Source organism: Nicotiana tabacum, chromosome 24 (genome assembly GCF_000715075.1).
Source record: "Nicotiana tabacum cultivar K326 chromosome 24, ASM71507v2, whole genome shotgun sequence".
NCBI lineage: Eukaryota > Viridiplantae > Streptophyta > Magnoliopsida > Solanales > Solanaceae > Nicotiana > Nicotiana tabacum.
The window spans coordinates 15,443,746-15,587,924 of record NC_134103.1 but is presented as its reverse complement, the minus strand read 5'-3'; the positions used below and the strand labels follow the sequence as shown (position 1 = coordinate 15,587,924).

The following is a 144,179-nucleotide window of genomic DNA, read 5'->3' as shown; positions in this document are numbered from 1 at the left end:
AATAAGGAAAACAGTAAAGTATGGGGGTATAGAAGGGGACGCTAGGGCCTGCGGATGCCAACAGGACTATCTTGGGTCTCCTAGCAGTGAAGCCTACAGCTAACCTCTCGATCAGCCTGAACCTGCTCCAAAATCTGCACAGGAAGTGCGGAGTGCAGTATCAGTACAACCGACCCCATGTACTGGTAAGTGTCGAGTCTAACCTCGACCAAGGAGTGACGAGACTACGGCGAGACACTCACAATGTAATCTGCATACGGTATATAATAAAAGCAAAAAGGAAGACAGAATAAAGTAAAGCATTAACTTGCAAGAAGTAAATACCGTACTCAAAGTATTTCATCAGTGTTCAGCTATTACCAATACTTAAGTGCAAATTAAGACTACCGTACAGCTAACATAGTCAAGAAAAAGTATAAACATATAGATTATTGCGGCGCGCAACCCGATCCCACCGTACATATCATATTCCTCCCTTATTTCTTCTTATTAACATAAACATCAGAATATAAATAAAAGTAATGCGGCGTGCAACCGGATCTCACTATATCACAATAATCACAATCACAGTTCACCCTTATTCCACCACAATCCACCCTTATTACACTTGTTGCGGCGTGCAACTCGATCCCACCGTACAATATAAATTAAACCTTATTCCTCCTCAATATATCACCCTTATTTCACCTGTTGCGGCACGCAACCCGATCCCACCATATCATTATCAATTACTCAGTAAGTACAAAAATTTCACAATTCAACACAAAACCCTTCACGATACTTAACTTCAAACCAAAGCAAATGGAAAGCTTGTACACTATGAACTTCACATAAGTAATACTACTCAGCGAAACCAATCCAAAATATATCATAAAAGCACCAATGAAATAGCTTAAGCAAATAATAGGAGACAATGAAGCTACGGCATAACTAATACCTTCAACAAGGAGAAACAATGTCTAACATGTAGCAATTAGGCATGGAAATATAAGTAAAGCATGTAACAGTTAAGGCATGGAAAGAAATAATATAAGAAGAACGGGAAAGAAGTAGAAAAACAGATAACTTGGCGGTGCATAAGTACTCGTCACCTCACATATACGTCGCTCACATGAATTTCATATAGCAAATAGGTCGAGGGTTCCTAATCCCTCAAGTCAAAGATAGACACAATACTTACCCCGCTCCACAGGTCACTCAATGCTCAATTACCTCTTTTCCTCTAGTATCCACCTCCAAACTGCTCGTATCTAGCCACAATTAACTCAATAACATCAATTCTTGCTAAAGGAATCAATTATAATGCATAAATTTTGATTTCCCAAACTTTCCCCTAATTATCAAAAATTGACCCCGGGCCTGCTTGGTCAAAACTCAAGGTTTAGACCAAAACTTATTAACCCTTTCACCCCCGAGCCCGATTATGCAATTAGTTTTGAAATCCGACCTCAATTTGAAGTCTAAATTCCAATTTTTCAAAAATCCCTAATTCTACCCAAACCCCCAATTTCTACCATGAAAATCCTATAATTTTGGTTGGAAATTCATAAACTGTAATGAAAAATTGAAAGAAAGTGGGTTAGGATCACTTACCAAAGTTTTGGGGAAGAATTGTTCATGGAAGAATCGTATCTAGGGTTCTAGGATTTGAAAAGTTGAGAAATGAACCAAAATCCCATCCAAAAATCATTTTGATCAGTTGCAAGTATCGCATTTGCGACCTAGGGTTCGCAAATGCGAGCCCCGCAAGGTCTCCCATTCCTGCTACTTTCGCAATTGCGAAGAAAATCTCGCAAATGTGAGCCTGATCATTTCGCAAATGCGACCATTTGATCGCAAATGCGATCACTGCCTCCCCCTTTCCCAGTTTGCAAATGCGAAGGGCTTGTTCACAAATGCAAAAACTATGAGGCAAGCCATTCTTCATAATTACGAGAAATAACTCGCAAATGCGGATCCTACAAGGGTCGCAGTTGCGATGCCTGATCTCGCAAATGCGAGATCAGAGGCCTGCACCAAATATTGCAACACCAGCTATGTTCTAAGTCCAAATTTCACTCCGTAGCTTATCTGAAACTCACCCGAGCCCTCGAGGCTCCAAACCAAACATGCACACAAGTTTAAAAATATCATACGAACTTGCTCGCGCGATCAAATCGCCAAAATAATACCTAAAACTACGAATTTAACCCCAAATCACATGAAACTTTCAAGAAAACTTTGAAATTCCTATTTCCATAACCTGACGTCCGAATCACGTCAAATCTACCCCGTTTTTCACCAAATCTCACAGACAACTCATAATTATGGTATTGGACTTATACCGGGTTCAGAAACTAAAATACGGACCTGTTATCTAAAAATTCAAACTTTGGTCAAACACTTCAATTTCATTAAGCTTTCAAATTTCAAATTCCGACATAGTCCGATATCTCGGGCTAGGGACTTTCGATTTCGATTTCGGGCATATGCCCAAGTCCCAAATCACGATACGGATCCACCGGGACTGTCAAAATATGAATCCGGGTCCGTTTACGAAAAATGTTGACCTATTGGGTCATCACATCAAGGGATACATAGAGTTGTAACCCGCAATATTTATCAATAAAATCACTTTATTCTTTTGTGATTGCAGTTTATTTTTCGTAGTTGAAATTATTGCAAACAAATTGGCACGCCCAGTGGGACCAATTCCGCCCTTCATCTCTTCCTCTTGTAAATCGAAAACTCCAAGTTTCAAAATCATTTGTTGTGATGGTCGAGTACTTCAAGTCTCTTCAAGTTTCGGCAAGCCTACACCCCTACAAACTTTGAAGTAGGAGCATTTGTAGACATCAAAATTTTAACGGATCAAGCTAAATCCTAAATTAAAGATACTATAGGACTCTTGCAATCCTAAGAGTCTATTAGGGTTACTTGGAGGTTACTCTACCCTAAATCTAACTCACACATATATAAAGGGATACATATTCCTTTGAAGAGGCGTCTCAAAAAATCCCATAAAATTCTCAGAATATTCACAAAGGGATCAAGGCATAAAATAATCTCAAGTCCATGTTCTTAACAATGCTTAATGAAATATTTTTAATGAAAATTATAAAATTAAAGCTCACTGAATTATTATCCAAGCCATTTAGCACGATGACACATCAAATTTATACTTTCAAATAAATAAGGTTAATAGATAAAGTTTTAAAAATTTTAATATTAAACACAAATATCTCTGAAACGTTTTTAAAATTTTTTATTGACTATAAAAAACTATCATTTGTTAAACAAATTTTTTTGTTATTACTTCAAATAAATAATAATTTATTTTTATATTTAAAATATGTTCATGTTTAAATATAATTAAACAAATTGAGTGCCATGAAAAAAATTAAATGTATGGATTTATTATAAAAATAATAAATAAATAAATAAATTTAAGTTATTTTAATTATATGTAAAATATCTAGGTAAAAATATATTATATAGTATATAATATAGAAGGTGTTACATAACTGAGAGAATTTATAATGTCAGGGGCATAATAGATTTTTCAGGTAAAAGTATTATAAAATCTTGCCAAGGTAACTTTTGTGATAAATAAGGCAAATTAAAATTATAACAAAAGAAAGAAAAGTGACTTTTAGGTAATTAACACAAATTTGAATGATGTTTATGTAACAAAAAGAAGAAAAGTAATTTTTGCGTAATGAATACAAAGTTGAATGGCCACGCATAAAATTTACTCGCAAATAACCATAACAGTGAAGAATCTTTTGTGCGTGCCTCAACCTTTTTACCATGTTTTAGCCCCGTAATCCTTGTTTGTCTAGGGGCTCCAGACATATACAATTAGATTAGTCAAGTATATCAGTATCTTTACCCCGCACAGGCTTAAAGCATAGAGTTATTTTTGGATGTATGTTATTCTTATATTTGACGTACAACAACAAAACTGAAGCTACATTTGTACTTCCTAATTAAATGCAACGGTTGAAATGTTGAGTCGACAACAGTATTTGCTGATTCAAGGGGCAAGAAACATCAATTTTCCCAATAGAATTAGAGTAGGCAACTATAAATATATCAGTTACTTATGATATTAAAATTATGTCGTGGTATTTTTTTAGAATAGAGTAGGCAAATAAGATTACAGTACAATTGCGCGAACACATAGAAAGTGAAAAATAAATGAAAATGATGAAAAAATAATTATAAAAAAAGAAGAAGAGAATAGCAGTGAGGAGAAAAGAGAGCACTCGACACATTGGCACTTACATAAAAGAAAATACTCATTCACACACAACAGAGAGAACAAATATTAACTGGTAGCATACAGAAGCACGAACCCAATTTCCAAGGTTCTATTTTGTTCTCACAAAGCACACAAAGATAGAAGCTTTGCAATTTAAACCTGAAATTACACCACAGAACGCTTAACATACACATTTGTTTCTTCCGACAATCCTTCGTGTAACGACCCGGTCGGTCGTTTTGAGCGTATTAGCCCAGATCCCCTATTTACTACATTTCCCGTATCTGTTTCTACTTATGTGACTTGCGAGGAGGTCTTATTTTGGTTTTGGAGTGTTTTGAGACACTTAATCCCTAAAACGGAAGCTTAAGTCTTAGGATTTTGACCGTAGTCGGGATGGTATGAAGAAGACTCTGGAATGGAGTTCTATCGGTTCCGTTAGCTCCGTTGGGTGATTTTGGACTTGGGAGCATGTCCGGACTGTGAATTTGAGGCTTGTAGCTAATTTAGGCTTGAAATGGCGAAAGTCAAATTTTTGGGAAGTTTGACCGGGGGATTGACTTTTTGATATCAGGGTCGAGATTCCTATTCCGGAAGTTGGAGTAGGTCCGTAATGCTGAATATTACTTGTGTGCAAAATTTCAGGTCAATCGAACGTGGTTTGGAAGATTTCGGCATCATTTGTGGAATTTGAAAGTTTAGAAGTTCTTTAGGCTTGAATCCGGGTGTAATTGGTGTTTTGATGTTGTTTTGAGTAATTTGAAGGCTCGACTAAGTTCGTATAGTGTTTTGGGACTTGATGGTATGTTTGGTTAAGGTCCCTTAGGTGATTAACAGATCATTTTTGGCCTTGGTGAGATAGCTGATATCTGCTGCTGCATTTTTCTGGTTTCCTATTACGCATTCGCGAGAGGAGCCTTGCATTCGTGAAGAGTGTTTCTGAGTTGGTGAGATTTTGCTCTACGCGTCCGCGAAGGAGAGGACACAAACGCGAAGATATGACAGTGTGTGCATCGCGAACGCGAGAGTGGCGTCGCGTTCGCGAAGGGGAGTGAGGTAGCTGGGGACCCCCAGTCTTTTGTTCTACGCATTCGTGAGGTGAGGGACGCGTTCGCGAAGGTCTGAGTTTGCAAAGCTTGGCGTTCGCGAAGCGTAGGTCACGTTCGCGAAGAGTTAAGTTGAGAGGCAATCTGTGTTGGTCTACGCGAACGCGATAGGACGGTCGCGTTCGCGAAGAAGGATATCTGGGCAGGCAGTATTAATTTCAAAAATGAGGGTTTGAACCCATTTTTCATATTTTGAGCTAGAGAACAGGGAATTGGGCGATTCTAGACATTGTAGTGGACTGTATTTTAATTTATACGCTCATGTAGTTTGTGACACCCTGGTTTTGGGATGAATTGTATCGTATTTTAGATATTTCTGTTTTCAAAAAGGCTTTCCTAAATTATTAAATTGCTTCTGTCTTTATGTTCAAAGATTTTTCTGTGTTGGGATGTTGAGTTGTGGCTTGCCTAGTTCCACAATAGGCGCCATCACGACGGGATAGGTTTTGGGTCGTGACAAGTTGGTATCAGAGCCTAGGTTACATAGGTCTCACGAGTCATGAGTAGGTTTAGTAGACTCTTGCGGATCGGTACGGAGATGTCTGTACTTATCTTCGAGAGGCTGCCAAACCATTAGGAAACTTCACATTCTTGAATTCTTATCGTGCGAATCTTTTGATTCTGGTAACCAAATTTTTTGTTGTTATAATTCTATCACAGATGGTGAGGACGCGTACTACGGGGCAGGATAGACAGCCACCAGTACCACCAGTCAGGGTCGCAAGAGGCCGAGGTCGCGGTAGGGGCAGAGGTGCAGCTCGCACCGCAGCTAGGGTAGCACCTGCAGATCCACCCGTTGCCCTAGTTCAGGAGCAGGCTCCAATCGTGGATGAGCCTGTGGGACCAGCTCAGGCACCACCTGTGCCCATTGTGATTCCAGGCTTTCAGGAGGTCTTAGCTCAGATTCTGACCATGTGCACCAGTCTTGATCAGGCAGTCTCTGTTCCGGCCGCAGCAACCACTTCTCAGGTCGGGGGAGGCACTCAGACTCCCACCACCCGCATACCAGAGCAGGTGGTACAGGGACTCCAGACATCGGGGGCACCACCAGCCCAGGCTGTTGTAGCCGCTCAGGACTATGTGGCCTTGCTATGCCCGAGGATGAGCAGCGTAGATTGGAGAGGTTTGGGAGGCTCCGGACTCCATTTTTTAGTGGTGGAGAGGGAGAGGATGCGCATGGCTTCTTGGACAAGTGTCAGAGGATACTCCGTACAGCTGGTATTCTAGAGACCAGTAGAGTCTCGTTCACTACCTTTCAGTTCTCTGGGGCCGCCTTCAGTTGGTGGGATGCTTACGAGAGGCGTAGGCCGGTCGACGCAGCACCCCTTACCTGGCAACAGTTCTCCGTTCTCTTTCTCGAGAAGTTCGTCCCTCAGTCCCGCAGAGAGGAGCTGCGCAGGCAGTTCAAGAAGCTTTGTAAGGGTGATATGTCCGTGATGTAGTATGAGATGAGATTTTCAGAGTTGGCCTGTCATGCTATCTGGTGGGTTCCCACAGACAGGGAAAGGATCAGGAGGTTCATAAATGGCCTCACTTTTCTGCTGTGATTGCTTATGACTAGAGAGAGAGTGTCTGGTGCTACATTTGATGGGGTTGTCGATATTGCTCGTCAGATTGAGATGGTCCGCAGCCAGGAGCGGGTTGACAGGGAGGCCAAGAGGCCTCTTGGACAGGGTGGAATCAGCGGTCTTTCTTCTGGGAATCAGTTCCACTATGGTAGGGGTCATTCTTTCAGACATGCTCAGACATAACTATCAGCATGGCCAGTCTTTATTCAGTGCACTACCAGCTCAGAGTTCATCTCATGCACTATCAGCTCAGGGTTCATCTGTGTCAGGACCTTCTAGCAGTTATTCCGGTGCTCGGGGTTCCCTTCAGTCCCCACCGCCATATGCAGAGAGAGGTTGCTTTGAGTGTGGAGATTTGGGTCATATCAAGAGGCATTGTCCCCACCTTTTGAGAGGTTCATCTCAGCAGAGGAGTCAACCTTCGACTTCGGCACCAGTTACTTCACCACCCGCCCAGCCAGATCGGGGTGGAGCTTAGTCAGTTAGGGGTCGCCCTAGAGAGGGAGGTCGATCAGGTGGCGGTCATGCCCGTTTCTACGCACTCCCTGCCAGACCAGATGTTATTGCTTCGAATGCTGTGATTGCAGGTATTGTCTTAGTTTGCCATAGAGATGCCTTGTATTATTTGACCCTGGTCCCACTTATTCATATATGTTCTCACATTTCGCTCATTATCTGGATATGCCCCGTGAGTCTCTAGTTTCACTTGTTCATCTGTCTACGCCGGTGGGCGATACTGTCATTATGGACCGTGTATATCAGTCATGTGTGGTGACTATTGGGAGTCTGGAGACTAGACTAGATCTCCTATTGCTTAGTATGGTCAATTTAGATGTTATCTTGGGTATGGTGAGTTATCAGATGTTTTGTTATATGGCTTTGAGCCAAGTGGGGGAGTCTGCTATCTATGATTTGATTGCACGATTTTGTACGGTATTAGTTTTGGGCTGAGGCATACTTGTTGATTGGTTATGACTTGCAGAGATTGATATCGGGGATGACTTGAGTAAGAAAATTTCTTGAATGCGGGTTATATCGCACTTTATGAAAAAAAAATCATGAAATGATTAAATTGTTATTTTGAAGGATGTAGTGCGCACGGGGTGTGAATTTGATCGGTGGTGTTAAGGCAGGATTACCCCTTCGAGTGTTGTTGTGCTAATGAGGCACGTGTCTTTCAACCCGTTTGGGTGGTACAATTTAGAATCTGAAATTTACATTTAATGGTGCCGAGATTTGCAGTAATTCTGTATGATTATGGATTCTATATTTTAGTATAAGAAAGGTAAGAAGAATAATTTTAAATTCGCATAAGGTATTTTCAGAGTGAGTGTTACAATTGAGGTATTTATGGAGGTACATAAGAAGAGTACAATGGCTTACGGGCCTTATGGTGGTGTGGTGTTATGTTAGGGTGTCTTGTAGTAAGCTTTGGGTAAGGATAGTGCAGTTCTGACAAGGAGAAGTATCAAATTGAGGATAATTCAGAAGAAACCCGAAGTAAATAGGACAACTGGGGAGTAGGCTAGACCAGTATGGTGATGACATGATAGATGGGGTGTGTTGTGCAGGATTAAGATTTACATGTACAAGGTGACAGTTTATTCTTGAAGGCAAGTTCACGAATTTTGGACAGAATGGTCAGTGTTGTATATTTAGATGAATGTTATAGTTGCTCGGTAATCCCTGAGAGGGGTGCGTGGTTGAAAGGGGCATTATGTTTTGATTTACGGATATTCATTGGTATTGCGATACTCTTCCTGTTGATCGACTGCTGATATTCACTTTTGCTATGTGGCACGGAAGAATTTTAGGAGTATTCCTCGTGGATGATCGTGTATGAGAGACGTGTTAGACATTCTGGCGGTGGAGTTGGGATTAGATATGGGATTCATGTGTTATATTTTCCATGGTTGTGGACTGTAAAGTCATGGCCGAAGCTAGCTAGACGATAATATGTGTTATGATTCATTCATTGTGGGCTTTCGGAGGGTTATTTATCCATGTGGGGGTGCCCGGAGTTGATTTGGGGGTCCATTGGTAGAGCCACTTAGGATATGTATTCTACACCGAGTCGGATTAGTTAGCTCCATACTGCTATTATTGAGGGATGTGTCATTCGGTTGTTGTTGAGCTTATTCGTGTTTTGATATGTTCGGTGAGTTACTCTTCTATTCTATGAGAGGTTGTGATTTGTTGGTTGTATGCACCCATGGTGCAGTTCTATTGGGGCCTTATAGCGGAAATTTGCGCGAGATGGGTATTTGGGTGATGCATGAGTGGCTGCGCATTGGTTATGTTCTTTCGGGTTTGTATGGCATTGCATCATTTGCTTCTCCATGATTATGGTAATGCACTTCGAGTACTTGATGCCGGATTGCGTGTGATTATTGATTTTGAGCATGGTGGCTGAGTTATTTCATGTGGATTAGTATTTGAATGGGGTCGCATAAATCGGTAGAGTTATGTTAAGATATGATCCTTGTGTTAGATTCGTGTGTTATGGTTCTACGGTGTGTGATGAGTTCTTAGCATTGCGTTGGGGTTGTACCTGTCGGGCTTACGGGACGATTCTCTTATTTGAGTCTTTTTTGTGATTGAGTACATTTGGAAGGTTGTTTATTGGTGCACTGATTGCACGGGTTGTGACTTTAGATAGTATTGATGTGGCATATCAGTAGAGTATCTGGTATTTGATAAGATGAAGTCATCGGATCTAGGATGGGTGTTATCAGATTTGATTGTGGCGTATTTGGAAGGATAATATCAAAATTCAGCTTAGGAATTTGCTATAGTTCTTGTCGAAGGAGAGAGAGCTCCACGACAGGTAGATCTAGTGAATGGTTACGAGTCTCTGCATGTTTCTTTCATTATCGGTGGTGTACGAAGGTGTTAGAATGGAGTCTTGTTTGATATGAGGTTTATTACCGGCATGGGGTTGTTTCGAGCAGCTACGGTGATTAGAAATCATTGCTTCGAGCATTTGAGCTATGTGGTATTTGAAGTTTTGAGAATTTGAGTTATGGTTATGGCTTTTGGTACAACTTGTTCAGACTTATACATTGTATAGGTTGTGGGATTCCGACCTTATAATAAATTCCATATATTGGAAATTGGATTCTAAGGCTTGTGGGCTAGGTAGAATTAAGAAATTTCAGTTATATGGTGTTATCAGACCTATATGGGATAGGGTGGCATAGGATCACCCCCGGGTACGTGCGTGGTAAGATGGAATAGTGATTTGGTGGCTTGGAAATAACTTTTGGCACGTTCGAGGACGAACGTATGTTTAAGTGTGGGAGGATGTAACGACCCGGCCGGTCGTTTTGAGCGTATTAGCCCTGATCCCCTATTTATTGCATTCCCCGTATCTGTTTCTGCTTATGTGACTTGCCGAGAGGTCTTGTTTTGGTTTGGAGTGTTTTGGGACACTTAGTCCCTAAAATGGAAGCTTAAGTCTTAGGATTTTGACCGTAGTCGGGATGGTGTGAAGACAAATCCGGAATGGAGTTTCGTCGGTTCCGTTAGCTCCGTTGGGTGATTTTGGACTTGGGAGCGTGTTCGGACTGTGAATTTGAGATCTGTAGCTAATTTAGGCTTGAAATGGCGAAAGTTGAATTTTTGGGAAGTTTGACCTGAGGGGGATTGACTTTTTGATATAGGGGTCGGATTCCGATTCCGGAAGTTGGAGTAGGTACATAATGCTGAATATGACTTGTGTGCAAAATTTGAGGTCAATCGGACGTGGTTTGGTAGGTTTCGGCAGCGGTTGTGGAATTTGAAAGTTTAGAAGTTCTTTAGGCTTGAATCCGGGTGTAATTGGTGTTTTGATATTGTTTTGAGTGATTCGAAGGCTCAACTAAGTTTGTATAGTGTTTTGGGACTTTATGGTATGTTTGGTTGAGGTCCCGAGGGCCTCAGGTGAGTTTCAGGTGTTTAACGGATCATTTTTGGCCTTGGTGAGATAGCTGATATCTGGTGCTGCATTTTTCTGGTTTCCTCTTACGCGTTCGCAAGAGGAGCCTCGCGTTCGCGAACAGTGTTCCTGAGTTGATGAGATTTTTCTCTACACGTCTGCAAAGGAGAAGACGCGAACGCGAAGGTATGGCAGTGTGTGTATCGCAAACGCGTGAGTGGCGTCGTGTTCGCGAAGGGGAGTGAGGCAGCTGGGGACCACCCAGTCTTTTGTTCTACACGTTCGCGAGGTGAGGGAGGCATTCGCGAAGGTCTGAGTTTGCAAAGCTTCGCATTCGCGAAGCGTAGGTCGCATTCGCAAAAAGTTAAGTTGAGAGACAATCTGAGTTGGTCTACGTGAACGCGAGAGGACGATCGCGTTCGCAAAGAAGGATATCTGGGCAGGCAGTATTAATTTCAAAAACGAGGGTTTGAACCCATTTTTCATATTTTGAGCTAGAGATCACGGAATTGGGTGATTCTTGAAGGAATATTTGTGGAGTTGATTGGGGTAAGTGACTCCTACTAGGTTTTGGTTAAATCCCGTGATTTCATCTTTAATTTTATCATCTAATTTGTGATTTGGGGTGAGAAATTGGAGAAAAAGAGGAAGAACTCTTGAGTTAGAATTTTTAGGTTTTGAATCGAATTTTGTTATCGAATTTGAGTATTTTTGGAATGGTTAGGCTCGTGAGTGAATGAGCTTTCGAGTTTTATGATTTTTGTCGGATTTCGAGACGTAGGCCCGGGGGGCGGGTTCGGGGCGATTTCGGATTTTTAGCTTATAATTTCGTATTTTTCTTGTGAAATTGATTCCTTTAGCCTATATTAATTATACCGTAATACTTGTGGCTAGATTCGGAGCATTTGGAGACTGATTCGAGGGGCAAAGGTATTTCGGAGTAGGATTTGCTCGGTTTGAGGTAAGTAACGCTTTCAAACTTGGTTCTGAGGGTTAGATACCCTGAATTATGTGTTATACGATTGGTATTGAGGTGACTCACATGCCAAGTGATGGGCATGCGAGCGTGCACCATGAAAAATGTGGCCTGGTTGATTCCATGGCACTGTATAGTGACTCTATTTTGTTGATATCTGTGTTTTTATCTTGTGATAAAGTAATTGAGCTGTCAATCATGCTAGATATCTTGTTTAGACTTTATGCCGGTATTGTTGGGACCCCTAGTGGTCGTTTCTTGCTGTCATCTCATTGATTTCATTGATATTATGTACTCAGTCATTTTCATGCATTTCATATCATATCTCCGTCTCAGTTGTTGTTTATCGATACATCATATCATTGTTTCAGGCTAGTTTTCATGATATTGTGAGCCCGTGAGTGAGACTAGAGAGATTGATGACTGAGTGAGGCTGGGAGCATGATTATGAGTGACAGTTATGGGATCGGGCTGCACGTCGCAGCGATTATACTGATTTTATGATAGCGCTTGGGCTGTAGGAGTCCTGCCGGAGTTTGTACACACCCCCTGTGAGTGCGGTTGATATTATTAAGGGATGGATCTTCCCTGGACATGGATCTTGTCCGAAGTACTTGATACCTGGAGATGGATCTTCCCCACAGGACTGGATTGGCCTTCCTCGGTACTGGGTGACTTATAGTCAGTGAAGTATATGTGCCGGGATAGATCTTCCCTGGGTCGTATGGGCCATATACAGTACCGAGTGGTTGAGCATTCGAGAGTGTGAGCACATGAGGCTGACAGCATAGTGCATCACATACATCATGTGCATTGGAATGTAGAGATAGCAGAGTTATATTCTTTACACTGTTCGGACCTGCTTCACTTTACTGTTTGAGTTGCCTATTTAATTTGAAAGCATGCCTACATTTCTGTTCGGTTATTTATATTTTATCTATACCGGTTGAGTTCGTAACTACCTTTCAGTTCAAAGTTTGGACTTGTTACTTACTGAGTTAGATGTACTCACGTTACTCTCTGCACTTCGTGTGCAGATCCAGGCGTTTTTGGTCACGGCAGCGGTTGCTGATTGCGGCTTCAAAGTTCGGAGACTACCAAGGTAGTTGCACGGCGTTCGCATGCTTTGACTCTTCTCCTCTATCACCAGTTGTATTATCAGTTTATTTCTATAAACACTGTAGTGGACTGTATTCTAATTTAGACGCTCATGTACTCTGTGACACCCTGGTTTTGGGATGGATTGTATCGTATTTTGGATACTTCTGTTTTCAAAAAGGCTTTCCTAAATTATTAAATTGCTTCTGTCTTTAGGTTCAAAGATTTTTCTGTATTGGGATGTTGAGTTGTGGCTTGCCTAGTTCCACGATAGGCGCCATCACGACGGGGTAGGTTTTGGGTCGTGACACTTCGTTAGATATTCATTAGGCCAATAATAATGGTAATAGTATTTAAGAATGTTTAGAGCACTAGTTACCAATTGTGCAGAAATAGTAGTTATGAATCGTTTCTATCAGTTCGAGAGAGAAGGCAACCCCGACGGGTTCGAACAACGTGAATGATATCAGTTATCAATTACTTATATATTTGACGCCAATTATAGTCTTTCAATAGAATTAGAGTAGGCAAATATATCAGATTACTTATATATTTGATGCCAATTATGCTCTTTCAATAGAATTAGAGTAGGCAAATATATCAGTTGATAAGATTAGAATTGCTAAGCATAATTGGTAAAGATTAAGTTTGAAAGAATTACACAGAAGTAGTTACTGATTCTGGTGCCATGTACGACATTTTTTCAAATAGGTCATGGGCGTAAAAATAAGAAGGAAGAGAGAGGTCTTAAAGAGATGGAAGAGTACAGAGAAACTGAAAGAAAACAGAGAGTAAAGAATCGATGTGAAGATGCGGTTGTGCATCTGAAGATTACCAAAAAAATATTTGAAGTTTTTTTTGTTATATGACCTTTAAAATGCCAAGTAAGTGTAGAGGCAAGAAACGGGATTTGCTGTTGGGAGCGCCACGTCACCGGTCTTAAGGCCCTTATATATATATAAAAGTCGCGTTTCGCGCGGTTATAAAAGTATCAGAAAATTAAGAAATAACTTTTTATAAAAATTACCAACAAAAAACTTTTGTGGTATTTAAGAAAATGAAACTTTTACATATTTATTATATCGAAAGTATGTATGGTTAAACAAATTGTACAAAACATTTTATTATCATATAACCATGTTTCATTCACTAGGTGAAGAAAAGTGATGTTGAGGTCAATGACAACATGCAAAAAAGCAACTCACAAGCTAAGAGGAAAAGCAAGAGAGGTCTTGACCAAAAACCTATAATAGTAGATATATGAGTTAACAGAGGTAGTCCCCAAGGTTTCCGTTAAGATCAACTAAGAATTGTACTAAAGCTGGAATTAAAGGAAAGGTTCAAGACTTTGTAAAGATGTTCAACTGCGAGGTTCATTCAACACCCCAAGAAGGTGAAAGTCGGAGTAAAAGCTTTAGATGGAAAGCAAAATTAAATGAGTTATCATCATACCAAAAGCAACGGTTAACAATATTAAAAAGAATATAAAAAATGTATTTAACAAACTTTTTGAGAAAAATTACCAAAATATTGTTTCTTTTGATCAATATTTTTACATGATATTTGAAATCTGTCTTTATTTTATATAAAAAAAAACTGATGTTTTGCATTCTTACCTTGTATAGTGAAAGTGTGTACACTTTAATTTACATACATGTTATTTTTTTATTTAAGTATGTACATATTTTGAAATTTGTTTCCTTTAAAAGTTGAATTTTTCTACTTTTACAGCTTTCCCCTATTTTAACATGTCACCAAAAGAGAGAGAGAAAAACAAAGTTGCATTGCGTACAAATTAGACATTGCCTTGTTTAGTTTTAAGTTTGAAGAGGAAACGGGTCGAACTTTTGCAAATGAGAAAAGGGAAATTATAACTTACAAATACCATCGAATGAGCATTTCATTTAGTTACCCCAAATTGAAGATTCTCCTATCTTAAGGATCAACCCCATGATAATAACTATTTTTTAGTTACAATGTTAAAAGCGTGACTATTTGTGAATTTTATCTCCCCTTGAACACTCTTTTTTCATCGTAAAGAGATTCATCTCTACCGTTTTTCTTTGTTGTCGTGTAACAGATTTAGAAACATTCTTATATACCAATAATAATTTAATTATTGTTTATTGAGAAGGTCACCAAGAAGTGTATTTGTCTAAGATATTACTTACACGAAAAGTTCATATTCTTGCACGAAAATGTTATATGTACGATTGGAAATTTGAATGCCTCGGTTGGAGAATTGAAATTTGTTATGCTTCTGATCTTAGAGTTTAGAATTTGACTCAAAATATCTCACAAAAGTTTTTATCTTTCACTTTTGCCACAGATTTAAAACCTTTGTTTCCAAGCTAGGAGTAAATAATTCTAAACAAATTCTAAGAGGTGATAATATAATCTCAGGATATGTATCAATCAAGACACACAAACATCACTGCAACTCCCTTGGCGTATAGTAACTTTGCAAAGAATCTCCTTATGCTATAAAACCAAAAATCTCGTAAAAACTTGAAAGATTACGCAATATTTTAATAATTTATGTAATGATTCTTTTTAGGATTCGACAGACTGTTAATCTATATCCTTTTGTTTTACAAAAAGATTATTTTAAAAAGTTAAATTGAAAAGCAACGGCCAATAGATAAATGAAATTTAACCTTTGGTCTCTTTCACATCATTGCTCTTTGTCTTGTTCAGTAGTATTATTTTTCCTTCTCGTTTTCCCCCCTAATTTCGTTCCCTTTCTTCGTTTTTCTTTTTTCTATATTTCCTTTCTTATCTGATCTCCTCCTTACCAGTCACTTATTCAGCAAAATCTGAAATTCCTTTTCATCCAAATAATCAGACTAAACATCCTAAAAATACTTCATCATGTCAAAAGCCATCTTGACCAAGTACAACTTTTCGCCACCTTCTTCCATATGAAAGTTATAACAAAAAATAAAAAAATTGAGGTAGTATAACACGAAATTCAACTATCAAGTGGAGAGAGATTAGAGAGAAGATTAATCGAACTCTTTTTTTTTCATCAATAACATATAATTTTATTAAGGATTACATGTAACAATCTCAAGAACATACCCAAATGTTTGTACTGGAGAATCCAACGTTGCTGCCCTTCACCGTGCGCTATCACCTTCTGCCAGATTCATGAATTGACGTAGACATATCCATATCTTTTTTTAAATAAGTGGCGGCAAATTCCATTAACTTCCAAAAACAAATCTTAGGGAGAGGAAGAAACCAGCGAGAAGGTGAATGCATCATTTGAGCAGAGCAGCCTCACAATATGAAAAATATTAGAGAACAGAAGAAATAATAAAAAGAAGATGAAAAGATTGAGACGGTTTTATCATTTTTCACCATGAAGGACAAACTTTAATGAGAATTAAATAGCGAAGGATGAACAACTGAAACGGTGTCTTTCTCTTTATGTGACGATTGGAAACAATTGAAACGGTTTTACATTAAGATTGTGATTATAGTGCTGCAATTAATATTTTTAATTTAATAGTGACAGAAATTGATTAAAATGAGAGAAAACCCCAAAAATTTGAGAAAATAGATAAATGGAATTCCTGTATTGGGTAAAATACGTTACGATACGTGGCCACTTAAGAAAGGGACACGTGGAATCAAAACTGGGAGGATGGAAAACCGGGTACAACTATCTCGTGTGTCACCGAGAAAGGCAAGCTCATAAAGGCATTAAGCATGTTGCGCCCGGTGACATTTAATGAAAAATATTCCACAATATTAAAGAGTAACGACTCATTAAAGAAATCTGAGCATTTATGTTTACCGTTAGATTTTCATTATCACACTCCAATAATTATCATTAGTGGTGGACCCGACCATTACGCCCACTGAGTTATAAATAATAGGCTCAACTATCATTGTAAGGGACGGTTTTTCATGAATACATTGACGATATTCTATACAACATTTTGATACTTTTTCTTTCTCTCGCTTGTTGATTTTATCATCATTGTGTTCGGAAACCCTATTCCTGGGCTCTCCAAATCTATCGTTTCATCTACATTCTGAGCTAAATATGTTGCATCTTAATTGATTAATTCATCATCTTTTGGGATCGAATTGATTCATCTGCCCACGGTGGAGCCTAGACAACTGTGTGGTTAAGTTGATCCTTACTTCGTTTACTCACAAGCTTTGATCATTCTTGTCTTAGTAAAATCACAAAAAATAGCAATCAATACCATTAACAACACTCGCAATCCTGAGGTTCAAGGAAAAAACCCTCATTTTGAGGACTCAATTAGCGACACTCGCAATGAGGGGGAAGATGCCACGCCGGTGTATGACGGAAGGTACCCCCAGACAAGTACGGGAGGCGACTCCAGATGATGCTGACCAGGGGCACGTAACAGATGTGGTAAGGATCCTGCAAGAACAACATGCAATCATTCTAGACCACCTCACGCGGCAGGATCAGGTTATGATGGAGTTAAAACATGCGCTATCAGGCACTTCAAATAATGCAAACGGGCAAGATCCAGTTCCTCCCGTTATTCCTACAAACCAAACAATGCAGAGAATAGACAACAACACTCCCAAGGGCGAAGCTGGATCCGACGGGGCTGGGGGGAGTAAATCTGGCCTCAACAACGATAACAATCCGCTCAAGGAGGAACTCTTGCGGTTCATGAAGGAAGTGAACACCGGCATGGACCAAATCCCAAGCGTACCTCCAGTATTGAAAGTCCCGAGCTCAAAGAAGTACATCCAATTACAGTACAAGTCGAGTACGGCCCCAGAACTAATACTAAAATGATTCAGAATGCCTGAAGTGCCAAAATACGACAGAACTTCAGATCCACATGAGCACATCACCACATACACAACAACAATAAAAGGAAATGATCTGGCTCCTCACGAAAGTGAGTCCGTGTTATTGAAAAAATTTGGTGAGACTCTCACAAGGGGAGCCTTGACGTGGTACTCATTATTGCCCGAGCATTCCATAGATTCTTTCGAAATGCTCGCGGATTCGTTCATCAAGGCCCATGCCGGTGCCAGAAAGGTACAAGCCCAAAAAGCCGACATATTCAGGATCGCACAGGGAGAATCCGAATTATTACGAAGATTTGTTAGCCTCTTCCAAAAGGAAAGGATATTGTTACCAGCCGTCCCGGATGAATGGGCAGCTGAAGCGTTCACTAAGGGTTTAAACCCGAGGAGTTCAAATGCTTCTCGGAAGTTGAAGGAAAGTCTGCTCGAATTTCAAGCAACAACTTGGGCAGATGTCCACAACTGGTACGAGTCAAAGATAAGGATCGAAGACGATCAGGTTGACTTCCTGTCATCAGCAAAGGGACGGAAGAAGAACAAGGAAAGAATGAAAGATGATGTCGACTCAAATAGGCGAGTTTCAAGGGGTTGGTTTCTACCATATGAGCAGACGGAAGGTCGCAACAAGAGCTTCCAGACGGTGGACAAGTTTATCAATGACATGAGAACAGATCGCGGGCGGAATAACAGATCGCTTCAAGATAGAGAGACTCGGGGGCCATGAGGTCCTTCCAATCCAAAGTTATCATAATATAACTTCAACATCAGTGTGGTGGAGTTAGTGTAGGCTATGAGAGATATCAAAGATGCGCGATTCCCGAGACCGATGGGGTTCGATCCTAGTTAGAGGGACTCAAATTTATGGTGTGAATACCACGACACTAATGGTCACAGGACTTGGGACTGCCAGCACCTCTGGGAAGAAGTGGAAAAGCTGTTAAAGAATGGTCACCTCAGAGAATTCTTGAGTGACCGAGCCAAAAACAATTACGGCCGGGACAGGGGCGACACGCAAACCTCGAGAGCAGGAGATGAACCTCTATGCCAAACGATCAACATGATCTTCAGAGAGATTAATGGGATCACCTTCTTGGCCGCAAAGAATACAAAAGTATCGACAACCCATAGTAAGAGGCTCCGGAAGGGTGATATGATATTCACGGATGAAGACGCGGACGAATTACTACTGTTGTATAATGATGCACTGGTAATCTCTTTAAATGTGTTAAATTTCAAAATTAAACGTGTTTTAGTGGATCGAGGAAGTTCCTCCAATATCATACAATGGAGAGTTCTAGATCAAGCTAAACTCACTAGGAGCATCGTCCCGGCAACAAAGCTCCTTGATGGATTCAACCTCGCAAGCGTGACAACCCGAGGGGAAATTTTACTGCTTACGGATGCCGAGGGTGTAATGAAGATAGATCTCTTTGAAGTAGTAGACGGGGGCATGGAATATAATATCATCTCGGGAAGACCATGGTTGCACGAGATGAAAGTTGTGCCTTCGACGTACCACCAATTGCTGAAATTTCCAACACACGAGGGGATCAAGCAGATAAGAGGTGATCAACTGGTAGCAAGAGAGATGAATACGATCTCGGTCTCCCATAGCAAGGGAAAGGAACCTGCGGCATAGCAGTTACCGAAACTGATTTTCGACCCCGAGCCAGAAGAAGTTTCTCCAGGGGCATGAGAGTCGGAGCAATATCATGTACCAAGGTATTTTCAGATATCGGAGGAAACAGACGCAACGAAATCCACGGCAGAAGAGCTAGAGCGGGTTATGTTGTTCAAAAAATTCCCAGAAAGGAAGTTCCATTTGGGAACAGGACTACACCCGGAGCTCAAGTTAGATTTTATTGAATTCCATAAAATTAATGCTGATTATTTTGCATGGTCGCACGAGGATATGACAGGAATCCCAACAGATATAGCCGTCTAGGTACAATCAGATTAAGATGAACGCGGAAGACCAGGAAAAGACTTCGTTTATAACAAATTTTAGTATATATTGTCACAACATAATGCCCTTTGGACTAAAACACGCCGGAGCCACTTACAAACAGCTCGTAAATAAGATGTTCGAAAAATAGATAGGAAAAATTATGGAAGTATATATATATGATATGCTCGTTAAGTCTCTAGATGCAGGTAGCCACCTTAGACACCTGCAAGAAATGTTTGACATACTAAGGGAGCATAATATGAAGCTTAACCCCGAGAAGTGTGTGTCCGGGGTCGGTTCAGGTAAATTCTTAGGATTCCTGGTCTCACAAAGATGAATTGAGGTGAATCCCGACAAAATCAAGGTCGTAGAGGACATCCCTGATCAACTATTCAACGTTAAGGAAGTACAAAGACTCACAGGCAAATTAGCGACTTTGAGCAGGTTCATTTTTCGGTCATCGAAAAAGTGGCATCGCTTCTTCGCACTGCTAAAAATGAAGAATAACTTCGAGTGGACGCCAGAGTGTCGACAAGCCTTGAAGGAATTGAAGAAATACTTGTCAAGCCCTCCGTTGCTCTCAAAACCTAAAGAGGGAGAAATATCGTTGGTCTACCTGGCAGTCTCAGAAGTTACAGTAAGAGTAGTTTTAGTCGAGGAGGAAAAAGGTACGCAATTCCCCACATATTACATTAGCAAAATTTTATCGGGAGCAGAAACTCACTACCCACATCTGAAAAGATTGGCCTTAGCTCTCGTGGTAGCCACCCGAAAGCTGAGGCCCTACTTCCAATGCCACCCGATAGCAGTGGTGACTGTTTTTCCTTTGAGGAACATACTCCATAAACCCGAGGTCTCGGGTAGATTTTCCAAATGGGCCGTTCAAATGGGCAATTTCAACATAGAGTATAAGCCAAGGACTGCGATTAAGTCACAAGCCTTTGCTGACTTTATAGCCGATTTCAGCCCAGGTATAATGCCCCTGGATGCCAAAGAGGCAATAATGGTGTCAGAGCCGGCACCGGGAGTCTGGACCTTATTCACAGACAGAGCTTGAAAGGTGAAAGGGTCCGGGCTCGGAATAGTTCCAGTCACGCCTTTGGGGGAAACCTTAAGGCAAGCCATCAGGACAGTTACTTTAACTAACAATGAAGCGGAGTATGAAGCTTTGATTGCAGGGCTTGAATTAGCCCAGGGGCTCAACTCATAAGCAATCAACATCAAATGTGACTAACAACTGGTAGTAAATCCGGTCAACGAAATTTTTGACACCAAAGATGAGCGAATGCAACAATACGTGGTAAAGGTTCATTGTCACGACCCCAAATTCCCTCCGTAGGATATCGTGATGGCACCTAGTCTCTAAGACTAGTTAAGCCTATCAATGCAGAATAATAATAAATATCTGAAATAAATAAACTACAATTCAAACAATTTCAACTCCCAAAACCCGGTAGAAATAAGTCACAAGCTTCTAAGAATTTATTCTCAATGTCTCTATATGTCAAGGTCTAGATAAAATATAAGGAAGCAACATAAAATGATAGAAGCGTAAAATGTACCTGGATCTGCACAAAAAGATGTGCAGAAGCGTAGTATGAGTACACCACAGCGGTACCCAGTAAGTGCCAAGCCTAACCTCAGTAGAGTAGTGACGAGGTCAGGTGAGGCCCTACTGGAATATAATAATGGCATGGTAAAATATTTATCAATGTAGTAAAATAAAATGATATTGAAAATGAATCAAATAGTATGTCACATTTAATGACACCAAATAATTGCAAATAATATCTCGTGGAAATCAAAACAAAATTTTCTTCAACTTTATGAAAATCACAATAATAATCAAAGGCAACTACGGCCATAAATCAATATCAACAAGGGCACTCCCGAGGTACCGCCTCGTAGTCCCAAATCATAAATAAATTCACAATATCTCATTTTCTTATATCACCGCGGGATCCTTCACAATTTATTTAAAGAAAATATTTTTTCCGAAATAGCATCTCGCGTTTTAGCCACCCTTATCACACCGCATGACTTCTAGTAGTTTCCCTACTAGCCACGCGTATCAAGCCACCCTTATCTCACCGCATGCGTTTCAACACCCAGACCTTATACCACCGCATGCGTATCAATATCACAATATATCACAATTTGCACCTCAAGTGCTCAAATAATTTAACTTGCCAAAATAATTCAACAACAATATTTTTTCACAATAAAGAGCTCACGGCTCATGCCAAAATAAATCATCAATAATAGTTTGCCACAATAAAGAGCTCACGGTTCATGCCAAAATAAATCATCAATAATAGTTTTCCACAATAAAGAGCTCACAACTCATGTCAAAATAATTCATCAATAATATTCTTCCATAATAAAGAGCTCACGGCTCCCTCACAATGAGTATAAAAATATTCAGGAGTAAATAATTTAGGAAAATAATATTTCAAAATCTTTACTACATTGCTTCAATATCAAGTTTAAAAATATCAAATACTTCATATTAATAATATTTAATTTAAAGAAAATCAACCTTCAAATAATGCACAGAATAAAAGAAATCAAGCTTCAACTAAACAGGTAAAATAATTAGTAAGAAAAATCAAACAAATTTGAAATATATATCTCAGATCAATGATGAAGAATATAACAAGATAAAATAATTTAATAAATGCGCAACAGTGATCTACACAATTTAAAAATATAATCTTTCGCAATTTAGCCCATGTACACACTCGTCACCTCGTGCACATGATTTTCAACACATTTCAATAATCACATCAATACCAATCCTAGGGGAAATTTCCCCCACACAAGGTTAGACAAGTCACTTACCTCGACTTGCTCCAATTTAACCAAGTATTATGCTTTTTTCTCGATTTTCCAACTCTGATCGACTCGTATCTAGTCATAATTAATTCGATACAGTCAACAAAAATTATAGTAATCACTTTCATAAAAAAAATTATATTTTTATTAAAATTCGAAATTAGCTCAAAATTTGTCCGTGGGGCCCACATCTCGGAATCCGGCGAAACTTACAAAATCCGATAACCCATTTAATTAGGAGTCCACCCATACCAATTTTACCAAAATCCGATAACAACTCGACCTCCAAATCTTAAATTTTCGTTTTTGGAAGATTTTGTAAAAATCTTGATTTCTTCCATTTAAATCCGAAATAAATGATGAATATGACCATGGATTTATGAAATATAATCACATTTGGATATAGGACACTTACCTAAGTTGAAGTCTTGAAGAAATCCTCAAAATCGCCCAAGAACCGTGCTCCGAATCTCCAAAACGAAATGAAGGAAATGACCATTTTTGGTCCTTAAGTTTTTGCCCCAAAAACACTATTCCGGTCGCTAAAAGTCCAATCCCGTTGCTAAAAGTGTCACATCTGGTCGCTAAAGGTGCACACCAGAACTATTTACACCAACAGTTTTATTTCACTAAAAAAACTCTAACTCCATCATACGAACTCGGAATTCGACGATTCTTATTTCTATGAGTCACAAATAAAACTACAAACCCATTCGTTCAATCGAAACTCAATTCGGAGCTCATTTTCTCAATGTGATACCAATTTCGCTCGTTAAATAATTAACTCATATTTCGCGCTTAAAACTCAATCGCGACTTGATGAAATTAGACCAAACTTTTCAGATCACTCCTATAATTCATTATCAAAATGTCGAAAGTCTCGAAATCGAATTTCGATCTCTAGAACTAAAAATGGACTTTTGGATCATTACATGCTTATGTTGAAAACATCAAACTCTTCCTCGATAGCCTGTAGTGTATCAATCATAACTTCTTGTACTCAACTCCAACTGCCAAACGGTTTAAAGTTACGCAAACTAGATACAAAGTACTACAACTTTTATGTTTTGCTCATCGCCCAACTCCTTATAGATTGCGAGATATAAGCTCCCAAAGTCAGCCCTGTACAGTAGAAATTTCTGGCGATGCACACTGCTGTAGCAAAAATCTGTAGTAGCAGCTTCAGTCAATCGATCATAACATTTTGTATAAATGTCTGAATGATAAATGGTTTATCATTCTGAAAACTAGAATCAAATGGCTACAATTTTCATGTTTTGAAAATGTTCAGATTCCTCATAGATTTCGAGATATAAGATTCCAAAGTCAGCTCTGTGATTGCACCAGTTGCTGTCCAAAAACAGCTTCTGCAGCAGAAAAATTCCAGCAGCTCTTTTTTGTCCGAAATTCATTCCGTTAACCTTCCAAAATCCACCCGAGGCCCTCGGTACCTTAACCAAATATACCAACATGTCCCAAAATACAATATGAACTTAGTTGAGGCTTCAAACCATGCCAAACAACGCCGAAATTACGAATCGCGCATCGAATCGAATTATGAGTTTTCAAATCTTCCAACTTCTATATTTTGCATAGAAATATATCAAATCAATTCCGATTGACCTCAAATTTTGCACACAAGTCATAAATGACATAATGGATTTATAAAAAATTTCATAATCGGATTTCGACCCCGATATCAAAAAGTCAACCCCTCGATCACACTTCCCAAAAATTCAACTTTCGGCATTCAAGCCTAATTCTACTACGAACTTCCAAATAAAATTTCGATCACGCTCCTAAGTCCAAAATCACCATACGGAGCTGTTGGAATCATCAAAATTCTATTCCGGGGTCGTTTGCACATAATTTGACATCCGGTCACTATTTGAACTTAAACTTTTAATTTTTCATCAAAATTCCATATCTCTGGCTAGGGACCTCGGAATTTGATTCCGGGCATACACCTAAGTCCCAAATCACGATACAGACCTACCAAAATATTCAAAATACTGATCCGAGTCTATTTGCTCAAAATGTTAACCAAAGTCAACTCAGTTGAGTTTTAAAGCTCTAATTCACATTTTAATCCATTTTTCACCTGAAAACTTTCCCGAATTTTTTTTTACGGACTACACACTCAAGTCGAGTAATGGTAAATAGTGCTTAGATCACATAATTAATCATTAAATTTAAAGATGACATTTTGAGTCATCACATTCTCCACCTCTAAAACAAACGTTCGTCCTCGAACGGAGTTAGAAAAAGTACCTGAGCTGGTGAATAAGTGTAGATAACAGCTGCGTAAATCATTCTCGACCTCCCAAGTCGCCTTCTTGACCGGATGACCCCTCCACTGAACCTTTACAGAAGCAATATTCTTTGACCTTAGCTTTCGAACCTGCCTATCTAAAATAGCCACTGGTTCCTCAACATAAGATAGATCCTTATCCAACTGAACCGAACTGAAGTCTAACACATGAGACGGATCGCCGTGATATTTCCGAAGCATAGAAACATGGAATACCGAATGAACCGCAGAAAGACTAGGTGGTAGTGCAAGTCTGTAAGCCACCTCTCCAACTCTCTCAAGAATCTCAAAAGGCCCAATATACCTAGGGCTCAACTTGCCCTTCTTCCCGAACCTCATCACACCCTTCATAGGCGAAACTCGTAGCAATACCCGCTCACCAACCATGAATGCAACATTACGAACCTTCCGATCCGCATAACTCTTCTGTCTAGATTGGGCTGTACGAAGTCGATCCTGAAGTCTGTACCAAAAAGTCTAGCCTCGCCTAGTTCGAACCAACCCACTGGAGACCGGCACCGCCTACCATACAAGGCCTCATACGGAGCCATCTGGATGCTTGACTGGTAACTGTTGTTGTAAGCAAACTCCGCAAGTGGTAAGAACTGATCCCAAGCACCCCCAAAATCTATCACACACGCACGAAGCATATCCTCTAGTATTCGAATAGTGCGTTCGGACTGCCCGTCCATCTGAGGGTGAAATATTGTACTCAACTCCACACGAGTACCTAACCCTCTATGTAAAGCCCTCCAAAACTGTGAGGTAAACTGTGTACCCTGGTCAGAGATGATGGATATCGGTACACCGTGAAGTCTGATAATCTCGCGAATATATACCTGAGCCAGTTGCTCTGAAGAGTAAGTAGTAATCACAGGAATAAAATGAGCTGACTTAGTCAATCTATCCACAATCACCCAAACTGCATTGAACTTCCTCCGAGTCCGTAGGAGCCCAACAACAAAATCCGTAATGATCTGCTCCCATTTCCATTCTGGAATTTCCAACTTCTGAAGCAATCCACCCGGTCGTTGATGCTCATATTTCGCCTGCTGACAATATAGGCACCGAGCTACATATTTCATTATGTCTTTCTTCATCCGCCTCCACCAATAGTTTTGTCTCAAGTCTTGCTACATCTTCGCAGCACCCGAATGTATGGAGTACTGCAAACTGTAAGCCTCCCGGAGAATCAATTCACGAAAACCATTTATATTTGGCACACATAGCCTGCCCTACATCCGTAATACATATTCATCTCCAATAGTGACTTCCTTGGTATTGCCGTGCTGAACTGTGTCCTTAAGGACAAGTAGATGGGGGTCATCATACTGACATTCCCTGATACGATCATAAAGAGAAGACTGAGAAACCACACTAGCCAAAACTCGACTCGGCTCGAAAACATCCAAACTGACAAACTGGTTGGCCAAGGCCTGAACATCCAAGGCCAAAGGCCTCTCTGCTACCAGTAAATATGCTAAGCTGCCTAAACTCTCCACCTTACGACTCAAGGCATCGGCCACCACATTGGCCTTCCCAGGATGATAGAGAATGGTGATATCATAATCCTTAAGCAACTCCAACCACCTCTGCTACCGCAAATTAAGATCATTATGTTTAAATAAATGTTATAGACTTCAGTGATCGGTGTAGACCTCACAATGGACACCGTACAAATAATGCCGCCAAATTTTTAAGGCATGAACAATAGTTGCTAACTCCACGTCATGTACATGATAATTCTTCTCATGCACTTTTAACTGTCTGGACGCGTAGGCAATCACCCTACCGTCTTGCATCAACATCACGCCGAGACCAATACGCGACGCGTCACAATACACAGTATAAGACCTTGAATATGTAACTAATACCAACGCTTGTGTCGGAGTCAAAGTGATCTTGAGCTTCTGAAAGCTTAACTCACACTCGTCTGACCCTGTAAATGAGGCACCCTCTTGGATCAATTTGGTCTTAATAGTTGTTCATAATCAATTACAGAATCGTCATTTAACCTCATGTTAACAAAAATCTCATTGCAAACCTTCACAATATTGATAACTAGATGCGAGGCATGAAGACTTCATAATTATTTACTCGAATTAATGAGTCACATTTAACGCCACCTAGGCGGGCACCTATCTCTTAGGTTAAAAATTAATAATTACAACACGAATTTGACAACTATACCTAAAGAATTTCATATAAGAATTTTCAAATAAGCCTAACATGCCTGACTCCCTATTAGTACTATAGTACAAATTTAATTTCACAAGGGAGAACTTAAACACAAGAATTTTTCTCACAAGGATCTCGTCCTTATATAACTTCCACCGCAGCTCGTAGCCCGGTTTAAACATATCAATTTACATAAAAATGTGAGGATCTCATCCTCAGTTCTGAATCACAAGTAATATGCACATCGTGCCAATTGAAAATTTCCATTTTCTCCTTTTAAATAATTTCGGTTACACCAAATCACAACACATAATGAACCCCACACCGGTAGGGCATATAATTCACAATTTGCAATTAATTATTCAGAATTTACATAAAAATTTACCGAAATGAGTAACAGAAAGCCACATTTAGCCTCGCAGCTCTTATTAGTGACCAACACGAAATGATAGGCGTAGTTATCTCCATAAAATCTCCCAACAGGGGTAAACACATAAGTAGATTATAGAATTATGAAGATCACTCATAAGTGGAGCACAATAGGAAGACTCGTTTCGATATTGAGAACCGAATCAACTTAAGAAAATTATTCCTTTATATTAAATCGAGGTCGTACCTGTAATGACACCATCTGATGTAGCGACCTCCGCCATACCGTAAAACAAATATATCAACGGCTGGGTCTCCACCTCTAGGACGCATTTTACTCATATGACCTTCACCCCTAACTGGTCGTGTGGGTGGTGTAGTAACTGCAATGAGGCACGTAGCCTGAGTGCTTTGATGAAATAAGTCTCTCCCAAGTTTTTGACATTTTTTCTCATGATGTGCCTAGTATCACCGTATTCATAACAACTCCTTTGCGGGTTAGGCTGCTCATATTGAGTCTGTGCCAGATAACTGGAATAACCATTGTAGGAACTCATGTCGGTGGTGCATTAAAAGAACTTACTGGAGCACCCCGAGTAATCAGATGTGCAGACTGGGCTGGACGACTGCCTGAGCCAAGTGGGCGGTGTTGCATTGGCTGGTCTGCCCTCTTCATAGGCTTACCACGAACACTGGTGGAGAATTATCTCTCCCAAGGCAAATTTCTTCTTTTGTTATGCTGACTCAACACTGTTGAGCTGACCCATTTCTTAACATACTCTTTGATTCTTCTTTGGGGTAACCCTTACCCCTATTTATACACAACGATCACAAAAGTAGAGCTCCGTACAGACAAATCTTGGCACGAACCACATAGTCCAGAATCTCGTCAACAACTATACTTACTCCGAAGCACTCCAAAATCCGCAACAGTGACGTCCACGCTGAGTAGACCTTCTACAAATTTAGAGTTGTTTCTATAACTCCTTTGCTATTGAAGTATAGGATTATTAAGGAGGCGAACATACCGCAAGTCCCAACCTTATCCTCTACAAAATCTCAGGTCTTAAACATGTGTAAATTTTAGGGAACCTTTCAGTACCACATATATACATTTCAGGCCAAAACTGATATAATACATGACCCCGCAATCCACCCATTGGTAGTGGACTCCCCCTACTCAGCGCGAAGTCATAGGTCACAACGTCCGATAATCCACAATAATAATCTTCACAACTTGTATAAATCAACCAGACGCCAATGTCCGTTGCACCCCGCACATGATTCACTAGGTGATCTCTCAATACGCCCACATCTTCAGTCAGAACCACACGTTAAGAAAATGTTTGAGCATCTCTGGCTCCCTCATAGTCCATCTGCGGCATCACGAACCGTCGACACACAACTGATATTGAGTGCGCAATGTCATACACGAGTGGATACAAAGGAATATGAGATATATGTTTCACGCTAAATCAATGCCGCACGATAAGGAATCAAGGAAGTGAATATTTTTCTAACAGTTCCATAGCCTCCCGAAGATAAGTACAGACGTCTCCATACCGATCCGCAAGACTCTACTAAACCTGCTTGTGACTCATAACACCTATGAACCTAGTGCTTTGATACCAACTTGTCACGACCCCAAATTCCATCTGTAGGATGTCGTGATGGCACCTAGTCTCTGAGACTAGGTAAGCCTATCAATGCGGAATAATAATAAATATCTGAAATAAATAAACTACAATTCAAACAATTTCAACTCCCAAAACCCGGTAGAAATAAGTCACAAGCTTCTAAGAATTTATTCTCAATGTCTCTATATGTCAAGGTCTAGATAAAATATAAAGAAGCAACATAAAATGATAGAAGGGGACTCCGGAGTCTGCGGACACTAGAAGATATACCTCGAAGTTTTCGTGCGCATGTAACTCAATGACGTCTAGGCTGGTAAAATGTACCTGGATCTGCACAAAAAGATATGCAGAAGCGTAGTATGAGTACACCACAGCGGTACCCAGTAAGTGCCAAGCCTAACCTCAGTAGAGTAGTGACGAGGTCAGGTGAGGCCCTACTGAAATATAATAATGGCATGGTAAAATGTTTATCAATGTAGTAAAATAAAATGACATTGAAAATGAATCAAATAGTATGTCACATTTAATGACACCAAATAATTGCAAATAATATCTCGTGGAAATCAAAACAGAATTTCCTTCAACTTTATGAAAATCACAATAATAATCAAAGGCAACTACGGCCATAAATCAATATCAACAAGAGCACTCCCGAGGTACCGCCTCGTAGTCCCAAATCATAAATAAATTCACAATATCTCATTTCCTTATATCACCGGGGAGCCTTCACAATTTATTTAAAGAAAATATTTTTCCCGAAATAGCATCCCGCGTTTTAGCCGCCCTTATCACACCGCATGAGTTCTAGTAGTTCCCCTACTAGCCACGCGTATCAAGCCACCCTTATCTCACCGCATGTGTTTCAACATCCAGACCTTATACCACCGCATGCATATCAATATCACAATATATCACAATTTGTACCTCAAGTGCTCAAATAATTTAACTTGCCAAAATAATTCAACAACAATATTTTTCCACAATAAAGAGCTCACGGCTCATGCCAAAATAAATCATCAATAATAGTTTGCCACAATAAAGAGCTCACGGCTCATGCCAAAATAAATCATCAATAATAGTTTGCCACAATAAAGAGCTCACGGCTCATGCCAAAATAAATCATCAATAATAGTTTTCCACAATAAAGAGCTCACATCTCATGTCAAAATAATTCATCAATAATATTCTTCCACAATAAAGAGCTCACGGCTCCCTCACAATGAGTATAAAAATATTCAGGAGTAAATAATTTAGGAAAATAATATTTCAAAATCTTTACTACATTGCTTCAATATCAAGTTTAAAAATGTCAAATACTTCATATTAATAATATTTAATTTAAAGAAAATCAACCTTCAAATAATTCACAGAATAAAAGAAACCAAGTTTCAACTAAACAGGTAAAACAATTAGTAAGAAAAGATCAAACAAATTTGAAGTATATATCTCAGATCAATGATTAAGAATATAACAAGATAAAATAATTTAATAAATGCGCAACAGTGATCTACACAATTTAAAAATATAATCTTTCACAATTTAGCCCATGTACACACTCGTCACCTCGTGCACACGACTTTCAACATATTTCAATAATTACATCAATACCAATCCTAGGGGAAATTTTTCCCACACAAGGTTAGACAAGTCACTTACCTCGACTTGCTTCAATTTAACCAAGTATTATGCTTTTTCCTCGAATTTCTGACTCTGATCGACTCGTATCTAGTCATAATTAATTCGATACAGTCAACAAAAATTATAGTAATCACTTTCATAAGAAAATATTACATTTTTATTAAAATCCGAAATTAGCTCAAAATTTGTCCGTGGGGCCCACATCTCGGAATCCGGCGAAACTTATAAAATCTGACAACCCATTCAATTACGAGTCCACCCATACCAATTTTACCAAAATCCGATAACAACTCGACCTCCAAATCTTAAATTTTCTTTTTTGGAAGATTTTGCAAAAATCTTGATTTCTTCCATTTAAATCCGAAATAAATGATGAATATGACCATGGATTTATGAAATATAATCATATTTGGATATAGGACACTTACCTAAGTTGAAGTCTTGAAGAAATCCTCAAAATCGCCCAAGAACAGTGCTCCAAAACTCCAAAACGAAATGAAGAAAATGACCATTTTTGGTCCTTAAGTTTCTGCCCCAAAAACACTATTCCGTTCGCTAAAAGTCCAATCCCGTCGCTAAAAGTGTCACATCTGGTCGCTAAAGGTGCACACCAGAACTATTTACACCAACAGTTTTATTTCACTAAAAAAACTCTAACTTCATCATACGAACTCGGAATTCGACGATTCTTGTTCCTATGAGTCACAAATAAAACTACGAAGCCATTCGTTCAATCGAAACTCAATTCAAAGCTCATTTTCTCAATGTGATACCAATTTCGCTCGTTAAACAATTAACTCATATTTCGCGCTTAAAACTCAATCGCGACTTGATGAAATTAGACCAAACTTTCCAGATCACTCCTATAATTCATTATCAAAATGTCGAAAGTCTCGAAATTGAATTTCGATCTCTAGAACTAAAAATGGACTTTTGGATCATTACATGCTTATGTTGAAAACATCAAACTCTTCCTCGATAGCCTGTAGTGTATCAATCATAACTTCTTGTACTTAACTCCAACTGCCAAACGGTTTAAAGTTCTGCAAACTAGATACAAAGTACTACAACTTTCATGTTTTGCTCATTGCCCAACTCCTTATAGATTGCGAGATATAAGCTCCCAAAGTCAGCCCTATGCAGCAGAAATTTCTGGCGATGCACACTGCTGTAGCAAAAATCTGCAGTAGCAGCTTCAGTCAATCGATCATAACATTTTGTATAAATGTTTGAATGATAAATGGTTTATCATTCTGGAAACTAGAATCAAAGAGCTACAACTTTTATGTTTTGAAAATATTCAGATTCCTTATAGATTTCGAGATATAAGCTTCCAAAGTCAGCTCTGCGATTGCACCGGTTGCTGTCCAAAAACAACTTCTGCAACAGAAAAATTCCAGCAGCTCCTTTTTGTCCGAAATTCATTCCGTTAACCTTCCGAAATCCACCCGAGGCCCTCGATACCTTAACCAAATATACTAACATATCCCAAAATACAATATGAACTTAGTTGAGGCTTCAAACCATGCCAAACAACGCCGAAATTACGAATCGCGCATCGAATCGAATTATGAGTTTTGAAATCTTCCAACTTCTATATTTTGCGCCGAAACATATCAAATCAATTCCGATTGACCTCAAATTTTGCACACAAGTCATAAATGACATAATGGATTTATAAAAAATTTTAGAATCGGATTTCGACCCCGATATCAAAAAGTCAACCCCTCGATCATACTTTCCAAAAATTCAACTTTCGGCATTTCAAGCCTAATTCTACTACGGACTTCTAAATAAAATTCCGATCATGCTCCTAAGTCCATAATCACCATACGGAGCTGTTGGAATCATCAAAATTCTATTCCGAGGTCGTTTGCACATAATTTGACATCCGGTCACTATTTGAACTCAAACTTTTAATTTTTTATCAAAATTCCATATCTCTGGCTAGGGACCTCGGAATTTGCTTCCGGGCATACACCTAAGTCCCAAATCACGATACAGACCTACCAAAATTGTCAAAATACTGATCCGAGTCTGTTTGCTTAAAATGTTGACCAAAGTCAACCCAGTTGAGTTTTAAAGCTCTAATTCACATTTTAATCCATTTTTCAACTGAAAACTTTTTCGAAATTTTTTTACGGACTGCACACTCAAGTCGAGTAATGGTAAATAGTGCTTAGATCACATAATTAATCATTAAATTTAAAGATGATATTTTGGGTCATCACATTCTCCACCTCTAAAACAAACGTTCGTCCTCGAACGGAGTTAGAAAAAGTAACTGAGCTTGTGAATAAGTGTGGATAACGGATTCAGGGATCAGAATCGGGGGGGAGGGGGGTGTTGTTCAACTGATGAACTCAGCCTTAGACACAAATGGTTACTATGAGGTGAATTCGACCAATATGGTCTCGGACTAGAGAAACGAGATAATCAATTATCTCAAGCACGGGAAACTGCCCAAAGCATCTAGAGTGCTGCGCAACAAATTCGTGTGTTACAGCTTCGAGAAAGGCCAACTATACAGAAAATTATTTCAAGGCTCGCTGGCCCGATGCTTGGGAGCATCCGAAGCCAGCTACATCATGAGAGAAATCCACGAAGGAACTGTGACAACCACTCAAGCGCAGATTCTTTGGTGCTAAAATTAGTCCGGGCAGGGTATTATTGGCCCTGTATGGAACTAGATGCCAAGGACTTTGTACGAAAATGTGATAAGTGCCAATGCCACGCACCACTAGTACATCAACCAGCAGAACCAATACATTCAATTCTATCCCCGTGGCCATTCATGAAATGGGGAATGGACATCATCGGACCGCTACCACCGGCTCCAAGAAAGATAAGATTTCTTTTAATTTTGACTGACTATTTTTTCAAATGGGTAGAAGCAGGTCCTTACCAAAAGATCGGAGGACGTGATGTGGTCGACCTCTTATGGGAGAATATAATATGCAGGTTCAGAATATCGAAGGAGATTGCATGCGACAACGGGCAACAATTTATCGGTGCGAAAGTTATAAAATTCCTTGAAGATTTGAAGGTAAAAAAGATTACCTCTTCACCTTACCATCCGAGCGCAAACGGAAAAGCAGAGTCAACAAACAAAATAATTGTGCAAAATCTAAAGAAAAATCTAGAAGCAAAAGGCCGCTGGCCCGAATAATTACCGGGGTACTATGGGCCTACCGAACAATGGCCAAATTGAGCACAGCAGAAACTCCTTTTTCCCTTGTGTATGGGCAGTAGCTTTGATACCGGTAGAAATGAGGGAACCCACTTTAAGGTATTCCCAGGCAAATGAATAATCAAACAACGAGGCAATGCTAATCAACTTAGAACTGCTCGAGGAACGCAGGGACCTGACACATGTCAGAATGGCATCTCAAAAGCAGAGGATGGAGCGGTATTACAATCAATAAACCAACCTTCGTTACTTCAAAGTAGGAGACTTGGTCTTGCTGAAGGTGATTCAAAACACCCGAGAACTCAATGCCGGCAAGTTAGCCTTTACATGGGAAGGCCCTTACTAGGTTTTAGCTATCGCCGGTAAAGGGTCATACGAGTTGGAAAACCACACTGGAGACAACTTTGTCCCAATTGGGTTTTTCTAGCAAGGTTTTTAACGAGACAGCGACGAAAAGCATACTACAAAGACAAAAGTGATAAGACTTTGCATAACAAGTCAAACGAACAAGTTTCCACTCGAGGACGATTAGATAATCTTTGTTTCGATAGAAAATTCCCACCGGGAAGTTAAGTTTGCTATCGAACGGAGGTTACCCGACCGTTCACGAGCACAAAAAACTAAAGAGCTTATGGGTATCCTTCTGCTCGATAGCATGGACTCTTAAGGGGAAGCAACATATGTTATCAAATGGAGGGATTACCTAGCAATCCGTTGGTGGAACAAGACTTATAGTGTTCCAATTCACATTCATCACATTAGAACACTGGGGGGATCCACATGAGAATACTCAAAAATATTGAATGCCACATCTACCGAGAACAAAAATCCGGCAAAAAAATACATACTCGGCAACACTGAATGCCACATCTACCGGGAATAAAAATCCGGCAACAAAACGTACCATCGGGACCGGGGACTACACAGACAGTCCCATGGAAACGAGTTGTACAATATAGACACAAGTCATGGCAATTTCTAAACTGCATAGCAAACTGCTTATGTAAAGTTCTAAAAAAAGGGATAAAGTAAAACCTTTTTTACTAAAATCTTGTTTCATGTCCGAACGATGAGCTAACGTTGTCATTTGAAAGTTAAACAAGTACTTCAAATGCTTTGTGTCGTAATGAACATAAGACGTCCTCTTCAAGAGTATCGTAAACATAAGAGGGCCCTCTCTTATTAAAATCCTCACGTCAAAGGTTCGATTCCGGAAGAAAATATGGCCAGAACCAAAAATGCTATTGGGAAAAATATCACCTGAAGCCACATATGAATAAGATGCAAAAAACTAAACTTACGCAAATACTTATCAAAACCCTCATGTGAGATAATTCTTGGGGACAAATATGCATCCGGGAATACATACAAGAAAATGCATTCGGGACCACATCGTCTTTCGATTCCTCTTCAGTGTCCGAAATCTCAGAACCAGAAGCAGAGGAACCTGGAGCATCAAACCGTGTTGGGAGTCCACTTTTTGTAGTCAACTCGAGCTTACGGCCTTAGCAATTTCGGCATCAATATCGATAGTGCCAGTTTGCCTTCGTCCAAGTTTTTTCTCCATACATGGCATAAGTTTTTTCCATAACGAGGGAAGCCTCTCGGCGCTCGAATTCCTCCTTGAGCCCAGTAATCTCGGTAGAAAGATTATCCCGTGCGGACCTAACAAATCGAAGACTGACATCGAGATCACAGACTGTTGAACTATAGAGCTTGTTATGCTCGATAGTTTTCTTATGCTTCTCCTCCAACCGGGCATACTTTGCCTCGGCATCAGTAGATTCTTCAGTTTTGGAGTTTATGGGTGCCTCCAAATTATTCAATCTTTCTACAGAGGTAGCCTCATGATCAGATACAACAAGAACGACATTATGAACTTCAACTCATTTGGCCTTAGTTCATCAAAGCTAATCCTCAGCGGCCCAATTTCATGGATAAGGATCTCTACTTCCTGCTCACTTTGCTGCAAGCGGGCTTCCAAAATGCCTGTCTCAGTTGCCATGGTTTCCAGTTCCGAGAGGCGAAGAATAATATGGTCTTGTTCCGCCAAAAGCCAATCCCGTTCAGAAAAAAGTTCCACTTTCTCGCGGATTAACCTTTGAAGGCTCTCGGAAGAAAGGAAATTAGCCTACAAGATAAGAAGAGGTAAAACATAAAATGCACTCATTCAGAAGCTGAAAAATAATAGAAGAAGAAAGAAACATACCGCAATGGCATTATGCATGGCATTGTTCAACAAACACTCTCCCGAGAGTGTCTGAATCTTTTCCTAATCCTTCTCTGAAGCCAAGGGCTTCAGATAATTTGCAAGCTCCAACGGTGGGGAAAGAAGGTTGCACCCGGTAGATACAGAAAGAATAACGTTCCTCCTCCTCTGAGGATCTTCAGAAGGGGTAGCATAATTCTGCCCCAAATTCCCATGAACAGGGGACTGTGGAAGAGGAACGCCTTCATCCTGGTCAGGCGCGTCCGTTGGAGATGACGTTGTTAGAGGAAGCGTGGATGAAGATGGAAATGATGTAGCAGCTGCTGGTGGTGAAGAAGGTGGTGATAAAGCTGGTAAAGAAGGAGAACGGGAAACAGATGCATCGAAGGCATCACTAATTGTTGGGTGCTCACCGACCGAGGACGTCAAGGACCCGATACTCTGCCTCACAGTACTGGGAACATCAATTAGGGAACGAGAATGGGAGTCGGCATTTTCCACCAAATCAAACTCTCCTCAAAGTTCCGAGACATCATCCTCGGCGGATGTGATTGCATCAACAGGTTGAGCATCCTGTTGAGAGGATAAGGATCGTTGTCTTTTGTGTAGAGAAGCTCCCTCATCACTAGCTTCTTCATCATCAATCACTACGGTGTCTATGACCGGCCCGGAGGGAGAACCAGCCATCGCTGCCACCAGGGATGACTCGGGAGCATCCACCTTTTCCCTCTTTTTCTTTTCCCCGACCGTAGAGGAACACTTTCTTTTTGGTTGCTTTTTCTCTGGCCGGGGACTCCGTAAAGACATGCTTGCACCCGAAACGGACCTGGAGGCACCTGTTTGAGTAAGTTTCTCCTGAAGCAGCCCCGTTGCGTCAACAGGGTCAGCCAAAGCATCCTCCTCGGGGACCTCAACTGAGCCCGCAGGTAGACCTAATTTCATGAACAAATCAGAAGGGTTCAATAAAAAATGCACAAAAAAAAGTAAAGCAAAGTAAAACTAAGTTACCATGATTTTTGGCCTTCCATCCGTATTTGATAGACAGTTCTTTCCACAAGCGAATTTCGGGCGTGGTGATGTCCAAGATCGTTTGAGCCCACCTGCCCAGGCCTTCTACCATCGGTGGGACCCATCGGGTCGCTATAACATACAAAAGTTAAAAGATCAATACAAGCGTAAAAAACATTTTGAAGGGGAGAATGTGTTGAAAGACACTTACGGGAATGGTTCCAAGCAACCGGAAAGGATGAGGCCGTGTTGGAATAATGTCACCGGAGACAACTGCAATAAACCATTCCATCCACCCTCGGTCATTGTCATCATCCATGTTGGATATCAAAGTATGGTGACCACACTTGGAAATATTTATCATTCCCCCGCGGAAGATCTTGGGGGAGTACAGATTCATCATGTGATCCAAGGTCAGCTCTTCTCTGATTTCAAAGCACAAGCGCCAAAGGCAAGCGACCATCCTCCATACAGAGGGGCTTACCTTTGCAAGCATACCTGATAGCGGATGCAAAATTCTACTATCACGGAATCAAGCTCCCATTCAAAGAAAACGTACCCAAGGTAAAAGGGTACGTGTAAAAATATGTGAAACCCTCTCTGGGAAGGGTCACTCGCTCCGATAGATCGGGAGCGATGATGTCCAAATTTGGGCAGCAACAGTCTTCCTTCACAGTAGAGATACTAGAAGGACGAATGGAAGATATGTATCTGCTAACCACCCATGAACGGGGGTTATCAGTAGAAAATTTCTCGTCCAAATCCTTCAAAGTACTGAGCCTTTTGGGGATTATGGAACTTGTTGTTGAAGGAGCACAATCTTCGTTTTTGTTCTTATTTTTCGAAGAACTAGAACGTTTAGATGAAGAAGCCATTGGAAGAGGGGAAGAAAAAGTTTTGTGTTTGGAAAAAATTAGAGAAGATATGTAGAGCAGGAATGCACGTTGAAAGTTCAGGCAACTCGTAAAACCCAAAGAAAAAGGGAGTTAATACGTATAGGTAAATTTTTGGGCGGCTAGAATACTTGGCTCTAATTACCTCGATAACTGGCAGAAGGCGTGCTAAATCATAGGAGGACGCGTGTTCTAGCCATTAAATATGGAGAGACAGACGTCTAATCAACCGTCAGTAACCTTCAAAAGGAATTATAGTAATTTCCGCCAAAAGAAGATGCTCACCAACATCCCGGTAACACAAAGTTATGTCACTGAAAAGCAGAAGGACTATCTGTATTGGGTAAAATACGTTACGATACGTGACCACCTAAGAAGGGGACACGTGAAATCAAAATCGGGAGGATGAAAAATCGGGCACAACTACCTCGTGTGTCACTGAGAAAGGCAAGCTCATGAAGGCATTAAGCATGCTGCGCCCGGTGGCATTTAATGAACAATATTCCATAGCATTATCACACTCCAATAATTGTCATTAGTGGTCAGCCCGACCATTACGCTCACTGAGCTATAAATAATAAGTTCAACTATCAGTGTAAGGGACGGTTTTTCTGGAGTAGATTGACGATATTCTATACAACATTTTGATACTTTTTCTTTTTCTCGCTTGTTGATTTTATCATCATTGTGTCCGGAAACTCTATTCCCGTACTCTCCAAATCTATCGTTTCGTCTACATTCTGAGTAAAATATCTTGCATCTAAATTGATTAATTCATCATCTTTTGGAATCAAATTGATTCATCTGTCTAAAAATCACGAACAAATTTAACTGTACCGTATTTCGTGTAAACAAGTCTATACTCTATGGCCCCGAATTTTGGTTGACAGCCCGAATGATATAGCTGGAATCTTAAAAAAACTGCAGGCAAAGTTGCTAAGGGATTCAATTCAAATTATATATTTTAAAAAATCAGATTATTAATTATATTTTGTAATACGAGCTTTTTAGTATAGAGGTTAGTTTTCTAACAAAAAAAAGTTTATATCCAAAATTCCAATAATTAAACTCGAGGTTGTTGGTCCTTCCTTCAACATAAGTAGGAATTCATTTAATTATTGCCATGTGATTCTTCTTGGAAAAAAAAAGGAAATTATTTGTATTGTTTTTTTCATAATTAATTTTTTTTTCCTTTTCTGCTGAAAAATTGTTGCCACCGGAAATGCTAAAAGGCCCACGCTTAGTTGAAAATGGCACGAGCTAGCCAGTTTTTGAATTGATAATTAAAAAATAATTAACGTTTATAAATTTATTAAATTACTATTTTGCTGTAACAAGAAAAATTCCAGCATAATATATATATATATTGGTGATTGATAAACACGCGTATGAACTTTCTGCATAGGAACTCTAGTATATTAAATTTTATCGCAGAATTCCCAAAGTCCTTTGCCTCGATGTTCATCAAATTTTCCAAAAGGAAATAATGGCAAGAGAAAGGGACAGTCAACACTTAATTAATATAAGAACTTTCATTAATCCAAAAATTTTGCATGCATGCCACGTCAATATTCCCTCATATGCAAGTGTACGCTTATATAATAGGCTACTTCGTTAAAAGTTAATAAATGCTAATTTCATTAGTATCATATATACAGATTCTTAAATATTATAACAATAACATATTCAATGTAATCCTATATAGTAAGGTCTATGGAGAATAGTGTGTCATGCCTTATGATTTGTGAAGATAGAAAGGTTGTTTGATTCAGAAGTACTGTGTTTGATATATTTTCAACGCACGATATGGGATCCTCTGAAAGCAGTACTACAAAGAACTTCGAAATTGAGATGACGGGTACAGGAATAGCAAAAGCAGTTGGTATTGTTGCAGCTGGTGTGGCTTTTGTTGTATGGGGCATTTTTAATATCATGCAGTCATCAGCAGAAACAGAAGAAGAAAACAACAAAAGGAAAGATAATGAAAAAACCAGGCGCATAGGCTACATGTACAGAGATGACTTCGAAAAAAGTCCTAAAAGCTATTTCCACGGCTTTCGTGGGAAGAAATGAGACCGTATCATTGTTAGTTTGGATGTGTACGACTGAAGCGGGGGGTGAACTGGGTCGTGCCAGTTCTATCTCTACTTGTTAGAATTCTACTTTCTCGCATTTTCTAATTCACTGCAAGCTGCCGCGTTTTAATATAATTACTGTTTTTTCCCCCTTCAAATCTTGGTACTATAATTTATAGCATTGGTGTTGCTGTTTTAGCTATGTATTTGAAAGTGTATGTGAAGTTTTACAATTACAGTCAAATCTCTTTATAATAGAATGTACTTACAAGTACTAGGTAGCAAAATGTTATATATATATATATATATATATATATATATATATATATATATATATATATATATATATACGAACGAATTGTTGTTATATAGTCTCCATGATATTTTATACTTCAATGTCACACAAGAGGGGGCTGATTTGTGTGGTGTCCAATTTTTGTGTGCACAGATTATAGAAGGACATGGTTCTTCTATGTGTTCTTTATACTACTGTTGCGGAAATAGTAAATGCGGAAAGTAAAGAACACAAGTATTTTTACGTGAAAAACACCCGACTCAAAAGGTGAAAAAATCACGACCTACTACTCACTAGGATTTTTCCCAACACTTTACTAAATCACTAAGCCAAAACAACATTTATAAAACTCTTTGAAAACCTAAGAATTACCTCTAATCACGTTATGGCAACCAGCCTCTAACTGTTGCAACAACTTCAAGTTAACTCTAACTTGAATACAATACTCAGAGTACCTAATATAATTGCTTCTAGATAAAGCTGAAAGGTACAACTTGAAACACCTACTACAATAAAAGTAGAATAAAAGATAGGCACTTAGAACTGGTTCTTCTATCTGGTTTATGTAGCTTCCGGTTCGCACACTTGAATCACACAAGAATTGCTTGCAAAATGCCTTGCTATTTTGCTCTAAACTCACGTTAAACTTCAGTGTTTCTGCATCAATGCTAACCTTTTTCTTAGTGGAAGAGTTTTAGTTATCTTCAACTTTTAACTCCTCCCTTATCTAGGATAGAGTTCTCTCGAGTAATGAGTCCTTCTCCTTATCACTTAAACCTTTTCGTTCGGGAAATATAAGATATATCCACTTAAGCTTATCTCCTTCACGTGCCTGCCTTGTGCTTGAATTCTGCTCGTGTCTGTATTCACTTTGTATGGACCTGGTTCATGCTTGAGTTCCTTTGTCAATCATCAAAACAAACTTCACTTGAACCAACAATATATAATAACACAACATGAAATTTGGTTCATGAGAGAACTTGACTTTTATAGTAAAGTGTTATTATATAAAGATGATATTATAGAGAGGTTTGATTATAGTTCTTGCCTGTTGTGTTGTCAACAGTAGTGAACAAGCAAGGCTAAAAATGAGAGTTTCCTTGTATAGGGTAAAATATGATATGACACGTGGCTGACTAAAAACAGGACATGTGGAATCCAAGATGGGATGGTTGAGGATCGAAAACAGCCACTACGCTTGTCACCGGAACGAATAACGTTCATAAAAGTATATTAAAAGCTCTACGCCCGGTAGCATTTAATTAGGAATATTCTACAGTATTAAGAGCGGCGGTCCATTACAGAGAATTTGGCATTTATACTTAACGTTACATCTCAATCAATGACTCTCATAATTGACATTAAAGGAGGGCACGATCCTAGGACCTTCTTCCCTAGATATAGATATAAATAGTGAGCTCAGTTATCATTGTAAAGGACACAAAATTTCTAGCAAGAATATTTATTATATTCTATACAAAGCTTTATACAATTTCACTCTCTTGCTTTTTTGATCCCATTATTGTTGTATTCGAAAACCGTGTTCACGGAATCATTATCTTTGCTATTTCATCTACATTCCAAGGCTAAGTATTGCGTATTTCTTCGATTATTATATTATTTCAAGATCAAATTAGTTCACTTGTCTAGAAACCACGTATAAATTCAACTGTATCATTTTACGGGTAAACAGTTCGGTGCCCACCGTAGGGCCTAGATAACTGTGCAATTAAATTGATCCTTGTATCTTTTACTAACATGTTTTGACTATTTTTGTCTTAGAAAAAATCGCAAAAAATGGCAGATAATACTGTTAATAATGCACACAACCCCGAAATTCGAGGGGATCAACCTCATTTCGAGGACTCAATTAGTGACACCCGCAATGAGGAAAATGACATCACGTCGGTGTATGACAGATGATACCCTCGACAGGTTCGAGAAAGAACTCCCGATGATGCTGACCATCAGTAAGTAGCGGATGCTGTGAGGATCTTGCAAGAGCAACATGCAATAATTCTAGGTCATCTCACGCGGCAGGATTTGGTTATGATGGAATTGAAGCAGGCACTATCAGGAGCTTCGAAAAATGCGTGAAGTTGGCTCTGATGGGGCTGGGGGGAGCAGATCAGGTCTTAATAACGAGAACGATTCATTCAAAGATGAGCTTTTACGGTTCATGAGGGAACTGAATGCCCACATAGATCAAATCCCGGGCGCACCACCAGTATTGACAAGCCCAAACTCAAAGAAGTATGTTCAATTATCGTACAAACCAAGTGCGGCACCAGTACTAATCCCGAAGCATTTCAAAATACCTGAAGTTCCAAGTATGATGGAACTTCATATCTACAGAAACATATTACCACCTATACAACGGCGGTGAAAGGAAATGATCTAGCTCCTCACAAAATTGAATCTATGTTGCTAAAGAAATTTGGCGAAACCCTCACGAGGGGATCCCTAACGTGGTATTCGTTACTGCCCGAGCATTCCATAGATTCCTTTGAGATGTTCGTAGATTCTTTCATTAAAGCTCACGCCGGGGCTATAAAGGTGCAATCCCGGAAGGCCGACATATTCTGAATCGCACAAGGAGAATCAGAAATATTACGAGAGTTTGTTACACGATTCTAAAAAGAAAGAATGTTGCTCCTGGTCATCCCGGATGAATGGGAAGCTGAAGCATTCACCAAAGGATTGAATCCGAGAGGTTCAGACGCTTCCCGGAAACTGAAGGAGAGCCTGCTAGAGTTTTAAGCAACAACCTGGGCAGATGTTCACAACCGGTATGAGTCAAAGATAAGGATCGAAGATTATCAGGTCGGTTCTACATCATCGGCCAAAGGACGGGAGAAGAACAGAGAAAAACCAAAGGATGACTACAACGTGGATAGGCGGACTTCGAGGGGACGATTTTTACCCTACGAGCATACCGAAGGCTGTGGCAGAAATTTCCGAGAAGCAAACAAGTTCACCACTGACGGAGGGACTGATCGTGGTCAAAGCAATAAATCACTTCAAGATAAACAAACGTAGGCGTCTCAAGATATTTCTTACCCCAGGTTATCAGAATATAAATTCAACGTCAGTATAGTGGAATTGGTGTCAGCCATGAGGAACATTAAAGAAGCACGATTTTCGAGACCTATAAGGTCCGATTCTAGCCAAAAGGTCCTAATTTATGGTGCGAATACCACAAGACGAACGGTCACTGGACAAGGGACTATCGACATCTTGGAGAGGAGGTGGCAACGCTATTGAAGAATGTTCATCTCCGATAATTTTTGAGTGATCGAACTAAGAAAAATTATGGTCGCACAGAGACAACATGGAATCCTCGAAAGCAAAATAAGAAACCCCACGCCAAACGATCAACATGATCTTTGGGGGGAACGAGATTAACGGGGTCACCTTTTCGGTAGCAAAGAAGACTAAAGTATCGATAACCCATAACAAAAGACTCTGGGAGGACGATATCACTTTTACAGAGAAAGACGCAGACGTATTGTTGTTACCACACAACGACGCACTGGTAATCTCTTTAAATGTGTTAGATCTTACAATTAAGCGTGTTCTAGTGGATCCAGGAAGTTTAGCTAATATCATACAATGGAGAGTATTGGAACAAGCTAACCTCACCAGAAGCATTATTCCGGCGATAAAACTCCTCGCTGGATTCAAACTTGCGAGCGTGATGACCCGGGGAGAGATCTTGTTGCTCACGAATGCTAAAGGAGTAATGAAAACAACTCTCTTCGAAGTAGTGGATGGTGATATGGGATACAACATCATCTTAGGAAGGCTATGATTACACGATATGAAAGTTGTACCTTCGACGTATCACCAATTGTTGAATTTTCCAACGCCCAAAGGAATCAAGCAGATTAGAGATGACCAACCAGCATTGAGGGAGATGAATGCAATCTCAGTTTACAGTAGCAAAGGGAAGGAGCACACGGCATAGCAATTACAGGAACCGGCGCCTACTCCTGAGTTAGAAGAGGTTATTCCAGGTGCAGAATCGTCAGAACAATATTAGGTGCCGAGATATTTTCAAATTCTGGAAGAAACAGACGCAACGAAGTCTACGGTAGAGGAACTAGAGCAAGTGGCATTGCTTGAAGAATTCTTAGAAAGAAAATTTCACTTGGGGACAGGACTGCATCTCGAGCTCAAGTCTGGTTTTATTGAATTCCTTAAAATTAACGTTGATTGTTTTGCATGGTCGCACGAGGATATGACAGGTATCCCAACAGAAATAGCCGTGCTCAAGCTGAGTTTGGATTCCAACGTACCACCGGTACGGCAGAAAAAATGCCTTATTGCCGAGGCCAAGAATAAATTCTTCAAAGAAGAGGTAACCTGCTTGCTTAAAATCAGTTCATTCAGAGAGGTAAGATATCTAGACTGGCTAGCCAATGTAGTAGTAGTTCCTAAGAAGAACAATAAATTTTGTATGTGTGTAGACTATAAAGATCTTAATAAGGCGTGCCCTAAAGATTCGTTTCCACTTCCAACTATCGATCAAATAATTGATGTAACGGCCAGGCACAAACTAATGAGTTTCCTTTATGCTTATTCCGGGTACAACCAAATTATGATGAACCCGGAAGATCAGGAAAAGACTTCATTTATAACAAATTTTGGTACATATTGTTATAATGTAATGCCTTTCGGGTTGAAAAACATCGGAGCCACTTATCAACGGCTCGTAAAATAGATGTTTGAAAAGCAAATAGGTAAAATCATGGAAGTTTATACAGACGATATGCTCGTTAAGTCTTTGAATGTAGATGACCACCTTAAGCATTTTCAAGAAACATTCGATATCATAAGGAAGCATAACATGAAACTTAACCCTGAGAAGTGCGCGTGCGGGGTCAGCTCTGGTAAGTTCCTGGGTTTATGGTCTCACAAAGGGGAATTGAAGTAAACTCCGACAAAATCAAGGCCATAGACGATATCCCGGATCAATTATCAAACGTGAATGAAGTCCAAAGACTCACATGAAGGTTAGCAGCTTTGAGCAGGTTTATTTCCCGGTCGTCGGAAAAATGTCATCGCTTCTTTACATTGCTCAAAAGAAGAACAATTTCGAATGGAAGTCGGAGTGCCATCAGGCTTTGAGGGACCTGAATAAGTACTTATGAAGCCCTCCATTACTCTTGAAACCAAAAGAAGGCCAAACATTGCTAGTCTACCTCGCGGTATTAGAAGTTGTGGTTTTAGTCCGGGAGGACGAAGGTACGTAGTTCCCTATTTATTACGTTAGCAAAATTTTAACGGGGGCATAAACTCGCTACCCACATTTGGAAAATCTGCTTTAGCTCTCGTAGTTGCCGCTCATAAGCTGAGGCCCTATTTTCAATTCCACCCAATAGCAGTGGTGAGTATTTTTTCTTTGCGGAACATCCTTCACAAACCCGAGCTCTCGGGCAGATTGGCCAAATGGGCCGTCGAAATGAGTGAATTCAACATAGAATATAAACCGAGGACTGCAATTAAGTCACCAGTATTGGCTGACTTCATGGCCGATTTTAGTAAGGGACTGCTGCCTCTGGCAACAAAGGAGGCAATAATGGTGTCGGAATCGCATAAGGGGTTTGGACCTTATTTAGGAAGGAGCCTTGAACATAAAAGGGTACGGGCTCGGAATAGTTTTAATCATGCCTTCAGGGGAAACCTTAAGGAAAGCCATCAACACGATTTCTTTAACTAACAATGAAGCAGAGTATGAAGCTTTGATTGCAGGGCTCAAATTGGCCAGTGGACTTGATTCCGAGGTTATAAAAATCAAATGCGACTCACAACTGGTGGTAAATCAGGTTTACGGGATCAATGATACCAAAGAAGAACGTATGCAACAATACGTGGTAAAGGTACAGGTTCTTTTGGCACGATTCCGTGAGTGGTCAATAACTCATATCCTGAGAGAGGATAATGGAGAAGTGGATGCATTAGCAAACTTAGGTTCATCGACGAAAATTAAAGGATCGGAGTCCGGAACGGTGGTACAACGAATGAGCTCAGTCCTTGATACGGATGGTTACTACGAGGTGAATTCGGCTAGTCTAGGCTAGGATTGGAGGAATGAAATAATCAACTACCTCAAGCACGGAAAGTTGCACGACGATCCTAAAGCATCACGGGCGTTACGCACCAAAGTTGCACGTTATAGCTTCAGGAAAGACCAATTGTATAGAAAATCTTTCCAAGGCCCGCTGGCCCGGTGTTTAGGAGCGTTAGAAGCTGACTATGTCATGAGAGAAATCCACGAAGGGATATGCGGCAATCACTCAGGCGCAAAGTCTTTGGTGTTGAAATTGGTACGGGCAGGATATTACTATCCTCGCATGGAACAAGACGCCAAAGATTTTGTACGAAAATGTGATAAGTGCCAACACTACGCATCACTAGTACATCAACGGACAGAACCGAGGCAGAACCCTTACACTCGGTTCTGTCCCCATGGCCATTCATGAAATGAGGGATGGACATCGTTGGACCGCTTCCACCGGCTCCCGGAAAGGTAAGGTTTCTTTTAATTTTGACTGATTATTTTTGTAAATGGGTGGAAGCAGGTTCTTATCAGAAAATTGGAGAACGCGAAGTGGTCGATTTCCTGTGGGAAAATATAATTTGCAGGTTCGTAATACCAAAAGAGATAGCATGCGAGAATGGGCCATATTTTATCGGTGCAAAAGTTACAAAGTTCTTCAAAGACCTGAAAATAAAGGGAATCACATCCTCGCCTTATCATCCGAGCGCAAATGGTCAAGCGGAGTCAACAAACAAAGTGATCATTCAAAACCTCAAGAAAATATTGGACGCACCAAAAGGCAAATGGCCGGAAGAGTTTCCCGGAGTCCTATGGGCCTACCAAACAACGGCCAAATCAAGTATAGGAGAAACTCCTTTTTCCATCGTATACAGTGTTGAAGCCTTAATTCTTGTTGAAGTAGGCGAACCCACTTTGAGATATTCTCAGACAAATGGAGAATCTAGTCTCGTCCAAATCACACCTCAAAATAAGGATATGAAACAGTTGATTACAATAATAGTAACCCAACAAAAAGTCGGGATCGAATCCATAAGGAGTTTATATGGGAGTTAGGAGTATATATTCTAGTACGTGAGTTTGAATTAGCTTAATTTACAATTCCACAAATTGGTTTTTTGTTTCTATTTCTATTTTTAAAACTAAGATTGCAAAGTTAAGAAATAAAACTAAGATAATTATTTTTGTTGTTTTTTTCAATTTTGTAAAATTCCTAGGGCTATGACCATCGCCTAGATGTTTGCCTAATGGGATATAAACCTTAATGCTTGTTTTGTTGATCAGGGTGTATTATAGCTATCAACTCTCAATTACCCACTCAGTACCTCTCGGTCATAGAGTGGTTTTGCCCAATTTAGTTTTCTCATTGCACAAAATAATTGATAAAAGCTCAAGTCGGGTTATTACTATCTCTAGGTTGAACCCTTTAATTGGGTTGATCAATCTCTCGATTGACCCAATTTCTTATTAGTCAAGTTTTCCTAGACTAAGTCTCCCTTTCTCAAGTAGAGGCCAAGTGAAATAGGCATGAACTAATATTTGCAACCATTAATTCTACAAATTAAAGCATGAACAAGGCTAAAAAATAAGCACTCAATCATAAACAAACACTAAATTAGATACCCATAAGGTTTACATACTAGGGTTGGGTCACAACCCTAGTAAAAATCTAGCTACTCATGCTTTAAATTGAAGAAATAGAAGAAGAAATATTAATTAAACTCATATTGTAAAGTCAAAATGATAAAGTCTATGTTAAAATATCCCAAAATATAGAAAACTACTAAAAGAAGCAAAGAAAAATGGCTACAGGACTTGCTGATGTCAAAAGTTGACTCAATTTTGTGAAACTCGTCTATTTATTCAAGGCTGAAAATTTCGGACAAAAATGCCCTTCAGGAGGTTCTGCGGCCGAACAATTCCATGTGCGGTCCGCAGAAGTCTTCATCTTGCAGGAGCTATGATTCTGCGGCCGCATAATTCTCCACTACGGTCGCGAGGCATTATTTTTGCGGTCCGCAGATTTATCATTGCGGTCGCAACCTGGTCTTCTGCAGCCGCACAATTCTTGTGCGGTCCGCAATCTTGAGGGACTTGGATTTTAGAAATTTGCACACCCTCTGAAGTTCATCTCCAGTTCTTCATTTGCGGCCGTACAATTCCTGTGCGGTCTGCAGTTTGCTAGGAAACCTGTTGGGGATTTCTTTATTGTTTGCGGCCGCAGATGAAATTCTGCGGTCCGCACTTTGCAAGCTCTTGTGCTTTTTATTGACTTGTGTTTTGATTACTCCTTGTTGAGTCGTATTTCATCTCGGGAGTCCAACTTCCAATATTTCCTATAATTTTTGCACATTTCATCAGTTTTGGGAACACAACTAAACGCTTTTAGATTAAAACAAAAGCTAAAAGGCGCTAATAAGCAGTCAAAATCCTCACTTATCAGAATCGAATAACGAAGAAATGCTAGTTAACTTGGAACTGCTCGAAGGACGAAAGGACTTGGCGCATGTAAGAATGGCAGCTCAAAAGCAGAGGATGGGGCGATATTACAATCGAAGAGTCAATTTTGTTTTTTGAAAGCAGGAGACTTGGTTCTAAGGAAAGTAACACAAAATACTCAGGAGCTCAACGCGGGAAAGCTAGGCCCAACGTGGGAAGGTCCCTACCGGATTTCAGTTGTCACTGGAAAAGGCTCATACGAGTTGGAGAACCAAAATAGGGACAAGTTAACCAGAAACTGGAATGTGGCACACCTCAAAAGATATTATTGGTGATGAACAACACTCAAACTGAAAGTATGTGTTGCACTCTTTTTCCCTTCGTTCAGTTTTTGTCCCAATTGAATTTTTCTGGCAAGGTTTTTAATAAGGCAGATGGAAAGCATACTACAAAGACAGCAACAATAAGACCTTTGATAGCAAGGCAAATGAACAAGCTTCCACTTGGGGACGATTAGGTAATATTTGGTTCGATAGCAAATTCCCACCGGGAAGTTAAGTTTGCTACCGAACAGTGGTTACCCAACCCTTAATGGGCACAAACTTCCAGAGGACTGTTACGTATTCTTTAGCTCGATAGCATGGATTCCTAAGGGGAAACAAGATATGTTACCGAGTGAAGGATTACCTAGCAATTCATTGGTGGGACCTTCGAAGATATAAGAATTCCAGTGTTCCAATTCGCATCTTCGCATTCAAACACTGGAGGGAAATGATATGAGGATACGACAACAATGACTGCCACATCAACCGGGAACAAAAATCTGAAAATAAAATGCATCATCGGGACCGGGGACTGCGCAACCAGCCCCATAGAAACAAGTTGTACAAGATAGGCACAAGTAATGGCAATTCTTTATCTGCATAGAAAAATGCTTATGTAATTTCTGAAAATAGAAGGGATAAAATGAAATGCTTTTACTTTTATCTTGTTTCTTGTCCGAGGGATAAGCTGATTTTGTCATTTGAAAGTTAAACAAGTACTTCAAATGTTAGTGCCGTAATGAACAGGAGACGTCCTCTTCAAGAGCACCGTAAGCATAAGAGGGCCCTCTCTTATAAAAAAACCCTCACATTAAAGGGTTGGTTCCGGAAGAATCAATGCCTGAAATCTAAAATGTCATCAGGGAAAAATACACTCGAAGTCGCATATGAAAAGAAAGCAAAAAGTAAACTTGCAAAAATATTCATAGAAACCTTCACGTAAAAGGGAAACTTGCGCAAATATTCATAGAAACCCTCACGTAAAAGGGAAACTTGGGCAAAGATTCATGAAAACCCTCACGTAAAAGGGTTAATACTCAGAACCAAAATGCTTCGAAGAAAAGGCATCCAAGATAACACATAGTAAAGCGCGAATTGAACAATATGCGCAGAATACTTGAGCAAATGCAAAAGTTAAAGGCTTGCATGGATATTCAAACGAAAGTAAGACTCAAACGACACTTGAAGAAAAAAAAGAAAATATGTCTTTATTTACAAGAACAGGTGAAAATGTTACAAGTGCAAAATGGGAAAAGAAAAAGCTAAACTGCAGCGCCTCCAGAACCAGGAGGAAGAGAAGTATACGCATTGCCTGGAAGAATAGGTGGTTCCGCCGATGGCTCAACGCTTTCCCCAGTTTGGCTTTTGGCCTCATCGCCTTCCGATCCTTCTTCAGTTTCCGAAAACTCAAAATAGGAATCAGAAGAACCTGGACCATCACACTACGCCGGGAGTCCATTTTTTGCTGCCAACTCAAACTCTCGGGCCTTAGCAATTTTGGCATCAACATCAATGATACCAGCTTTGGCCTCGTCCAAGGTTTTCCTCCTCATGCTATACATGAAATAAGTTTTTTCAACAATGAGGGAAGCCACTCGGCGCTTAAGTTCTTCTTTTAGTAGTATAACCTCAGCAGAAAGGTTTTCCTGGGCGGATCTAGAAGATTTGAGGCTAACGTCAAGCTCGCGGACAGTTGAAATAAAGAGCCTATTATGCTCAATAGTTTTCATGTACTTCTCTTCTAAGTGGTCGTGTTATGCCTCCACAATAGCAAGCTCTTCACATTTGGAGTTCAAGGCTGCCTCCAAGTTAATCACCAACCTCACAGTCAGTTGCAGCAAGAACGACATTTTGAAATTCTGCCCATTTGGCCTTGGCCTCATCAAAATTAACCCTCAACGGCCCCATTTCTTGGCTGAGGATTACTACTTCTTGCTCTATTTGCTGCAAACGAGCCTCCAAAACTATGGCCTCAGTAACTCTGGTTTCTAGTTCTGAGAGGCGGAGAACATACTTGTCCTATTCCACTAAAAGTTGATCATGTTCAGAAGTAAGTTCTTCCTTCTCACGAATCAACCTTTGAAGGCCCTCAGAGGCAAGAAAGTTGGCCTATAAAATAAGAAGAGGAAAAACTTAGAATACATTTGTTCAAAAGTAGAAGAAATAATAGAGGAGAAAAGGAACGTACCGTCGCGGCGTTATGCATAGCATTGTTCAACAAACACTCGCCCTAGAGTGTCTGAATCCTTTCCCAATCTTTTCTGAAGCCAAAGGCTTCAGGTAATTAGCAAGCTCCACCAGCCGTGATAGCAGGTTGCACCCAGTAGAGACCGAAAGAGTAATATTCCTCCTCCTTTGTGGATCTTCAGAAGGAGCAACATAATTTTGCCCCAAGTTCCCATGAACTGGGGACTATGGAACAGGAACACCTTCTTCAGTGTCAGGTGCGGCCGATGGAGATGGTGTAGTAACCGCTGGTGGAAGAGTGGACGAAGATGGAAATGATGTAGCAATTGATGGCATTGGCAAAGGTGGAGATGGAGCTAATGGAGTTGAAGAATGAGAAGCAGCTACATCAAATGCAGTGCCGGTTGTTGAATGCTCGCCAACCAAAGATGGTAAGGACCCGGTACTCAGCCCCGCGACACCGATTACAGCAATTGGGGCCCGAAAGCAGGAGTTGGCATATTCTACTAAATCAGATTCTCCCCAAAGTGCTAAGACGTCGTCTTCAGTTGGTGCAAGTATCTCAACAGGTTGAGCAACCTGTTGAGATAATGAGGATCTTCGCCTTCTATGTAAAGAAGTTGTTTTATCAATAACTTGTTCATCATCTTCAATTATCACGGTGTCTACGACCGGCCCAGAAGGAGGATCAGTCATCATCGCCACCGGAGATGATTCGGGGGCATCAACCTTTGCCCTTTTATTCATTTCCCCGGTCGCGAATGAGTGTATTCTCTTTGTTTGTTTATCCTCCCGCCGGGGACTCCGTAAAGAAATATTGGCACCCGAAACAGGCCCGGAGATATCTATTCGAGTAAGTGCTTCTTGTAGCAGCCTCGCTACATTAGCAGGATCAGATGAAACGTCATCCTTGGAGACAGCAACAGAGTTCGCAGGTAGACCTAATTCCATGAACAAAGTCAGAAGGGTTCAACCAAGTTCTTCATATAGAAAAATGAAAGCAAGATAAATTAGAGTTACCATGATTTTTGGCCTTCCACCCGTATTTAAGGGCTAGTTCTTTCCATGAACGAGTTTCGGGCGTTGTGACATTCAAAATCTTCTAAACCCACCGGTTCAAACCTTTCACCACTGGTGGGAGCCATCAAGTTCTGAAATATGCGAAGGGTGAAGAGATGATACGACCATAGAGGAATATCAATTAAGAGGAATATTACATAAAGTACTTACGAGTGCGGTTCCAAGCAACCGCAAAGGATGAAGTCATTGTCAGAATGATGTCATTGGTGGCAATTGCAACGAACCGCTCCATCTACCAACAGTCGTTGTCATCATCCATGCTAGACAACAAAGCATGGTGGCAACGCTTGCAAAGGTTTATCATTCCCCCGCGGAAGATTTTGGGGGAATAGAGATTCATCACATGAGCTAAGGTTAACTCCTTTCTAGTTTCTTGGCACAAGCGTCGGAGGCAGTCGATCGTCCTCCACACTAAAGGACTTACCTGTGCCAAACCCACCTGGTAGCGAAGGCAAAACTCCGCAATCACGAAATCAAGCTCTCCGCTCAAATAAAACGTATCCAAAGTAAAGGGATACGTGAAAAAGTATGTAAAACCTTCCTTGGGAAGGGTCACTCACTCTGATAGATCATGAGCAATGTTTTCCAACTCATTGCAGTGACAATCCTCCTTTACAGCAGGGATACTGGAAGAACGAATAAAAGAAGGGTACCTACTAACAACCCATGTACGATGGTTAGTAGTAGGAAATTTCTCTTCAAAATCCTTCAATGTACTAAGACTCCTTGGGATGATGGAATCCAATGTTCGAGGAATGAAGTCCTTGGTTTTGTTCTTATTTTTTGTAAAACCACCACGTTTGGAAGAAGTAGCCATTGGAAAAGATGAAGGTAAAGAGTTTGTGTTTGAAGAAAATTAGGAAAAGGATGGAAAACAAGAATGCAAATTAGAAACTCAAGCAATTGTGAAGCGTAAAGAAAAGAAAGTTGCGTATAAGTAAAATTCTGGCAGCTAAATTCAAGGCCATGATTACCTCGATAATCGGTAAAAGCTGTGCTGAATCATGGGATGGCGCGTGTTCGGGATATTAAATGCGGAGAGACGTGCGTCTAATCAACTGTCAGAGACCTTCAAAGGGAGTTATAGTTATTCCCGCCAAAAAGGTATTTCTACCAACTTTCCGGTAACACAAAGTTATATCTCCGGGAAGTTGGGGGACTATTTGTATAGGGTAAAATATGATATGACACGTGGCTGACTAAAAGGAGGACACGTGGTATCCAAGATAGAACGGTTGAGGACCGAACGCAGCTACTACGCTTGTCACCAGAACGGATCACGTTCATAAAAGTGTAATAAAAGCTCTGTGCTCAATAGCATTTACTGAGAAATATTCTACAGTATTAAGAGAAATGGCATTTATACTCAACGTTACATCCCAATCAATGACCCTCATAATTGACATTAAAGGAGGGCACGATCCTAGGACCTTCTTCCCTAGACATAACTATAAATAGTGAGCTCAGTTATCATTGTAAAGGACACAAAATTTCTGGCAAGAACATATATTATATTCTATACAAAGCTTTATACAATTTCACTCTCTTACTTTTTTATCCCACCATTACTGTGTTCGAAAACCGTGTTCACGGAATCATTATCTTTGTTATTTCATCTACATTTCAAGGCTAAGTACTGCATATTTTTTCGATTATTATATTATTTCAGAATCAAATTAGTTTACTTATTTAGAAACCACGTATAAATTCAATTGTAACATTTTACGGGTAAACATTCCTAAATGCAGAAAATTAAAAGAGTAAGTAAAAACTGGGTTGCATGTGTATTTTTTAGTTGATTTCTTAAACCGTCATTAGTTTTTTCTGCTAAATTCGTTAAGCTATATATGTTGTGATTTTTAATCATTGAATTTATGACTAGTTATGAAAAATATATATATCTGGTGAAAGAAACTATTAATCTAAGGGGTAAGCCACGTAGGCATGCCAAATCAGCTAAAATGCCAAGGTGGCGCCCTTCCACAGTAGCAAGAAGAACCAAATATTTTACCCATGTTAAACAGCCAGTTGTATTAAAAAAACAAAAAAAAAATAGAGCAAGCACCACTGATATATGAGAAGATATAAAATGTTTTAAGAAATTGCTATAAAGACAAATATTTATGTTATAAGAAGTATTGGTGGATGTCTACTCTTTCTCCATAATATTCACCAAATGCTTAATGACATATTTAATGACATATTTTTTATGTTTAATGATATATTCAATGACATATTTTCTTCACTTTTATGCCTATATAAAGGTCTTGTAATAAATAGAAAAATACACACAATTAAAGAAGAAATAAGAATCTCTCATCTCTTTCTCTCTATATCTCTTAGCTTGATTTTTCTTGTTCCATATTGTTACTTTGATTTATATTCTATAACACGTTATCAGCACGAGACTCTACCGTCTCAAGAAATTCTTTGAGAAGACTAAGCAAATATGGATATCTTTCAAAGTAAACTTGGATCAAAGTTCAATTGTAAAAATATTTGCTTAATTGATTCATGTACAACACATACAATATTCAAAGAGAAGAAATATTTCTCTCATTTAAGTATGTGTAAGGCAGATATTACTACAATTTTTAGTAGTAGTAATCTAATTAAAGGCTCTGGAAGAGCTAATATAACTCTGCCTAAGGGAACAATACTTATCATAGAGAATGCAATGTTCTCCTCCAAGTCTAAGAGGAACTTGTTGAGTTTTAAAGATATCCGTCGAAATAGATTTCATATTGAGACAATAGATGAGAATAATCTCGAATATCTCATCGTTACCAAGAATGTCTCTCGCTAGAAAAGGATTATTGAGAAGTTTCCATCTTTATCTTGTGGCATGTATTGGACAAGAATTAGTGCAATTAAGGCACATTCTATCATAAACCAAAAGGTTTCTAATTCCAATACTTTTGTACTTTGGCATGATCGATTGGGATATCCTGGATTAATTATGATGAGACTAATTATAGAGAACTCAAATGGGAATCCATTAAAGAATTTAAAGATTCTTTTAAATAATAAGTTTTCTTGAACTTCTTGTTATCAAGGCAAGTTGATTATTAGACCATCACCAACAAAGGTTAGGATTGAATCCCTTGCGTTTTTGGAACGTATACAAGGGAGTATTTGTGGACCTATTCACCTACATAGTGGGTCGTTTAGATATTTTATGGTCTTAATAGATGCATCTTTTAAATGGTCTCATGTGTGCCTATTGTCATCTCGCAACCTGGCGTTTGCAAAATTAATGGCACAAATAATTCGATTACGGGCATAGTTTCTCGATAATCCAATTAAGTCTATTCGACTTGATAATGCTGCTGAGTTTTCATCCCAAGCATTTAATGATTATTGCTTATAAATTGGGATAAAAGTGGAACATCATGTAGCTCATGTTCACACTCAAAATGTCCTTGCAGAGTCCTTGATTAAACTTCTACAATTGATAGCAAGACCGTTACTCATGAAAACGAAATTATCCACTTTTGTTTGGGGCCATGCCATTTTGCATGCAGCAATGCTAATTCATCTCAAACTGACAAATTATTATAAATATTCCCCGTTGTAATTAGTTTTGGGTCATGAACCTAATATATCCCATCTAAGAATTTTTGGATGCACTGTATATGTGCTTGTAGCACGGCCATATCGCACCAAGATGGGTCCCCAAAGAAGGTTAGGAATATATGTTGGGTTTGAATCGCCCTCCATTATTCGCTACCTCGAAACATTAACGGGAAATTTGTTCACTGCTCGATTTGCAGATTGTCGATTCGATGAAACATTTTCCCCAAAACTAGGGAGAGCAATTAGTGAAATCAAACAGAAAATTTTGTGGAAAAATCCATCATTGTCTAATCTTGATCCACGTGCCTCTATTTGTAAAAAGAGGTGCAGAAGATTATTTATTTGCAGAAAATAACAAATCAAATACCAGATGCATTTACGGATCTGAAAAGGATAACGAAATCACATATCCCTGCAGAGAATGTTCCAATCCGTATTGATGTCCATGTTGGAAAATCTTCTAGTGTCATAGCTAATGAGTCAAAAACACGCCTAAAGCGTGACAGACTATTGGGTTCTAAGGATCGAAATCCTAGAAAAAGGAAAATAAATGATCAAGATGACACTACGAAAGAGTCTCATAAAGAAACCCATGATTTAACTAATCCTGAGATTCATGAGGATATCGATGTGCCTGAGACTCAAGAAAATAAGGAACTATCAATTAATCCAATCGATATTGAGACAAATTTGAATCGATTGAATATAGTGGTGGATTATGTCTTTGCATACAATGTTGCATCTAGTATTATGCAACATAATGAGGATCTTGAACCTCAATCTGTTAGAGAATATCGACAAAGACGTGATTGGCCATAATGGCAAGAAGCAATCCAATCTGAGTTGGATTCACTTGCGAAATGTGAAGTTTTTGGGTCTGTAGTCCAAACACCTAATGGTGTTAAGCCTATTGGCTATAAATGGGTCTTTGTGCGTAAAAGGAGTGAGAAAAATAAGGTACAAAGATATAAGGCACGCATTGTTGCACAAGGATTTTCACAAAGGCCTGGTGTCGATTATGAAGAGACGTATTCTCCTGTTATGGATGCTATAACGTTCCATTATCTCATTAGTCTTGCTGTCCATGAAAAGCTTGACATGCATTTAATGGATGTGGTTACAGCCTACCTTTACGTCTCACTTGATAATGAGATATATATGAAAATTTCCGAGGGATTTAAAATGCCTAACGTACATAATTCAAAGTCTAGGAAAATATTTTCAATCAAATTGCAAAGATATTTGTATGGTATAAAGCAATCAGTAAGAATGTGGTATAACCGCCTTAGTAAATATTTATTAAAGGAAGGTTATATAAATGATTCCATTTGTCCATGTATTTTTATAAAGAAAACAACATCGGAGTTTGTTGTACTTGCCGTATATGTTGATGACATAAACCTTATTGGAACTCCTACAGAACTCCAAAAGGTAATTAATTATTTAAAGAAAGAATTCGAGACGAAAGATCTCGGAAAGACAAAATTATGTCTTGGTTTGCAAATTGAACATTTGGTAAACATGACTTTTATTAATCAATCTGCCAACATAAAAGGTAATGAAACGGTTTTACATGGATGGAGCACATCCATTAAGTACTCCGATGATTGTTCGATCACTTAATGTGAATAAGGACCCGTTTCGACCTCAAGAAAAGGATGAAGAACTTTTTGGTCCTAAAGTAACATATCTTAGTGCAATTGGTGCACTAATGTATCTTTCTAACATTACAAGGCTGACATAACTTTTTCAGTTAATGTCTTAGCAAGATATAGCTCTGCTCCTACAAGGAGACATTGAAATGGAATCAAACATATACTGCGGTATCTAAAAGGGACTATCGATATGGGCTTATTTTATGGCAATGATTGCAGTCCCGATCTTGTTGGTTATGCCGATGCTGGGTATTTACCTGACCTACACAAGGCTCGATCTCAAACAGGTTATATGTTTACATGTGGAGGCACTGCAAATATCTTGACGATCGACTAAGCAATCAATCGTGCCTACTTCATCTTATCATGCTGAGATAATTGTTATTCATGAAGCAAGTCGAGAATGTGTATGGTTGAGGTCTGTAATACACCTTATTCGAGACAAATGTGGTTTGAAGTGTGACAAACTACCCACAAATTTGTATGAAGACAATGCATCATGCATAGCTCAATTGAAGGGAGGATTCATAAAATGAGATAGAACAAAGCACATTTCACCAAAGTTATTTTTCACACATGATCTTCAAAACAATGGTGATATCAGTGTGCAACAAATCCGTTCAAGTCATAATATGGCTTATTTATTCACCAAATCTCAACCGACGTCAACCTTCAAGAAACTAGTGTACAAGATTGGGATGTGAAGGCTCAAGGATGTGAATTGATGCTCTCATCAGGGGGAGTTAATACGCAGTGTACTCTTTTTTTCTTACAAGGTTTTGTCCCACTGAGTTTTTTTTGCAAGGTTTTTAATGAGGCAACCAAAAAGTGTATTTCTAAACATGTGTACTCTTTTTCCTTCACTAGAATTTTTTTCTCTAATAAGGTTTTAACGATGCACATTATCTATGGACATCCAAGGGGGAATGTTATAAGAAATATCAAATTATGGTGGATGTCTACTCTTTTTCCATGATATTAATCTCAAATGCTTAATGACATATTTTCTATGTTTAATGACATATTCAATGATAAGGGTGGTAAGTGGGCCGGGTCCGGTCCTAAGTGGGCTTCGCGAGGCCCGGTCCTAAGTGGGCCGGTCCTATGCGGTCCGGTCCTAAACGGTCCCGGGCTTCGCGGGCTTATTGCTGGAACCGGCTCGGGACCGGGACCACGAACTAACGGTCCCGGGTTAAGTGGGCCGGTCCCGGGCCTAAGTGGGCCTAAACGGGCCCAACATATACTTTCTATTTTTTATTTTTTTTAATAGAAGTTAGAGAAAAAAATGGTAATAAAGATATATAAGCTATATTCGATTTATATACTATATATACATCTTAAAATATATATAGTATACATCTTAAAATATACTATATATACATCTTAAGATATACTATATATACATAGTATACTAGATATACTAGATATATATATATAGTATATATATATATATAGTATAGTATAGTAGATCTTAAGATATATATACATCTTAAGATATATAAGCTATATTCGATATATATATAAGCTTATATATATAATATAATTCGATTTACTATATATACATCTTAAGATATGTATATATATATATATATATATATATATATATATATATATATATACATCTTAAGATATATAAGCTATATATATATATAGTAAGATGTATATATAGTATATCTTAAGATGTATACTATCGAATATGACTTATAAACTATGTATATATATATTATAGTATATATATAGTATATTATAGTATATATATATATCTTAAGATATATATATATATATATATATATATATATGTATATATATACTATACTATACTATACTATAGTATATAAGCCGTATTCGATAGTATATATATAGGCTTATATATATATGTATATCGAATATAGCTTATATATCTTATGAGATGTATATATAGTATAGACTATAGTATAGTATAAATATAAGCTTATATATATATATATATATATATATATATATATATATATATATATATATATATATATGTGTGTGTGTGTGTGTGTGTGTGTGTGTGTGTGTGTGTGTGTGTGTGTGTGTGTGTGTGTGTGTGTGTGTGTGTGTGTGTGCTATACTATACTATACTATACTATACTATACTATACTATACTATATATACATAGTATATAAGCCATATTCGATAGTATACATCTTAAGATATACTATATATACATGTATATCTACTATACTATACTATATATATATATATTATATACTATACTATACTATATTATACTATATGTATAGCTTAAGATATATAAAAAGACAAAAATATTGTAAAGAGATATTCAAATCAATGCATTATATTTTTATTATAGCATTAAAAATCATGGCAATATCTTTCTTAGTCTTCCTCCCCCTATGGAATGAGCACAACAAGGTGCTAATACCACCATTGAGAAGAAAAAGAAACTAATCAAGATGTGCCAAAATACAAGTTACATATTAATTTACATGGTATTTCTTACAAATTTCATAAATCCTTCAAGGTCCGGAGGAATTTCCGTTGGTAGTGGCGGAAATGAAGCTTGGTCATCACCACTTCCAGGCGAAGCATCATCCTTCGCAAGTTTAGCTAGCATTTCTTCGTAAGCTTCGTCTACCTCTGGTTGTGATTCAGCAGGTCCAAAATTTCTTCTTTCCGAACGGATCCAATCTCTGAAAAGTACTAATTTTTCCAAGCTCTCCCTCATAGACGCTCTATAATCACCGAGTTGAAGTCTTGCTTGACTGAAAGCGCTCTCTGATGCCACTGTTGAAGCTTGAATAGTTAAAATATATCGGGCCATCCTTGAAAGAATCGGAAAGTGTTTTTCTTTGTCCTTCCACCATTCCAAAATATTAAAGGAGCCGTCGGGATTCACTTCCTCAATTCCCTGTGACAAATAAACTTCAAGCTCATTTAGTTGTGAAAAATCACTAGTACTAGAACCTTGAGAACCCCTGAACCCTGCCCAAGCACTAAGTGCTCTTACTCCCGCAGTTCTTTTAGATGATTGAGAACTAGAAGAAGAAGGAGTTGGAACATTTGGTCTAGCATGATCTAATGCAACTTGATAAGCATTATAAATAGTTTGAACATTTATTTTAATTGAGGCTATTGCGTCCGGAAGTTTAGACAACTCCTCATCTTCATGTGCTAAACCATTATAAACAGTTTCATACCAAAATTGAGGACCTCCTAATTTCATAGTAGGATTTAACAATGCAGCAATACCATAAATAGGGGGAATAGGAAAAAAATATTTTTTAAACTTTTTTCTCATGGAATCAATAGCAAGTTGATAAATTTCCCCACCCTCTGAAAAATGATCAAACAAATTGCAAGTTCTGCAATATAAACTAAACAGTAAGAAATAGTAGGATAATATTGCCCAGAAAATTCATTTGTAGCAATATGGATTTTTTCTAAAAAATCTACAAACATTTTAACATTAGCCCAATCAGCATTTGTAAGGTACTCATCATCATCACTTACATGAGCATTAAACGTTGAGTTTATGGGGTTTCTATATTCATATGCAACAACTAAACTTTCATACATGTAATTCCATCTAGTTGGACAAGGTTTAGGAACCTTTCTTTCTATTAGGCCAAATTCATTGCATCTTTTAAAATATTCTCTAAGTCTACTTCTACGGTTTGAATAAAAAAGCCAAATAAGAGCCATTTTAACCTTTTCAATTTCAACATTTAAAATTCACATACCATCACCCACAATTAAATGGTAAATATGATAAATACATCTAACATGAAATATGTTACTAAATACAGGACTTAGTATAGTGGTAAGCAAGGCTACAACATTTGTGTTACTAGTAGCATTATCTATTGAAACTGACATTATTTTATTACTAATGCAAAAATATCTATAAATATCCGCAATCGTGCTAGAAATAAACTGCCATGTGTGACGTGAATTAATTATTCTATAAGCAATAACATCAATCCAATGACTGGTAACAGTAAGGTAATCACAGTCATTACCACTTCTACCAATATCAGTTGTAATAGCAAGACGACAATTTATATGAGTAAATAAATAGCGCAAATATTATTCATATTCATGTTTATATTTATAAATATCACTCTTTACGGTTGTGCGAGGAAAACCTTTATAAGTAGGATTATAAACTTTTCTAATATAATGCACAAAGTGGGGGTTAGAAGGAAAACTATAGGGTAAGCACATAACAGTAACTATTTTTGCCAATTCTTCCCGATCTTTTTTTGGATCATAATATAAAATACCACCGGTAACAGTGTTAATTCCCGGTTGAAATTAATTTGACCCGGTACTAAGGTCAGCCTGACTAGGTGCACTTGTCCCCTCGGCCAAAGCTTTCATACGAAAATATCTAGCTTTATCTTGAGGGTGTAGCAATATGTGTCTAGTCAAACTTCCCGTCCCCCCCGACTTCCAACATATTGAAAAACTAACTCTTTGCCACAAGTTTTACACTTAGCCCTATTTTTTTCTCTTAGTTGAGTAAAAAATTGCCAAACAAGAGATGTTTCTGCCCGTTTAGAAGGTTGTCTAGAAAAAGTAGGGGCACTAACAGAAGGGTCAGACGGGGGATCATCTGGATTATTATTAGTTGGGTTAATTTCAGGAGCAGGACTAGTGAATATATCGTCATCCGGTTGCGTTTTATCAAAATCTATTTCTTCATCATCATTTTCATCAATAGTTGGATTACTATAAAGAGCATGCATATATTCATGGTTTAATTGTTCACCGAATGCAATATTATGGCAAAATTGACTCTCGGTAAATTATAATAAACTATTATCGCTATCAAGAATAGGAGGTGTAGGACGGGTAACAAGTTTGGGTCGGGGAGCCGGGGAAAGTGGAGGAGGAACAGATTGGCCACTAGATTCACCACTCTTCGATTTTTCCTTATTTTTACTAAACATATTTTTTAAGGAATAAGCCATCTTAATTAATCAAGCAAAGTAAATAAAACAAACAAAATTATAATATTAAAACTTAAGAGTTGGAACGAGTTTACTGAATTGACGAACAACTTGTTGGAAATTGATTATCGTTGAATACTTCAATTTACCAACTTCACAATTGTTTCACAAATTGTAACAATAAAGTAAGCAATAGTAGCAATTATAGAAGTAAATTAGAGAGAGATTGTGATAGATTGATAATTTTGTAAGAAAAAATAAAATAATGATTAGGAAAAAAGTGTAATTATAAAAAGTTTGGGATTAAAACAAAGTTTGAGGGGCTAAATGGCTATTTTATAAATAGCCAACGATTATTTTTGACAGCCCAACGGCTATTTTTTTTTATTTTTAAAAATAGTTATTGGGACCGTTTGGCCCGCTAAGGGACCGGGCCGTCCCGGGCCCTGGCGGGCTAAACGGTCCCGGGCCTGACTGGCCCAAATCATAGGACCGGCCCACGAGACCGGACCAGGCTCGCTAAAATCGGGCCAAATGGTCCTAGCCCGTTTGGCCCGCGGTCCCGGGCCTGGACCGGCCCATTTGCCACTCTTATTCAATGATATATTTTTTTCACTTTTATGCCTATATAAAGACCTTGTAATAGATAGGAAAATACACACAATTAAAGAAGAAATAAGAATCTCTCATCTCTTTCTTTCTATATCTCTTAACTTGTTTTTCCTTGTTCCATATTATTACTTTGACTTATATTTTATAACAATTCAACATAATAAAAATTTAAAAGTAGTGTTCCTATAGTCAATTTTATTTCGGTTTCGGTTCAACTTTTAAAAATTTAAAAGTATTGTTCCTATAGTCAATTATTTATCATGCTGGATTGCACTAAAAAAGAAAACAAGGGTAAAATCATAAGCATATGGGTTCAATTTGATTACCGTAACTGTTGAGGAATAGTGTATTTATTGTTACAAGGCGCAATAGCTAACCCCAAAAAATATATAAGTCAAACCTTATCTATAACAGTATCATTTGTTCCGAATTTATTTGGCCGTCATAGCGAAATGATATTATATAAAACATGCATTAATTATAACATAGCATGAAAATTTATTATATAAAAAAATTAATTTTTATACTGAATGGTTGTTATATAGCGATAAAATACATTTTAAATCTATTTGGACCTCCATTGCTGTTATACATGGTTCATTCTTGTTATGCACAATTCTTTTATATTTAATGGACGTGACTTACACGTGCAACGCAACGTAACGTAACGTACCTTAAAATTAGTATTCTTTGCGACTTGAAAAAATTCCTAATACATCTTTCTATTGCCGTTCATGCTCCACATAATGCGAAACATATTATGACGCCGTGTAGAACTAGGAAAGGAAAGGGTATATTAACCATTGAGGATTACTTTTCCGTATGTTGGTACAATGGAAAATGTTTTTTTTAGAGAGTAGTCATTTTATCGTGTTTGGTGGAAAAATGACTTGATCGCCCAAGTTTTTTTTTTCTCACAATTAGCTCAACTATTAGCTTAATATTAATTTTTTAACCAAATTGGTTGTAGATTTTTTTGGGGCCAAAAGACGAAAAAGCCCCTCTACTAAGTTTATTATTGAACCACTGTTAAAGGTATTTAAAGGAAAGAAAGTTGGGGACAATGCTACTAACTTATTGTATATATAATAAAATTTGAATTGAATTCTAATATCTTTTTCTTGTGCAATTTTTGTAATATTGCAGCTCAATCGAACATTTGGGATTTTTTATGGTAATGCATTATATCTTTTGGTAAATGGTATTGTATTTTTTTTTTTAATTTTAATTTTCGTTGAGCAGTTTGCGCCTTCATATATCAAAGCTCAAAAGTAGCAGGAGTTTTCAAGAAAAATCAAAATATCAAACATAATCAAAATATTAAATCAATCCGAGGTAAATAAGAATAATGTGGTTTGGATTGATACATTCTGGTGTCAATATATATAAGTTTAACAAAAGAACAAAAGTTGAACCGAAACCGAACTAAAATTGACTATAGGAACACTCCAACAGTTTCACACTGCAAATTTAACTTGGACAACATATGGATAACAAACCAACAATCACGAGCAAAATATATAAAGATAACTTAAACTGAAAAAAGGTAAAATTCTTTTCCTTTTGCTTTTGGTCAATTTGATAGTTTCAGCAGCAACATCAGCATTGACACCAGCTCCATTTAAAGAGAGTTTTTTTCATCAGCAGCGGCAGCGATTACACACAGCGTAGAATTACTTTTTCCTCAGTCCTCAAAGACAACAGCAAATGTATATATGGTAAAGCAATCTGAAACCTCAAAGACGGTAACGACCCGACTTGTCATTTTAAGAATTTATGCCCCATTCAGCTACATAAGGTCTCGAATAGTTTTATAATATATATTATGACCCGCGTGTATTGTCGAGTTTGGTTTCGGAAGATTCAAAATTTAATTTAAAGAACAATTCTCATTTTTGAAGCTTAAATGGAAAGAGTTGACCGGAGAGTTGACTTTTGAGCAAACGACCCCAGATTGAAATTTTGATAATTCTAATAGCTCCGTATGGTGATTTTGGACTTAGGAGCGTGTCCGAAAAATATTTTGGAAGTCAGTAGTGAAATGCTGCTTGAAATGGCGAAAGTTGAATTTTTGCGAAGTTTGACCGGGGAGTTGACTTTTTGATATCGAAGTCGGAATTCAGTTCTGAAAATTATCATAGATCCGTTATGTCATTTATGACTTGTGTGCAAAATTTGAGATCAATCGGAATTGATTTGATATGCTTCGGCGCAAAATATAGAAGTTGGAAGATTTGAAAATTCATAATTCGATTCGATGCGCGATTCGTAATTTCGGCGTTGTTTAGCACGGTTTGAAGCCTCAACTAAGTTCGTATTGTATTTTGGAACATGTTGATATGTTTGGTTAAGGTCCCGAGGACTTCGGGTGGATTTCGGAAGGTTAACGGAATGGATTTCTGGCAAAAGGAGCTGCTGGAATTTTTCTACTGCAGAAGCTGTTTTTGGACAGCAACTGGTGCAATCACAGAGCTGACTTTGGAAGCTTATATCTCGAAATCTATAAGGAATCTGAAAATTATCAAAACATGAAAGTTGTATCTCTTTGATTCTAGTTTCCAGAATGATAAACCATTCATCATTCGGATATTTGTATAAAGAGTTATGATCGATTGACTGAAGTTGGTATTGCAGATTTTGGCTACAGCAGTGTGCATCACCAGAACTTTCTGCTGCACAGGGTTGAGTTTGGGAGCTTATATCTCGCAATCTATAAGTAGTTGGGCAATGAGCAAAACATGAAAGTTGTATCTATTTGTATCTAGTTTGCTGAACTTTAAACCGTTTGGCTATTGGAGTTGAGTACAAGAAGTTATGGTTGATACACTACAGGCTGTCGAGGAAGAGTTTGATATTTTCAACATAAGCATGTAATGATCCAAAGGTCCATTTTTAGTTCTAGAGATCGAAATTCGATTTCAGGACTTTTGAGATTTTGATAATGAATTATAGGAGTGATCTCGAAAGTTTGGTCTAATTTCATCAAGTCGCGATTCAGTTTTTAGCGCGAAACATGAGTTAATTGTTTAACGAGCGAAATTGGTATCGTATTAAGAAAATGAGCTCTGAATTGAGTTCCGATTGAACGAGTAGGTTCGTATTTTTATTTTTGACTCATAAGAACAAGAATCGTCGAATTTCGAGTTCGTATGATGGAGTTAAAGCCTTTTTAGTGAAACAAAACTGGTGGTGTAAACAGTCCTGGTGCGCACCTTTAGCGATCAGATTTGACACTTTTAGCGACGGGATTGGACTTTTAGCGATTAAAATAGTATTTTTTGGGTAGAAACTTAAGGACCAAAAATGGTCATTTCCTTCATTTAGTTTTGGATTTGTGGAGCACGGTTCTTGGGCGATTTTGAGGATTTCTTCAAGACTTCAACTTGGGTAAGTGTCCTATATCCAAAAGTGATTATATTTCATAAATCCATGGTCATATTCATCACTTATTTCGGATTTAAATGGAAGAAATCAAAAATTTTACAAAACTTTTTAAGAACGAAAAGTTTAGATTTGGAGGTCGAGTTTTTATCGGAATTTGATAAAATTAGTATGGGTGGACTCGTAATTGAATGGGTTGTCGGATTTTGTGAGTTTCGTCGAATTCCGAGACGTGGGCCCCACATGCGATTTTTGAGTTAAATTTCGAATTTTGTTGGAAAATTAGTATTTTCATATGGAATTAATTCTTATAATTAGTATTCACTAAATTCAATTAATTTGGTTAGATTTGAGCTGTCCGGAGGTCAATTCAAGCAAGAAGGCGATTTTGGAATATCGCCCTAACCTTGAGTTGGAGAATTACCCCTTAGGCATTGAGTCTTATGTAAAAATTGTGTAATTGAAAACATGTACGCGAGGTGACGAGTACGTATTTGGTTTAAATGTGCATATTATATCGGTTGAAATTCGTAGACACCCTTAAGTATTAAATTGAAAAATTATTGTAACTTATTAAATCCCTTATTTGTCATGCCTCATTCCTTGTTTGTCTGGGTTATTTTTATATGATAATTGTTGTGATTGCCACTTGACTTTTATGTGAACTCTGTGTTTGTTTGAGTTGCCATTTTTATAAAAAAACACTTTCATTATGAATTTTACCTAAAGATAATTTAAATGGAAAAATTTAGTTAATAAGGTGAATAAATTTATTTATTTCTTGAAGTTTTGATTTAAAAGATGTGTTGTTCCTTGATGAATTACTTTTCAGTTCACGTTGTTGAAGATTTGAAATTGAATTATAAAGGTCGTGAATCATATTGAGGCAAAGTGCCAAATTGTGAAATATTATTCGGTTGAGTTGTTCACTCTCCGAATATTTTGTTAAGATGTTGTACACATTATGATCGAGTCGTCGACTCCTTATTGTGAAAAAATAATGTATTGTTGATTTATGTGAAAAATTGTAATATTTGAGCACTTGATATGCAATTTGTGATATGTTATAATATTTGAGCACTTGATGTGCAATTTGTGATATGTGAGCACTTGAGGTGCAAGTTGTATTATGCTGTGATATTTGGGCACTTGAGGTGCGATTTGTGAAATATTGTGATATTGATACGCATGCGGTGATATAAGATCAGGGTGTTGAAATGCATGCGGTGAGATAAGAGTGGCTTGAAATGCGTGGCTAGTAGTGGAACTACTAGAAGTCATGCGGTGTGATAAGGGTGGCTAAAACGCGGGATGCTATTTTGGAAAAAATAATTTCTTTAAAAAATAAAATGTGAAGACTGCGGTGATATAAGAAAATGAGATATTGTGAATTTATTTATGATTTGGAACTACGAGGCGGTACCTCGGGAGTGCCCTGTTGATATTTCTTTATTTATGTTCTTGTCTTGGGTGATTTTGTTTCATTTAATATGTAAATTCTTGTCTTCTCCCGTGATGTACTGGTTGACTTTATTATTATGTGTTTTGTACTCCTAGTTGTATTGTGTTGGCTTTGGCTTTTTACCACGATACTCTGAAGAAGTATATTTCTGATTTTTCTTACTGATTTTCGATGATTGAGTTGATTTAAATAAAAGAAATTATTATTATGTTTTAAATTAAATAGTTTTACATCCAAGTCAATAGTTTATTTGATGCTTTAATTTAAGTGCAATGTTATTTTCTTCACCCAAATGATTTCTAAAATAAATTTATTTCTTTGTTGATTTTTTACTTGATTTAAAAATTGTAAACCCACTTTAGTGGAAATAAACTGATCATGTGGATCTTATATACATTGATATTATTGGCACGTGAGTTGTCCGTGCAGTTGTGATAGAAATATGGGCACGAGGTGCCGTGAAAATATGGAAGTGGGCTGAGACCCGTATGTTTATGATTTTGAAATGAGGTGTCACAAGGTGACTTTTATCTGAAAGAATTATATTCGGAAGATATTTATTCGAAAGAATTATATGTGAAAGATTTATATTTGAAGGACATGTTTAATTGGTTGTACCTCTGTTCCTTATTCGTCTGAGTAATAATTATGATGTTCTTGTTGCCTTGCTGTTATATCACTGGTTGATTTTGTTGTTATCATTGCTAGTTATTTTTCAGTACTATTGTATACTGATATATTGCACTTGTTATTTGACTAGTGAGTATTTTGACTGTACCTCATCACTACTCTACTGAGATTAGTCTTGATACTTACTGGATACCGACTGTGGTATACTCATACTACACTTCTGCACATTTTGTGCAGAGCCAAGTATTAGAGATATCGGACTCGGACAGAGTTAGTGTGTTGATCGCAAGTATTCAAGGTAGAGCTGCTTGGTCGTCGCAGTCCCTTGGGGTCTTTCTATTTTATTGTACTGTCAACTCTTATACGAACAGTATTGTATATTCGATCTTTGAGATTCATTGTATGTATTCGGTTAGAGTTCGTGATATATATATATATATATATATATATATATATATATATATATATATATATATATATATATATATATATATATATATATATATATATATATATATATATATATATATATATATATATATATATATATATATATATATATATATATATATGTGTGTGTGTGTGTGTGTGTGTGTGTGTGTGTGTGTGTGTGTGTGTGTGAATTTGGCTTGAATTGTAATTATAATTGACTTATCTAGTCTTTGAGACTAAGTGTCATCACGACGTATATGGTGGAATTTTGGGTCGTGACAAAGACTAACCTAGTCTCCGGAGGAAACACTTTGTCAAACCAACTCATAACTTCTCCACCATAATTCTGAAGCAATTCTACGAAGGGTAAAGCAAACTGAAACCACTGTTTCATCTTTTCGTTTCTAGTTTCAGGTGGAAATACCTTGTCGAACCAATTAGTAGTACATGGTCATAAAAATTCTTAAGGTTTAGTAGCATTTCGTTACCAAAATTCTTAAGCTGGGCTAAATACTCCCAAAATTTTCCTACAGTGTAATTCATTGCAGTGCTCCAAAAGGAACCCAATATAGTTGAAACCAACATTACTTTCTGTTTTGTTAAGTTACTTGCTAACGCTAGCATTTTGCTCTTGAGTAAGTAGCCTATTATATAGTCGCCACTTGCATTATCAGAGACTATTAAGGTCCCAAAAAATTAATGTTCTAGAATTTAGTGTAAAAGGATAAAGATGTTGATTGTCCATTTCGCTTATCAATTCTGCATTGGAAAACTGAATGTTGAAGGCAAAAGAAGTGGGAATGCAGTGAATTGCTGTAACACTCCGAAGTTCGGCTTAGCTGTGCACGTGTTAAATGAGTAACGTTATACAGAAAATAAAATATTATTTAACTTGAAATACTGTGTAACATAAGTTTGTCATAATTTTCGTGTGTTACAATAGTTGTTGAAGTCACTATTTATAGCTACATCTAGGAAACAAGGTCCTAAGATCAAACCCTTCTTAAATGACAATAATGGGGGCCATTGATGAATATGTAACGATATGTTATGAATGCCAAAATTCTCTGTAACAGATGTGTATTTAATACTGATGAATAGTGTTTACTGAATGTCGTGACAAATATTTGTTTGTCCTCGTTGATAATGTTCCCTTCGGGGTCTACCTGATGCCAACCGAAATTGTTGTCCTAGGTCTTGATTTCCACTCGCTTCATTTTTTGTATGTCCCCGATTCCACGTGTCACTCTGTTATTCGAATATTTAATGTGAACCGATTTTACCGTATACACCAATTATGTCTATCAACCCAACGATATGACTGCAATTTCACAAAATTGCAGAAAGAAAGTTATAAGGATTCAATTCAAATTATATATTTTTAAAATCAATGAGTGTTAGTGAGAAGTTTGTCCTAGCTAATAAGAAAAGGCTCGGATTTAAAATTCCAATAAAATTGAGTCCTTTGTCCTACCTTATTCCAATATGAATAGACTTTTATTTATTGTTGTTATGTGATTCTTCTAAAAAAGACTTATTGATATTGATTATTCATAATTTGAAAAATTCCTTTTCCCCTTAAAATTATTCCACGCTTAGTTGACTATTGATATTCCCCAAAGTGTACAATTAATTTATTGCAGAATTTTCAAGACCTTTTGCGTTTCACAAAATTGCATAATTTGAAAAAATTCCAATAAAATTTCCTTTGTCCTGCCTTATTCCAATATGAATAGACTTTCATTTATTGTTGCTATGTGATTCTTCTAAAAAGGACTTATTGATATTGATTATTCATAATTTGAAAAATTCCTTTTCCCCTTAAAATTATTCTACGCTTAGTTGACTATTGATATTCCCCAAAGTGTACAATTAATTTATTGCAAAATTTCCAAGACTAGTTAAATTTATAGTGTGGTTTATGGACAAGCGAATTGATTTGATCCAAAATGATAAACAAATTAAATAAAATGCAAGATTTAGCGTTAAAATCAAAATAAATACCAGATAGCTTGATTCCGGGAGCAAGGCTTTCGAAGGCAGCAATAAGAATAATGTTAGACAGAAAATAAAGTATTATTTAACTTAGAATAATGTGTAGCATAAGTTTGTCAGAATTTTCGTGTGTTACAATGGTTGTTGAAGTCACTATGTAACGACCCGACCGATCGTTTTGAGTATTATTACCCCGTTTCCTTATTTACTATTCAATTTATGCTTTATAGTTATTTTATGACTTACCGGGTTAGTTAGTTCGGATCCGAAAAAAATTCGGAGTAAAACAAGACACTAAGTCACATAAATAAAAAAAATTAAGTTAGAAAAATTGATCGGATGTGGACTTATGTGTAAACGACCTCAGATCTAAATTTTGATAATTCCAATAGCTCCATGTGATAATTTTGGACTTAGAAGCATGTCCGAAAAATTATTTGGAGGTCGGTAGAGGAATGAGGCTTGAAATAACGAAAGTTGAATTTTTGGAAAGTTTGATCGGAGAGTTGACTTTTTGATATCTGAGTCAAAATTCAGTTTTAAAATTTTTTATAGATCCTTTATGTCATTTATGACTTGTGTGCAAAATTTGAGGTCAATCGAAATTGATTTGATACGTTTCGGCGCAAAATATAAAAGTTGGAAGATTTAAAAACTCATAATTCAATTCTATGCGCGATTCATAATTGCGGCGTTATTTGGCATGGTTTGAAGCCTCAACTAAGTTCGTATTGTATTTTGGGACATATTGGTATATTTAGTTAAGGTCCCGAGGGCCTCGGGTGAATTTCGGAAAGTTAACGGAATGAATTTCGGACAAAAGGAGCTACTCGAAATTTTCTGCTGCAGACGTTGTTTTTGGACAGCAACTTTGCAATCGCAAATTTGACTTTGGAAGCTTATATCTTGAAATTTATAATGAATCTGAAAATTTGCAAAACACAAAAGTTGTAGTCCTTCGATTCTAGTTTTCAGAAAGTTAAACTATTCATCATTTGGGCATTTGTATAAAACGCTATGGTCGAATATAGCTAAAGGCTAGTAAAATAGTTTCGCCAGAAATTTCTGATGCGTGGAGCCGACTTTGGAAGCTTGTATCTCGAAATCTAAAAGGAATCTGAACATTTGTATAAAGTTATACAAATGTTCTAGTTTGTATAGAAAGTTAAACATGAAACTTGTAGCCCTTTGATTCTAGTTTCGATAAAGTTAAACCATTTATCATTTGGACATTTGTATAGAAAGTTATGTTTGACTGAATGAAGGCTAGTAGCAGTTTATATTTGCCCGAAAGTCAGGCAAAGTCGCAATTCACACATGTGACTTGCCTGGGTAGGGATGGCAAGTGGGCCGGTCCAAACGGTATCGGGCCCGGTCCCGGGCTGGTCCCAAATTAAACGGGCCAAAATGGCATTTTGTAGGGACCGGCCCGGGGCCGGGGCCGGGACCGATTGGTCCCGGGCTAAAAGGTCCCGGCCCGCGGGCTAAACGGGCTAAGTGGGCCCAACATATTTTTTTAAAAAATAAATTAAATAGATATTAGAGACAAAAGGATGTTAAAAAAAATATCTAAGACAATGCTTTGTAAATTTTATTATAGAATTGTGACCTAAATTTTAATATTCAATATTTAATATCAAATATATATAGTATATAGTATATAAGATGTATATATAGTATATCGATATAAGATGTATATATATATATATATATAAAAGCTATATATACATCTTATATACTATATATAAGATGTATATATAGTATAGTATAGTATAGTATATATATTATAATATAAGTAATAAGCTATATATACATCTTATATACTATATATAAGATGTATATATAGTATAGTATAGTATAGTATAGTATATATATTAAATATTCGATATGCTATATATACATCTTATATACTATATATAAGATGTATATATAGTATAGTATAGTATATATATAAAAGTTATACTATAATAGATTGATGATTTTGTAAGAAAAACTAAAAGAATGATGAGGTATTTATAGTTGAAAATAGATATATACACTTTTTTGTAGCTTCTAAATGATCAAAGTATGGTACTTCTTAGCTGGTATAAATATGGAATGATAGAAGATCAAGTTTTAGCTCAACTCAGATTACAGTTTCAACTAAAACTGAGTTGAGCTAAAACTTGATCTTCTATCATTCCATATTTATACTAGCTAAAAAGTACCATACTTTGGTCATTTCATGTTACTACTAAAAAGTATATATATACTAAGTGTATAGTATATAAGCTATATAAGATGTACATATAGTATAGTATAGTATAATATATATAATATATTATATATATATATATATATATATATAAAGCTATATTCGATAAGCTATATATACATCTTATATAGCTTATATAAGTTGTATATATACTATACTATACTATATATACAACTTATATAAGCTATATAAGATGTATATATAGCTTATCGAATATAGCTTTTATATATATATATATATATATATATAATATAGCTTATATATTATACACTTAGTAACAATAAAGTAAGCAATAGTAGCAATTATAGAAGAAAATTAGAGAGAGATTGTGATAGATTGATGATTTTGTAATAAAAAATAAAAGAATGAGGGGGTATTTATAGCTGTTGGGCTGTCAAAAATAGCCGTTGGCCGGTCCCGGGCCGATCCCGATCCCTGGCGGGCTAAATGGTCCCGGGCCTAAATCATAGGATCGACCCACGAGACCTGCCCAGGCCCACTATTTTTTTTTTAAAAAAAAATTCTTATTTTTAAAAAATAGTTGTTGGGACCGTTTGGCCCGTTAAGGTACCGGGCCGGTCACGGGCTCTGGCGGGCTAAACGGTCCCGGGCCTGACGGGCCCAAATCATAGGACCGGCCCACGAGACCGGTTCAGGCGCACTAAAACCGGGCCAAACGGTCCTGGTCCGTTTGGCCCGCAGTCCTGGGCCTGGACCGGCCCACTTACCACCCTTATGCCTGGGGCAGAATACTTAAAAACGGGAATTATCCATTTTTACTCATTTTTGATTTGAGTCTTGGATTTGGGTGATTACAAAGGGATTTTTCATGACTTCAACTTGGGTAAGTGTCATATATCCAAAAGTGATTATATTTCATAAATCCATGGTTATATTCATCAATTATTTCGGATTTGAATGGAAGAAATCAAGTTTTTTGCAAAACTTTTCAAGAAAGAAAATTTTAGATTTGGAGGTCGAGTTGTTATCCGAATTTGATAAAATTAGTATGGGTGGACTCGTAATTGAATGAGTTATCAGATTTTGTGAGTTTTGTCAGATTCCGAGACGTGGGCCTCACGAGCAATTTTTGAGTTAAATTTTGAATTTTTATGAAAAAATTGCATTTTCTTATGGAATTAATATAAATAAATTTTATTGACTGAATCGTACTATCTGTGGCTATATTCGAGGCGTTTGGAGGCCAATTCACGAGTCAAAGGCTTAGCGGAATAAGAATTTCATGGTTTGAGGTAAGTAACAGTTTTAAATCTGGCCCTGAGGGTATCAAACCCCAGATTATTGTATTATGTGAGTATTTTGGAGGTGACGCATATGCTAGGTGACAGGCGCGTGCACCGTGGGAATTGGGACTTGGTCCATTCCGTGAAACTGGAAAGTTGAATAAGCTTGTCGTTAGCTATGTGCCATTTCTGTGCTATAAATATTTGACAGTGAAGCATGCTTAGGCTATGTGTTGGTGCTGTAAAGACCACATAGGTCTTGTACATGTTGAATTATCTGTTAAATTATTATTTTGTACTCAGTCACAGTTTACTTGTTTATTTTATCTCAGTCTCTATTGTTCATTATTGATGCATCACATTATTGTTATTTTGGCTGAGTATCATGACTATTGAGAGTTCGAGAGGCTGGAGAGATTTATGGCTGAGTGAGGACGATGGCCTGATTGTGAGATATTATACTATAGCACGTGAGTTGTCCGTGCAGCACGTGAGTTGTCCGTGCAGATCCTTTTATTATATTATATCACGTGAGCTGTCCGTGCAGTACATGAGTTATTCGTGCGGATCCAGATATTTAAACTATGGCACGTGAGTTGTCCGTACAAATTATAGCGCTTGGGCTGTAGGAGCCCCTCCGGAGTCTGTACACCCCAGTGAACGCGAGTACCTATTGAGTGTGAGTGCTGAGGGCTGAAGGCTGAGAGCTGAGTGGTTGAGCTGTTGTGACAAGTTGAGTAACTATTGCCCTGAGAGGCTGTACTTGCTTTTTATTTGTTGTTGAACTTAGTTGCTATCTGTCATTGTTGTGAAATTCTCTGAAAGATTTTATATTCGGATTACATGACCTTGAACTATATAAAACTGATTTGACTTAAACTGCTGGAATTGAAAGCATGTCTACTCTCTGCTGGAACTACTGAAAATGAACTGTAACTGCGTAGCTCGTCACTATCTTCAGTTGCTTACTACCTCCGTTCCAGTTTATGTGAACCTATTTCCTTTTTGGTTCGTTCCAAAAAGAATGACCCCTTTCTAAATTTAGAAATAATTTTGCTTATACTTACCATTCTACCCTTAATGAGAAGCTTTTATAACCACACAAATACTCTAGGCCCTTTCTTGAATTGTTTATAGCCACAAGTTTCAAAAGTTTTCATTTTTTTCTTAAACTTCGTGCACTGTCAAATAGGTTTACATAAATTAGAAATGAGGGAGTATTTATTATTGTTACTTGCTGAGTTGGTTGTACTCATACTACACCCTATACTTCGTGTACAGAACCAGGTATTCCCGAACATATCGGGTGTTGATTCTTTCGCACAGTTAATTTTTCGGAGATTCTGAGGTAGCTGCCGTGTTTCGCATACCTTGCCTCTCCTTCCCTATCTCCTTATTTATTGTATTTGCTCTCAGACTGTTATGAACCGTATTTTCCAAACTTATATTCATATTAGATGCTCATGTACTCAGTGACAACACGTTATGGGAGTGTTTGTATCGGTATTTGCGAGATTTATGGATTGTGTTTAAATATTATATTTTCAAACTTAAAAAAAATTATGGTTTATTAAGATTGTCGGCTTGCCTAGTATCTAGATAGGCGTCATCACGACAAGTTAGAATTTTGGGTCGTGACAAGTTGGTATTAGAGCCTAGGTTACATAGGTCTCACGAGTCATGAGCAAGCTTCGTAGAGTCTTGCGGATTGGTACAGAGGCGTCTGTACTTATCTACGAGAGGCTGCGGAACCATTAGGAAAATATCACTTTCTTGTATTCTGTCGTGTGAATTTGTTGTTTCCGGAAACTAAATTTTTTTGTTATTCTATTCTCTCACAGATGATGATGACACATACTACCGGATTGGATGGCCAGCCACCAGTGCCACCAGTTAGGGCCGTGATAGAGGCCGGGGCCGAGGTAGAGGTCGAGGTATAGCTCGTGCAGCAGTTAGAGCAGCACCTGTAGTACCACCAGTTGCTCCAGCTTAGGAGCAGATTCCGGATACAATTGAGCCGGCAGGACCAGCTCATGCATCAGCTACACCTATTGTGATTCTAGGCCTTCACGAGGCTCTAGCCCATATATTGACAGTTTGTACTGGTCTTGCTCAGGTGGTTTCGGCTGAGGCCGCACCTGCCACTTCTCAGGCCGGGGGAGGTTCTCATACCCCTGTTGCCCGTACTCCAGACTAGGTAGTACAGGGACTTCAGATACCAGGGGCATTACCGGCCCAGCCGGCTACAGCTGCTCAGGCCTCTGTAGTTCCTGTTATAGCAGATGATGAGCAGAGGAGACTTGAGAGATTTGAGAGGCTTCGACCTCCACCATTTAGCGGTACTGAGTCAGAGGATGCTCAGGGTTTTTTGGATATGTGTCAACGGATGCTTCGGACAACGGGTATTCTGAAGATAAGTGGGGTCTCGTTCACTACTTTTCAGTTTTCTGGGGCTGCCTTCAAATAGTGGAAGGCTTATAAGAGGCGCAGGCCAGTTGGTGCAGTACCACTTACATGGCAGGAGTTCTCTGTTCTCTTTTTGGAGAAGTTTGTGTCGCAATCTCACAGAGAGGAGCTGCGCAAACAGTTTGAGCAGTTACGTCAAGATGGTATGTCTGTGACGTAATACGAGATGAGATTTTCTAAGTTGTCTCGTTACACAGGCTGGTTGGTTCCCACTGATAGGGAGAGGATTAAGAGGTTCATTGATGGCCTCACATATCAGCTGCGGTTACTTATGACTAGGGAAATGGTATCTGGTACTACTTTTGATGAGGTAGTTGACATTTCACGGCAGATAGAAATGGCTCGTAGCCAGGAACGTGGAGAGAGGGAGGCTAAGAGGCCTCGTGGTCCAGGTGATTACATCGGTGTTCCTTCAAGGGGTCAGTTTTACCGCGGTAGGGGTCGTTCTTACAGACACGCTCAGACGGGTCATCCAGCTCATCGTGGTACATCAGCTAGCCATAGTTTTTACAGTGCTCACTCAGGCCAGTCTTCATTCAGTGCACTACCAGCGCAGAGTTCTCATCATGCCTCGTTCGCTCAGTCTTCTACAGGTAATTCCTCGGGTTATCAGGAGCACCAGTTCTGTAAAAGGAGGTGTTGTTTCGGGTGCGGAGAATTTGGTCATTTCAAGAGAGATTGTCCTAGGCTGTTGAGTGGGGCTCCACAGTAGAGTCCTTGACTGACGACACCAACACCAGCAGTTCCAGCACCCGCACATCCAGCTCGGGGTAGGGGTCAGACTGCTAGGGGTCGCCCAATAGGGGAGGCCGATCAGGTGGCGGTCATGCCCGATTCTATGCTTTTCCTGCCAGGCCAGATGTTGTTGCTTCAGATGCAGTGATCACAAGTAATGTTTCAGTGTGCCACAGGGAAGCTTCTATATTATTTGACCATGGTTCAACTTATTCTTATGTATCATCATATTTTTCTCATTATCTGGATATTCCCCGTGAGTCCTTAGTTTCATCTATTTGTGTATCTACACCGGTAGGCGATGTTATTACTGTGGACCGTGTGTATCGGTCGTGTGTGGTAACTAGTGGGAAACTGAAGACTAGAGTTGATCTCTTATTACTCGGTATGGTTGATTTCAATATAATCCTGGGTATGGATTGGTTCTCTCCATGTCATGCTATTCTGGACTCTCACGCAAAAACCGTGACGTTGACGATGCTGGGGTTGCCAAAGGTTGAATGGAGAGGTTCTCTAGATTTTGTTCCTAGCAGAGTAATTTCTTATTTGAAGTCCCAACATATGGTTGAAAAGGGATGTTTGTCATATTTGGCCATTGTGAGAGATGTTGATACAAATGCTCCTATTATTGATTCACTACCGATCGTACGAGACTTTCCGGATGTATTTCCTGTAGACTTGCCGGGTATTCCATCCGACAGGGATATTGATTTTGGTATTGACTTGGTGTAGAGAACTCAGCCCATTTCTATTCCTCCGTATCGTATGGCACCAGCTGAGTTAAAAGAATTGAAAGAGCAACTTCAGGAACTCCTTGAAAATGGGTTTATTAGGCCTAGTGTGTCACCTTGGGGTGCACCGGTTCTGTTTGTGAAAATGAAAGATGGTACTATGCGGATGTGCATCGATTATAGGAAGTTAAACAAAGTTACAATCAAGAATAAATATCCATTGTCGCGTATTAATGACTTATTTGACCAGCTTCAGGGAGCGAAGGTGTTCTCCAAAATTGATTTGAGATCTGGGTATCACAAGTTGAAAATTTGGGATTTGGATATTCTAATGACGGCATTCAGAACTCGTTATGGCCACTATGAATTTCTTGTGATGTCTTTTGGGCTAACCAACCCCCAGCAGCATTTATGCACTTGATGAATAGTGTATTCCATCCATATATTGATTCATTTATCGTAGTATTTATTGATGATATCCTGGTATACTCACGTAGCCAGGAGGAGCATGAACAACACATAGGTGTTGTATTACAAAGATTGAAAGAGGAAGGACTTTATGCCAAATTCTCTAAGTGTGAGTTCTGGCTTAGTTCGGTGGCATTCTTGGGACATATAGTATCTAGTAAAGGAATTAAGGTGGATCCGAAGAATTTAGAGGCAGTTCAGCGCTGGCCCAGGCCATCTTCAGTTACTGAGATTCAGTGTTTTCTCGGCTTGGCCGGTTATTATCGTCGCTTCGTGTAGGGTTTCTCGTATATTGCATCGCCTATGACTAAATTGACCCAGAAAAGTGCTTTGTTCAGGTGGTCGGATGAGTGTGCAGAGAGCTTTCAGAAAATCAAGACAACTTTGACTAGAACTCCAGTATTGGTGTTGCCTACAAGTTCAGAGTCTTATACTGTGTATTGTGACGCATCGCGTATTGGTCTCGGCGCAGTGCTTATGCAAGACAGTAAGGTGATTGCCCATGAGTCCAGACAGTTAAAGGTACATGAGAAGAATTACACGGTCCACAATCTTGAGTTAGTAGCTATTGTTCATGCCTTAAAATTTGGTAGCATTATTTGTATGGTGTCCAGTGTGAGGTATATATACCAATCGTCGGAGTCTACAACATTTGTTTAAACAGAAGGATCTTAATTTGCGGCAGTAAAGGTGGTTAGAGTTGCTTAAGGATTATGACATTAACATTCTCTATCATCCTAGAAAGGCCAATGTGGTGGCCGCTGCCTTGAGTCGTAAGGTGGAGAGTTTGTGTTGCTTAGCATACTTACTAGTAGCAGAGAGGCCTTTAGCCTTAGATGTTCAGGCCTTGGCCAACTAGTTTGTTAGACTGGATGTTTTCGAGCCGAATCGAGTTTTGGCTTGTGTGATTTTTTAGTCTTCTTTATATGATCGCATCACAGAGCGCTAGTATGATGATCCCCATCTACTCGTCCTTAAAGAAACGGTTCATCACGGTGATGCCAAGAAAGTCACTATGGAGATGACGGTGCATTTCGGATGCAGGGGAGGCTATGTGTGCCTAATGTAGATGGTTTGTGTGAGTTGATTCTCCAGGAAGCTCACAGTTCGCGGTACTCCATTCATCCAGGTGCCGCAAAGATGTATCAGGATTTGAGGCAGCACTATTAGTGGAGGCGAATGAAGAAAGATATAGTGGGTTTATAGCTCAGTGTTTCAATTATCAACAGGTAAAGTACGAGCATCAGAGACTGGGATGATTACTTCAGAGACTTGAAATTCCGGAGTGGAAATGGGAGCGTATTACCATGGACTTCGTAGTTGGGCTTCCACGGACTTTGAGGAAGTTTGATGCGGTTTGGGTGATTGTAGATCAGTTGACTAAGTCCGCGCATTTTATTCTAGTTGGTACCAATTATTATTCAGAGCTATTGGCGGAGATTTATATCCGTGAGATTGTTCGCCTACACGGTGTGCTAGTGTCCATCCTTCCAGATCGGGGCACGCGGTTTACATCACAGTTTTGGAAAACAATGCAGCGAGAATTGGGCACACAGGTTCAGTTAAGTACAACATTTCACCCTCTGACGGATGGACAGTCCGAGCGCACTATTCAGATATTGGAGGATATGCTACGCGCTTGTGTCATTGATTTTGGGGGTTCTTGGGATCAATTTCTACCACTCGTGGAGTTTGCTTACAATAACAACTACCAGTTGAGTAATCAAATGGCTCCGTATGAGGCTTTGTATGGGAAACGGTGCTGGTCTCCATTGGGTTGGTTTAAGCTGGGTGAGACTAGGATATTGGGTACTGACTTGGTTCAGGATGCTTTAGAGAAGGTCAAAGTGATTCAGGAACAGCTTCGCACGGCGTAGTCTAGACAGAAGAGTTATGTCGACAGAAAGGTTCGTGATGTTGTTTACATGGATGGGGAGAAGGTTCTGCTCAAGATTTCACCCATGGAGGGTGTGTTGAGGTTCGGGAAAAAGGGCAAGTTGAGCCCTCGGTACATTGGGCCTTTTGAGATACGTAAGAAGATTGGAGAGATGGCTTATGAACTTGTTTTGCCACCTAGTCTATCAGGTGTTCATCCAGTGTTCCTTGTATCCATGCTCCGAAAGTATGTCGGGGATCCATCTCATATTCTAGATTTCAGTACAGTACAGCTAGACGGTAATTTGACTTATGATGTGGAGCCGGTGGCTATTTTAGACCGATAGGTTCGAAAGCCGAGGTCAAAGAGCATAGTATCAATGAAGGTACAGTGGAGAGGCCAGTCAGTAGGAGAAGCTACTTGGGAGATTGAGCAGGAGATACGGAGCAAATATGCACACCTATTTGAGATTCCAGGTATGATTCTAAACCCGTTCGAGGACAAATATTTATTTAAGAGGGGGAGAATGTAATGACCCGGCCGGTCGTTTTGAGTATTATAACCCCGTTCCCTCATTTACTGCTCAATTTATGCTTTACAGTTATTTTATAACTTACCGAGTTAGTTAGTTCAGGTCCGGAAGGAATTCGGAGTAAAACGAGACACTAGTCTCATAAATAAAAAAATTTAAATTAGAAAAGTTGACCGGATGTGGACTTATATGTAAACGACCTCAGATCTGAGTTTTGATGATTCTAATAGCTCCGTATGGTAATTTTGGACTTAGTAGCATATCCGAAAAATTATTTGGTGGTCGGTAGAAGAATTAGGCTTGAAATGGCGAAAGTTGAATTTTTGAGAAGTTTGACCGGGGAGTTGACTTTTAGATATCGGAGTCGGAATTCAGTTCTGAAAATTTTCATAGATCCATTATGTCATTTATGACTTGTATGCAAAATTTGAGGTTAATTGGAATTTATTTGATACGTTTCGGCGCAAAATATAGAAGTTGGAAGATTTGAAAACTCATAATTCGATTCGATACGCGATTCGTAATTTCGACGTTGTTTGGTATGGTTTGAAGCCTCAACTAAGTTCGTATTGTATTTTGGGACATGTTGGTATATTTGGTTAAGGTCCCAAGGGCCTCAGATGGATTTCGGAAGGCTAACGGAATGGATTCCGGACAAAAGGAGTTGCTGGAATGTTTCTGCTGTAGAAGCTGTTTTTGGACAGCAACTGTGCAATCGCAGATCTAACTTTGGAAGCTTATATCTCGAAATCTATAAGGAATCTAAAAATATTTGAAACAAGAAAGTTGTAGCTCCTTGAATATAATTTCCAGAAAGTTAAACCATTCATCATTTAGGCGATTGTACAGAAAGTTATGATCGACTGAAAGAAGGCTGGTAAAGCAGTTTCGCCAGAAATTGTTGATGCGTGAAGCCGATCTTGGAAGCTTATATCTCGAAATCTATAAGGAATCTGAATATTTTCAAAACATGAAAGTTGTAGCCCTTTGATTCTATGATCCAGAAAGTTAAACTATTCATTATTTGGACAATTTTACAGAATGTTATGGTCGACTGAATGAAGGCTGGTAGCAGTTTATATTTGCCTGAAAATCAGGCAAAGTCGCATTTCACACATGCGACTTGCCTGGGCAGAATACTTAAAAACGTGAATTAGCCATTTTTACTCATTTTTGAGTTTTAAATCTCGGATTTGGGCTATTCCAAAGAGATTTTTCACGACTTCAACTTGGGTAAGTGTCTTATATACAAAAGTGATTATATTTCAAAAATTCATGGTTATATTCATCAATTATTTCGGATTTGAGTGGAAGAAATCAAGTTTTTTGTAAAACTTTTCAAGAAAGATGCTCCTGGCTATTTCCGCAACCTCCGTCCGTGATTAAGTTACCATTCAAATGAAAGCTAAATAAGATTGTTATGGAAATTAAAATAGAGTGTTGTTTTAATTTCATAGTTTGTGTTTACTTTAAGTTGGTTGCTTGCCTGTCATGACCGTCTTGTTTCGTATTTGACGTATTTGGTAATCACTATGTGCTGTTGTTGCGACATCTTTTTGGTCTATATTTTTGTGCAATGAACTTCATCTTTTAATTGTCGTACGTCTTAATTCTTTGCATTTCCTATCATGTTTTCTGTTTTGGTTTACTTCAATTTTATCCATTGTTGCTTTTGTTATGCTTCCTATTTATGTGTGTGATGGCGGCGTGCCAAGTTTACCGACTACAACAGGTTAAACTACAGTGATAATGTAAAAAAAAAGTTTAATCTGTTCGCGTATATAAGTTAAATCCAATATCTATTGACCAATAATCAAGTTCCTGTTTGTCTTTACATACATTTATGCTATAAGATATAATTTCTCTTTATTCAATATTTATTCTATTTATGTGTTATCTCCATCTTCAAGAACAATTATTACTAACGGGTAAAAAAGGAATAAAAATAATAAATTTCCTTGAACTTTTAAAATGATAGTAAATAATTTGAGACAACTATTTCTAGTAACCAAGACTCTTAATATAAGACGGGGGGAGTAATTACTAGTGCTTCCGTTTTTTTTCTTTTGGAATATTTTGAATTTCGACTCAATGAACTAAGACATACTTAAATATACCATTTATAAAAAGGGTTCTACAAATTTGACATAATAGTCAGTATGCAACTACACAAGGGAGCAATAAAGGGTAAACACATTAAACATGTCAAATAATACATTCAGATTTTTATTTGCTGGCTTAATTATCGTATAAAAATAATATTTAATCATTTAAATAATAATTATAGCTAGCCGTCCATCAAACCTAGGATCAATACAAAAGCGGAAACATCAGAATATATAATCAAGTTCCTGTTTTATATTTACATACAGAAAGAGACCCTTAAATCTTGTGCAGAATGATTTTGACTCCATGCTTAGGGCGAAGCATAAAAAGCTGAACGGGAGAGTGAACATAACTTGGTGAAACTGTAAACATATAACGCTGTAGAATCATCGAAAGAGTAACTTTTGCTTCAATCATGGCAAAGTTCAATCCTAAACAAGTTCGAGGTCCATAACCAAATGGCAAGAATGCAACTGGATTGTTGTTTGTAGCTTTAACAACTCCTTCAGCAAATCTTTCTGGTTTGAAAATATGTACATCTTCTCCCCATATTTTAGGATCATGTTGAACTGCTAATGGTGATATGTAAAGTTGCATTTGAGGTGGTAAAGTTAGCTTCCCTAGCTCTACTTTCTTGTTAGCTTTCCTTTTGATGAATGGTACTGGTGGGTACAATCTTAGAGATTCTTCAACAATCATGTTCATCTACAATGATAAAAAACAAGTAAAAATACTGGTTAGAGTCTTGGAGCAACAGTTAAGTTGTCTCCGTTTGACCTATAGGTCACGGGTTCAAGCCGTGGAATCAGCTATTGATGCTTGCATCAGGATAGGGCTGCCTACATTACATTCTCTTGGGGTGCGACCCGTCCCTGGACCCTGCGTGAACGCGAGATGTTTTGTGCACCGGGCTGCACTTGGAGACTATTTAGCATAAAAATAATTGAGAAATATTAAGCGATAGAAAAATGCTTTTAAATGTTGATGTATCAGGTTATAAGTGCTGATAGTTAAGCTATTTTTTTGGGTTAAAATGACTAAGTTGCCTTTTAATTAATTATAAACATATAAAATAAAAGGTTTCATTATAAAAGATGTTAGGAATAGAATAGTAAAACTCTTGGTCAAACAAAATATTTATAAGCCGAAAAATCATAAGTTAGGAATGACCAACATGCGACTTTTGATATATGAATGCAATAAAAGGACAGTCTGGTGCACTAAGCTCTCACTATATGCGGGTTACAGGGAAGGGCCGGACCACAAGGGTCTATTGTATGCATCCTTACCTTGCATTTCTGCAAGATGATGTTTCAACGGCTCGAACCCCGTTACCTCTTGGTCACATGACAACAACTTTACGAATTACGTCAAGGCTGATCCCTTCGATATATGCATGCAATATTCAGGAAAAATAATTAAAATCCTCAATGCTTACTATTTTCAGTCTTGATAGGCCATCTGCAGTAGGAACTTTTTGGCCAAATGATTCAAGAACTTCTTTTCTTGCTTTTTCTTGCCAATTCTTGTTTGTAGCTAACAAGAGGATTGTCCATCCAAGTAAAGAAGTTGTTGTTTCGTGACCAGCTAAATAAATTGTCTTGCATTCATCAACTATTTCTTCTACTGATATTCTGTAATCTTCTTGATAAGCCTCTAAAAGTTTTCCAAGGAAATCACTTCCGAAATTATGTTCTTCCCCAATCTTTTCCTCTTCTCTTTTCTTTATTATTCGAGTAATGCTGTCGCGAATGCCCTGCTCCAGTTTTTCTGACTCTATTTCATCTCTGCTTTTCCAAATTTGACTACACAAAAATGTAACAATTAAGTTGATTAATGAGTTAAATTCTTCCATGGTCATCCAACTTTCATTTTATTGTACTAAAGACATAAAACTAATTTTTGTAATTAAAAAGATAACTCAACTATGCCTATATATCATAGAAAATACAAAACCGAAAAATGTTAGATCTGGTGTAGGAGAAAACAAGCAGGATGCCACATGTATTGAATTTTAATTACTATTTACAATCATATCAGCAACTCACCTTACATAATATCCATAATATTATGCAAGGGAAGTTGCTGAAGTCGAAGCCTACTTATTGTATTTCCATGGCTCTATTTGGCATTTTTTGTTTTGGCCTTTATTATTTTTTCTAAGATATATAGGTAAAGTTAATTTATTTTTCTGTTATAAAAATTAGTTTTATAACTTTGTGTATTAAATTAAAAGCTGAATAAACATCCATGAAATTAACTCATCTCTACTCTTAATTTGAGCTTTTTAAATTATTCTTCAGTTTTGATTCAAGAAACAGAGTTAACTCTATGTAGATCTTGTGAAGGTACTTACCTGATGCCAGGAAATTTAATTTTGAGAGCATCTTTGGAAACTAGCAAAGCTAACTTCATCAGCATCTGAAATATATTCTTTCCTTCTAAGTAACTACTTCCAAATGCAGTCCTGGAAATTATTTCTGATGTTAATATCCTAAATTCTTCAAACACTTCAATTTCTTTTTCTTCATATATTTTCCACTTTTCCAGCATTGTCTCACAACTCATAATCATCATTGGAACCATACTCTGCATTTACAAACATCATTAACAAAATTAGCACTAGTTGAAACAGAGAACTTGGCATGTAATATATTTCAAGAATTGCACAAGAAATTTACTTTTAGGCTTTCTCCATGAAAAACATGGTTGGCTAGTTTCCTCATTTTTGTCCATTTTTCGCCTTTAGATGACGAAACCCCATCTCCTAAAAGCTTCTTGGAATAGCCCTCAAGATCTATTTTGGGAAAGTTGTTGTTTCTATTACTCAGTATTTCTTTGAGAAGTTCTGGTTCAGTAACTACTAGTTCAGGTTGCAGTCCATACCAATAGAGAAAACTTTCTCCTATTAGGTGACAATAGAAACAGAAAAATATAATCAGTAGTTTATATAACCATGTAAAAAGTACATTGAAATGAAATTATGTAACATTTATATTACCATAGAGATTTTTCCAAGAAAATACATGAGGTAGAATTCTTGGAAATATGTCATGTGACAAGTAATCCATGGATTTGCTAATTGAGTCTTTTTTCATTTCCACAATCTCTTTGGTATTTCCATATAGGAACTTGTAAGGAGGACCTTGGATTCCTTGTGATCTCATCAGAAATTGTACGCGAATCGGACTCCACCATAGCTTCTTAAAGATCCAAAACAGGATAATTAACAAAGAAATGAAAAGAAAACTCGAGAGAATGATTATCATCATATGATGAATGGTGTTTGCGATTTTTCTGAATACAGATATCGAATAATGGACTTGAGAATTTTTGGTTTTCTAGTGTACTCTACTAAGGTTGAGAATATTAGCTTGAATTAGAAGACAAATAAATTCAGATACTGGCTTTGGCTTTATCAATAGCATTTCAAATTTGGATTAAATCTCTGAATCGTACGTTAGCTATTGTAATATCTAACATCACCATATTCTTGTTTTGCTGTTGACAAAGATTTGAGATGAATAGATGGTGTGGTCCATGGAAATTTAGGTGTCAGCAATGACAACAATGCATTAATTCATGCCAAAATGCAGTACAATAATTCCATATATAAAAAAGAGGTTGAAAGTGAGAAGTCTCAAGACAATTAGATATAATGATCTCTCTTTTTCTCAGTACATGCACAATATTATTTTAACTTAAATAGATTTTCAAGATTATTTTATGTACTATAGTATATGATTATTTATCGTTAAGTCGCTATATGTGTTTTTGATGATTCCTTGGGCCATTTGAAGTGTAAGTTTGGTGCAAAATAAAAATAAAAACTTGAGCATGTCCTCTCAATCAAGCCTGAAAGTAGAAGGCCAAAACTTTGGAGATTTCCTGTAATTACAAGCTACCGATACTTGCATCAGGTAGGCTTCCTATATCACGTCCCCATGGGGTGCGCCCCTTCTCTAACCCCTACGTGAATGCGCAATACTTTGTGTGCAGGTTTTTTTTTTTTTTTTTTTTTTTAACGCGCTAGTGCTTTATAATTGAGATATACATCAGTTACCTTGGTGCTAAAGCTAAATAATCTTCAGACTTAAAAGCATCCTGAAAAAACTACAAGCTAAACTTCATTCCAGTTATAATAATAAACGAACAAACAAACGAACAAAAGGGGAAAAGATTGAAGGGCCAACTCTTATTACAATCAAGATTTGTAATATTATTGTAAAGAGGGAGTTCATAATCAGGACAACATAGCTTGGACCACATGATTATTGTGTGTACCTTTTTTCATTAGAATACGATCCAAAAAATTGCTGATGACTGTGTGAGGGAGACATCATGATAGACAATCACTAATACAACAACAACAACAATAACGACCCAGTAAAATCTCACAAGTGGGTCCGGGGAGGGTAGTGTGTATGCAGACCTTACCCCTACCCCGAAGGTGTAGAGAGGTTATTTCCGAAAGACCCTCGGCTCAAGAAGACGGAAAAGACAAGAAGAAAAAGAAAGGGACAATATATTAGTACCATCAAACAGAAACCAAATAAATAATAACATCATCATAAGAACTAGAAAATAATTGAAATGCAATAACAAAACCAGAAAATAAGCCGCGATGCTATGAACAACGGAAGGATAGTGTGAATACAACATTAACCACTAGCCGTCTAAAGCCAACTTTATCAAACTAGCCTCACCTCCGGACTCGATTACGTCCTAACCTACAACCCTAATGCTCGATCTCCACACCTTCCTATCAAGGGTCATGTCCTCGGAAATTTGACGCAACGCCATGCGTACTTTTTTTCTCTTATAATATTACACCATCTAATTTTCATATCTTAAAAATTGCTGATGGTATGTGAGGATTACATAATTATAAGATCGCTTTGCTTTAATATTCTTTATCTTTATCTGTATTTTATTACAAAGGTTATAAGAAAAGCTATGATAATATGAATCCAAGAATGGTACTATACCTGTTAATATTGGGTGCTTATTCAAGTACATTATGGTCCTACCTAAGATATTATGAAATCAATAATGGTACACAATTTGTTAATATTGGTATTTATGCAGTAACATGCAGTCCTTCTCCTATTGGCATTCAAATCATTAGCTTCTCTAAACAGTCTTGCCTTTATATAGTTGTGTCTGAATGTAGTGATATCTTGACTTATAAAAGCAATCACTAATATTTATTGCGAATCTAGGATTTAAATTATATTGGTTCAACTTTTAAGGTTCTTAGTATTAAGCTCATTGCATTTTTAAAATTATGAGCTTAGACCTACCATTTGTTATAGTTTTAGTGAATTCTATACGTAAATTTATGATTCGCGTCGAAAATACTGGAAACTCGTGAATTCAGAAGCTTTGTTTGCAAAACTTTTATTTATGTACATTGTTTAGGGACATTGATATACCCTAAATAGATTCAAGGACAACTTTAACTCCAACCTTGGGAGTCAAAATGAAAATATCAGAAGGATAATGGACATAATTAGGCGACAGAGTGAACTTATAACGCTGCAAAATCATTGACAAGGCAATTTTTGCTTCATTTGTTGTGAAATTCAGACCAACACAAGTACGAGGTCCCAATCCGAACGGGAAAAACGATGCTGCGTTGTTGTTTGTTGCTTTAGCCACCCCTTCTGCGAACCTCTCGGGTTTGAAAATATGAACATCTTTGCCCCAGATATGTGGATCATGGTGCAGTGCCAAAATTGGCATGAAAATTGTCATGTTAGCAGGAAGAGTCATGCTCCCTAGTCTAACTTCTCTTTCAACTTTTCTTGTCATTGTAATAACCGGAGGATACAATCTCATACATTCATTAAGTATCATGTTCATCTGCAAGAAACCAAATAGGAAACTATTGAAAATATAATTAAGTAAATAAAAGTGTGCTCTCTTTAATAGCTAAAACTTTAGAAGATGGTTATATAACTCAATTCAGTATCACAGCAGGCATCGCCTCCCATTATCAAAAAGAATTTTCATGTGCTTGGCCTATGAAAAAATATCAGGTCAGCATGTGGGTGTGTGGCGAAGATATAATTAAGTAAATATTAATGTGTTCTCTCTAATGGCTTAAACGTTTAGATGAGATGGTCACACAATTCAATACAGTATCAGAGCAGGTAAAGATCTTATGTTCAAGTCCCATGGCCATCCATTATCTAAAAGAATTTCATCCGCTTGGCCACGACAAAAAACTGGCCCCACATGTTAAGGAGTGTGTCGAAAATATAATTAAGTAAATAAAAGAGTAGTCTCTCTAACAGCTTAAACTTTTAAATGAAATGATCGCACAATTTAATATGAGTGTTGCTTACTGTTCTTAGCCTTGTGATTGCATCAGAAGTTGGAGTTCTAAGGCCACAAAATTCGAACACTTCCTTTCTGGCTTTTTCTTGCCATTCTGGATGATGTGCTAAGAGAAAAACAGACCAGCCAAGTAAGCTCGTAGTTGTAAGATGTCCTGCACCATACAATGCCTTGACCTCGTCGATCATTTGATCTATTGTGATACTTTTGTTCGTGTCCGGTTCGTGCAAAAGCTTCATAAGTTGTCCTAGGTAATCAGTCCCAAAATTCTCAAACATTCCATCTTTTACCTTTTCTCTTTTCCTTACTAGCTCAAGAATGGAGCTCTTGATTCCTCTTTCAAGTTTCTCTGCTTCAATTTCATCATCTGTTCTTATTAGCATACTGCAAAATCCAAGAAACCAATAATCATGAATAAGGAGCAACGACCTGAGTAAATTCCATCAATTAGTATAATCTATTGTTTCCTATAATGCTGATTACCTGATTCCAGGAAATCTGACATTGTAAATATTTTTGACAGTTATTGCAGTTAATTTTGCCACCATCTCGAAAATATGTTTTCCTTCCATATAGCTGCTTCCAAATGCTGTCCTGGAAATTACTTCAGTTGTTAACAGTCCAAAATCCTTGAACACGTCGAAATCTTTTCCTTCGTGTTCTTTCCATTTCTCTAGCATTGTTTGAACACTTGCACTCATTTCTGGCACCATACGCTGTACATAATTTCATCCATTCATACTAAGATCATTACTTTAACATTTTTAAGACGAAATACTGATATTGTAAGGCTTACTTTCAGGCTTTCGGCGTGGAAAGTGTGGTTGGCTAGTTTTCTTACTTTTGCCCATTTTTCACCTTCATTGGTTATAAGTGCTTTCCCTAGTAGTTTTTTAGCATAGCCTTCCATGTCCATTTTTGGGTAAGAGTCTTCTTTGTTGGCCAATATTTCTTTGATAAGCTCCGGTTCAGTAACAAATAAGTATGGTTTTGAGCCATGCCAAGTGAGGAAATTCCTCCCTGTCACCAAACAAAGCAAACGCAACGAACAATTAAGAGATAAATTTAAATTCTATGCGCTATTTACACTATCAGGTCACTTATAAGGTAATTAGAGGTAAACTGATAAAAGTGGTAACTTATCTGCTATCACGGGTTAAACTACAGTGCTACCGTAACAAATATTCACACTTGTGCATCAAATTTAACCTAGTTTACTTACCATACATCCTTGTCCAAGAGTAAACATGAGGCTGAATTCTTGGGAAAATGTAATGAGAAATATCCATCATAGGTTTGTCCATAGTTTGGCTTCTCATTAGTGAGATTTCTTTGGTATTCCCATGGGGAAAGCTATAAGGGGGGCCTTTGATTCCCTGAAAACTCATTCTATTTTGTATTTGAAGTGGCATCCACCATATTAAATAAAGGAGTTTAATGATTGTCCAAAGGAGATAGAGGCAGAGGGTACTGAAAAGGAAGATTAAGATAATTCCTCCTAAATCCATCTTTAGGTAGTTTAGTTATGATCTGATAATTGAGTGAAATCTATCTCTATTTAACTCTGAGATTCCATTTAAGCAAGATTTGTGACAATGATGTGTAAGGAATCTATATGTTGAAAATAAAGACAGATATATGTAGATTCTAGCTTTGTCATTACTGGAGTGATATTAGATTTATCAAAAAAGGGCCAAAACTGCCCCTAACCTATTCGTTTGGGTTTAAAAATACCATCTGTCCACCTATTTTGTAAAAACTGTCTTCATCGTTAAAAATTTGGCTCATTCATGCCCTTATTTCTGACGGACCTTTGCTGAATAAAATTTTTTTGGTTATATATGATGTGGCAATTGCTTATTGGTCAAAATTAAAAATCTCACTCTAACCCAGAACTGATCCGTAAATAAGCCACTCGCAATCCATCTTAGTCGTTCCAACTCGTTAATCCCTTTTTAGCCCCTCAAACACCCGATTCCATACCGGACTCATGATCCAATCGTTATTTTGGTTTCATATATCAAAATTTCATATTTTTCTTTTTATTAATTTATTATTTGGTACCTTATCCCTTTCCCTGTTTTTCTTTCCCAACTTAATCTCCGCCAACAGTTTCCTAACCAAATCACCGCCGTCGAACTCCAAAAAAGCTACATGGTGGTACAAAAAATATAACTTTGGCGGAAACATAACTTATTAAACCATAAAATCTTTAAATGAACCATTAATTTAATTCCAAAGAATACCAGATTTCACTCAAAAAATTGATTTAACAAAAAAATATTAATTTAAAAATTAAATTAAGGCCGAAAAATCTGAGTGGGAGAGGAAGATCCGTGGGTGTTGAAGGGTGAAGATCTTAAAGTTGAAGCCGACGGTAGTCCTCAGTTACCAATGGCGAGTTATTGTACTTTGGCCATGGAGGAGGATGATTAGAGAAAATATAGAGTGGGAGGGTAGGGATGAAAGAGGAGAAGATGAGAGGTGAAGTTAAGGCATTTTAAAAAGCCGGTCATGGGTCGAGTATGGATATTTTGGGTTATGGAGCGGGCTAATAGGATGTGGAATGAGGTTTTAATTTAAGCCATTAGGAAATTGACACATAATAAGTAATAAAAAAATTATCTTAATCAAAATGGGGTCGTTAGTTTCTAGGGTATGAGTGGGCCGAAAAGTTGATGTTAGGGGCAATTTTTACAAAATAGGTGGACGAAGGATATTTTTAAACCTAAGCGAATAGGTTAGGGGTAGTTTTAGCTCTTTTCTGTAGATTTATTAGCTTTTAAAGTATTAAGGTTGTTTCAGTGGCTTCCAATTAACCTATATGTAGATACTAATATATGTAACAGGGTTTCCGGAGTGACTATATAAATGTATTAGAGACGTGTACTTAAAAAGGAAATATTCATTCATTTTGTCATTTGAGCTAAATGGCAATCGAAACATGTTCAATAATCTTGGTTGGATAGGAGATCTTCAAACTATTAGACCGTAAGTATCGACTTGTTGGCTGGCTATGTTGCGCGTACTCTCCAAAATGTTGCCGCACCCGTATCAGATCCTTCAAAAATGCATTACTTTTGAAGGATCTGACATGGACCTCGTGACATTTTCGGAGAATCTTAGCAACATAGCTTGCTGAAGTCTATTCATTTCGAATGAAGACATTCACTTCAGACAAAGCCTAAAGAAGCTGCAAAAGTTGCAATAGTCACAGCATTAATTATTTGACGTTCACTTCAATCCATTGCAGCTTATCACAACCCTTTTTTGTCATTCTTGAACTGCAGTAACGCTCACTTGAACTTGCAGGCTCAGAAAAGGAGTGGCTCCAGAAGCAAAAACTTGAAAAATGGGATAAGGAATTTCAAAGTGAAAAGCCTTAAAATGAGACTTTTCAAATGGTACTGCAGACTCTAACTGTATTACTAAAATAGGCTCTAATATAATCCTGAATCCATAAAATTAAAATTCTGGATCCGCCTCTGAAATAAAAAGAATTCCTTTCTTGAAAATCAAATACAAGGACATATGGACAGATTAAGATCATGGAATTAGACAAAGCTCCTTTAAGCTCTCGTGATATGAGTAAAGCTGTCTAATAAGTCAACTATTGCACTGTCTTCTTCTACCTCGAATAAAGGAGGAAGAAAGTAGCAAAGTTTCAAAAATTTAGTGACTTCGATGTAACAAAGTAAAAGTTGAATAATCATCCGTAAAATTACAATGTAATTTAAGTTGGTTCTGGTCTTGAGTTATTGGAATAGTGTCATTAGAAAACTTTTATGGTCAGGTCGAAAGCTTTAAAAACACAATTATTTAGCAAAGCTGGTGGGAGGAAGAATGCAATTAATTCTGTCTCTATTTTTCTCCCTTGGAGCAGTAGCCTTTCATTATTCCTTTGATTGCTTTGTTTTAAACAATTATTGTATCTTCTTTGGAATAGAGGTGCAATTAATGAAACCAAGCCGCCTCCGTAGACTCTTAAAAGGGTTTCTTTCCAAATTTCGTTTGCATTAATTCTGAGATGTGGCATAACCAGTCTATTATTTTGTAACACATGCAACTCAATTAAATTTTAAAGGTCACAAATATCCCTGAACTTTTAAATATTATTTATCTATGCCTTCCGTTATACTTTTCGGTCAATTGTGCCACAATCATTATACTACGGGTCTGATTTGTCCCTAATTTAAACGGTTATCCACGTGGCAGCCTTTGAACGAAATAACCCATCCCCAATTTTAATTTAACCCAATTTAGTTAAATCCACCCAAATCGGACCCGTTTTCCTTCGTCAACCCGCCTCAAAATATTTTACCCAAATCTCTCTCTCACCCACTCTGTCGAACCTTCAAACGGCATTGCACAAATCAAAAGCTCATTCAGTACACCCCTATGCACATTTATAAGTAAAACTTGGTTGGATGGATAGACTTCAATAAAAAATTTAGGGAAAGAATAAAAGAGTTGGGTTTGTCTTTGTTGTGTTTTTAGCTGTACCAATTGGTACAGATGGATTAGAAGCCAAAGATAATATTCCAACACATACACCACGAATATGGAAGAGAGACAGATTTAATTAGCCTTTTAACCATTTCAATTGAAATATATGTTTAAATCATGTAAAGTAATTGACTGCGAGTATATAAATGAAAGAGAAATCAAACGTTCAGTGACACAGCTAAAGAACAGGAAAATTAATTAAAATACTGAGAGATATCAATATATTCTACTGAAGTAAAATAAGTTCTACTTACATAGATTGTTTAGCGAATTTGGGTTGTAGATTATGTATTATAATAATGCATACGGTCGTAATCGAGCTCGCCTATGACATGGCAAATTAGGCTCGGAATATGACAACCAAAGACTAAAGATCGATCCCGAGTCCCACCAAGCTAGACCCCAGGGTTAGAATGCTTGTCTTCGAGAACATTGAGTCCGTAATCCCGGAGTCAACCTTAGCCCTGATCGAGCTCGAAGAAATATTATTAGCATAACCAACAGAAAACTAAAATATCCGTGACCGGTCGGGTATTACGGTAGGAATCTCGGCGCGTATCAGTAAGGAACCGGCAATCAGCTAACCAAGGGATTTTTTTACTTTTAATAGAATTGTACCTAAAGTAGGACAACTCTAATATATAAAGGGGGGTCTGATAATTCATTCAAAATATTGTAACACGCATCCCAAAGCAATACATTGTTATTATTTCTCTTTAAGCTCTTGTTCTTCTGTATCCTGACACTGATTAAGGGGTGCCTGGCTCGAGGGTGGCTAACCTTCCAAGGCTAATACTATTCATTTCGTGTGATTTGCATTTACTTTGTCATTATTTATTTCAATTGCGATCTAATTTATCATTTTGTATCAAGTTAGTCCACGTATCCTCAAAACCACTTATAAATTTAATTGTTATCCGATTTTGAGGGTAAACAGTTTGGCGTCCACTGTGGGGCTAAGGATAATAGTGATTATTTGATACGAATCTCCATAACACATACTACTTTACACTTGTTCTTTGAGGTGTCTCTAACTTCAAGTTAAAACTCAAAATGTCGAACTCTCAATCAGCACCCTTACATGTTGACAACGAGTCCGATCATCACGGTAAAAATAACAACATAGCACCCGGTGACGGGGTACCGCCCGTTGACCCCATCGTAATTCTGGTCACAGACCCGATTGACGCTAATTCACATGTGGCTATCGACGCAAACCTGCCTACTGACCCCGAGAATAGCGTCTGTAGTGGAGCTCGATCGGCGGCTCATAATACACAAAACGTTGGTGGAGACTGGATCAGCTTAAGGACGATCTTCAAAATGTTGCAGGCTCAACAAGCGATGATAGCTTAGTTACAGAACCAAAGCCGCACACTGAGTAGAGTCTATCTCGATCCACCCCGGTAAATCATCCGCAGGGATGAACCGGTCACAGAGAGGTCAAATGAAAACGAATCGGTGACTAACTCCGAGATCATAAAGATGCTCGAGGAACTGACAAAACGAGTAAAATCAGGGGAGAAGAAAATCAAAGCTAATGACAAAAAGGTGAAAACCTACAATTTCAGGGTAGACCAAATCCCAGGAGCATCGCCGATATTGAAAGGCCTGGATTCCAAGAAGTTCGTGCAAATGCCTTTTCCTCCGAGTGCGACTCTAAAGCCAATCCCCAAGAAAATCTGCATGCCCGAGATTTCTAAGTATAACAGAACAACCAACACAAATGAGCACGTCACCTCTTACACATATGCCATCAAAGGGAACGACTTGGAAGATGATGAGATCGAGTCTGTCCTGTTGAATAAGTTCGGGGAGACACTATCAAAGGGAGCTATGATATGGTATCACAACTTACCTCCTAATTCCATCGACTCATTTGCTATGCTTGCAGATTCTTTTATGATAGCACATGTTGGGACCATCAAGGTCGAGACCATGAAGTCGGACCTTTTCAAAGTAAAACAGAAGGATAACGAGATGCTCGGAGAGTTAGTGTCCCAGTTTCAAATAGAACGGATGGATCTGCCACCGATCCTTGATGATTGGGCCGTTCAGGCCTTCACCCAAGGACTCAATGTTTGGATCTCATTGGCTTCACAACAGTTGAAACAGAACTTGGTGGAATATCTATCCGTCACTTGGGTTGATGTACATAACCGATATCAATCGAAAATCAGGGTCGAAGATGATCAACTTGGGGCCCCTTCCGAGTCCATATATCCCGTCAGAACCATCGACAGAGTCAAGAGAGATATCGATCATGAACTGAGACTAAATAGGGATCGGTATCAGCCGTATAATGAAGACCAAAAAAATAGCGGGTCCGGGCAGAACTCTGTGATAAATGAAAGGAGAAATGACTGAGGTCAGAGCAACTGGGGACTCATGAGCAAAAACAGCTTCGATAGGCCCATCGGGCCTAAAGAAGCACCGAGGTTATCAGAATACAACTTTAACGTCGATGCTACCGGCATTGTATCAACTATTGGACGCATCAAAGATACCAAATGGCCTGGACCTCTAGAATCTGATCCAACCCAAAGGTATCCTAACCAGATGTGTAAACAGCACGGCACTCAACGGCCACAGAACGAAGGATTGCCGACAGTTAAGAGAGGAAGTAGCCTGAATATTCAATAACAGGCATCTTCGAGAATTCCTGAGCGATCGAGCCAAGAATCATTTCAGGAATAGGGATGCTATCAAATAGACCGAACAAGAAGAACCTAAACACGTCATTAACATGATCATCGATGGAGTCGATATCCCTCAGGGGCCGATGTTGAAGCGCACCAAAGTGTCCATCACGAGGGAAAAATGAACTCGAGACTACGTACCAGAAAGAACCTTATCTTTCAACGACGAGGATGCGGAAGGGATCGTGCAACCCCACAACGATGCACTGGTAATATCTGTACTCGTAAATAAAACTCGAGTTAAGCGTGTGTTAATCGATCCAGGTAGCTCAGCCAACATCATCCTATCGAGGGTCGTGGAGTAGCTCGGACTAAAATATCAAATCGTGCCCGCAGTCCGAGTTCTAAACGGATTCAACATGGCATGGGAAACCACTAAGGGTGAGATAACATCGAGACCATCCAGGAAGCTAAGTTTTATGTGATCGAAGGAGACATGAGGTACAACGCTTTGTTCAGGAGGCCATTAATACATAACATGAGAGCAGTACTCTCAACGCAGCACTAGGTGCTAAAATTCCCAATACCCAGCGGAGTTAAAATAGTTTATGGGGAACAACCGGCCGCCAAGGAAATATTTGCGGGCGATGAAGTGATCCCAATATCCACAATCTCAACATCGGAGTATCCGAACTAGATGGTCAAAGACGGGGCCAAATAGCAATCACTAATACCGGAATCGACAAAATCAGAGGAACGAGGAGTAGACGAGGACGATGATTACGGGGTCCCCAGATCTTTCACAGCCCCCGATGATTCCGACGCTACAAAATCAACGGTCAAAGAACTGGAACAAGTCGTATTGAGTGAACACTTATCCGATCAAAAGGTACACCTGGGCATGGGGTTAAGCCCCGAGCTCAAGCAAAAACTCATTCAATTTATTATATCTAATAAAGATTGTTTTGCTTGGTCCCACCTTGATATGACAGGGATCACACTGGAGATAACCACTCACAAGCTGAGCCTGGACTCGAGGTTCCATCCGGTCAAGCAGAAGAGGAGACCCCAGCTCGAGATCAAACATACTTTCATCAAGGATGAGGTATCTAAACTCCTTAAAATAGGGTCCATTAGGGAGGTTAAATACCCGGATTGGTTAGCAAATGTAGTGGTAGTCCCTAAAAAAGGGAACCAATTAAGAATGTGTGTAGACTATAAGGATTTGAATAAGGCATGTCCCAAGGACTCCTTCCCCTTTCTCAATATCGATCGCATGATCGATGCCATGGCCGGCCACGAGATCCTCAGTTTTCTCGATGCCTACTCCGGGTACAACCAAATACGGATGAACCCGGGTGATCAGGAAAAAACCTCCTTCATCACTAAATACGGAACATACTGCAATAACGTGATGCCATATGGGTTAAAAAATGCTGGTTCCACCTAACAACGACTAGTAAACCGGATATTCGAAGAACAAATAGGAAAATCAATGGAGGTTTACATTGATGATATGTTGGTTAAGTCCTTGCGAGGAGGGGACCATTAAAAACATTTGCAGGAAACCTTTAGCTTATTGAAGAAATACAATATGAAGTTGAACCCGGAGAAATGTGTGTTTGGAGTTGGGTCAGGTAAATTCCTCGGATTCATGGTATCCAATCGGGGAATCGATATCAACCCTGATAAGATCAAAGTCATCGAAGATATCATGGTTGTGGACAGCGTGAAGGTCGTTCAAAGATTAACCGGGCGCATAGCCACCTTGGGGCGATTCATCTCGAGGTCCTCCGACAAAAGTTATCAATTCTTCATACTATTGAAGAAGAAGAATAGCTTCCCATGGACCCCGGAGTGTCAACAGGCCTTGGAGGAACTCAAGCGGTATCTATCGAGCCCACCGCTACTTCACACGTCGAAGACAGGTGAACAACTATACTTGTACTTGGCAGTATCGAAAATATCAGTAAGTGTAGTCCTGGTCTGGAAAGAGCAAGGTACGCAATTTCCAATTTACTATGTTAGCAGGACCCTAGGTAAGGCCGAAACTAGGTACCCTCACCTAGAAAACCTGGCGTTTGCTTTGCTAAGCGCCTCTAGAAAGCTAAAACCATACTTCCAATGTCACACCATATGTGTCATGACTACCTACCCATTGAGGAATGTCATACATAAGCCTGAGCTCTTACACCGGTTGGCCAAATGGGTTGTGGAAATCAGTTGGTACGATATTGAATATCGACCCCGGACCGCCATTAAATCCCAAATTTTGGTAGATTTTGTGGTCGACTTTACGCTGGCCCTAATACCCGAGGTCGAAAGAGAGTTATTAATCAACTCAAGAACCTCCTCGGGGATCTGGACCCTCTTTATGGACGGCATCTCAAATGCAAAAGGGTTCGGATTTGGCATTATATTGAAGCCACTGACAGGCAATGTAGTTAGACAATCTGTTAGGACTGTGAAATTGACTAACAACGAGGCCGAATATGAGGCCATGATTGCAGGACTCGAATTAGCCAAAAGCTTGGGGGCAGAGATGATCAAAGCCAAGTGCGACTCCCTCCTTGTGGTAAACCAAGTTAATGGGAAGTTCGAGGTCAGAGAAGAACGAATGCAATGGTACCTGGATAAGTTGCAGGTAGCATTACATCGGTTCAAAGAATGGACTTTACAACAGGTACCTCGGGATAAAAATAGTAAGGCTGATGCCCTTGCTAACTTAGGGTCATCGGTCGAGGACGATGAGTTCAACTCGGGGGCAGTCGTACAACTTATGAGATAGGTAGTGGAAGAAAGCCATACCGAGATTAACTCAACGAGCCTAACTTAGGACTCGAGAAATAAATATATAGAATATCTGCAAACCGGAAAACTACCCTCGGATACAAAAGAATCGATGGCCCTAAGTACAAAGGCAGCCCGGTTAAGCATGTCCGAAGATGAAACCCTGTTCAGAAGAACATTCTATGGCCCACTCGTAATATGTCTAGGACCAGGGGATACCGAGTACGTTTTAAGGAAAATTCACGAAGGCACCTGTGGAAATCATTTAGGCATCGAATCATTGGTTCGAAAAGTAATCAGAGCTGGCTACTACTGGATCGATATGGAAAAGGACGTGAAGGAGTTCGTACAAAAATATGATGAATGTCAAAGACACGCTCCGATGATTCATCAGTCCGGGGAGCTGCTGCATTCAGTTTTGTCACCATGGTCGTTCATGAAGTGGGGAATGGATATCGTCGGCCCCCTTTCGTGGGCACCCGGTAAGGCTCAATTTATATTGTTTATGACTTATTATTTTCTAAGTATGCGGAAGCCCAGGCATAGGAAAATATCAGGGGAAGGAAGTCATCGATATCATTTAGGACCATATCATATGCCGGTTCGGAATGTCGGCCGAGATCGTGTGCAGCAACAGGAAATAATTCATCGGCAGCAAAGTTAGCAAGTTTCTAGAAGATCATAAGATCAAAAGGATCCTATCAACACCCTATCACCCTAGTAAGAACGGACAAGCAGAATCAACCAATAAAACCATACTCCAAAACCATAAGAAGAGGTTGACCGACGCAAAAGGAAAAGGGAAGAAAATCCTGCCCGAAATCTTATGGGCATACTGTACGACCTCGAAGTCCAGTACCGAGGCCAGCCCATTCTCACTGGTTTACGGCGCCCAAACTCTAATACCAGTTGAAGTCGGAGAACCAAGTCTCAGGTTCCGATATGCAATCAAGGAATCTAACGACGAGGCTATGAACAAGAGCCTAGATCTATTAGATGAAAGGCGCGAAGCAACCCTTATCCGGTTGGCCGCCCAAAAACAGCAGATTGAGAGATATTACAATCGAAGGGCCAACCATCGACACTTTAATATCGGGGACTTAGTGTTAAGGAAAGTCACTCTAAATACCAAAAACCCAAATGAAGGAAAGCTGGGGCGGAAGTGGGAAGGACCTTATCAAATTATCGAGATCACCGGTAGAGGATCGTATAAGCTAGGAACAATGAACGGTGAGCAACTACCGAACACTGGAACATAACTCACTTGAAGCAATACTATTGTTAAGGTACGACCCCATTCATTTCCTTTTATTTATTTACATTATGAACTAACACTTGTGGGCAGTCATCAAAGAATGATACAATCTTTAGGCCTGAAAACACGCACTGCATTATTTTCCCCTTGAACCAGTTTTTGTACCAAATGGGTTTTCCGGTAAGGTTTTTAATGAAGCTACAGTAAATCGTGCTAACATATAATTGAGGGATGGTTACGAACCGATATCGAAGATCATGACAACAGTATTCGAGGCATCTCTACGCTCGACCCTGAACGCTGGGGGGCATCACCCTCAGATAACAACTTTAGCAAGGAAGGAAATTTTATGATTGAATGGTCTCGGCTCAGTCGATATGATTTACTGTAAGGTCCAAATAGTCAAATTAATCGTGCCCGCATAGACTACTCGATCCCTGGTACAAAGTTTGTACACATGTATAACTATTATGCACAAGAATAAAAAGAAGTTTCTACCTTGCGGATAAATGTCTTGTCCCTTAAGAATTTATCTTTTTCTTTTCCTCTTATGGGCCGTCTTTTTTCGGGTTCAAACGATCACTCCCAATCGAGGGATGCCGTCCAAAAACAAACTCGGACGACTCGGGCTGAGAAAGTCCGAGGGCACAAGACCTATTAGGCAATGCCCGAACCTCAAAGGCTACGACCATCCCTATTCAGAAACTATTATCTTAGGTAAGACCGGATAATTCGGGGTAACACGCCCACTAGGCAACACCTGAACTAAAGGTTACGACCATATTAAAACGGTTCGGAGATGTCTGAGACCCGTAAAAAAACAAGGCCTTCAAAATTTCATAACCAGTTCTAAAGGCTACCTTCGGCAAACTATAAATTAAAAAATCATAAGTACTTTGGGGGAAAAGTTTCTGGTCATACCGAATCCCCACGATGCCTTAAACAAAATAATGTAGAAAGCAAGGCATGTTCGAACCTCCGAACATGACCTAACTATTTTATGTTAAGGCATCTCGATCTTTGCAAACATAAAGAATATAGCAAAGGAAAACATGATTCGTAAAAACTATCGAAGGGAAAAACAAGCCTTGTATATTATATACAGTCTTTACAAAGGCCAAATGGACTTAACAAAAAATACAAAAGTACACAAGTACGGAAAAACAAAAAAGCAATTTTTTTTTACAATGGCATCTAAATAGCCTAGTCTTCTCCACCCCCGGATCCATCGGAACCCTCAGAGTCTTCTTCTTCTTCTTGTTCATCGGGGTAAACCAATTTCTTAGCGATTTTGATCTCGGCCGATAGATCAAAACCCCGAATATGAACCTCTTCAAGGGCCTCTCTTCGTGACTGCCGCTTCTTGTATTCAACAATGTCTTTCAAGCGGTCTTGGGCAGCATCGGCATCGGCCTTATATTGGGCCACCATCTCGTTGGCGTCGGCTTTAACAATCGTGGCCGCTGACTTGGCCGTTTCAAATTTCTTGGCCATAATATTTTGATCAGAGGCAGCCAAACTTAGCCGAGACTGGATCTCTTCAATCTTTTTGGCCTGCACCTCAGCCTTTTCCTTTATTTCCTGAAGCTGGATCTCAACCGAAGTCAGTTGCGCCCGAGAAACCTCTTTTTCCAAGCCCAGACGATCTATCCTACCCCTCCATTCGTCGGTCTCAGCCTTGATAGCATCCATCTCAGCCCGTAGTTGATCGATCTTTTGTTGGACCTGCGTATTCCGACCGTTAGTCACCGAGCCTAGCTCTTCATCACTAACCATAAATATTTTTACATGCTCGACCAAGTCAGCATGCTCCTTTCAAGCCACCTCCAGCTCTGCTCGGAGGCTCTTAACCTCCCCCTCGCGTTGCTCACTGAGAAGATTGTACATGTCTACCTTCTCAATAAGCTCTTTGGCTTCGGCGTCGAGGAGACTCATCTCTTCTTGATATCGGAGGAATGTCTCGTGGTGAATCACTGAGGCCTGCGAATATAAGGAAAAATATTAAGATCATTAAGTAACCAAAGTTAGAAAACGAAAAGGTTTGGTAACACCTTACCCGATTCAATGTCTGATGTGCTTCGTTTAACAAGCATGGAGATTCCACCTTGTTCATCTTTGCCCGGTCCTCTTCAGTCACCAGGCACTGGAGGTAACTAGCTACCCCAACAGGTGTGGAAAGGGCCCAGGCATCCTCCAGAATAGAGATCATGATCAATCACTTCCGACGGGGATCGTCACTCGGGTTAAAGAATCGGTTGACCAATCTCAGGCTCGAGTTAGACCCACTTGTCCTCGAGGGCGAACTTCTTATTGGTACTTCTAAACCACCTAATCTGGTGACTTCCTCCATGGCAATAGAGTCCACGCCATCGAAAAGAAATTGGAGGGGATCGTTCGCTCCTTGGACCCCCTCATTTGAACGCTCTTTCGCTACTTAAGCTTCACCAAATATTGAATCTGTGAACGAAGGTGATCCAATTATATCGACGACACCGGGTGGAGCAGAAACGACGTCTTGAGGGTTCTCGATCCTCACTGATGCATCGACCTCTTGAGTTTGGGAGGGATTGGCCTTTATCATCCCCCTTCGGTTGACACCCATTCTTCAGGGACCGATGGCTCTCGGGCCAATAATATCTCATCCTCTTCAGACTTGTCCCTGAGCCGGTAGAGGCAGTTCTGAATCAAGTATTTGGGAGCTGGAGGATTCTTTTGGCTTGCGGATCAGCCTTCTCCTTAGTTTCTTTTTCTCCGCGCTCGGAGAACTCGGAGTCCTTTTTCTCTTTTTCTCTTCACCTTGTTTCGGAGTAGGGGACTCGATGGTAAAATTGTCACTACTGGATGGGGTCCTCATTTGGACATCCTTAGGTAAACCAGCAAAAAGAAATAAAACAAGTAAGGAATTAATCATGCAAAAGGGAAACCAAATATTACTCATGAAAGAGATCTCACCGTGCGAATGGGCCTCCCATAGGCCTTTTGAAATCTCGCGCCACGAGCGCTCGAAATAAGGCCTTTGTGATACGATTCCCTTGACCCATTCCTTGATTCGAGGAACTGTATTCGGGATTCGAGCAATAGTTGTACCATCATAGAATACTGATAAAAAGGAAGGAAAAGGACGATAAATAAAATCTTGGAAGAAAAATTATATACTTACCTTTCATGTTCCACTTCTTAGGGAACGACATGTGCTCGGTCAGGATCAAGTTCGAGGTCCTCACTCGAACAAAACGGCCTAGCCAACCTCAATCCCTATCTTCATCGATACTCAAGAACGCGGATTTACTAGCTCGAAGGGCGAGCTTGATCACCCCTCCCCCTCCCCGGTAGAGTCGGGGACTATATAAATGCATAAGATGGTCGATCGTGAAAGGGCACCCTTCATTCTTGCTTACAAAGAAACGGAGGAGGATTACGATCCTCTAAAAAGAAGGGTGAATTTGACCGAGGGTTACCTCGTATCTTTTGCCAAAGTTGACAATAACTGGGTCCAAGGGGCCTAACGTGAAGGGATAAGTGTAAACACTTAAAAATCTGTCGATGTGGGTGGTGATGGCTTCGTCAGGTTCGGGAACAACCACATGTTTGTCAACCCAGTTACAATCCATCTTGACATCGGAAAGAATATCCTGTGTGATCGAGCAGATGTACCTCGATACCTCCTCACACCGGCCTGGTACGGAGGAGGCCTTTTCGACTTTAAAATTAGTATTGACCGGGCATCCCCCAGGATGAACATTTTTAGAGGAGGTTCCGATGTTGGTTCCTCGACGGCAGTGCATGAAGTGGTCTCTTCGGTGGCCGGCCGCGAGGTAGAAGGAGTTTCTTTTTAGGGAACGATTTTGGAAGTTTTTGCCTTTTTTTTAGGAGTGGAAATAAGGAAAAAAATAAAGTTTAAAGAGTACACTTAATGGTTTGGGATGAAGACGGAACAGAAGTTCTTATAAAAAGACCTCAAATATAAGGGCCTGAAAATATTGAGATTGCTAAGGTACGAGGGCAGAAGCTTTGAATGTAAAGTTTGAAAGAGCAAATGAGGGGTTATTTATAGTTTTTCAATGACGGTTCTCATCCAGGAGTGGCCAACTAGAAACTGACAAACATTTAATGCCATTAAGACTTGACTAACGAGACGTTTCGACTGTTTTGTTGTTTCTGTCGTGTGGTATCGAAGAAAGAATCGAAAGGTCATGTTGTTTCTCGTCGTCTACTCTTCAAAAAATGAGGGGACTATCTGTATACGGTCGGAATCGAGCTCGCCTACGACATGGCAAGTTAGGCTCAAAACATGACAACCAAAGATTGAAGATCGACCCCGAGTCTCACCGAGCTAGAACCCAGGGTCAGAATGCTTGTCTACGAGAATATTGAGTCCGTAATACAGGAGTCGACCTTATCCCTGATCGAGCTCGAAGAAATATTGTTAGCATAACCAATAGAAGGCCGAAATATCCGTGACCGGTCAGGTATTACGGCGGGAATCTCAGCGCGTATCAGTTAGGAATCGACAATCAGCTAACCAAGGAATTTTTTTACCTTTAATAGAATTATACCTAAAGTAGGACTTCTCTACTATATAAAGGGGGTCTGATAATTCATTCAAGACATTATAACATGCATCCCAAAGCAATACATTGTTATTATTTCTCTTTAAGCTCTTGTTCTTCTATATTCTAACACCGATCAAAGCATACCTGGCTTGAGGGTGGCTAACCTTCCAAGGCTAATACTATTCAATTCATGTGATTTGCATTTACTTTGTCATTATTTATTTTAATTGCGATCTAATTTATTATTTTGTATCAAGTTAGTCCATGTATCCTTAAAACTACTTAAAAATTTAATTGTTAACTGATTTTGAGGGTAAACAAATATGTTATATATTTGTTAATAAATTCGTCTGAAAATACGGCGAAGATGGAAGCAGCATCCACCGGCGATGACGTCATCGTAAAATAAATAATTTTCTTCTAGGAAGTAACTCTAGGGCTCAGTACTCTCAAAACCCACAATTTTGAACTACTCATTTTCTACATCAATCAATGGCGGCTCAGTCCTTTACCGAAAAATCCCCCTGTTATTAATTCGCAACAACAGTCGGCGGATTCAAATAATAAAACCTCCCAACCAGATCCATCTCCGGCATTGTCGATCCAGTCGTACCTCATTCATTTCTTCCTGCGGCGCCGCCAGCACCGCTACCTTGTGGCGGGTGACAGAGAGATATTTGGGTAAAATATTTTGAGGCGGGTTGATGAAGGAAACGGGTCGGATCTGGGTGGGTTTAACTAAATTGGGTTAAATTAAAATTGGAGATGGGTTAATTCGTTTAGAGGTTGCCACGTGGATGGCCATTTAAATTAGGGGCAAATCTGACCCATAATGTAACGGTAGTGGCATAATTGACCTAAAAGTATAACGAAGGGTATGAATAAATAATATTTAAAAGTTCAAGGGTATTTCTGACCATTTTTCGAATTTGAAATGAATGAGTGACTAATTGAAGAATATTCGATTTTTGTATCCTTTTGGTATCCTAAGCTCGTTGGCCCGATATTAATCTAAATTCACGCTAGATAGGCATGCTATGAGAAAAAATGTTCTCTACCAAGAAGTTTTGGATGAAATTCAAAAATAGCCAGATTTACAAGTAGTAATTGAAAAATAGTCACAGTTTAAAAAGTAATCAAAATTTAGCCACATTTTATGTAAAGATAAATCAGAAAGAAAATACTGTTCAAAATCGGAAAAATATTCCAGCATAATATACTGGAGTTCCAGCATAATATACTGAAATTCTAGAATAATATACTGGAGTTCCAACATAATATATTGGTCCAGCATAATATGCTGGAAGTTCATACACAGATGCTCCAATCTCTAGTATATTATGTTGGAATTTTCTGTGTGTTGGAGTTCTAACATAACATGCTAGAAGTTCATACACAGGTGCACCAATCTCCAGTATATTATGCTGGAACTTTTCGTGTTGTAGTAAAATAGCGGCTATTTTTTAATGACTTTGCAAACGCTGGCTATTTTTTAATTACCAGTCCAAAAACTGGCTATCCCATGCTATTTCCGAAGTTTTTCGTTCCATATGCTCGAACTTGAGACCTCGGGTTATCTGAATGATTTTGCTTAATTTAGTGATGCCTTTACTACGTTTAAATTCACCCTCTTCATTTTGGATACTGAATATGTTCCTTATTTTCCACATCATCATAATAATATCCCTCAATTTCTATTACTACTTGTTATTTTCTTTGCTTCAATTATCTTTTTGCTTTGTTATTTTGTTGTTGTTACTATTCTTATCTTTATTATTCTCAACATGGCTTTTTCACTACTGCTTTCTTTTTTAAACTTGCTTTGAATTACTTTTCTTTAGCTGAGGGCTTATCAAAAATAGACTCTCTACCTCCACAAGGTAAGGTCTGTCGTACTTAATAATAGAAAGATTTGACAGAAATATGTAAAATTATCCCTCCTAAAAAGATTATTCCAGAATAAATAGGCAATAGTTAGGAGAGGTGCGACAGGTCTTGGAAAGAACCTTTCATTGGAAAAAAGTATTTTCTTACATTTCAACAAATTGAGTATTTTCTTTATATGGTGTAAAAAGGTATTTTCTTTCATTCAACAAAATGAGTAATTTCTTTTCATGTTGTACAAAGGATATGTTTTTCAACAAAATAAAGTATTTTCTTTTTAATTATCGAGCTCAAATTTCAACATTGTTCTTGTGTGAAAAAAGTAAAGAATCACATTAGTTCCTTTAGGTTTGTGTGAATTGAAAAGAATAATTAAATTATTGAAGAAAATAGAGTCGAGGGAGGATGCGGAGGAGTACAGGAAACATGAGAATTTTGGGGAAGGTGGGTTGAGGAGAGTAGCATAAAAAATTATTTTTCTAAAAATATTTTATACTCTCTAACCAAACACTAGAAACTATTTTTCGAAAAATATTTTTTACTCACCAAACAAACAAAAGAAAATAAGTGACAAAATCACTCATTTTCCAAGAAAATATTTTTTAGGAAAATATTTTTCATGAAAAATATTTTCGTTCGTACCAAACACACCCTATATGTTACAAATTCAACTCCCTCCATCTTTATGTTATATGAACCCTAATTGTTATTCCATACTAAATTTTATCAAGTGCTCTATATCAAAATGTAAAGTCTTAATAAGAAAAGATTGCTCAAGTGGTAAGCATCATGCATCTTTTACCTCCAGTCTTAAAATTACGGATTCAAGTTATCAGGGGAGCAAAAGTAGGGAGCTCCTAAGAAGGAGTAATATAAAAAAAGATAATGTAAAGCTTAAATGAGATTTCTCATGGAAAATGTTTTCCAAAACATTTAAGCCAACCAAACATGAGAAAATTAAAAAATATTTTCCGCCATACCAAACTATCACGACCCAAAATCTGACTATTCATGATGGCACCTAACTCAACCCGCTAGGTAAGCCAATTAACTACTAACCAATTCCAATAACAATTAATAAAGTAATTAAGTAAAGAAATATCTGAATCTGATACATGCCCCAAGGACTGGTAGTACAAATCATGAGCTTTTAAGAATAGAGTATACAAAGCTGGCATGAAATAAATACATCATCTGTTTGAAAAGTATATAAACAAAGTTTTATGAATCTTAGGCTACCATAAACAAGAGGCAGCTACAACCGGAATGCAGATACATCTTCAGATCTAACTCCCAACGAACACATCAACATCAGCAATTAATATCTGCACGCAAGGTGCAGAAGTGTAGTATGAGTACAACCGACCTCATGTACTCAATAAGTAACAAACCTAACCTTAGGTTGAAAGTAATGACGAGCTTGTACCAAAGTCGGGTCCAACACCAATAACCAACAACAGTTCATAACAACATAAAGTAAGTAATAAAGAAGTAACTCAGGGATAAAATGCTCAACAAAAATCATAATTTCTAAAAGATAGTTCTGCCTTTCAAGTATATTAGTGAAAACCCAAATTATTTACCGAAATTGTCAAAAATATGAATAAGTTTGAAAACAGTAATTTTCCAAAAATCCTTTCAATAATAATTAAGATGTCTTATTTTTCTTTCCAGATAGCCAGTGCAAAACAAACGCTTCACTATGCCCATATGTCAATATGTGTGAGAAGTCATGAATGGCGTGATACCGTACAACATGAGGAAAATACATCTCTATGCATGTATGTCATGTGTGCATATCAATGCAATGTATCTCAGAGATGAACTCATATAATCACAATCTCGGAGTACTCAATCTCACTTTCTCATACATTCCACTCATCATGCTCAATCACTCGGTACTGTATATGGCCAATACGGCCCAGGGAAGATCCGTCCTGAATATACACATCAACTGATCATCAGTCACTCAATACCGAGTAGGGCCAATCCAGCCCGTGGAGAAGATCCATCTCCAGGTATAAAATGCTTCGGACAATATCCATGTCCAGGGAAGATCCATCCCTCAATAATATCAACCGCGCTCATTGGGGGTGTGTGCAGACTTCAGAGGGGCTCCTTCAGCCCACGCGCTATTATAAATCAGTATAACCACTGTGGCGTGCAGCCCGATCCCATAAATGTCACTCATAATCAGGCACTCGGCCTCACTCAGTCATCACTCTCTCCAGTTTCTCTCTCACGGGCTCACAATGCCATGATACTAGCCGAAAACAATGATATGATGCATCAATAAATAACAATAGAGAGACTGAGATATGATATGCAATGAAATGAATATGACTGAGTATGAAATTTTAATTTAAACAAATAATTCAATAGCAATATGACCTTTGTGGGTCTCAATAATACTGGCATATAATCTCGACATGAATATTAATATGATCCTCAACTCAATTTCTTTATCACATAAAACTACATAGAAAATGCCAAGATTATTTTACTACAAAATTTCACGGAACCAATTACGTCACAATTTCTATGGTGCACGCCCACACGCCCATCACCTAGCATATGCGTCACCTCCAAATAATTCATATAATATGTATATTCAGATTTCATACCCTCAGCTCCAAGATTAGAAGAGTTATTTATCTCGAACAAGACGAATCCAATATCGAGCAAGTTAACCAATGCTCCAGAAATTCTATTCTGCGCATATTAACTTCTAAACGGCTCGAATCTAGCCACAATAAATTTGATGCAGTCCACACAATTATAGGAATTAATTCCATATCAAAATACTAATATTTTTCCACAAAATCCAAAATTATACTACAAAAATTGCATGTGGGGCCCATGTCTCAGAATCCGACGAAACTCATAAAATCCAACAACCCATCCAATTACAAGTTCAACCATACAAATTTCACTAAAATCTGACTCCAAATCAATGTTCAAATCTTGGAAATTCATTTTATGAAATTATAGAAAATTCCTCTAATTTCTCTCGAAAAATCAATAATCTAACGCCGAAAACGAAGATTAATTCATGGAATATAATCACAAGGGAGTCAAGAACACTTACCCCAAGTTGTGTGAAAAACTTTCTCTCCATAATCGCCCAAACGGAGCTCCAAAATTCGAAAATGGCTAAAAATAGTGAAACCCCGAACTTAAGGCTTCTGCCTAGCGACATTTGCATCTTTGGTGGAATAGTCGCATCTGCGACATCCGCTTCTGTGGACGAAGCTCGCACCTGCAAAGGTCGCTTTTGCGGCACGTAAACCGCATTTGCGATCGCGCTTCTGCGTGCGTTGGGCTGCTTCTACGCCCTTCGCTTCTGCGACTGCCTTGTCGCACCTGCGAGCCCATTTCCGCAGGTGCGATCACATCAGAACGAGAAATCTTTAGCAATGCAACATGAAGTGAAAATGATTCAAACCTCGTCCGAAACTCGTCCGAAACTCATCCGATCCACTCGGGATCCCGTCCAAATATACAGACAAGTCCCATAACATAATACGGATCTACTCGATGTCTCAAATTACATCAAACAACGTCAAAATTACAAATCATACTCCAATTCAAGCCTAATGAACTTTGAAATTTCCAAATTCTACAAATAACGTCGAAACATATCAAACCAAGTCCGATTGACCTCAAATTTTGCACACAAGTCATAAATGACATAACGGACCTATTTTAATTTTAGAATCGGATTCCGACCCTGATATCAAAAAGTCAACCCCTCGTCAAACTTCCCAAAAAAAATCAACTTTCGTCATTTCAAGCCTAATTCCACTACGGACCTCCAAATAATTTTTTCGGACACGCTCCTAAGTCCAAAATCACCATACGGGGCTATTGGAATCATCAGAATTTAAATCCGAGGTCTTTTATATATAAAAAAAATCCGATCAATTTTTCCAACTTAAGTTTTCAATTATGAGACTAAGTGTCTCATTTCACTTCGAAATCCTTCCGGACCCGAACCAATTACCCCGGCAAATCATACAACAATTATAAAGCATAAATTGAGCAGTAAATGAGGGAACAGAACTGTAATACTCAAAACAATCGGACGGGTCGTTACACAAATACACCCTAAATGTTGGGTAAACACATGTGGGCAAGTGAAGATAAAAAAGAAGTAAATAGAAGGACAAAACAGATCTTCGAAAATCCCAGTACAAGAACGCAATGGGAAAAAAATTGAAATGATCATGGTGTTTGCATCAACTCATTCAAGAGTAAGGATTTTAAAAGTTACTCTGTTGGTGGCAAGGAAAAGGATGTGGACTAAGATCGGAGATCGGTTTTATGGTCGAAGAGTACAAATGTTATTTTACTTGTATAATTCTTTTCACAAGAGACCGATAAAAATATAGCACAGGTGATCGATAACTAAATAAAATACAGGAAATCTTTGCACGATTATTTTCTTGTAGCTCGCACATGGGAGAACATTTTTTTCTAGCGTTTATAATGTAGTAATATTAACCGATTTTACTAAGAAGGTATTGATCTTCAGAATCTTGAGTCAATTACTTAAATGGTCACTCAACTATCCCAAATTATCTCCTAAAGTCACTTTTCTTTCTTTTGTAATAACAAAGTCACTAAATTATACATATTGCACTCAGAAGGTCACTCAACTAGATTTTTCAAATTTTGGATTGCCAAATACCTATTTTACCCTCTAAATTATATACATTTATTTTCTTTTTATTTTTTAAAAACTTTTTAGTATTAACAACAAAAATTCAGAAATTTATTTACACAATTCAGAATGAAAGAAAATAAAGGTTGTAAAATATATATTCCATGCACATAATATAAAAATAATTATTTAAATAAAGGTATTTTTATAATATACATTATATATTCTTGAAAATTATGCTCAATTATATTATTATGTTTCTACCAACTTTCCGACGACACAAAGTTATGTCACCGGAAAGCATGGGGACTATATGTATAGGGTAAAATATGTTATGTTAAGTCGTGCATGGAATATATATAATATAATTGAGCATAATTTTCAAGAATATATAATGTATATTATAAAAATACCTTTATTTAAATAATTATTTTTATATTACGTGCATGGAATATATATTTTACAACCTTTATTTTCTTTCATTCTGAATTGTGTAAATAATTTTTTGAATTTTTGTTGTTAATACTAAAATTATTATTAGTAACAAATTATTCTAATTAATTTTTTAACTATGCTCATTATTTTGTTATTCCAGCATTATATATGCTTAAATATATTTTATTTTTTTAATTTATAAATAATATTTATTTATTCTATAGGTAAGTCCATAATGTAAATTAAAAAGGGAAAAATCATAATATTAAAAAAAATATTTATAATTTAGAGGGTAAAATATGTATTTGGCAATCCAAAATTTGAAAAATCTAGTTGAGTGACCTTCTGAGTGCAATCGGCATAGTTCAGTGACTTTGCTGTTACAAAATAAAGAAAAGTGACTTTAGGAGATAATTTGGGATAGTTAAGTGACCATTTGAGTAATACCTCTCATAATCTTCTTTTTATCTTCTTCTTTCTTGTATAATATATTGGTATATCTAAGTTTCAATTATTTATTGAACAATTTGCATACTCTAGATGAACAACTTGTCGTCAAGGACAACCTTAGGCCAATTAGTCAAAGTTATTATTCCTTACTATTAGATTTGAAAATTACTGCTCATATATAGAAGGGGCTCGATGCACAAAGTATCTCGCATTCACGCAGGGTCTGGGAAAGTGCTGCACCCTAAGAGGTATGACGTAGACAACATATTCTAATACAAGCATTAGTGGCTAGTTCAACGACTCGAACCCGTAACTTACAGGTCACACAGAGATAACTTTGCTGCTGCTCTAGGCTCCCCTTCGCTTACTGCTTATATATACTAGCTTCATTACTGAGAAAAGAAGGCAAAGAGAGGTCTTGTAGAAACTTGGAATTAAGCTATGATAACAATTTTCTTTGTTTTTCTTGGTTTATTGATTCTTGCTAGGTTCTTGTACAAATTTTGGTGGTATCCACTTTCAATACAACATTTGATGAATTCACAGGGAATCAAAGGTCCAACTTACAAGTTTCCAAATGGGAATGCCAATGGAGCTATCATCACATGACATATTTTCTAGGTTGCAGCCTCAATACAACTCATGGATCAAGCTCTATGGTAATTTACATTTACCTTTTTTTTTTATATATAACAGCTCACCCAACTAGTGATATGATTCGTTTTGGGCCTAGGTCTGCATGGCTTTAAAGTGCGTCACTAAATGTAAGATTTGTTTATTTATATACTCAATCTTTTTCACATGTTTTGTCGATGTAAGATTCACCTTGGCTATCACACTTTAGTTATTGAAATACCCTTTAACTGATTCTGAATTTATGTATCAGGAAGGAATTTCCTTTGTTGGAATAATACTCAATCACGATTGGTTGTAACTGATGTTGACTTGATCAAAGAAATTCTTAGCAGCAAAGAAAGTTCATTTGGTAAGTCTAAAATTATTAATCAATGTTCATTAAGGTTTTGGTGTAACTGATAAAGTTGTTGTCATATGACCAAGAGGTCACAGGTTTGAGCCGTAAAAACAGCCTCTTGCAGAAATTTTCTATAAAACTGCGTACAATAGACCCTTGTGATCCGACCCTTCCCCGGACCCCGTGCGCATAACGAGAACTTAGTGCATTGAGCTACCTTTTTAACCAATGTTCATTAAATAAACTTACCTGCAATTATGATGTGATTGTATGTTTTTTATATCGCGTGCATTGGACTTAAACTCAAGAATAATTTTTATGAAATATTCCAAATCAGGACATCATTCCAGCAATTATTGAGTGTGTGGAATCAATGTTGGAAAGATGGAAATCTTATGAAGGTAAAGAGATTGAAGTGTTTGAAGAATTCAGGCTTCTGAGCATAGAGATCATAGCAAATCAGTTTTCGGAGGCAATTTCTCAGATGGACAACATATATTCAATCTGTTTGACAAACTAGCTCTTATTTAGTAGGCGTTTGGACATAAGAATTGTAAAATTCGAAAAAATGGTGAAAACGTTTTTCAAGTGAAAATGGTATTTAAAATTAAGAGTTGTGTTTGGACATAAATTTCAGTTTGGGTTATTTTTGAAGTTTTATAAGTGATTTGAGTGAAAATTTTGAAAAACAGTTTTTTGCAGTTTTTCAAATTTTCGAAAATTTCCAAAACGCATCTTCATGAAAATTAAAAAATTTATGAACAAACGCTGATTTCGAAATGAAGTGAAATATTTTGAAAAAATCTTCCATCAAATTTTATGTCCAAACGGGCCATTATACTATCAGCTTTGGAAAGAGTCAGACTCCTATTATCGAGTATGCATCGATAGACTAGCTAGAAATACCAACTCTTAATTTACATCAACTATATCATTTCATTTTGTTGCTAATGCATGTTGCTACTGCTTCCTTTTCATCTTTCCTTTATTCGGGGTTTATCGGAAACAATCTCTTTTCCCTCAAGTTAGGGGTAAGGTCTGCGTGCACACTACACTCCTCAGAACCCACTTGTGGGATTATACTGAGTTTTTGGTTGTTGTATATCATTTCTTGAAGGTGAGCCTTAGCGTAACTGCTAAAGTTGTTGTCATGTGACCAGGAGATCACGGGTTCGAGCCGTGAAAACAGCTTCTAGTAGAAATGCAGGGTAAGGTTTCGTACAATAGACCCTTGTGGCCTGCTTTTCCCCGGACCCCACGCATAGCGGAAGCTTAGTACACCGGGCTGCCTTTTTCTTGTATATCATTTCATTTTGTTGAATTGCTTGATGCTACCTCTTGTGCCTTTTACAGAAAAATATTCAAGTCATCTTAGGAGACTGAATCAGACAAAGTATTAGAAGATCCATATGACTTGTTCGACAAAATGATAAAGAAAAGAGAAGAAAAACTTAAGACAGGACAATCAGACAACTTTGGAAATGATTTTTTTGGATCATTTTTGAAGGCTCACCATAATCCAGATCAAGAAGCAAGAATCACAGTGGATGAAATCATACAAGAATGTAAACTTTTCTATTTTGGTGGACATAAAACAATTACTAGTTTGCTAAGCTGGAGTATTCTTCTCCTAGCAATCCACACAGATTGGCAAGAGAAAGCAAGAAAAGAAATTCTCCGAACTCTTGGCCAAGATAATCCAACGACAGAAAGCATTTCTAGGCTGAAGATTGTAAGTATCCAACATCTTCTTCGCTAAAAACTTACTCGTTCCAGGTGTTTACACCAAGAGAGACGGATCCAGGATTTAAATCCTATAGATTCAACTTTCAAAGGTTTTTAGTATTGAACCCATTATATTTTTAAAATTATGGGTTCAACACTGCATTCGCCCCCTGACACCAAGCCAATAATTCCATGATATTTATTTACATTTACCTCAAGAAAGTACGACTTGTCTAAACCAACGGCGGAGCCACATAACTCCAGTGGGTGTCAATTGACAACTCTTCACCGAAAAATTATACTCCATTTGTTTCAAAAAGATTGGCATTATTTCCTTATTAGTTTGTTTCAAAAAGATTGTCTATCTTTCAATATTTCTTTAATAAGAAGTATTTATAGACACACAAATGTTATGGTAGATTTCATACCACAAGTTTCAAAAGTCTTACATCCACACAAATGCTATGACTTATTTAACACTACATATCTCAAAAGTTTTTCATTTTTTATTAAAATTTATGCCAAGTCAAACTAAGATAATCTTTACGAAAAGGAGGAAGTACTACTTAAATAGGTACAGTTAGTGTTTTTTATGTATATATATTGTGTATCGGACCCCCTTGACTTATATATTCGTGTATTTGGTTCTTCAAATTTTGACATCCTTTAATGAAAATTCTGGCTCCGCTACTGATATGAAACCATTGAAACTTGGACACGTTGAGCTAAGAATATATTCATGATAGGTCAACTTAGATTGTGTTCAAATCTATCCATCGAACTGCTTGGTTGTATTTGAACTATCAACACATTGTTAAGTTCAACCCAAACTCAGTAAACTTAGGACATTTTGGATCATGATTCATTTATTGACTCAACTTATTTTGATCAGTTCAAATTTAGCTCAACTCGTCCATTTGACTGTTCATATGTATTATCTCTATGTACATTATTTGTAGGTGGGCATGATTTGGTCTTCGAAAATGTGTTGGTGTGAATTTTGTGCAAATGGAGGTGAAATCTGCAATCTCTATGATCCTGCAACGTTATAAGCTCACTGTTTCACCAAATTGTAGTCACTTTCCTATGGCGTCTTTCGCCCTTGATCCTAATTCCTAAACATGGAATTCAGATCATGCTTCATCCACTTAAAAATTATTAAGTATCTTACTTAACAGTAATAAATTTGCAGTGAGTTAGAGCTTAAGTTAATTTTCTTTCATTCAGTAATAAAATTCAAGAAAAGTTTGTGCAATGGAGAAGGAATTCCCTGGACTATTAACTTTTCTGTTTCTCTTGCATTTACCACATGGTATAAGTTAATTGATCAAATTTTGAAGTTTTCAGATAATTTGTTTTAGAGAAAATTTAATTTTGACATGTTTGACACAACACAAGTAGTCCTAGTTTGCAGGAAATTTAAGAAGATTAACGTTCAGGGTACTGAGAATTGCTTTTGTCCCTCCTAGAACTGATCTTGATTAGCAGATAATTAAAGGTCGAACACATCAAGTTAAAATACTAGGTCCGGATAAAACCTGAAAGTCAGTTCTTTACCTCCACCAAACAAAATCCGTCTTTTTAGCAACGGCTATTCAATGCCAGCTGATGCATACCTTCACTATTTTACTAGTGTCTCCCACAAACACGGTACCGAGTAACTCTGTATACCAACACTTAAGTAGATGAAAAAAAAATCATCTACAGTTTTTATCTCCGCTACAATTTGAACCCCCTATCTCCAAAGTTTGCATCCACTTCATTGACCACCTGGCCGCCTACTCCAATAAGTACTTGCAATTGTTTACAAATTCTAAGTTGACCAACTCTCATAATTGCTCAACTTGACCTTAAAATCAACTTAGATACCAAAAGTGAGATAAAAGGAAGATTTAACTTGTTAAGATAATATAGTAGCATATTGTTAATCAGTCTGTGCATTGCAGCTTATTGCTTGTGGAGTAGTGTTATAGTTACTCCACATAGTGAACAATGAACAATGAGAGATTCTTTAATTTTATAGCTTTTTGTAAAGCAATTCCTGAAAAAACACCACAACCCTGAAAAAGGACAATTACATTAACAAAGACAATAAAGAAATGACATAACTATGCCTGGAAATGAGAAAACCTTTCTGCAGTTGAGTGCAGCTTTCCACATGGTGAGAAAAATCTAAAGCATTGAAGGCCTATTCACAAAATTTCCATCCTAAAGATAAATCTTTTGACTGGGAATATACTACTTTTATCTCCTATGTTCACTGCTATAAAGTTGGTAAATACTTGTCCTTCATTCGAGAAATAAGCTTGAATTTCTCCTCAGCTTCAACTTCTTGTCGTATATCAGATCTTGAAGCTCTATCTGGGTGAAACATCAGCAACGCTTTCTTGTAAGCAACGCGCACCTGAAAACAAGCATTTGTCCTAAGTGATCTCTCTCATTTTATTACCGGGATTAACATAGCAACACTTCAGAAACCAAAATAGAAGAAAGAAACGACCACAAGAAGTAGATTGTAACACGAATACAAATAAAACCCTGAAAACCATAGGTAAAAACACAAGAAATGAGAAACCGCCATGTCATAAGGGCTAGTTACTCCTAAATAAGCAACACGTTGAATATGAGCATGGAGTGGAGAGGCAAGTCTAAATTGACAACAGCCAACGTGATATAGGGAGAAAGATAAAATGGGTAGATAGATCAGAATGCGAAACCAACACTGGAAGGAATAACAGCTGATTTGATGCACAGATATGAAATCTTAGACTTGCAAGCCTGAATACACATACTGTTTCAATATAACTGCAGAGAAGTGCATTGACTTGCATAATAATCTGCATTACTTTACGGTTACTAAAAAGAGAACTTTGCATCATGCTAATTAACTCAGTTATCTGCACAACTTAACGCAATCAGATTTTCTACATTGCTAGTCAGTCTGCAGAAGAAGCAGATTCTAGACGGACTTTCATTTTTGTTTCAACTAAAAAGATCATATGATTGCTAAGAACAAGAAAACTCACCAACCGCAAATCAGGAATCAGGACAATAGCAAAATAAGAATGCCAATGTTTCTTTAAAATATGTTTCCCAGTAAGACACAATGAGAGTAAACAAACCTCATGACTAGTGCCACCACCAACAGTGATTCCCAATCCGCACAACATCGAAGCCATATCATGGCATGTCATTTCGAGCTTCCTAAGTTCCTTTCGAACTTCGGCTCGTACCAGCTCCTTCAAGTTCATATTCTCTACGTCCTAACAAAATTCATCAGAAGGATTATATACTAGGAAAATCCAAATATGCCATTAGTCACAAAAACAACACAGAGGCAGCATAAGTTGCGTGAAAGAGAGACATAAACAAATATAAAATAAAGACTCTGCAACACCACGCAATAGACAGCAGAAGAGGCCAAGTTGTGATACCTTCTTTTGAGTTTCTCTCATTTCCTCCACACGCTGCTTTTGTCTCTTCTCCATTTCTAATAGACGCATACTTTCAGCCTTCTTTCTTTTCAGCAACAGCTTCAACTTTTTGGCTTCTTCTGCCTGAATAGGTAAAAAACACATCAGATAACAATACATCTGCATACATATACAAGTCTTATTGTCTTTTGGCTAACTTTGCTTTTCTCTGTGGTTTCATTTTTTTATCAGAAATTCTATAACTTCAATCTTAATCAAAGTTTAAGGTTTAGAACACTATCAAACAGCAATCTCGCCAATTACAAACCAAAAATCATACTGTAAGGATCACCTGATATTTTTACATCAAGAAAGACAAGAACGGCTACATGACATGAAAATAACTTATTGTCACATGACCCACATGATGTTTCACTTCTACATCCAAAATATTTTTTATATAAATAACCAGAATGGGTTATCATATAAAGAACTCTATTATTTTTTTTTTTATCTATTATTTTTATTTTGTATAATATTGGCCTGGAATGAGTTTATATAGAATAACATAGTTAGTGAGGATTCATATACCAGAACACTAACTTGTTTGGGATTGAGACGTAGTTGTATTGGGTGTTGTATGAGCATGCAAGGCTGAAAAGGGGAAACCGTTGCCTTCTGACTGCATACTCAAACCCCCGGCTATGACGGCATCAAGACTATCCTTTGAAAAAGAAACACTTAGTTTGACTAGACCAATTCCCCTAGGGAAAGAAATTGGCGAGGGAAGGCAAAATGAAAGGTTCAGTTAACCTTAAGAAGAGGAATCAAACTCTACCCCCCGGTCACTGACAGTATGAAGCAGAATATAAATACGTTTTCTTTTCTTTGATCTTCACCCGGCATCTTGGCTTGATATTACAGCCAGAACACTAATCCTTTTCGTTGATCTTTCCATCTAATGTGCTGTATATATTTTTCGATCTTAAAAGTATCAACGGTAGTGTGCGTTTTGTGGTTACCGCGGTTGATGAGGTGGAGGGCTGTGTGTGGTGGAGATTGATAGTGTGCAGGTTGTGTGTTGTAGACCAGGTAAGTGGCAAGTCAAGGGGGAGTTTGTGAGGTTTGGGCATAGGGTGTTGGTAAGTGGCTCCTGGTGATTGGTATTAGTTTGGGCATAAGGTATTGGTAGACCTACAATTAGATTCAATATTGGCATCTCAAAAAGGCTTTGGTGCAGTAAGAGATAGATTAAAAGCATACAAATGACTCTAAACCCATTTTAAGTGAGAATTGGACCAGAAAAGATTCATTAGAAAAGCAGTGTCCGCTACTGAAACAACTGCATCAAAAGTAAGTGAGCAGCATAACAGACAAACAGTATATATCTCCATTTTGCTAAGTAACATTTGTTAAAGTAGTCAGACGGACTACCCCGTCAATACTTCTTCAATATGACATACACAACTAAACAAACCATAGGTGGAACAAAAAGACATGTCTGTACTTTGAAGTCCAAACGTAGTGTGTAGAGCGTACAGTATTGGATTGGTTAGTGTTGTCAAAGGCTCATTTTAGCACACTTAAGACCTGAAACTCAGTTAATTCCACGTTGTGCGCTTCACCTCACTTAGGTGACGCTTAAGTGGAGACACTAAGGTACTAAGGCATGCGTCTCAATGCCCATCAACTCTATCTTTAAGAGGGCAATACTAAACAAAAGATAGAGTTAGCAAAAGGATACATTAATTGTAAAAAAAAGTATTAATTGTTAGTGACTAGGAATAAGAGATTAAAATTTTAATAAGAAAAAAATTGCACCAAAAAGCATAAAGCTACATCTCTTTTCTAAATCAATAAATTTGAAATGGTTTTTAAACTTGATTGACATGATTGTACTTCATATATTTCAGTTTAGTGTATCTGTTCTTTTGTTCAACTAGTTATTGTTTGCCTTTTTCTCGAAAAAAAAAATATTGTTTGTCTTTCTTCATCAGTGGCTTTCTTTGTGAAGCTCACCCTTTAATTCCGCTTTGCACTTAAAATCCCCAGAATATTTCGTTTTTGACTACTCTCGACTTTGGAGATCCAACTTCTACAAGATATAGAGGAGGACGATTTTTCTTCTATTTTTGTGATGAATATAAAGGGGGAAATTTTCACACACTCCGCGGCATGTATATATTTCTACATCAACTGACTACTTCAAGTCTCTAACTATTACAAACACAATACCGGCAGTTAATCTCTTACATACTCTTACTCTATACAACTTGGCTGTAATATTTTCGTTCACGCAGCAAATAGGCTACAAAGAAGCACATTAAGATCAAAAGTCGAGAACATTTGATCAATTATGGCATTCATGAGATCAAAATTATGGGAGCAGACATCGATTCCACCAATACCCTGATAAACTTTCATAAGAATTCAGCAGTCAAAAGATCAAAAGATCAACAGGTTACAGAATAATGAACACCGAATGCATAACAGAAAACCACATCTCTACAAAAGTTAGCAGGAGGCAGTAAACATGACAGACCTGAATCACTAACGCTCTTTGCCTGGACGCAAGTTCTTCCTCTAGTGCCTTTTTGTATTCGGAAGTCTCCTTCATCCTTTCTCTTTCGGTGGTAATACAGTTCTCAATACGACCTTCCACATTCTCACCATCCTGGACATTCACGTCATCATGCCTTTCATCCTTGTGTTGGCTCGTAGATACAGATTCAGAAAGACCCTCCTCCAGCAAGGAACCTCTGTTACTAGGTTGTGTTTCATTATTGTGTGCATTTAATTCTGATGTCCTATCAGGAATCCATTTCCCATTTTCCTGATCGACACATTTTTTGCCGCTGATTCCTGAGCATGATGAAGCTCTCGTGCAAATAGAAGACTCTCTAGGATTAACTCTGCTGCCATTAGAATAGTTGCGTTCTGGATAGTATACAACAGATGATCGGGTAGTCCTTGGAAATCCTCCAGAAAATAAATCCTCCTTCTCATTGAACCTACTGGTTTCATGTCTTAATTCTTTTGAGAAATGAAAATTATAACTCTTAACCGCCTCCTGACACTTTTTACCATTATCAGCAGAAACATATTGTCTCCTACCATTTTCAGTTTCAACAGCACGCTGATGCTTTCCAAGAAAAGGTTCCTCCTCTGCTACCCTATATTGTCTACAACAGAAGTTCCTGTCACCACATGAAACAGGTTTTTCCAAACAAGGTCCTGGAGCTGGAATACTCCCTTCATTGCCTTGCTCCGGGTGCTTCTTTTCAAAAGGATTCTGCCGATATTCAGGGGGTATACTCGGATAACCCTCTTCAAAGTTCTTTCGTGGATCACCTTCGTCATGGACATCAGCCATACCAGAAGTGCGACGTGATTCACGTGTTGAGTTAGGAGATAGATCTTCTTTGTCTGTAGAGGATTTAGAGTAACCAGAACAAGATGTATGCTCTTCACTCTCACCAGGGTTAGGTTGAATTCCAACACCGGATGCACTATTGATATCTCTAACACCAGATTGATCACTGCTACACTTTTTCCTCTTTAAGGAAGCTTTCTGCCACTGCTCTCGAAGCTGTCCAGAATAATCCTCCATGAACTCATCATCTTCGGATGAACCACTCTCTGAATCAGATGTCAAACCATAGCGATTTCGTACAGGAGCTTTTCCGGAGTAAGTTCTTTTGCATTTTGATAACTTCACTGGAGGTATGTTTTCTCGAACCAACTGACAATCATCACCAATTTCATTTAGAGGTTCTTTAGCACTTTTCGAGGTTGAGCACGCTCTCATGCTAGGGGAAGGGTCACGAAAGAAGTGGCGGTCATTTTCTACACCAAATTCAGGATATTCATTCTCGCTGCTTTCGTCATCGTCGATGAAGATTATGTTCCTCAAAGGAGATCTTCTTTTGTCTTTCTTTGCTGAAGTCTTACGTCGAAACTTTTTGGGTGTGGATTCAGGCACATCAATAAAAATAACATTACTAAAAGTATCACTATCGACATCAATCAGAACAACATGATCAGCTCCTGCATGATCATTGCACCTCCTCAACGTCCTCCCGGTAATGGGTCTGCCATGAGACTCACCTAGAGACACCCCACTCATTTGTCTCTGCAAAACGGACAAAAAAGCAATTTAAAAATAACTCATTGAGGTCATATGATCACAACGAAAGGACGAGCAAGAAGGAGCTTGTGTGACAAACAAGCATAAAACTCAATGAGCAGTAAACAAAACCTGGTGAGAGTTGTGATCGGACCAACTTGTGTGCACCTCAACTAATCCACGGGGCAGCCTACCATAGCCCACAGCACATGCATCAGATAAACGGGATGCTACAGCTGGAATTTGAACCTAAAAACTCCAATTTATTTCCATATTACTAGCTCTTACCAGCATCTAAACATTATTTCCACTTCTGATTATCCCCAAACACCACATTCCATGTCCCACTCCACCCAATAGCAAAACCAGGATTTTGTATAAGAGGATTCAAAAATGCCACTCCTGCGATTTGAACCTATGACCAAAATTTTTGAACCCCCTTTCGCCACTTCACAAGAAATATTTCTGCATCTCAAGGGGATTCAATAGCGTATATATAATAAAAATAACCTAGTTTTCACCGTATTTCCCCCAGCTTTATATTCAATCAAATATCAGAAACTATCATAAAAAATCCTTTTTCTTAGGTAAAACATTCCACATCATCGCACCTAAGGGTGTGGCCTAGTGGTCAATGACATGGGTTGAGAACCATGTGGTCTCAGGTTCAAATCCCAGTAGAGGCAAATACATTAGGTGATTTCTTCCCATTTATCCAAGCCTTACCCATCCATGTTGTTGGTGGGAGGTAGCAGGTATCCCGTGAAAACAGTCGAGGTGCGTACAAATTGGCCTGGATACCACGGTTATCCCAAAAAAAACATTTCACATCATCACGAAGCAAGGCCTAACTTAATCGTGTATGCTGCTTTTTTTTTTTGCAGCAACAGAAAACACGAAAATTAAAAATTTAAACAGCAACACAGTTGAAGCAATTACATGTATAACAAATAAATTCACTAAAATTACTACTTCAACAACTAAGAAGAAATACATATCATGCAGCCCAAAGGGTCCATAGAATATCCAATTTCTTCACTAAATACAAAAGCCTACATCAATATGTTTTTAAATAAAAAGGTACCCAGATAAAATAAAATCCAAGAATAAAAAGAAACAAAGTTCGAATTAGGAAATAAAACCTAGAAAGCTGATTAATTCAAAGAAACAAAGACTACCAATTCCACAATTAATTGTTGTTACTCCGAAATGGATTTAATAAAAGACATAGTAAAATTGTAATTTGGGAGAAAGTTACCTTTGATGAGGAAAGAGCAAAACCCTAAGATGGCAAAGTCATGGAAATTTAGAGAGAAATTGGTGAGCGAGAGATGGAGAAAAGAGAAGGAAGAGGGAAATCAAACAAGTGAAAATAAACACGGGGTTTATTTATTATTAGTAGTAGTATATTTTCCTCTGTTTGGAATGAAAATCTAAAAAAAAAAAGAGAGAGAGAGAGAGAGAGAGCTTTATTAGTCCTAACTCGTAAGAGACGGGAAATTTTCGAAAAAGACTTTTATTTGGCTCTTGACTTTATTTTTTGTTTTTGTTTTTTCTAGTTGACGTCAAGGGGAAGAGAGAGTGAGGTTCACGGTTCAATTTACCGTTGGGAGTTTGGGACTTTTGAAGTTCTTTTTTTTGGATTTCTAATTTTTAAAGTTTGAATTTAGGTTCATTTAATGACGGTAATTTACATAATTAGATAATTTATAAAGATAATTAAGATAAATTTTTATAATAAGTATTAATTGATAACCTAGTAACAATAGTAACTAACGTATATCATTGTTTACCCGAAAAATCGGATATAGTTGAATTTATTAGTAGTTCTAAGGATATGTGATATAGCTTGACATAAATCGTACGTAGAGGTGAAAATGTTTAGATTCTTGGCTATGAAAACGGGATATGAATTATTGAATAAGAAGAGTGAGTGTGCTGAGTAAAACAAGCTCGAAAGATTTATTCGTCAATAAGAGAAGCAGTCTTTTCTTACAATGTGTCGACCTCTCTGTGCTTACAAGGATTCCTCCTTTTATATTAGTGGGATCTTACTTTATTTATAATAAAAAATATATAGTGGAGAACCAATAATGAATTGTCTCTTCCTCGATTCCCGCCAAGATTCTCTCCCCTAGTGCGGTTGCAACGACTCTTATCTGCGAGCTCGATACTGACTCGAGCTCGGTATTAGGTCGAGCCTTCGGCCTTGGTTCGAGTTCGACATCCGGGGTGAGTGTTAATCGGCATGCGCATCTCCGACTATCTTCACGTCGCCTTGCAGTTCGATTTGGTCATGGGCTCGATAATGATACCGAGCCGACTCCTCAATCGGTCTTGGAGCTCGATGCTTGTTTGTACTATCTTCGTAACTCACCTCAAAGTCTTACTTCGGTCGCTTACCATTTGAACTCGATCAAACGTACGAGGGCCGAAATCTATTTTGACCATATACAGATAGTCCCCTCGTTTTTCAGGAAGAATGTGGTGAGAAGCGATATGATTTTCATTGGCTCGATCGGGTTATAAGCTGACGTTTTCACCGGGCTCGATCATGACGTACGTGATAGCTATCTCGTTGATTTAGTCTTTCAAGGTATTTAATACGTTTCAGATGGTGGCCGGCCATCACTGATACTGAACCGCCACGGTATAAACCTATAAATAACCCCTCAATTTATCATTTACCACTTTTACATCTTCAATCTTTCAAATTTTCTTACTCTTTCTGCCTCTATTTCGCCACTCGTAGAGCCACCTTCACTAGTGTTTGGTACCATCAGTCTTTCATCTTCCTTTGCTTTTCTCTTTCTTATGTCAATGGCAAAAACTTCAAAAACCGTACCTCAGAAGGAGAAGGCTTCCTCTTCACGGTCGTCCAGCGATAAGGCGCCGGTGGAGCCGCCTCCCCACGAGTATGTTCCTGGCCTGTGTACTCTAAAGATCGATTTTAAGGTTGAAAATTCTTCGTTGGTTCTGGGTCGATGTGAGCATATGTCGATGTACAAGTGCTCGATAACAGAGGACCATCTCGAGGCTGTGAGGAAAGACTGCAACTGGGGGCCTGAGGTTGTATTGCAAATTCCCTCTTCCGAAGAGAGCATCATCACTCATGTAGGGGTGGCAAGTGGGCCGGGCCCGGTCCTAAGTGGGCTTCGTGGGCTCGGTCCTAAGTGGGCCGATCCTATACGGTCCGGTCCTAAACGGTCCTGGGCCTCGCGGGCTTATTGCTGGAACCGGCTCGGGACCGGGACCACGAACTAACGGGCCCGACTTTAGTGGGCCGGTCCCGGTCCGGTTCTGGGCCCAAACGGGCCTAAATGGGCCCAACAGAAACTTTTTGTTTTTAATTTTTTTTTTGTATAGAAGTTAAAGAAAACAATAGTAATAAAGATATATAAGCTATATTCGATTTATATACTATATATACATCTTAAAAATATATATATACAATATTATATATACATAGTATACATCTTAAAATATACTATATATACATCTTAAGATATACCTCTAGTAAGGAATAAGGCGGGGAATATTCAAATTCTTTTTCAAAAGGTTTTGCAAAACCAGAACTTGAATTAGAATTTGAACTAGCAGCCAAATTAATAATTTTTTCACGAAGTTTTTCATCATTAACTTCTTTTAAAAGTTCTATTACATTATCAGAAGTAATAGTTTTCATGTTTAGGTCTTGAAACTGTGATTGTAATTTATAAAATTCATCATCACAAGTACATGTATCACCTTTGCAAGTTGTACAAGTATTATCAATATTTTTATCACTATCAGATAAATCAAGCAAATCAATTTCAGCTTCGGATTCTGATTCAGAATAATAATCAGATTCCGATCCAGAAGTATATAACAAACTATAAACCTTATCACATAGTTCATCTTCTAGTCCTAAGGTTTTCAGCTTTTGAAGCTTACAATTTGGAGCTATATGGCCAAATTTACCACACTTATAACACTTAATGTCAGCAAGATCTCGCTTAGACCTATTTTTGGTAAATCTAGTAGACTTGCGATGTGCTTTCTTGGCTTCTCGTTCTTCTTTGGATCTATATCTAGATCTCTTTTTCCTATAAGGACTGTCTTGGTTGGGGTATCTATGATACTTATGTTTCTTTTTCCTAGAAGTTTCGGGTAAACCGAACTGGGCGCAAAAGTCCCCTAACTGGTTTCTTTCTTTAAGCTTATCCATCTTAAGTTGTCTGGACAATCTTAATTCATTGCACAGGTTTAATCCTTCCTGTGTGCAAATTCCTATTAATTTACCATAGGTATAGTCTGCATAAGGAATTTCTCCATAACTACCTCTTAAAACCTTTCTAACTCTTTCGGTAAATAAAGAGGGAAGGCCATCTATAAACTTAGCTTTCCAATGTTCAAACTTATTTTCTGGTAGTTCCATCACTCTACTCATAAAGGTGTCTTTATACCACCTAAACTCACTTAAAGTCTTACATCTAAGGCTATTAAGGAGAGTACGAACAGTTTCATTTTGGTTGGTAAATCTACCATTGAAGTGTTCTAATATAGTAAGAATAAGGGTATAAACGGCATCTTCTCTATTTGCCACTAGGGCCATGCCTAAGTTATCAAGTCCTTCGTCAATGGCTTTAGCGTTAATAACCATTGCCCTTTCGTCGACAGACAAATAATTGTCCCACCAGCCACGAAGTTGGCCAGTAAAACCTGCAACAATCATTCTGCAAATATTCCTATCTGTATTTTTTACACTTTTACAGATAGTTGCATACATAAGCATTCTATGTACTAGAATAGTTAACTGCCTATCAGTCAAACCATCAAGATTCCATTCGTAAATTTCGGAACCACTGTAAGACGTATTAGTCTGATTTCAATCACGTTCCTCTATTAAAACATCTTGAGGAGTAGGACGATTGTAATAATAAGTCTGCATTCTAGGTTTATCAGCATATCTGCTATCTGCAAACTTACTATTCTTTTTGGGGTAACTTCTGAGTTTATTAAACTCTGACAAAACATCCTTTTTATAGTCAAAAGTAGAATCTAATTTATCAGCAAAATCATTTGATAAATCAATGGGTTTGATATTCAAACCGGATAACTTTTTATCAAGAAGTTCTTCTAAGTCTCCAAAAGATTTAAATTTAAAATCCTGAATATCAGGAGGTCTTTGAATATGAGTAACAACAATCTGAGGTTCTGATTTGCTTCCTGAAGAAGAGGCAATATCAGTCAAAGTCTTTTTCGTATTCATCTCCTTAATCAAGACTGTTAAATCATCAAGTTTTTTATTAAGAAAACTAACGTTTTCACCCAAAACTTTAACATATAAACTCAAATAATTATTTTGAGAAATTAATTTATTAATTTCTGCGATGCTGACTGCAGCAACATCTTCATCAATAAATTTTTGAAATGCAGTAAAAGTAATACCTGTATTATTATATATATCACATATAGTATATCTACTATATATATCTAGTATATCTAGTATACTATGTATATATAGTATATCTTAAGATGTATATATAGTATAGTATATATAGTATATCTTAAGATGTATATATAGTATAGTATATATAGTATATCTTAAGATGTATATGTAGTATAGTATATCTACTATATATATCACATATAGTATATCTACTATATATATATCTAGTATATCTAGTAAACTATGTATATATAGTATATCTTAAGATGTATATATAGTATAGTATATATAGTATATCTTAAGATGTATATATAGTATAGTATATATAGTATATCTTAAGATGTATATATAGTATATCGAATATAGTTTATATATCTTATGAGATGTATATATAGTATAGACTATAGTATAGTATAAATATAAGCTTATATGTATACTATACTATACTATAATATATATACATCTTACTATATATAAGCTATATTCGATTTATATACTATATATACATCTTAAGATATACTATATATACATGTATATCTACTATATATATCTAGTATACTATGTATATATAGTATATCTTAAGATGTATATGTAGTATAGTATATCTACTATATATATCTAGTATATCTAGTATCTATAGTATATATAGTATATCTTAAGATGTATATGTAGTATAGTATATATAGTATATCTTAAGATGTATATATAGTATATCTTAAGATGTATATATAGTATAGTATATATAGTATATCTTAAGATGTATATGTAGTATAGTATATCTACTATATATATCTAGTATATCTAGTATCCTATGTATATATAGTATATCTTAAGATGTATATGTAGTATAGTATATATAGTATATCTTAAGATGTATATATAGTATAGTATATATAGTATATCTTAAGATGTATATATAGTATATCGAATATAGTTTATATATCTTATGAGATGTATATATAGTATAGACTATAGTATAGTATATATATAAGCTTATATGTATAAGATGTATATATAATATAGTATATATAGTATAGTATATCTTAAGATGTATATATAGTATAGTCAGTATAGTATATCTACTATATATATCACATATAGTATATCTACTATATATATCTAGTATATCTAGTATACTATGTATATATAGTATATCTTAAGATGTATATATAGTATAGTATATATAGTATATCTTAAGATGTATATATAGTATAGTATATCTACTATATATATCACATATAGTATATCTACTATATATATCTAGTATATCTAGTATACTATGTATATATAGTATATCTTAAGATGTATATATAGTATAGTATATATAGTATATCTTAAGATGTATATATAGTATATATAGTATATATAGTATATCTTAAGATGTATATATAGTATAGTATATATAGTATATCTTAAGATGTATATATAGTATAGTATATCTACTATATATATCTAGTATATCTAGTATACTATGTATATATAGTATATCTTAAGATGTATATATAGTATAGTATATATAGTATATCTTAAGATGTATATATAGTATAGTATATATAGTATATCTTAAGATGTATATGTAGTATAGTATATCTACTATATATATCTAGTATATCTAGTATCTTTTAGGCCAAATTTATCTTAGGCCAAATTCATCGCATCTTTTAAATATTCTCTAAGTCTACTTCTACGATTTGAATAAAAAAGCCAATTAAGAGCCATTTTAACTTTTTCAATTTTAACATTTAAAATTCGCATGCCATCACCCACAATTAAATGGTAAATATGACAAATACATCTAACATGAAAAATATTACTAAATACAGGACTTAGTATCGTGGTAAGCAAGGCTACATCATTTGTGTTACTAGTAGCATTATCCATTGAAACTGATATTATTTTATCACTAATGCAAAAATATCTACAAATATCCGCAATCGTGCTAGAAATAAACTGCCCTGTGTGACGTGAATTAATTATTCTATAAGCAATAATGCACTTTTGCATTATCCAATGCTCATCAATCCAATGACTGGTAACAGTAAGGTAATCACAGTCATTACCACTTCTACCAATATCAGTTGTAATAGCAAGACGACAATTTATATGAGTAAATAAATAGCGCAAATATTATTCATATTCATGTTTATATTTATAAATATCACTCTTTACGGTTGTGCGAGGAAAACCTTTATAAGTAGGATTAAAAATTTTTCTAATATAATGCACAAAGTGGGGGTTAGAAGGAAAACTATAGGGTAAGCACATAACAGTGACCATTTTTGCCAATTCTTCCAGATCTTTTTTTAGATCATAATATAAAATACCACCGGTAACAGTGTTAATTCCTGGTTGAAATTGATTTGACCCGGTACTAAGGTCAGCCTGACTAGGTGCACTTGTCCCCTCAGCCAAAGCTTTCATACGAAAATATCTAGCTTTATCTTGAGGGTATAGCAATATGCGTCTAGTCAAACTTCCCGTCCCCCCTCCCCCCCCTCCCCCGACTTCCAACATATTGAAAAACTAACTCTTTGCCACAAGTTTTACACTTAGCCCTATTTTTTTCTCTTAGTTGAGTAAAAAATTGCCAAACAAGAGATGTTTCTGCCCGTTTAGGAGGTTGTCTAGAAAAAGTAGGGGCACTAATAGGAGGGTCAGATGGGGGATCATCTAGATTATTATTAGTTGGGTTAACTTCAGGAGCAGGACTAGTGGGTGTATCATCATCCGGTTGCGTTTCATCAAAATCTATTTCTTCATCATCATTTTCATCAATAGTTGGATTACCATAAAGAGCATTCATATATTCATGGTTTAATTGTTCACCGGGTGCTATATTATGGAAAAATTGACTCTCGGTAAATTGTAATAAACTATTATCGCTATCAAGAATAGGAGGTGTAGGACGGGTAACATGTTTGGGTCGTGGAGCCGGGGGAAGTGGAGGAGGAACATATTGGCCACTAGATTCACCACTCTTCGATTTTCCCTTATTTTTACTAAACATATTTTTTAAGAAATAAGCCATCTTAATTAATCAAGCAAAGTAAATAAAACAAACAAAATTATAATATTAAAACTTAAGAGTTGGAACGAGTTTACCGAATTAACGAACAACTTGTTGGAAATTGATTATCGTTGAAGACTTCAATTCACCAACTTCACAATTGTTTCACAAATTGTAACAATAAAGTAAGCAATAGTAGAAGTAAATTAGAGAGAGATTGTGATAGATTGATGATTTTGTAAGAAAAAATAAAATAATGATGGGGTATTTATAGTTGAAAATAGGGAAAAAGTGTAATTATAAAAAGTTTGGGATTAAAACAAAGTTGAGGGGTTAAATGGCTATTTCATAAATAGCCAACGGCTATTTTTTTACAGCCCAACGGCTATTTTTTACAGTCCAACGTTTTTTTTTTTTAAAAAAAAAATTTAAAAAAAAATTAGCCGTTGGGCCCGCTAGGCCCGCTAAGGGGACCGGGCCGGTCCTGGGCCCTGACGGGCCAATCGGTCCCGGGCCTGACGGGCCCAATCATAAGACCGGCCCACGAGACCGGACCAGGCCCGCTAAAACTGGACCAAACGGTCCTGGCCCGTTTAGCCGTTTGGCCCGTCTGGCCCGCGGTCCTGGGCCGGTCCCGGGCCTGGACCGGCCCACTTGCCAGGCCTACACTCATGTGGAGGGGTTTTTAAGTGTTTATACTTACCCCTTCACATTGGGTCCCGTCGATCCAGTGATCATTGATTTTTGCAAAAGATATCAGGTCTCCCTCGGTCAAATTCATCCTTCTTTATGGCGTATAGTAATCTTACTTCGCTTCTTCTCCGACAAGGCCGGGGGGCTGGATTTCACCTTAAATCACCTCATACGATTGTATCGGCCTCAAATCTTTCGAGGACTAATCAGGCCCCATCATCGGGCATTGAAAGCTTTAATGTGAGCATCGATGAAGACAAGGATCGGGGTTGGATGAGCCGTTATATTCGAGTGAGGACCTGTGACCTTATCCCGGAAGAGAAGATGCCGTTCCCCGAGGAATGGAATTTCGACCGTAAGTGATTTTCATAAGGCGTTGCTTTTCATATCTTTCTCTGATTCTATCTGATATCTCCCTGTGATATACAGCTGCCCCTTGGATGCCACAAGCGGTACCCGACCTCGAGGATTGGGTTCAAAAGTTAGCCTCGACTTCCTCTTATGACGAACGCGCTTGGCGTGATTTGGCAAAAGGTAGATGGGAGGCCAAGAATCACGGTAAGGGTCACTTCTCATGTTTTTCGAAATGTTTTTTATGCTCCATTCGTTACTGACTTCCTTTTATGCAGGTGTAACCAAGGATGTCGTTTTGAGGCCTTCGAGTAGTGAGGAAGGAACCAAGTCCCTGGTCCCGAAACCGGGGAAAGATAAAAAGCGAAAAGCTGTCTCTCGGTCAGAGGACCCTAAGCCCAAAACTCAAAGGGTGAGGATGAAGGCAATCGCTCTTTCGATGGACTCGGTCCAACGACTGAGAGAAGAAGAAGAAGATGATGTTTCGGCTTTGGTGATCCGATCTGCGAAAGCTATCGAGGTCGCCAGACCTTCTGAGTCGATGATGGTTATACCAGTCGGGGTCGGTTGCGATACCCCGAGTCTTGATCAGAGCGTCCAGAGCGATTCGCTCGGGACCATGATAGTGGATCATTTGCCTTCTCTTCCGACCTTTTCTGAGGAGGCGTTAAAGGAAGCTCGAGAATTGAAGACCCCCGATATGGGCGGAGGCTCTAGTGTTGGGGACCCTTTTCGGAATTGCTTTAATGGAGTTGATGATGCCTCCGATATTAGTGACGCTTCTCTTCTCCTAGAAGAGGCCCAACGTTTCATTTCTCGGGTAATGATTTCACTGCACTTGGTTTCTTCGTTCTTTTCTAAACCTGACTTGTGTTTTCTCCCTACTATATAGGCCATTAGCAAGTTTCGAGCCGACCTCAGCCAGTGTGAGGTCGAGCTTCAGAAGGTCTCGGGGGAGAGAGATGCTCTACGGCTTCTTGCAGCCAAAAGGACGAGGTTATAAAGGACCTCCAAGCAGATTTGGCTAAGGCTCGTAAAGAGGCCGAACTAGATAAGCAGGTGAGCCTTGTTCTATTAGAGTATGGGTTTGGCCCAACTGTGGAAGCTATCTCTTCGTTATCTCAACTGCAGCAAAAGGTTGAAAAGATCAGGTTGCTTCGGGAAGAAGTCGATCAAATCAAGGTCGAATGTGACCAGTGGAAGGAGACTATCGACCGCCTAGCTGCAGAAAAAGAAACCATCTTGACCAAATTATCATCGGTCGATGTTCAGCTTCGAAGCGTCAAGCAAAAAGGTTCGACTCAGGCCAAGAGGATCGAGGAGCTTGAAACAAGGCTTGCTGAGGCCAAAGCGGAGATTGAGTCATCGAAAGTCATGGCGGACAAGTCCATTGCCGTGTATCGGGATGATGCCAAGGCTGCTCAAATGGAGGCAAGAGAGGCAGCGGATACTGCCAGCACTCGAGCACATTGGGTTGCCGAACTTGCTAAGTGTCGATCTCAGAGGGAGACCCTCGAGGAGATACACGCTCGAGGTTTCGATCTTGCTGAAGAGATAAAAAGGGCTAAAGAACTCGAAGCTGATGCTGAAGCCTTGGCTTCTGATGGCGATGATGATGATGATGATGACGGTAGCAAGAGCAGGTCCAAAAAGGGGGGGAGCCCGATGGAGAAGAGACTGCTCTCGATGATAACCCAAAAGCTTAGCCCTTAGCTTCTTCTATGTTGCATTTATTCATGTAAATTATCTTTGTATATCTATACAAATATCTTTTTCTTTTACTGACTTGCTTCGTGAAGATTTCATTCTTGCCTTGCGGATGTTTTCATAAGGATTTAGGTTATTTCATCGAATTCGGCTTTTGTAGCCTTTATGGCAGAGTGAGTGTTTGCTCGAACTCAAAATAAAAGTAGCTCACAGGCTTAGTAGTCGAGTGAACGTTTAGGACTCGAAGTAAAGTAGCCCGTAGGCATAATGGTCGAGTGGGTGCTTGCCCGAACTCGAAATAAAAGTGGCCCGTAGGCTTAGTAGTTGAGTGAATGATTCGAACTCGAACTTAAAGTATCGTAGCCCGTAGGTTTTTTATGATCGAGTGAGTGATTGCTCGAACTCGAAGTAAGATGGCTCTTAGGCTTTTTATGAGTGAGTGGTTGCTCAAACTCGAAGTAAGATAGCCCATAGACTTTTTATGATCGAGTGAGTGATTGCTCGAACTCGAAGTAAGATATCCCTTAGGCTTTAATAATTGAGTGAGTGATTGTTTCGAACTCGAACTCAAAGTATCTTAGCCTGTAGGCTTTTATGATCTAGTGAGTGATTGCTCGAACTCGAAGTAAGATAGCCCTTAGGCTTTAATAATTGAGTGAGTGATTGTTTTCGAACTCGAACTCAAAGTATCTTAGCCCGTAGGCTTTTTATGATCGAGTGAGTGATTGTTCGAACTCAAAGTAAGATAGACCTTAGGCTTTAATAATTGAGTGAGTGATTGTTTCGAACTCGAACTCAAAGTATCTTAGCCCGTAGGCTTATTATGATCGAGTGAGTGATTGCTCAAACTCGAAGTAAGATAGCCCTTAGGATTTGATAATTGAGTGAGTGATTGTTTCGAACTCGAACTCAAAGTATCTTAGCCCGTAGGCTTTTTATGACCGCTTGTATCAAAAATTCTTTTGATAGTGATTGGCCTTTAAGCCTGTTTGAATCATGAAGCAAGAAGAGCTTTTCAAAGTATGAGATATCTGAAAAAAAGAAGTTCTCCTTTATAAGTCATTATACATGTGTTTGTATCTTGTGCCAGAGTTCGAGCCAAACTACGTGGGCATGATTCGTCTTGACCATTTGGCCCTTACACTTTTCTCTATCGAGACACTGTTCGACATGAATTTGATATGAAACATCTTTCTTGCGCCGAACTTGATTTATTCCTATTGGTAGCCCCCAGTATTCGAGGTTGATTATGAAGGAGCCTCGGATACTATTGATTTGTCCTCGGGTAGCACATAGTTGTTGCCTCATTAAAAACCTTGCCGGAAAAATCCATTTGGGATAAAAGCCAAACTAAGAAAAAAGAGTACAATGCATGCTTTGAAACCAGAGGTCTTGATGTTTTTTGTCCAATTCCTGCAATGAGTTAGTGTCGAGTATACATATATAGACTATAGAGAAGAGAAAATCATACCTTAACAATAATATCGTTTGAGAAGCGATATGTTCCAATTGTTTGGTAATGGTTTTCCATCCATTGCTCCAAGTTTATAAGACCCTTTCCCGACTATATCGAGGACTAGATAGGGTCCTTCCCAATTTGGGCCGAGCTTCCCTTCATTAGGATTTCGAGTGTTAATGGTGACCTTCCTTAGGACCAAGCCCCCCAGTCTTGAAATGGCGGAGGTTGGTTCTTCTGTTGTAGTACCTTTCGATTCGTTATTTTTGTGCAGCCATTCGAACCAGTGCCACTTCTCACTTTTTATCTAATAATTCGAGGCTAGTATTCATTGCCTCGTAGTTCGATTCTTCTTATGTATGTCGGAACCTTGCACCTAGTTCCCCGACTTCGACCGGAATTAAAGCTTCAGATCCATACACTAAGGAAAATAGAGTCGCTCCTGTACTGGATTTAGATGTTGTCCAATATGCCCAAAGAACTTCGGGCAAAATTTCTCTCCACTTTCCTTTGGCTTCGTTCAATCTTTTCTTTATGTTTTGGATGATAATCTTGTTTGTTGATTCGGCTTGTCCGTTCCCACTGGGATGATATGGTGTTGACAGTATCTTTTTTATTTTATGATCTTCGAGAAATTTCGTCATTTTTCCGCCGATAAATTGCTTACTATTGTCACATGTTATTTCTGTTAGTATACCAAATCTACACACGATGTGATCCCAGATGAAATCTATAACCTCTTTCTCTCTTACTTTTTTGAATGCCTGTGCTTCAACCTATTTAGAGAAATAGTCAGTCATAAACAAAATGAATCTAGCTTTACCTGGGGCCGATGGTAGAGGGCCGACGATATCCATTTCCCATTTCATAAATGGCCATGGAGAAATGACTGAATGAAGCTGCTCTCCGGGTTGATGGATCACTGGTGCAAACCTTTGACATTTATCATATTTTCGAATGAACTCCTTAGTGTCCTTCTCCATGCTATCCCAGTAGTATCCTGCTCTAATGATTTTGCGAATTAGTGGTTCGGGGCCGGAGTGGTTTCCACAAGTGCCTTCATGGACCTCACGTAAAACATAATCGGTGTCTCCTGGTCCCAAGCATACTGCCAATGGTCCGTCGAACGTCCTTCTGTACAATGTTCCGTCTTCAACCAACGTGAATCGAGCAGCCTTGGTTTGTAGAACCCTCGATTCTTTAGAGTTCGATGGGATTTTTCCGTTCTTTAAGTATTCAATATACTTATTCCTCCAATCCTAGGTTAAGCTTGTGGAATTTATCTCGGCATTCCCTCCCTCGATTATAGATCTCGAAAGTTGAACGACAATCCCCGAGTCGATCTTATCTTCTTCTACCGACGACTCTAGATTTGCGAGTGCGTCGGCCTAACTGCTTTGTTCTCGAGGCACATGTTGTAGGGTCCATTCTTTAAAACGGTGTAGAGTTACCTGTAGTTTGTCCAAATACCCCTGCATCCTATCTTCTCGGACTTCGAAAGTTTTGTTCACTTAGTTCACCACTAGCAAAGAGTCACATTTGGCTTCAATGACTTTTGCTCCCAAACTTTTAGCTAGCTCGAGACCTGCAATCATGGCCTCGCATTCGGCCTCATTGTTAGTTAATCTAGTAGTTTTGATGGATTGCCTAATAATGCCACATGTGGGAAGTTTTAATACGATGCCTAGCCTGGATCCCTTTACATTTGAAGCACCATCTGTGTAGAGGGTCCAAACCCCTGACGATGTACCTGATTTTAACAAGAGTTCCTTTTCAACTTTGAGTATGAGGGTTGGCATGAAATCGGCCACGAAGTCTGCTAAAATTTGGGACTTGATGGCGGTTCGAGGCTGATATTTAATATCGTACCCACTGAGTTCGATGGCCCATTTAGTTAGGGCTTGTGCAAAATGTTTCGAAGTGGGTAAGTTGTTAAAAAGCATGGGGTGACACTGAAAGTATGGTCTTAACTTCCTAGAGGCGCTTATTAATGCAAGCGCCAATTTCTCTAAGTGTGGGTATCTAGTCTCTGCCTCTCCTAAGGTCCGACTTACATAATAAACAGGAAACTGCATACCTTGCTCTTCTCGAACTAGGACACCACTTACCGCGATCTTCGATACCACTAAATATAAGTAAAGCTTCTCATCTGTCTTCGGAGTGTAAAGCAATGGTGGGCTCAATAGGTACCGCTTCAGTTGTTCTAGTGCCTATTGGCATTCTGGGGTCCAGGTGAATTGGTGAAAATGTTCTTCTTTTTGAGTAGAGAGAAGAATTCGTTGCTTCGATCTAACGACCTTGAAATAAATCAGCCTAAGGCAGCTATCCGTCCAGTTAGACTTTGCACTGCTTTCACACTATCCACGACGGTGATGTCTTTGGTGGCTTTGATTTTGTCGGGGTTGATCTCGATCCCCTGATCCGACACCATGAACCCGAGAAACTTGCCCGATTCAACTCCGAAGACACATTTCTTGAGGTTGAGCTTCATGTTGTATTTTCTTAAAATTTTGAACGTTTACTGCAAATGAGTCAAATGGTCCTCTGCGCGCAGGGACTTAACTAGCATGTCATCAATGTAAACTTCCATCAATTTACCTATTTGTTCTTCGAACATTTTATTCACTAGGCGTTGGTACGTAGCCCCTGCGTTTTTTAGCCCGAATGGCATTACATTATGGCAATAGGTTCCATACTTAGTGACAAATGAAGTTTTTTCTTGGTCCTCCGGGTTCATGCTAATTTGATTGTACCCGGAATAGGCGTCGAGAAAAGTGAGGATCTCGTGGCCGGTTGTGGCATCGATCAAGCTATCGATGCTAGGCAGTGAAAAAGAATCTTTGGGGCATGCTTTGTTTAGATCTTTATAATGTACACACATTCTAAATTTGTTCCCCTTTTTGGGGACTACAACCACACTGGCTAACCATTCGGGATATTTTACTTCCCGAATCGACCCTATTTTTAGAAGTTTAATTACCTTATCTCTTACAAATGCGTGTTTTACCTCGGATTGAGGTCTTCTTTTTTGCTTCATCGGTTTGAACCTAGGGTCCAAGCTTAGCTGGTGCGTTGTTATCGATGGTGGGATCCCTGTCATGTCTAAATAGGATCAAGCAAAATAATCTATGTTATCAATAAGAAATTGAATAAGTTTTTGCCTGAGTTCGGGGGTTAACCTCGTTCCCAGGTATACCTTTCTCTCGGGTAGACGTTCGATTAATATAATCTGCTCCAGTTCTTCGATCGTTGACTTTGTGGCGTCGGAGTCGTCAGGGACGATGAGAGCTCGAGGTGTCGGAAACTCTTCCTCATTATCTTCTATTTCCTACTTCACCGATTCGGTCGAGACTGGTTGCTGTGATTGCTACTTGATTTCTCGCCTATCTTTTGTGCTCGACTTTTCTGAGGATGATAACATTGGTATCAATGTTATCTTATCGACCGCAAATATTTCCTTCACAACATGTGCTCCTCGTACACTGTCTTCACACCGTCCGACATAGGGAATTTCATCACTTAGTGTAGAGTCGAAGGCACTGCCCTCATATTGTGGATCCATGGTTTTTCGAGTAGGGCATTGTACCTCATATCGCCTTCGATTACGTGAAACTTGGTGTTTTGGATGGTTTGAGCTACATTTACGGGCAGAATAATTTCCCCTTTATTTGTTTTACTGGCCATATTAAAGCCGTTTAAGACCCGAGCTACGGGCACAACTTGATTTTGTAAACCGAGATTCTCCACTACCCAAGATCGGATGATATTCGTAGAGTTACCTGGATCCACTAAGACATGCTTAACTTTAACTTTATTTAATAGGATAGAAATTAACAGAGCGTCATTGTGAGGTTGAGAGATGCCCTCGGCTTCTTCAATTCCGAATGATAAAGTGCCTTCGGGTACATAACCTCAAGTTCGTTTTTCCCCTGCGGCCGATATCTTGCCGTATTTGAGCATGGGTCCCTGTGGAGTATCGACCCCACTGATGATATATGAATGATATGTAGAGGTTCCTCTTGTTTATATTTTTTGCTGGCATCCCTTTCTCTAAAGTGATTCTTGGCTCGGCCACTGAGGAACTCTCGAAGGTGGCCCTCATTGAATAGACGGGCTACCTCATCTCTCAATTATTTGCAATCATCGGTCCTGTGGCCATGCGTAACATGATACTTGCACATCAAATTCGGGTTCCTTTGGGAAGGGTTGGTTTGCATGGGTCTGGGCCACCTAGTATCTTTGATTCTTCCGATCGTCGATTTAATGCCCGATGCATCGATGCTGAAATTGTACTCTGATAGCTGAGGTGCTTCTATAGGATCAGCATATTTATCAAAGCCATTCTTGCTTATAAGCCCCCAAGAATTTTGTACCCGATCATTCCTTTGATTGTTCCGAGCGGCATTGCGCATTGAACCATTGTTCATTCGATTTGCCATGTATGGTTGATATCGGTCTCTGTTCGACCTTTGCTCTCTGTCGATGTCCATCTGGTTTTTAATAGCTGTCATGTTCTGATGCATGGATTCGGAAGGAGCTCCTAACTGGCCGTCTTCGACTCTAATTTTTGACTGATATCGATTGTGTACATCTGCCCAAGTTATTGCTGGATACTCGATCAAATTTTGCTTCAGCCGATGTGATGCTACTGAACTTTGTTCGTTCAACCCTTGGGTGAAAACTTGGACGGCTCATCCATCTGTGACCGGTGGCAATTTCATGCGTTCCATTTGAAATCGGGACACGAACTCCCTCAGCATTTCATTACCTCTTTGTTTTACTTTGAAGAGGTCCGATTTCCTTGTTGCAACCTTTATGGCACCAGCATGTGCCTTTACAAACGAATCCGCTAACATGGCAAAAGAATCGATGGAATTTGGTGGCATATTATGATACCAAATCATCGCTCTCTTCGAGAGGGTCTCTTCGAACTTTTTCATAACACGGATTCGATCTCATCGTCTTCCAAATCGTTACCCTTGATGGCACACGTGTAAGAGGTAACGTGTTCGTTGGGATCGGTCGTACCGTTATATTTGGGAATTTCGGGCATACGAAATTTTTTGGGGATTGGTTTTGGGGCTGCACTCGAGGGAAAAGGCTTTTGTACGAATTTTTTCGAATCCAGCCCTTTTATCATTAGTGGAGCTCCCGGGATCTGATCGACCCTGGAATTATATGTTTCTATTTTTTTATCATTGGCTTCGACTCGTTTTGTGAGTTCCTCGAGCAGTTTAGTAATTTTGGGAGTAGTCCCCGATTCTTGCTCGTTTGACTTCACTGTGGCTGGCTCCGTTCTGTGGGTGATTTCTCGAAGTGGATTGGGCTCCGACCTACTTTGTACCTGAGTTTGGCTCTGCAACTGAGCTATCGCTATTTGCTGGGCTTGTAACATCTCGAAGATCATCTGTAAGATGACTCCGATCTCCTCCACGTTATGGGTGTCTCGAGCTACGGATCGAGTACCGCCCTGAATGCTTTTTTTCGGTTCGGAATGTTGGTTCGCCTCAAGAGCCACTTGTGAATTGACATCTAGCAGTACTTCGACTCGAGCTTCGGTGACATCGTTAAGTGGCCTTCCGGCCCTGGGTATCAAGTTGTTGGTTTCATCTTGAAGGCCGACTTCGTGGTCAATAGGTAAAGCCATCAATCGAGGGTTTGCCATTGTTGATTCGAAATTGTAAACTGGTGTATATTGCAGATTTGTATCAAACAACCACTGTAACCCTTAGCCCCACGGTAGGCGCCAAACTGTTTACTCGAAAAATCGGATATAGTTGAATTTATTAATAGTTCTAAGAATATGTGATATAGCTTGACATAAATCGTACGTAGAGGTGAAAATGTTTAGACTCTTGGCTATAAAAACGAGATATGAATTATTGAATAAGAAGAGTGAGTATGCTAAGTAAAATAAGCTCAAGAGATTTATTCGTTAATAAGAGAAGTAGTCTTTTCTTATAATGTGCCGACTTCCATGTGCTTACAAGAATTCTTCCTTTTATATTAGGGGGATCTTACTTTATTTACAATAAAAAATATATAATGGAGAACCCATAATGAATTGTCTCTTCCTCGATTCCCGCCAAGATTCTCTCCCCTAGTGTGGTTGCAACGGCTCTTGTCTGCGAGCTCGATACTGACTCGAGCTCGGTATTGGGTCGAGCCCTCGGCCTTGGTTCGAGTTCGACATTCGGGGTGAGTGTTAATCGGCCTGCGCGTCTCCGACTATCTTCATGTCACCTTGCAGTTCGATTTGGCCATGGGCTCGATAATGATACCGAGCCGACTTCTCAATCGGTCTTGGAGCTCGAAGCTTATTTGTACTATCTTCGGAACTCATCTCGAAGTCTTACTTCAGTCGCTTACCATTTGAACTCGATCAAACGTACGAATGCCGAAATCTATTTCGATCGTATATAATCATATCTTATAATTCACTTATAGTGTAAAAAAATATTTATAGTATCAATGAATATAACTTAAATTATTTTAATTTTATTTCAAATCTCATTCATTTAAGACAAGAGATGTCGAATTTTAAGATCAACAATAACAAACCTAACGTAAATCATAAGTGGGGTCTGAAAGGGTAGAGACCTTAAGAAGATGGAGAGACTGTTTTCGGTAGATACTCGGTACAAAGCAAATTTTAAGATCAATTAATGAAAATTTATTTGAAAGTTGAAGTTATATTTGAACATGCATTTTACGGAAGAAAAAAAATAAATTAAAGTTTTGTGAGTGAAACTGATTATTCAACTTGAAATATTTCTCAAACTATTTTTTAAAATTTCAAATTCTCTATTTTAAAAATGAGATTCTTTCCGAATTCAATTTTGTGATGAGAATAACTATTGCTTCTGCTACTCTTTAATAATGATGATGATGATTGTGAGCTTAGACTATATTTATGTTTTTGAAATTGTTCAATAGTAGGAGTTGGCAACATTAGTAAGTAATATTCAATAATAAATTGAAAAAGCTTCTGTTCTTACAATTTATTGAGGTGCAAGAGGAAATAAGTAAGGATCTTCAATTATATTGTGTTGTCAGGCTATTATGAATTGGGGTGATATGCGATCACCTCCGGGGTATGTGCATGGTAAAGTTACATAGTGATTTGATGGCTTTGGAACGACTCTTGGCACGTTCGAGGATGAACGTATATTTAAGTGATGGAGAATGTACCGACCCAGCCGATCGTTTTGAAAATTTGCATTCCCTTCAGTAATTTGAAGTCTTGATTAGCTTCAGATGATCTATTATGACTAGTGTGAATCGTTGATTTTGGTTTTCGGGTGATTCAGTTGGAAGAATGATTCTCAACTAGGAACCTTAAAGTTGGAAGAGTTGACCAAGTTTGACTTTTGTATATTTAATCCCGGATCGGAGTTTTGATGACTCTGTGAGGTCTGGATGGTTATTCTTGACTTGGGCGGATGCCCGGATTTGCATTTGGATATTTCTTGAAGGTTTTGTTGTTAATTGGTGTAACTTAGCAATTTGAAGGTTAGAATGTTCATAAGTCTGACTGGGAGTTGAATTTGATGATATCGGGCTCGGATTGTAGTTCCGAGAATTGGAATGGCTTTGTTTTGTCATTTGGGATTTGTGTGAACAGTTTGAGGTCATTCTGGATTGGTTTGATATGGTTCGACATGAGTTTTGGAAGTTGAAAGTTTAAAAGTTCATTAAGTTTTATTTGAGGTGTAATTCATGATTTTGATGTTGTTATGCGTTATTTGAGGCCTCGAGTAGGTGTGTATTATGTTATAGGACTTGTTGTTCTATTCGGACGGGGTCCCGAGGGGCTCGAGTGAGTTTCGGACGTGTTTCGAATTATTTCGTCTCATGTTTGCATTGCTGATTACTAGTGTTTCAGTTGTTCTTCGCGACCGCGAATATTAGGCCGCGATCGCGAAGTGATTCTTAGAGCTGGGTACCATTTCTTCTCTGCGTTCACGATAGAATGACCGCCTTCGCGTTGTGTTAGGGCTGGTCTCCTTCGCGTTCGCGTAGTGTTGGCTGAGCTGGGTAGGTCGATGGTTTACTCTTCACATTCACGATGTTCTTCCCGCGTTCGCATAGGTCTATCAGCTATGTGCATAGTGTTTGCGAGGCTTGTGCCGCGAACGCGTAGAGTTAATTGAGGCACTGTAATTTTGTTCATCGCGAATGCGAGGATTATTCCACGTTCGCGAAGGGATCACCTGGACAGTGTGTCACGACCCAAACATCCCTCCGAGTTACTTAAAAATATCCCTACTTTCCAGTTATTTAATATGA

At 38.2% G+C, this 144,179-nt stretch overlaps 3 protein-coding genes and 1 pseudogene across 4 annotated transcripts; 1 reads left to right on the top strand and 3 right to left on the bottom strand.

The window, feature by feature from the left end:
• Nucleotides 1–83,562: 83,562 nt before the first annotated feature.
• LOC107784307 (cytochrome P450 CYP749A22) lies at nt 83,563–87,073 on the bottom strand. The gene is made up of 5 exons (XM_016605418.2): nt 86,493–87,073; nt 86,173–86,396; nt 85,848–86,080; nt 84,930–85,296; nt 83,563–84,196 (listed from the first exon to the last, which is right to left on the bottom strand). Exons 1-5 carry the CDS (start codon nt 86,761–86,763, stop codon nt 83,768–83,770), a joined length of 1,524 nt encoding a protein of 507 aa, XP_016460904.1. The 5' UTR covers nt 86,764–87,073; the 3' UTR covers nt 83,563–83,767.
• A 1,789-nt stretch (nt 87,074–88,862) lies between these two features.
• On the bottom strand, nt 88,863–91,400 carry LOC107784308 (cytochrome P450 CYP749A22-like). Its single transcript, XM_016605419.2, has 5 exons — nt 91,056–91,400; nt 90,630–90,853; nt 90,317–90,549; nt 89,842–90,217; nt 88,863–89,356 (listed from the first exon to the last, which is right to left on the bottom strand). The coding sequence occupies exons 1-5, from the start codon at nt 91,339–91,341 to the stop codon at nt 88,928–88,930; spliced, it is 1,548 nt and encodes a 515-aa protein (XP_016460905.1). The 5' UTR covers nt 91,342–91,400; the 3' UTR covers nt 88,863–88,927.
• Nucleotides 91,401–113,424: 22,024 nt separating this feature from the next.
• Nucleotides 113,425–116,973, top strand: LOC107824346 (cytochrome P450 CYP749A22-like; annotated as a pseudogene).
• An 812-nt stretch (nt 116,974–117,785) lies between these two features.
• LOC107824347 (uncharacterized) lies at nt 117,786–124,724 on the bottom strand. Of its 2 annotated transcripts, XM_016651093.2 has the most exons (6): nt 123,534–124,038; nt 123,378–123,435; nt 121,662–123,251; nt 119,141–119,263; nt 118,829–118,969; nt 117,786–118,110 (listed from the first exon to the last, which is right to left on the bottom strand). In XM_016651093.2, the coding sequence occupies exons 1-6, from the start codon at nt 123,545–123,547 to the stop codon at nt 117,970–117,972; spliced, it is 2,067 nt and encodes a 688-aa protein (XP_016506579.1). In that variant the 5' UTR covers nt 123,548–124,038; the 3' UTR covers nt 117,786–117,969. The 2 variants fall into 2 exon arrangements, with proteins under 2 accessions (XP_016506579.1, XP_016506580.1); XM_016651094.2 differs by lacking the exons at nt 123,378–123,435; nt 123,534–124,038 and adding an exon at nt 124,504–124,724.
• Nucleotides 124,725–144,179: the final 19,455 nt, after the last annotated feature.

Excerpts from the sequence above, each read along its gene's own strand:
- LOC107784307 (XM_016605418.2), bottom strand. The coding sequence starts at position 86,763 with ATGATGATAATCATTCTCTCGAGTTTTCTTTTCATTTCTTTGTTAATT. Across the intron at positions 85,297-85,847 it reads ATTAAATTTCCTGGCATCAG|TCAAATTTGGAAAAGCAGAG; the intron begins GTAAGTACCTTC and ends ATTTTTGTGTAG. Across the intron at positions 84,197-84,929 it reads GCCTATCAAGACTGAAAATA|ATGAACATGATTGTTGAAGA; the intron begins GTAAGCATTGAG and ends TTATCATTGTAG.
- LOC107784308 (XM_016605419.2), bottom strand. The coding sequence starts at position 91,341 with ATGGATTTAGGAGGAATTATCTTAATCTTCCTTTTCAGTACCCTCTGC. Across the intron at positions 90,218-90,316 it reads GTCAGATTTCCTGGAATCAG|TATGCTAATAAGAACAGATG; the intron begins GTAATCAGCATT and ends TGGATTTTGCAG. Across the intron at positions 89,357-89,841 it reads CAATCACAAGGCTAAGAACA|ATGAACATGATACTTAATGA; the intron begins GTAAGCAACACT and ends GGTTTCTTGCAG.
- LOC107824347 (XM_016651093.2), bottom strand. Across the intron at positions 119,264-121,661 it reads AAAGAGCGTTAGTGATTCAG|GCAGAAGAAGCCAAAAAGTT; the intron begins GTCTGTCATGTT and ends TTACCTATTCAG. Across the intron at positions 118,970-119,140 it reads TGAGAGAAACTCAAAAGAAG|GACGTAGAGAATATGAACTT; the intron begins GTATCACAACTT and ends GAATTTTGTTAG.